We start from the raw sequence: 144179 nt of genomic DNA, 5'->3' as shown, positions 1-144179 counted from the left end.
AGAAAACTTCAGTAATATTTTTGACCAAATACAATAGATCCTATAAATACTGATTCACAATTTAATTTATATTCTCATGTGGCTCATTAAAACAATAACTTTTTATGGTTTTTTCCCTCCTATTAATGCAGAAACCCCCCACACCTAGACATCGAATGACTATAGTAACCATTGTTAGGATTAGTGTGGAGTTTGTTTTAATTGTTATGTGTGGAGTTGAAGCAGGAGTTGTTTATGTATATTGTGCATTTGTATTTTATTTTTCGTAAAATCTAATAATTCAACTTCTTTCTTTCCAAGGGTAATTCTATCAGATTCTTACATCTGAATGCCTCTTGGTCTTCCACATGACTTGTCATAGGATAAAAAGTACATAATCTATTTTAGTAGTAAATCTGATCAGGGATGTTGTGCCACTTCATTTTCAACTCAATTTTCATTTGACAGATGTGTATTTAGATAGCTGATACCATCTGAGTGATGCACAAAACTTATTCCTTCAAAGAAACCATGTGTCTTCTGCACTTTTTCCATCTCATTTATGCATATGTACAGATAGGACTGGCTATTCAATAGATAGTAATATGAAAACGATGACAATATATTTTATAGTCAGAACAGGGCATGACTGGAGCAAATCAAGTATGCTCCAAAGACTGTGTGCCAGACCTCCTTGTCAAGAGCAGGTGGCTGAAGAGTCAACAATATGACATAAGTGCTTTGAGTGTGATCCGAATGAGCATAACTGATTCACTACCACATGGTATCCATACACTTTGTGGGGGCCTTTATCCCACATTGAGGCATTGAGACATAAATCAGCACACGGGGATGTTTCTACTATGCTGATCAATGAGATACATCATTTATATGAGATGCATGGTTCTATGCCTACTCAAGACCTCTTACAGACGCTGCCTCCATAATAGTGAATATTTGAAGAATATGTTTTGCTGACAAGGAATTCAAAAGTGCTTTTGATTTTTGCATAAAATTCATTTGCATGCTATGCCATGGCAATATTTGAATGTTGGTTCATACTGAATGAGAAAATCACTAAAACCCCTCTGAAAAAAATCCAAATGTTCTGAACATTCCTAAGAAAGTACAACACAGCATGGACAGGGGGAAAATCTAATAACTTGTCAAATTATGACAAAGTAAACTAGCTTCCTGCTCTGATGAGGTCCACAGGTCCACAGGAAAGACTAAGACTCCAGCTCCTATGTTACTTAAATTTTGGATCTCTTTTAAATGATTCTCTCACTGGAAAGCTAAGGAAATTAAGTCTTGTGAGTAAATGCAAAGTTGGATTAAAAGAGAAACTAGATAATAGTGACCTGATTATATTGTTTAATTGAAATATACTGAAGAGGTTCTACAGGGGATTGTTCTCAATTAAATATTGTTAAATATTCTCATGAATTATCTGAATAAAGGAATAATATTCTATGCAGTAAATTTGCATATGACAGGAGATGGGGGTGGTTCTGAACATGTGGAAAGCAGAATTAGAATCCCAAATGATTTTGACAAATTGGAGACATCATCTGAAAAAAATAGGATTAAGTTCAATAGGAACAAAAGCAAAGTGTTAGGCAGAAATAATCTGCACAGATATAGGATGGGGTAATACAATAGACAGCAGTTCTCTGGAAAAGATCTGGGAATGTGAATCAAATTAAACATGAGCTGATGAATTATTAAAAAGCTAAGTGACCAGCTAGTATATATATGAAAACCAGAATGCAGCCTGCAGAAGTAATCTTCTAGGAATTTGTACTGGTAAGGAGTCTGGAGCACTGTAGCCAAGGAGAACTTGAAAAACTGTAGTTGTTAAGCATTCAAAAAAGAAGATGGAAGGGTCAGGGCAATAATTAAGACGCAAAAGAACCATACTGTTGTAAAGAGGAAAGGAGTAATATGTTCTTTTTGTTTTCACGGCAAATATAATAAGAAAGAACAAGCTAAATTACATCAGGGGAGAGTCAGAATAGTTGTTAGGAAAACCTTTGTAAATATAAACATAGCCAAGCCTGGAGAGGTGATGAAATCACAATCATTGAGAGCATACATTTGTAAAAAGTGACACAAAAATTTATTCTGCCTTAAGGGCAAACAAAATGACCTTTTAAAGTACTTTGTAGCTCAATTATAATTTTGTATCAAGACAGGAATAAGTTTTGCACCTTTTGCTTATCTCAAATTCTCTTCTCCATTAAGAGATTTAGTGAATTGCAGAAAAAATTCCTAGTCAATGACAGCAGTACTTACTTGGGTACAAGAACTCAATTTTGTGAAGTTATTGCTGAGCTTTCATGCTGTGTGAATTTTGTTAAACTTATATTGACTTATACCAGGAAGTATTTTAAGATCCCTATTTCAAGTTAATATGAGTACAATAATATAAATTGTAGCTTCTGAAGTGATTTGATCTAGTCAGATAATAAGGGTGAGTATTAGCAAAGCTAGTTCTTACTCAATTGCCCATGGAAAGTTTTTGGAAAAGAGAGATGACTGAATCATGCCACCTTTATAGATACTCCTGCTGTTTGGACTGCAGTTGTCCAGCTCGTGGCTGGAAGAGACCCACAGGGAGCACTGTGTTCTGGGCACTGCTGTGCACTGTGTCCATGACCTGAATTTCAGCACTGCTCCCTCCAGAATGGGAGACAGGAGCTGTATAAAGCCAGCACACTGACTTCTCCTCAGCTGGGCTTTCTCTTTGCTTATTCCTTCTGTGCAATGCCAATGGGGTGATCAAGGAGCAAATTCAATTTAATTCCTGTGTCTATCCAGAGCTCTCTCTCTTGACAGGGGCTTGAAGTTCTGAAGTGTTACTTGAACACTGCTCTCAGTCTGTTTATTTAGGCTGGTGATTAAATGCTTAAAGGGTGTAGTGGTGGAGAAATATTTGCACCATCCAAAAAAAATATTGGTTTCTGAATATTTAGGGAAACTTGTGAAATTCTTCATACCTTTCTGCTCCTTGAAGTCTGTGGTAACTCTTTTGTATGCTACTTCCTTCCAGCTTTATGTACCACATAGTACCAAATATCTGTAGCAGAGATTGGGAAATCTCTGTTTAGCAGGTCTGGTTTATGGTTATGCTATAAATAGAGGTGAAACATGTAACTCATTTCAAGAACATTTTCTTCACTGAGATCACAGGATCATTTAAAGCTGTCCAAACACTTATGGTGAGTGTCCAGGTAGTCTGGATTTTTTTTTTTTCAGGAAATTTGGAAGTGGGACAGCTTACTCACTGTAGATGATTCATATCTTTATATCCTAGTTTGAAGTGGTTCACCACACCGTGGCCACAACTTCAAAAGTGTCAGATGATCATCAGACAACACTCCTGCCTGTAAGACTGATTGATTTTCCCAGCTTTCTAGAGTTTTCATAACTTACTAACCTCTGCCCCTAAAACCAAACAATTTAGGTTCAAGAACAAGCATTAGGAAACTGTTTATGAAATAGTGAATATACTAAATTCCCCAACAGAGAAAGCTCTTAAAACCAGAGCTCTGGGGACTCAAGTGCATAGATACTGCCCTTCTCATGGATTCATAAAGCACTTTTCCATGTTCCTTTACAAAGGTTTTATCTTTTCCAGTTTTAAATCTTTTTGTCTAGACAGCAGTAAGTAACTCGCATACCTTTCTGACAAGAATGGTATGGTTAAGTCTTTCAGATAAATATAGCTGGATATTTTAATACAAAAATAAATGTCTAAAGCTCTACTTATTAGTAGCATCTGTCTCGCACTTGATGTGTACTTCTCAGAAATATTCTAATACCTACAGAGGCTATATTTAAGCAACCTTGCTTCTGCTTTGGTGATCACATGTCATGCGCTGCCTATATTGTTGATTTTGTTGCTAAGACCCGCTGTGAGTTCTAGTTTCCAGTGTTTCAGGTTACATGTTTAAACCTGGCCTTCCAACTGTTTCACACTATCCTGTGTGTCCCCATCTACTAAAGCTGATACTCTGGAGGCCCTCTCTTTCCACACTGGTCCACACTGGCATGAAAAATTGAGTGGAAAGAGAAGTTAGGATTACAAATTTTTTTGTTTATGGTAGTTGTTAATTTTCCATTTTGGAAACGTCACTAAGAGGAAGACTTAGGAAGCATATATTGGGGGTATGTGGTCAGCAGATCGGCCTCTGTCATCTTCTCCCCTCCAGGAGCATTGCAGCCATTAGGGAAAAACCCAGAAACTCTGGCAGACATCAAAGCCGAGAAACCAAAGAGGACTACAGAGAAAATTTTTACTTTAAATCTCTTTTCCATAAGCCTTTGATTCAGCATCTTTGATTAGGATGGATAAGGAAAAATTTGGTCTTTAAGGACACTAATTTGGAGGATTATATTTAGGCTGCCTTGTGCTACTGGAAGTGAGCTCCCTGGACACCTGTGAGGTTTTAAGTCACTTAATCGTAAAGTGTCAGTGGGACTTGGGCTATCCCAGTTAAGTTCTGTGCACGATGACATATCAGTCAGCATGATAGGGCTTCACTTCTGCAAGTAGAAACCACCACTCTGTTGTGGAAATTATTATTCCATGCCAAAACCCTGTAGGTTACTCTATCAGGCTCAAGTCCATTCCTTTGACTCTGTCCAAATATATTTTGTACATGGTAGTTTGTGAATAACTTCAGTGAAATAACTCTAGGGTTTGTATCAACGTTTTAATGCATTGTAAATTTTCTTGGCAATGTGTTAATACTCCCTTGATTAGAAGAGCCGCCACTGTTGTTTGTTTTTATATTTAGAGCAAAGAAATGCAAACATCCTTACCATCAAGACTGGGTGGGGTAGTACTGAAGATAGGTTGTTGTGAACCTCTGTACTGCTTGTATTCTAAACTTGTGTGTGCCTGTTTTGTCCTCTGATCCAGCAGAAGCTGCTGTTTTCTAGGATGCAATAAAAACTTTTCTGAATATTATTTTGAGGGCATAAAGGGGCAGAGGAGAGGAAAAAATCCAAGCTGAACAAATTCATACACTGTGGCTGACTTTACCTTAGAAGAGTTTCTTGTGAACCCCACATGGGTTCATTGATCTACATGCCAAAAAGCTGGTTGGTTTTGATTTACAGATTCTACATTGTTTAGGAGATTATAGTCTAATTCTCCTTCTGCTGTGACTAGTCGGGGCATGAACTGCAGTCATAATGATAGGCACTCTGTTTCTGGATTTTAGCATGCCAGGCAAGGAAGTCACTTCAAAGTAAAGCTGAAACACGTGAAGAAATTGTGGGGAGGGAGCACTAGGAGGAGGAAATTAGGTTGACCCCAGCTTATTAAAGAATAGTATACAATGATGAGCTGGTGAATTTAGGCACTGCTGCAAAGAATAATAAAGGATGAAAATGATGCCTGCCTTTATTAAAAGAGTTGGTATGAAATAGCAAATGTAAGAAAAATGCAATTTGGGAAAGGGATTCATTTTAATGGGAAAATGGTTTGTTGTCAATGGTTGTTGGTATTATTTGTGCTGGAATTGTGTTCACGGTCTGCTTTGAGAGGAGAGCACAGGGAGGAGTCACACTTGCACTTTTTGCTCTGTGTGTGTCTAATAAGAGTCCTTGTCTTCAGTGGTTCACAGCTCCCACAGGGGTGGGATAAAGACACTTCCTGCTTACAGAGAGCATTGAGGGCAGGAGCTTTACTTCAGGGCTTTGAAATATCCTTGAAATTACTTGGTAAAATGTAGCTAATGGATGCATAAAGATCTTCTAGGCATTTTGAGACATTATGGTTTCATTTACTTTTTTTTTTTTTTTTAATTTATCCTATTCTAAAATCTGGCCTGTGATCTTAAAAGATGCTACAGTTTAGAGCATTGAATTTTTGCATTTAGCTCATTCTAATCTCTTATCTTAGCATATCTCAATATGCTATTACAGCACAAATGGAGTGCAAGAAACCTTTGACTGGGTATTTCTTTTTAATAGACAACTTATTTGCTATATTTGCCTCTTTGGAGCAAAACACAATTCTCTTTCCTTTGATATTTTAAATTATTTTGTTAATTATTTCTGGAACTAATATTTGTTGCTTGTCTAAGAGTAGTCGTGTGCTGTAATGACAATGAGCAGATTAGGCTTGCTGGTACTTGATTCTGTCTCAAATAGATGAGTGTCATTGTGAGGACTGAGTTTCTGACACAATATTTACAATTATAACCTTAAAAGTTGCTTTCTGTGCATTTGCTTGAATAGTCAATTAGGATTTTTTGTTCTGGTTTCAGTCAGTAAATTTGCTCATTAGAGCATTTTTATGTAACCACTTTTTGATTGAGACATCTGTGGAAAAGTAACAGGGAAAGGTTAACAAGTAAACTGAACATTAAACTTTAAAAAAAATGTCAGATTTTGAGGCCTTAGAACTGTCCTGGGTGTAAAATATTTTAGGTCTTAATTCACCAGTTCATCTTCATTCTGGAAACACTTCAGTTTGGGGACTACAGAAAGATTTTAATTTAGGTGTGTTCCTCTGCCCTGTAGAATCAGCCCAGTGTTATTTTGCTCCCCTGGAAATCTACTTCCTCTAATAGATAGAGGCCAAGTTTGTTTTAAAACTTGAATGTCTGTGTTACCATATTTCTTTGAGGAAGTTCGATTTCATCTGAAAGCCTAAATGCTTCTAATTGGATATGACCACATCCCAGCTGCACACATTCCTGGCAACGAAGAGAATGCAATGAAGCAAAGATTTCTCAGATGCTGGCATTGTAGAGTCCCTTTCTTCTTCCTCTCCTTCTCTCCCCTGCCCTTTCTTTTTGGATTGAGGGGTCAGAGAGGTTCAATTTAGGTATTGAATTACAATGATGGCACTATTTTGGAAAAGAAAATATTGACTGAAAACCTGATTTTTTTTTTCTCCCGTTTGGCACAGTGTGTATCTCCACAAGTAAAAGTCTATGGATGCAACTGCAGAGCCAAATTAGACAGTATCAAAACCATGGTAGCTTTAAAATTGTAGATCTATGTGGCAGACTGTTTAATCTTTCACCTGCTGTATGTGATATAATAACATTGATATACGTTTGAGCAGCCTTTTGGGATTTTATATATCAGAGAGACTGTGTATTTTGAAATTTAATCCTCGTGAAATATTTGACATCCTGAATGGGATAACTGACACAGGGACACTAATTAGGGAGTTGTAATTCAGAAGGTTCTGATCATGTACTTTATACTGACATGTATATTGTCCCCCTGGTAACTGTGTTAATGGTGCTTAGACATGTGCATCAGGAAAAGAGTGCATACTCCTGGGAGCTCTGGAAATCAATCTCCTACGTAATGCCATTTTATAATGCTCTAGAAGGAGCAGATTTACACATTTTTCCATTTATTAAGCTGATCGTATATAAAATATTCTGGCTTTGAAATAGTTTGACTCAGTTGGTGTTTTCATTCTTAGGACTCTGCAGTGAATATCTTCCTCTGAAACTGAGCTTGTTGCCTAAACTGCTTTGCATTTCTTAGTGTTCATTTGAAATATTGGATAAATCTGCTCTATTCAGCTGAACTGAGTCCTGTTTACCTTAGGCAGGAATTATTCCATTAACTCCTGAAATGCAAAACCCGTGGCAAGAGAGAAAAGGCAGTCTTGTGATTGTACCTCTGACCTAAAGGACAGGCTTTCTCCAAGTATGATTTCATTCAGGTAGTGAGAGCAGGAGCTGGATTAAGAAACAAAAATATTGGCCTAAGGCAGACAGGTGAGCTCAGTTTTTTCTGTTTTCCCCCTGGCTTTGTGATCATACTGCGCACATGATCAGACTGTTTGCCTGCCCCAAACAGAGCATTCCATTATGGCATTTCAACAAATCCAAGAGCTCTTGAACTCAGCAGACTTTTCAAACTTTCTGCATGATCACATAGCTTAAGTCAGGACATACTTTTAAAGCACTAATTTACTATATAGTAAGTGAATACAGAGACTTGTTAATATTGCTTATGGTGCAGTATTCTACCACTGTACAAAACAGAAAAACAAAGAACAGGCTAAAATCCAGTTAAAATGTCTGGAGTCTGGTAAAATGTATTCACCAAATCTAAAACCACCAGAGGAATACCGATCTCACTCTTGAAAAATGTGAACAGGCATTTTGAACTTTTTCAAAATTAAGAATTTTTTAGGTCTCCTGGTGTGCAGCTTATATTAGAAGCTGGCTTTTTCTGCAGTACAGTGTGTCCTCTGATGCTCATGTTTGGACATTGCTTCAGCAGTGAGTCAGAGTTCCAGCTATTGTTTCACTAACATGAGTTCCTGCTGTGCTGGGGGTTTCCCCTCTCATCTTTTTCCCAAATTATCAGCCAGACCCAACCCTATTCTGTTCATAAAATCTGGTAGGAGGCCCCAGATTGGGCCAGGGTGGCCACGAGGTACTATTCACGCAATTCTAGCACCACATCTACCCTGCAGAAGACATGCTGGTTATTAATTTCATGGTGACCCGGGAGCCCCAGTGCCTTGAGGCAGCAGTGAGAGAACAGTCATTACGAGACAGCGCGGGCTGCAGCGCTTTGCCAAAGACAGCGCTTGGGTGGGAGGGCCTCCTGTAATCAGCACGGTGCCGCTCCGTGTGGCTTCTCTGCAGAACAGTCATGCTGTCATTTCAGGAGTTCACTTAGGGGAAAAAAAGGTGGCAGATAGGCTTAAAAATGTTAAGAATTACCAATGTACAAAAATCTGTGCAAAGCGTGGGGAGAACCTTTTCTATTTAAAAAAGTACAGATAGAAAGAAAAGATGGGGCATCTTGGGGATAAGAAACCAACCAAGCTGCTGTTCTATTGCAGCTCTAAATTCAGACTGGATGGGACTGGAAGGAGCTGAGAGTTTCAGCCTCTTATGTCCTGTAGCACAAGGATATGGAGAATGGAAAAATGAACACGTGGTGTACAGACTAGGCCAATGTTGTACATGTGCCTGAGTCACCAGAGCCACCTAGGCTGGAACCTGTTGTCATTTGGTCTAATACTAAAGGTTCATAAAACAAGTCTTTCACAAATCTGAACTGTTTATGACAGATGTCATCGATGCAACACAAATGCCACTGATAGGACTTGCTTTTGTGAACTTCTATGATGAAATTAATATCGTCAAGGTTAATGAGAATAGCCATTACATGTGTTCAGATGTGTCCTTGACTTATGGCAATGGTCACGTCTCATATGGTTTCAATCTGCCTTGCATGTGGCTATTTCCAGAAATTGTTTTTTTGTTTTTAAACTTTTCATTTATGTTTCTTGTGGAAATACAAAAAAAAAAAAATAAAGTGTATGGTCTTTTCTCTTAATAATACTTAAATCTTTTTCATATGTCCTTAACCATGCACCTCAGCAGCAGACTAAAGTTCAACTCATTCACTATTTAATGCTCTCCTCAGATATGAGCTAGAATGAGCAGTTGTCCCAGTCAGACTGAAAAGTTGCTTGGTATTTTGCTTCATTTGTGATGCTTCAGCACGAGACAGGCAGATTTCCATTTTAAGTGCCTTTGCAAACATTGTTGGTAAATCCTAACAGTAATAAATATGATCTTTCTTCTTGAGTCTTAAACTTTCCACAGGCTTTTTTGATTTTGTGCTGCTTACAGCCCTAGGGCCCTCAGTATAAGAGAGAACAATGCTTTATTAAAACAAGATGCTATATAAAATGTGTGCTTACTCAGCTGGAAGCTGCTTGGCCATTTCTGCTGCTGCTCTCAAGCTCCAGAGCTGCAGATGGAGTTGGAATAATATAACATAACTTTCCCAAGAGCCTGCAATAGGACTTGATGTGTTTTCTGCTACACATCCTCATCTTCCAAATTAACCTGAAGACAACTGGGATCTATTTATTTGCTACTTCTCTGAGACAATATATTTGGCTGTCATAGTAGTGTCTGCTTTATATTTTGTATAAAACTGGCTCCCTAAGGATCTGGTTAAATAAGACCAGAGAATACCCTATGAGGGGAAAAAAAAAAAAATTGATGGCATACTTCAGCATGCAACTAGACAGGGAAAAAATCAGAAGAAAAAACCTGAAAAATCTTGTGAGAGATGGCTTGTGTGCCTAATCTTTGGTTCAATGTCTCCTCCCTGTTCTCTAGGCATGTGGCATTCAGTTATGAGTAAAAAATCAGAGAAAACCTGAAAAACAATAGCAGCAATGTGAAAATCAGCCCATGTACCCACACTCACTAAGTGGTTCCAGAAGATGTGGCAAATTATATTGATGGAAAAGCTGATTCATACAATTCTCCCTAGCCCAAAAATTTGACAAACAAAACCACTGACTATGCCAGGTGCTAACAGACAATGCCACTGACCATATTTTTATCAGGAAAGCAAAATCAAATATTTGAGAACAGAGCTTCATGAAAAACAACACTGTGGGGCAAAAAATAGATTAGCCCTTTAACAGAGAGGACTGACAACTCCCATCCCTCCTGTTCATGACTCCTTGAAGACAGACAGGAATAGCAGTAGATGTGCAACTTAGTGACCTACTAGATCTGCTCTTTTATTCAGGCAGTGATGCCAACAGTTCCAGCTGTTACTGACCAGGTATCCACCTGGAGACGTGTGTGCACCATGTCTCTTGTGGTCTGTAAAAGAAGGGAGAACACTGTAAAATGAGCTTGGGATGCAGCCCAAGCACCAAAGTCAAAGCTCTTTCATGCTAAAAGTTGAATTCCTACTGCCTTCAATGGATTTTTTGTTTTGTTTTGTTATACAGGTGTTTGTATTTCTGATGACCCAGCTTTTTGGTAAGAGGGAAACTGCTTTCACAGAGGAACATTGTGATTCAGAACTTTTAACAATGAAGTAGCACAGGAAGGTAAGTTTTCTCAATGATTCCAGCTTGTATGAAATAGAATATATTGTTGGCATTACCACTTAGGAAAAGCCAAAGCTCCTGCAGAGACATACAAAACTTACAGATGAAAATATACACCTCCTGTAGACAGATCAGTTTGGTTTTGAGCCATTCAACTTTTCACACTAGTTTTTTTTCATTATAGCTAAAAACATCAGTGAGTCCCCAGTTCCCTGTGGCTGGCTGTGTGTCTCAGTGTCTTATGGCAGCTGCTGCAGGACCAATCAAGCAGCTGCTCCCCAGGGAGACCACAGCCTCCTCCCACCTGCTGTTTACATCCCCACCCATTCAGCTCCAGGGTTAGGCAGGGGAAGGAAATGGTCTCACACTGCATGTGCCTACGTGACCCAGTACGTGTTAGAAATAAATCAGCAGGTTTGCTGAGCACTGAAGTTACCAAGGGCCTCTGATCAATGCCCACCAAAGCCACACTGGGTCTTCAGCTGCAGGTTCTCCATGGCTGAAAGGAGTAGGTGATAGGACCACCTCAATGTAGCAGTCTCAATACAAAATTGGATTAAAGCAAATTTGTTTGAGAGAAACAATTTAAAAATCAGAATTCTAGGGAAACACTGCAGGTGGCCCTGTGTCCAGAAAAATTTAGGGTACAATTGCTCTTTTCTGTGCATGAATATTGATTGACAGGCTGCTTTTTTTAACCAGGAGTGGTCATGGAGATGAGGTGATTGTTATTATATTCTGATTTCATTTCTTTAATAAGTCCTTAGACTATTAGAGGTGATGAAAGGTGTCAGTAACAGCAACATCAAGAGTGAAAGAAACCAGTCCCATTGTATGTTTTCTGGTAATGTGGGGAGCAGATATGACTTTCAACTTTTTAGAAATTGTTTTAGAAGAAGAACAGTTAACTCCAAAACACCCAAACCAGTGAAAACTTCAGTATTCAAGGAGATAAAAATACAGCTCTGGGTGACATGATTTGGTCTGAATTACTGCAGGAAGTTGAAGAAGGCAGCTTTTCTTCCAGCATCTAATAGGCTGTGAAAGAACAAGATGTGAAAGATAAGTGCAAACAACATGTGACAAATTCCTTTAAGATAGTTATTTCTCCTCCTCTTTTCCATTTCATTTGGAATAAAAGAGAGTCAAACAGCCTTTTCTGTTGCCTTCACATTTGCTAACGGTTTACACTTCCCTGTTAATGACCTTCTACAGTTTAATGGGAAGAAAATCTCAAATTCTTTGTTTTAGAAAGCTTGCTCACTATACCAAAGGACTAATCAAGTTCATGATTATTTCTAGCTTTCAATCCAAAGTAGGATCTTTCAGAGATTTAAAGAAAAAAAAGAGCAAACACCAAAATAGACTTTAAAGTGCTTCTCATTCTGATACAACATCAGATAGGAAATGAAAGTTTAACAGTTCAACTAGGGAATATTTCTTCAACTTCTGGGGCAAGACAGAGTTGCTCAGGAAGCTTGGCATTTTGCCTGAGCAGGGAGTCTTCAGGAACTGAAAGGTTCTGATGACCCTTTGCTGCCTGAGACCAGCTGGAGAGAAGGAGGCAGGCACTGTAGTGTGTGCTGCCACGTGGAAAAGAAACACGAGTACATGAAAATTGTCATATCAGCATTTGGTTGTGAATGTGTGTCTTTGCTGGTGGAAATGTAATGTTTCCAGAGTTAATTTCTTTTCCATAATGTTGTTTAATAGTTTGTATCTGCAATGATACATTATTTCTCCTCTAGAATTTGACCTATTTTTGTGCATTTTCCTGTGTCATGTGATCACAGAGTGAGTATTGCATTTGCTGGGAGTTTGTCCTTTAAAATTCCTTAAGAAGTTTAAAGGTGTGCTCTGCAGCATTGGTTTCTCCCTTTCCACTTCAACTAATGAAGAACATTGACTAAGAAATAATTACAAATGAGACTTGTAGCATTTTGGTGGCCCAGACAGGGTAACTTCTCATTTCTAACTGGATCTGCTCTGTAAAGAGATCTGACCCGAGTGATAGGAACCAAGTGTGTAGTGACTCCACTGGCTAATTGCTTTATACCTGCTTTTTGTACAGGCTGAGTTGAAGGCAAGGTGCCAGGGCTGTTCCTAACAGCAGGACACACAGTCCATGGGCTGCATAAAGCCTGTGAAGGAATGTGTTAGCCTGCTGGGCAGACCAGAGTCATCTTGGGACTTTTGTTGTTTTCCTCTAGTTTTGCCTCTGGATTGTTGGGCTAGCAAAAAAACCCCAAAAAAACCCCAAAAACAAAAAACAAAACAAAACAAAACAAACAAACAAAAAACAAAACAAACCCCAAAAAAACAAAAAACACCAAAACCAAAAAAGCCCAAAAAACCCCCCAAACCCAAACAGATGTAGCTAAGAAGAATGGGAAGTTTAAGATGTTCACATGGTGTTCTTGCAGATAGGTTCACAGGGCATGTGAGGATGGGAATATTTCAGTTGGAATAAGAAAAGAAGAGCCAAATGTTCAATGGGGAACACATGCTTGTTTAACTTGCACTGTGCTGACACACAGTGGAGGGCTCCACAGTACCCTTTCTAAAATACAGTCCAGTCCTCAGTAAGAAAAGTATAGATTTTGAGTACAGAGGAGGCACTCAGCAACCCTAGAAGGAGCAGCAGCTGTTGAACCAGCTACAGAGAGGGCTAACCAGAAAACACTGAATGCTGAGATCAAACAAATGAGAATGAATCAAAGAAACAGCAGGAGACAAACAAGGGGATGTAGCCCAATGCCTTGAACTCGGTTCTCTCTTAATCCATAGTGACCTGGGTTTTATCAGGAATGGGAAGTTTTCCCAAAACATTTTTAGCCTTGAATGGGTATTTAATTAAATTTTCTCAATTTTTACTGAGTTAATTTCATTTGTATTACTGAGAGAACTTGTTTTCAGCATAATTTTACCTCTCAGAAGTTATAACTATACATACTGCTACATATTTTTTTTTTTGGCAGAGAAAGGGCAAATCCACTACATGTAATTGTTAAGCACTTCTTATCTGTATTTCCTGGATAAGAATTCCAGAGCACGGCCTCTTTTGAAACTCTTCTCACCTGCTTGGACATGATGCTGCTAGCTTAAATGTATTTCCTTCTGTTTTGAAATAAGCCATGTGAGAGGATACTCCTAATGTTCTTGGCCAAATTGATAGTGCTATGTCCTGCCCTGGGAGTCACGAGCATTCGCTGTGTTCTTCAGAGATATGTATTTGCAATTAGTCATCCATACGAGGGGACTGTTTAAGACAAGCCTTTCCCCCAAAGCAGTTAATTCTTCAAAATGAAAATAATCAGATAATGAGTTCATTTCCGATTTCACATTTAATGCCAAACATTTTTGGGTAAACAAGATATGCTGGCAGAGTTCTGCTCTCATTGTATGTTTTTTATTAACTGGGAAACAGACAGTTTCTTATCCTCTCTATCAGCCCAAATAAATTACACATATTTTAGGAGGAGAGACTTGTGCAAACTGGCTGGCTGGTTTCAATGTGGGAGCCCATCAGCCAGTCTGTGTAAACTGCACCCAGGCCCTGCTAGCAAGAAATGAAAACCTATTAAGATGCAGCTTGGAAGTCTCCCACTCAGTGGAAAGTTTTACCACAGCAACTCATATTCCTGCACCATGAAAATAAGTAGGGCAGCAGGGAGTCTCTGGTGACTTTGCCAACTCAGACAGGCCCAGTGTCAGAGCTGTGCCATTCCTGCTGACAGCCCCTTGGAAGTGCGAGGGAGCTGATGGAAGCACCTGCTGTTCACAGTGCTCAGGACAGCAGACACTTCCAGGTATTCTGGGGCTGTGTTTTAAAGAGGTTGTGTAGAGAGGTGAGAATATAGCAAAGCATGGGGCCAGCAGAAGTGTTAAATGCTGTTCTCTCCTCCTGGGGCTCAGTTTGGTCAGTGGACTTGCTACAGGTTTACAGACCTGCCAAGGAGAACAAAATCTGGCCCAGAGTCTGGGGCCCCTGAATCTTTCAAAGTCAATACTTCTTTCCAGACAGGAGAAGCTGAAAAGAGAAAAATTGAAAAGATCTATTTGGAAGTGGTATTTATGACTTATCCTATGTCAAAAGCATTTAAAGAAGATGGTTCTTAAGGTGTGCTGAATTTTACCAAGAGGTCAAATGATTCACAGTAATTTCTAATTTTGAACATCGCAAATTAAAATTAAGATTGATGTTTAATGCCTATTGTACAAATAATATTCTTCTGTGCACAATGAGCTTCAACATGTCATGAAGAGACCAGCCATTCATAAACAAAGCAAAACTGTCTTCCCTGTTGATCCTTTACATCACCTTGCTTAGGTTGATGGTGCTGGTTCCTGTCCAAAGTGAGAAACAAGGTAAAAGCAGTCTCTGTGCTAAAGAACTCACACTGCAAAAGGAGTCAAGAGATGAACACAGACAAGAGGCAGGAGTACCAGCAGAGCACCATGGATCAGCACAGCCTAAGCCAGCAGTTAAGATTTCAAGCGGGTGTTACAGAAAATGAGTATTTCAAGGAAAGGTTTGAAAGAGAGCAATGAGTTTATTTGTATAGATGTTTTTCTACTTTTTAAACCTAGTGAGAAACAGTGTCAGAGAAAACAGACTGAATCCAGACTGCATTTTTAGGAAGATGTAATTGGCCCCAGAAGCCTCAGATTCAGTTGGACAGAAAAAAAGATCAGTGATTGAGATGATTGTTTTTTCTGATCTACAAAATAACCTCCATGACGACGGAGGGTGTATAAGAGCTATATGGTGCATCTGGAGGAAGACTTTGGCTCTGGTTTGAAAACTCTAGACAAATCCCAGCTTTGACAACTTTGCTGTATAGCTTCTGAGCTTTGACCAGCAGTAACCTGAGATTTTTCTGGGGTATGGAGCAGAGGGAGTCTGGTGTTCACAAAATAAAGCCAATGAACATTGTGATTTCTGGGAAAAACAATATTTGCAACGTGGGCTCCAGGCAGGAGAAGTAACATGTGACTGGAGGCAGTCTCAGCAGCACAGCTCTTGCTATCAAGAGAATAAAGGAGTGTTTTGAGAGAACTTCTCCCTTCTGATCCTCTCTTTAGCAGGGGAAAAGTGCAAATATTTTTCTTTCTGCTGTCATTTTGAGGATGAAACCACCATTTGGACTTTCTTAATGCAATGTTTAGCTTTCAGATGACAGAAATACAACAGTTCATAAGAACTCAGGCCTCACACATGCTAGTTAACACATTCATGGCTGAGTAAAATGCTAGGAGACTCTGAGTCACTTAAAGAAGTATTTGGTAAATTACAACCACTACCATAGCCCACTCCCCCAGAACAGATAAATATATGTAACTCTTCTCTTTTATTTTTTAAGAACCTTCTCAGATTATTTCTTTTTCTCTTTCAGTAATAAGCCTGATTTGGAAAGTTATTGTCTGGAGGCTGCGTTTGCATAAAGCAAGTAGCGTGAACCTGAATTGTCCAGTGTTGAGGAAAAAAAAACCTTCACAGAAAAGGAAGGTAGTTTGCTCTTGTGAGTCATCAGGAGCTGGGTGCTAAAGGAAGGAGACATTCTTGAGGAAAAAGTTTCTGGCATGGGGAGATGCAGTACTTTACCGTGGGTATGGTTCCACTAGGAAATTAGGTATGTGCCCTGTTTTTGTGTTCTCAGGAGGCTCTGCTCCCTGGTAGAATGACAGTGACAGATTGTTGCAATGTTTCAGGTTGCTTTAGCCACTTCAAGCCCTATACCTGGTGTTTGAGTCTAAAGAAGTTTGAATTTGGTTAAACTTTTCCCTACAAACAGTGGTTAGGTTCTGGGCCAGGTACATCCCTAATCCAAAGGTGCCTTCTGTGAACGCCTCTGAAATTTCTGGTTCACAGCTGTTTTCTCAGGAATTGTTTTGTATCCTGCTGGTCTCCAGTTACAGGAACTTTAGTATTATGTGGTTTTTCAAGGAAAAAAACCTATGGTGAAGGAACACTCAGAAGAGCACCCAGCTTCTCTGCAGGCTCCTTTGAGGAGCTCCACTGCAAGAAAACAAAAATGTTACACCTGAATGGAGTGATATTTTTCTAATGGGTCTTAATGCTTTACCATCTGGTTTGCCTGCCTATTTTAGCTGTGAAGGGATGTTTGGCATGAGCACCCCATTTCATCACCTAGGAGGGTCACCACATGGTATAACAATGCATGGTATATATAACCTTTTGTTGACTTCTATGCCCCTGTCACTCTAGAATATATTTTGAGTAGGAATAGCCAATTTAGATTACTCCCTTCCTCTCTCCAAGGTCTGCTGCAAAGCAAATGTCTCCCTGCTCAGACTCAACCCTGAGAGGGCCCCCACCTCCAGCAGAAATGTCCCAGGACCCGTGCCGCGACCTCCAACTAAATGGGTAGCAGTGGTTTGTCCTTCAAGTGTGAAGCCAGTAAGGACTCTCTACCACAGTTTTTGAACACATTTCCAAGTATGGCAGGGTTCAGTGGCAGGCACATAATAGGGCTTTTGGCATGTATTATACTGTGCTCAACAACTCCACTCTCTGATCCAAACATGCCCACCAAAAATAACTTCAGTGAACAGCTTTTATTTTAATTATTCCAGTGTGGAACTCATGAAGTTTTGCCAAAAATCTGGCTTGTAAAGCTTTTTGTACCTAAGCACAGAAACCCCTAGTGTGTAGTTAATCCCCCACTGGGATTTTTCCTGATCCAGTCACAGGTCTATTCTGCAACCTCATCTTTCTTTACCTATCACTTGCTCTCTCTGTTCACCCTACCAGCTCCTTGAATTCTTGCCCTTTCTTGGCTTCTGTGACTGTTCTTTCCCAGCTATCTCCTCTAATTTTCTCTTTTTCAACTCCATATTTAATGGTGGATGGTGTTTTTTGGTGCTTCCACAGTATTCCTGATCTCTGCAAGGATTTCAGTGACATCAGTGTGTGGGCTCCTCTCTCCTCCCTTTATTCTCTCTGTCCAACCTATTACACAGCATAATAACAAAAAAAACTTCACTTTTGCCAGTGACTTGCAAACTTGCCTTTTCCTAGATTATGTGTTTTATTTCATCACTGAGGCTCTTTTCTTCCAGTCTCCTTCCCTTCTCCCCCATGTAACACGTGTATACATTTTTATATGTAAAAGTCATAAAGCAAACATAAGAAGAAGGGAGGTCTCTGGGTTGTGGTGGGACAAGTTACTGGGCTCTGCAGAACACTTCCAGTGCCTGAGAGGGCTGACTATGGTAGTTATTCTCTCATCTCTGTGCTGGATTATTTATTTAACCTTTTCTTCATCAAAGCCTAATTTGCTTTGTGGGGAAACACTTGCAATTTAGGATATTGGTATTTAAAGAAGTACTTGCTGTTATTTTGTAAATTACCTTAGGTAGTTAATTAAGTGTCCCTCTAAGAATATTAAATGTGAAGGAGAAAAACAAAAAAGATTTGATACGATGTTCAGTTTTGTTGGGCTCATTTCTTAAGCATGCCAAAAGAGAAGGAAGAGGAGGAACTCTCTAGAGCAGGACACTATAGCATGATAGTTTTCAGCACAGGTGGGGAAAATACAGGTTCAGATGCCTGAAGGGAAGTGAGCCCGGCTCTCCTGCAGTCTGAGGGAGTGCTCTGGTTGTAACTCAATTGCTGAAAGCAAGTCTGGCAGCAACAGCACCCACTTCTTTAGTGTTTTGGTGGAGGAGGTCTGGCTAGCAATGGAGGAGGATGGTAATCCCTGCCTTGAGATAAGTGACCAGATTCCAGAGAGGCTTAAGCTAATTCTAATACCTTCTGCATTTCCTAATGGCTTGCTTGAGCAGCTCCTGCTCAGTCTTCTGTTTGGGATGTCTATATTCTCTGCTTCCCAAACCTCTGGATCCCAGCATGCAAGCACACTCCTGCAAGTCAGGAGTTGTGGTTTTCAGCCATGTAGGGCCTAAACATTGCTTGTGTCCAGAACAAAATATTTGTCTGTATTTATGTAAATGCCCTAGCTTTACAGGATCTGTGCTTGCTTACCTTGATAAGTGCTGCTAAAAATAACAATATGGACATTGTGACATTTATGTGCAGCATTCATATAACATCTGTTACAACATCTATAACACCATGCTGGAATTTATGGAGCAAAACCATGGGGAATGTTGTTGCACCAGCTAGGAACAGACAAGACATATATTTTTGAAAGAACCCCTTTGCATTCAGGATACTTTCAAACTGCTGCTTACTAGCATTTGACTCGACCTGAAACACAGTATATAATACTAGCATTTTCATTTTGTCTCGCATTTGGACTGTGCTCTGGTTCTGCTACTGTAAGTTTCTGTGCCTATGCAGTGGGGAATATGAAATTGGGGATTTTCAAAGGTCTGAAGGTCCTTCAGTGTCAAATTACTTCTGGAATTCTACTTCAGCACTTCCATAGGGCCCCAAGTATTCTTGGCAGTTTACAATAGTCCTTGTCCCAAAGCATTTAAAATACATTTCAGATGTGCCGAGAATAATAAATCTAGAAGAAGGGAGAAGAAAGGAATGCAATAATCCAGGATATAGTTAGTGTATCAGTGATTATATGAGTACACTTTAATTTATTTTTAAGGCTTGGATAGAAGGACACTTCACTTTTAATTATTTTTAATTGACTTGCATTGTGACAGAGTAAGGAATGTTTCTATAAATCAGATTTGAATTAGAGGGTTTCATATGAACTCTGTTTTTGAAAGAAAGAGTTGCAAACACTAGACTTCATTATCCTGTAGAAAGACTAGAAACAAAATGGTTTATTCATCTTCTTCTCATAGCTACTCTTTTCCAAATATACTGATGTATTTGCCCATCTGTGATTGGAAGTATAGATAACTGATAAACTTTTGCCTTATGGTTAGTGCAAAGAAAACAGAACATAAAGTTCTACTTTATTCTAAGAAGAGGGATGCTGCATCATTTGAACAAGTATCAGCCAGAAGCTGATTTTAAAAAAACCCTATTAACAAAAATTTAAAAAAATCTGAAATCATGGAAAAGCTTCTACTTTAAAAATTTAAAACTTTTAAAAAACAACAACCCTGGATCGTGTAGATTTGGTGCCTACTCACTGGAACGTCACCAAATCTCACTTGTTTTACTTGGGCCTCACTCAAACATAACTGGCCTCAAGCTAGTAAGCAAGCCAGCAAATGTCCTGGCTTGTAAAGAAATCTGATCCAACCCTGTAAACCAAACCCAGCCTAAGAGCAGTGGTGAGGGGAACATATGGAAAATTAATGACAGATAATAGAATGTTGGGACAGCCTTAAAGAAAAGATTGTTGTTGAGTTTATGCAACAATGCCAGCTAATAGTTTTCTGAGTTAAGAAAGTTACAGAGTATCTCAGCAATGTTTTTGACTTTGCCAGCACTTTAAACTCTAGAAAGGGCTGCTGTGTTTCTCCTGTCGCATTGCACATTCTTAATTGATACCTGTAGCTGCTGGTTCAGCTGAAGCAGCACTTTGGGAAGCACAGAGATCCTGGTCCCCACCTGTTTAAATAAATGAGAGCTTCAGGAAGAGGAATGCATTGGAATTTCCTTGGCTCAAACTGGGCATAACAGCAAAGGCCAGGCTGAGAGCTAGAAGCCTGCCCGAGCACTGGGAGGAGGAGATGAGGGTGGTGTATGTGTTTTCTTTTTTCCTCTGCAGACCTCCAGGCATTTTGCAGAGATAAGGTGCTTTGTATATGATGTCACAGATGGGGAAATAGTCCCAGGGAACTCATCATTTCACAACCCCTCTCTGGTGAAGAAACTGGAAATGGAATGAATGGAAAGAATTATTTTGGCGAAAACGTATGTATTTCTGGAATACACAAATCACATATTTGTTTGGGTGATGGCCTAGCATGCTCATTTAGGGTAGACTTTGAAATGTGACACCTTGCAGTAGCTATTTTGTACCAAGAGAAACGTGATCCCTTTCCCCTCATTCCTCCGCTTTTGTTTTATTGAAAACCAGCTAAAATCCTAACATTCTTCCTGCCTGGACCCTAAAATGTCTCTCACTCCTCCCATGGCTGCATCCATCCTGCTGCACAGTCAAATTGAGGTTGAGGTTGGTTTGCCCATTGAGAAACCCTTTAGGCCAAAAGTTGTGCAACTCATCTCTTCATTTGGGTGTTAAAAAACTCTTGTGCCATTAAATATACTTATTTTTTCTTCCTGAACCTGTTGCCTCTGAGTGAACACAGTGGCTCAGGACCCTTCCCAGAAAAGAATTGAGGAGGCTGTGGAGAGGACCATGCTCACCTCAGATTCCTGAAAAGCAGGCACTGAGTGTCTCTGATGTCAGCTCTGATGCTCAGCTGAGAGGACAAATGGATTTTGCCAATAAAAGCTGTTCAGGTGAGTTACTGCATCCTTACTGGAGTTTAAAGGAATATACTGAGATCAGGGTGTCAACAAACTGGTGAATTTAGCAGCTTACATTAAATAGATGATCATATTAGACCATCATAAGGATTCATACTAAGCATAAAAATAGATGTCGATAAAACTAAAAAAAAAAAAAAAAAAAAGGAAAGCTGACTTGTATAGGAAAAAAAATGAATATGTAACACACAAATACATAAATATATCTTATATATAGACAAACACAGTGGTAATTGTAATACCTGTAGTGCAACAGAAAACCTTAATTATGTGTGTGGAGTGATTTAGCAGACAAACTTTTTTTTTTTCCCTGAGAAGTAACTTTTAAGCCACTTCACATGGCTCAAAGACTGGGAATCGGTATCAGTGGGAAAGGGAAGAAATGAGAAATGTTTGGAAATACCAATGTTACCAAACATAAATGTTTCTATTTCTGGTTTGTTAAACCTGTTTTAATCCTTTTGGGTTCCTGGGGAGGAGTAAAACAGCCTAAAGGTAAGACGTGATGTAAAATAGTGTTTGCTATGACCTTGCCAAACCTATGAACTGACCAAGAGAGGTGATGGCTCCAGAGTGCACAGTGCATGTTTTACTTTTCTAATGCCTAGAAGGTTCAATACATCTGAAATATAGCAAGAAAACTTCCTGCAGGGCAGTGGAGATGTCCTACTGACAAGAGGGAGCTGTATTCTTTTCTCATCACCTCATAAACAGTGGGGTTCTGACTGAGGACTGACTTAGGTAATGCTTGCCACAGACAGAACTCAAAGTGGGTATTACTTTCATTGTATAACCCTTTGAGATCTGAGGCAGTATTGTTTAACAAAGCATATTGTTTTGCCCTCCTGCTTTTACTGAGCTTTGATGCTGATTTTAGAACTTGACAGCTGTGTTTAGACTTCTCTTACAGAGATGGGGAAATAGAGATGTTTGGGGCAGCAGGCAGCATGAATTGTGTGGAGGGAACAGAGTCAAGATTTGCCTTGGGAAACTGGAATTGATCCACAATGATGAACTTCTGGCCACCTTCCTTTTGAGAGACTCCTTAGAGATGAAGGAGGTGCTGGTCCCTTGTGCCCCACCCAGAGCTGTGGGTCTCAGGGAGGGACTCATGGCCACTTGTCACGATTATTGAAAGGTGTGAGCTCTAGCTAGGTACCATGCTTCAGAGGGGTCCCTGCCTTTGCTTGGGATTGGCATCCACAAGACTCCCAGGACTGCTTGATTTTCCCTGTAGTGCTCTTAATTTTTGCAGTGTTTAGGTAACAGTATTTTTTATGGCAGAATAATTAGAGTGAAAGAAAAATTATTGGGAATGGTCTCTGAAAAAAGAAAAAGTCAGAATTTGTTACAGCTATTGTAGTAAATGAAGAGAAAACAAACTTCTTGTCATTAGGCTCAAATCACTAACATCAATTCTTGTGGAATTGTGTAAGTTTATCCTCTATGGCATAAAGAAAAATGTATAGTTTGTTTTTAATCAGTAGTTGAGTTTATAATTTGAATAATTATTAATGTCTTGTTCAATATCTGAAAATTGTGATATTCTGCCATCTCTGCAGATACTAGAGGAGAATGTCTTGAATGAGTTAGTGGGACTGCACAGAGGAAACCAGGGACTGGGCTGAAATAAAAAAAAAAAAATAAGACATTCATAACTAATAAAATAGAAGTCAGCACAATCCTATTCAAGTTCTGAATATCTCGTCTCTCCTCTCATCACCTCTCCTCTCTAATGTAGAAGAAGACTGACGAATCTTAATTCTCAACTTCTGTAAGGTACCATGCAAACAAGGGCTCTTCATAATTGCGTGTCACAATATTGTTTGGTTTTCTATTGAGAGAATGATATTTCAGTGGTGTTTACTTAAGTCATAGCACTGGGGAGAATATTCCTGAGTTTCAGAAAGATTGTATAGAAAGGAAGGTGCAAAACCCCAGGTAGCCTCAGATATTTGTTTCTGTAATGTTTAGGTACATTCTTGTTTCCAAGAAAGAGTGAATCTTATGAGCACAGAGCCCTGGGCAGCTTCTACAGTTTCTCTGTAGAGACACCACCTCCCCAGACCATGAGCTTGTCTGTGCTGTAAAAACACTCCTCCCACTCTGATATGGCATGTCCTCAACTTTGTTTTCTCACCTTCTTTCCAGAATTTATTTGCCTTTGGCAGCTGATGGATGTGGAACAACGTGCAATCCTTGACATCCATTGCACACACTTGAACACACTTTGAATTAATTTTTAACTGGGTATCAGAAACAAAGATAATTTAATGGCTACAACTTTTAACCATTTCACAGTACTACATCAGTGTAGCAGGAGTGTAAAATCAGTATACATGTAAGCCAATATAATATCGTTTGTTATGGATCAGTATCATTTGTATCCTGTATAAATGAAAATTAGAAGTTCAGAGGCTTTATTTGGGCACTGAGTCCAACCTGCATTTATTTTCAAAGAACAAAATGTACTACAGGATTTTCACTTCTAACATAAGATGCTAAACTATATCCCTATAACTTAGCCCCTAGGTTTCAGTCATTTTAGAGAAGAAAAATCTAAAAATTCTTAGAGTATTTTTTATCAATTTAGAACCAGATCTGAATTTCATTGCTTGCACAATTCTTCATTTTCAAACTGCTCTGTTTGGTAGAAATGTTTGGAATGTGGAGTATTGTATTTAAAAATAAAGCAAAACAATTCTTAATACCCACTCTAGCATTTAGTTAAACAACATCCCATACCTCCACCATTCTGGAAGCAGGGAGTAGTGAGGATGGGAGAAGTAATGGAAAGAAAAAAACATTAGGAGTAAAACTGTATATATGGTGACCAGAATTAATCACTCTGAGGTTTGGAACAAAGATGAAAATGTAAATTAAACAAAACTGCCTTTATTCCATAAAATACTTAAAATGCTAGTGCAAGAATTCAGGGGGTGCAGTGTTTAGTTCCCAAGAAAACTGTATGAAAGGCCAGGAAGCCACTTCTGCTTGGTTAGCCTTATACTAAGGATCAAAGCAGAAAGGTATCTCATTTCCGTGTATAACTTTGAAGTGTTTTCTAAAGAATTTCAGAAAATGTGCCTTAGAGTAGTTTTTACCAGGCTGCCTTGCATCAGAAGAATAAATAAAAACTGGTCTCTTTTCTGGAAGATGTACCAGTACTGTATTGTTCAAAACTTCTTCATCTGTCTCTAGTAATTCTTGGTTTGTGAAGACTAAGAGTCAGACAGGTTTTTTATTGCCTTGGGATAATTTTTTTCCTCTGTTTTCATAAACTTTCCATATGCTTCTACATCCATGTCTTGTTTTCAATTTTAGTGAAGGTTTTTATTTGGAGTCTCATAAAATTCTAATTTATTGCAGCTTCTTTTTATAAAATGCAGAGGGGAGGAGGGGAGTATTGAGATAGCATGTGCAAGGCAGTCCCAAGGAATGCATTTGGGAATTTATAATGTTGAGCATTTTATCAACCCATGCTTCAGTTATTGGCAACTACTTTTCCTAACTCTCCAGCCCATGAGCCTGTGATCTCATGGTGTGTGTGTAAGACATGTCATATCAGTCTATTTAAGTAAGAAAGTCTTCTTTCTTTCTTATGCAAACTGTCTGCATTTTCAGAGAGTGAAGTGAAATCAGGCAAAAGAGCCTGCCCAGTACATGATGTGCTCCTACAGCTGTCAGTTCTCACTGTCCTGTTGGGGACTCATTTCCATCAGTGTGTATTATTTGCTAAATACTCATAAGAAATAAGATAGGAGTGATATATCCCTCTGGAAGTCCTGGATGACAGCTCACCCTTTCCTAGATTAGGAGAGTGTTTGCCTTTGGGGGAGCAGGGATGCATCCAGGCTTACCTACTTGTGCTCTGTTCAGATTTGACTCAGGACCAAACTGAACAAAAAGGAACAAAGTGTATTTCAGCAGCAGAGCTGTTTTTCTTTGCCCCTCTCTCGTGTTAAGTTGACCAATCTAAATGAAAGCCTCATACTTCAAATAGTGAAGAATTGTGGTGCTAATGTGTTACCATGGTTCAAAGTTACTGTGAAATTTCAAGTAGTCCCTGGCTTCAGTGGAATTAACACAACCTTTTTTGAAAAAGGAACTACATCACTTTCACATAACTAAGTGATGTGCTGAAAGCATCTGTGAAAACAACTTTCCAGAGTTAAGGGTATAGTGCAAGAGCACAACGCACATAGAAGGTATCATCAGGCAAACCACTAGTTTTTTTGTGCACATGACACATATACTTTTGCTTATGTTATATGTTTGCTATTAGTTTGTAAACAAATATATGTACACACATGCAGGTATTTTCTGAACATATTCTTCTTTGTGAATGTGAGCCTCTTCCCACTCTGAACATGTTGTGGTATATAAGTACGTCACTTGTGATGTTTAAATTTCTGGGGAGAAGACCCTCCTGGAAAAAGTTCACAGGGGTGGGTCAACCTAAGTACTGAAAGAGAAATTCAAGTCCTGTAGCACATTTGAAATCTATTCTTGCAGGAGCTGTAAGGAAATATGAGAGCTGCTCTGCTGGAGAGAAACTGCTGGGCACTGGAACCTTTTTTTTTCCTCCTCTAAATAAAACATAGAATAGGCTTTTAACTGCCTTTTCTCCATAATAGCTACTTAACCTGTTCACTAACATTAAGGAAGAGAAAGGAAAATTCCAAGAAAAATTCCTATTCAGAGTAAAAAATATAAATTAAACCGAAGTGCGCAATGCACACCCTTTCTGTCCTTCCTGTTTTGTTTGGTGTTTTCTAACTCGGCTTTTTGGACAGCTGAATGGGGGCTGGGAAAGTGTTTACAATATTTTCACATGATTGAGATGGCAGAGTTCTTGCACTCTGTGAAAGGCCTTCTGTTTTCAGATGGCATTGAAAGTTTACCGTCTTTCCAGACAAAAGGAAGAGAGCCCGTTGCCAGCGGATGAGTAATGGGCATGGCCTCTGCACAATACCTCCTATCCAGTCCTAAATCTACATGGTGTTCTTAGGCTTCCCGGCTTCTCCAAAGCAACCTTTGTCTCTGCTCTGGGAGACCAAAACTGCTCATTGGGCAAGTGGGGATGCAGCCAAGAGGGGAAGGCTCAGTGACAACAGTTGCTCAGTGCTCAGTGCCCAGTATCTGCCTCCTTACCATGCCACTATAATAGTTGGGAACCCGTCAACAATTGAGCATCTTCTATACAAATATGTTGCAGACCATCTGTATAGTTTTCAGTTCCAGAAGATTCCAGCAACTCACTAAGTTTTAATACTATTTTTTTTTTCTTCTTGTTAATCTGATGGGCTGCCCTGGGATAAGTGATAAAAGCAAAAGCCTGACATAATTTCTTCGGAGCTAAAACTGCACAGAAGTTGCCAATTCCTGTATTTATTTTCTTACAAGAAACTTGAAGCAGGCATTTTCCACTGTTAACAATCTTTAGATTCTGTCAAGTCATCTTTTTTTTTTTTTTTGTTAGAAAAACATTTTGGTGAAAATGATTGCTAACATAATCTTAGAAAATATTTGGACAGGCAATTCTGAAGTTTTTCCAGAGACTTGATGTTATAGAGATCCAGTAGGTAATTTTCTTTTTCGTTTCTCTTACAAAGCTTCCTAGAGCTTGTCTGTTTGGAATTTATCTAAATGTGTATATGTGTATATAGGTTACCTATGTGTGGGGCATGTATGTGTGTGTAAGCATGTCTCTCTCTGTGTACCTGTCTAAAAGAACTTGCATTTCACTGTGCTGTAAAGGGCATGAAGAAGAGCTTTCTAAGAATTAACTAAGCATTCATTAACTGCACTTAATTTTGACTGTGTTCCTGGCTAAGAAATGTCAGTATTAAGTTCTTATTCTTTCATGCTAATTTGCTGTTGCATAGCGACTCTTGTATTGTTGTCAGGAAAATAGAAGCAAAGACGTAAGAGATACAGGATTTCTTAAGGGTTGGTATAGCTGGTATCAGCTATTTACTGACTAACCTGTAGTAACCTGTAGTGCTGACAGTCCTGGGTACACAAGCAATGCATTAAGGTTATTAGCAAAACAATTTTCTAAATTACCTGAATGGAGCTTTCAAGGTAACTGATTCTTTTCTTTGGGCTTTTTTTCCTTCTCCCCCTCCCACCCTCCTTTTGTTTTTTTGGTTTTTTGGGGTTTTTTTTAGGAGTTAACAATCTAAAGCAGCATTAAAATAATCTGGCTTAATTTCCCCTGCTGAAAGAGCAAGTCAGCTGAAATTGAGACATTTTGCTGAAAAGAAGGGGAAAAAACAGGTAGTTTTTGTTTTAAAGGGCATGACCATACACATTCTGCTCTGGTGCCTTTAAAGGGAACTTCCCTGTTTAAATGCCCCTGAGCAGAGAAATACCAACACCTCTTAATTGTTTAATATATTACAGCCTAAAATATTTACAGAAGTGCTTTCCAAGTACTTCACTGTTCCAGGTGCTTGGTCCTGCACCTCCTAAAATAATAGGCTATTTCCCCTCAGTTTTCCTGTGCTTGGTGCCACAATGAAACATATGCTCTGTATCAAGGGAAGGGGAAGTGAGGGAAGTAAGTGGGATGCCTGACATTGGTGCTGGTGCTTGCGGCATACACAGACCTCTCTGTCTTGCGTCACAGAGCTGCTAAAGAAGGAGAAAATAACATGGCTTGTACTCGAGCTGTAAGGTCCAAGGAGAAAAATATCATATTGTTAACCATTTGAATGTCACTCTGCACAAAGACCCCTTATCACTGTGTCCTCTGAGAAGCATCACAAAAAGTATAATAATTCTACTAATCAGGAAGGCTGGACATACACCGGTGCACAGCACAGCTGTCTTGCAGCTGCCTTAGGGCCATGCTCCAAAATGTATTTATTCTTTCATGGAGGTGTCATGAAGCCAAAGTCTGATGTCTGTCACATGTAACCATGTTTCAGACTGAAGCAAAAAGATTATTCGGAAAAAAAATTATGCCTTATTTTAATCCAGTAGGGATAAAGTAAGATACAGTTTTCTTGGCCTGTACCTAAGTAATTTATTTTTCAACTTGCTTAGCCAAAATGGACTGAGGCTTTTCCCCACTCGAGAAATAAATCTCCTAATACAGAGCACTTAAGGCTCCCTGAGTTCTGTGAGACTCTGCCATGACATATCAGGATTTGAGCTGCACATCCATGGACTGTGCAGTGCAGCCATGCCCCCAGCACGGATAACCCCATGGGCACTGGGTGAACCTGGGCAGGCAAAGGGACTTAGTCTGGAAATGCATCCTCAGAAAGTTCCTTCTCCTTCTCGAAAATCTTCCCTACTGTGCAAATGCAGGCTAATGAAAATGGTTTAAAGAGCTGGGGTCTCAAACCCTTCCAAAAGTTCTGTGTAAGGGAGCAGCAGCTGGATGGTTTCCAGTAAGGAGCTGGAGGGAGAGAGGCTCTGTCTGGCCCGAGGGAGGAGATAATGTGGAGTTAAACAATTCTGTGAGAGTGGAGGACTGAATCTTTCCGTGGCTGCAGTTTCCATCAAGCACTTCCCAGCACAGTTGCCTGCCATCTCTTTGAACCCACGTCTCCCTTGTGACAGAGCAGTGATCTGGCTGCTGAGCCACTAGACTAATATTGTTCTTTTAATCTCACAAAAATGTGTTATAAAAGAGTTGGATTCACATGAGAAATTAAGTGTAAGATCTGTCCTCATAAAGACATTATACCATGAATGCTCTCTTTCTGCTGGCTGTAAGAATAGGTGGCTCAAGGGTGAAAGGGTAGCATTTACATTTAAATACACCTATTGGAATTGCACAAACAGAAGGCTAAAGCTACTGCTCCCTCTCTGAATGCTTTTAGAGTTTGCTGCCTTTTTTTTTTTTTTTACATACTAGCATCTTTTTTTTTCTTTTTTTTTTTTTTTTACCTAATCAAAAAGGGGAATCGAGATGCTTAAGAACCCATAAAATAAAGTAAAGGAGGTCTTTGTGCCAGCAAGATAAATGGATGAGCCTTTTCAAAGTAATTATTTCAGTTTTTTTATCTGTATGTGCCACTCAGGAGGCGAAATCCAGATTTCAACCAGAGCTTTCTCTGCTGTTACACTAACTGGTAGTGCTGGCTGGGTGGATGCTGTTTACATTTCCCAGAGAAAATGAAATGCACTTTTTTTTTTTTTTTTTTGCTATCTGCCAAACCCAGATTTACCCTGTGATGAAACAGAAAGCTCCTTAACATCTGGAAAAAACAGAACCTGAAACAGAGTGGAAAGTGTATTTAGTGCAAGGGTAGCCTGGCAGCCATAGTGCAAGCTCAATGAAACCCTTGAAATGCACATGCTTGACCCAAGCCAGGGCTTATTCCCTTTCCACTCCAACATCTTTCTCCCCTCTGTACAGTGACAGAGGCTTATGGGCTGGAGGTGCAAAAACTCTGGGCTTACCTTTGCTCTTTAGGATTTCTGATTGAAGAAAAGAAAAAAAAATAAAAGAAAAAAAAGAGAAAAGAAAAAAAGAGAAAAAAACCCAAGTGTATTTTCCTTTATATTTTCTTCAAATTTTGATGGCTCTTTTATCATGATTTTCCACTGTGCACACAAGGTCCAAAACCAAAGTGCATGAATAAATACCTTAAAATCACAATGTAGTTGGGAAACAGAAATCAGGAGCTCCGTGCTGAACAATTTTTGCACATACTCCCTGATATGTATTAAATTACTACACAACATATAGCTAATAATACAAATCATTAAATATGTTCCAGACACCTCTGAACATTTAAGAACTTGAAATCCAGATCTGGATGTGCCAGTTTCTTAATATGTAGTTAATAATTTTTCCATTGAATATGTATGCAAATCTGCTATTTTTATATATAACTTGGACAGTGGGGAATACTGAGTAATACAAACAGAAATAATGCAATGATATGAACTTTGGAATCTCTGCAGAGGGAAATGATCCCATAATCAAAATACATTCAAAGAAAGGAAGAGTGAAGGAATCCATAACACCATGGTCAGTATCCCTTTATGGGTCCTTGTTTTTAGAGCATATCTGACTGTATTTTGTTTGGGTTTTTTACAGTTTTGGCCTATACAGCACTGAGTGTCTGTATAAAACAAAACAGTGTGTCTCTTGGTCTTCCTAGTCTAGCAAGTACTAGTCCTCCTGGTAAGTCTTCCTAACTTTTATGATCTAAATAATTATGATACTGAATAATTTTTTCCTGTATATTTTCTTGATTTTTAATAATTTTATGTCAACTACTCATCAGTCATCTTTCTTCCAAGCCAAGGAATCCTCTCCATGGACAATCCATCCTCTCCTAAACTCTCCATGTAGAGAAGCTTTTCTACATGTCAGATAATCCTTATTGCACACTGCTTTAGCTCTTCTCCTTCTGCTATGCCTTTTTGGAGATGAGGGGTCAGAGGTGTGCTCAGTATTCACTCTGAATATCCTCAGCATTGTTATTCTTCCCCTCAAAAGGACTCTTGAATTGCTGTGCGCTGTCTGACTGCTAGTGAGCATTGGCATGACATTCTTCTAGAGTTTAAAGGTCCATTTTAACCTCATGGCCCAGGGATTCGTAGGACCATATTACCTGAATTCAGAGGATTTTATGTTCTCTGCAGGACAGTTGAGACAACATAAATTTCATACCTGTGTTTTGAACTTACAGTGCAATGAATGTGCCTTGCTGCTCCTGAGGGAGCAATCCCTTCCAGCAGCCAACAGTCAATATTATGTGCCTCAGCCCATTGAAAATTTAACCAAAAATTATCTTCTGAGTAATAAAATAAAAAGTAAAGCCTGTATTCAAAAAGTAGAGGGGATGGTAGATATTCTGAGGTTTTGGTTTTTGGCCTCAGTTTCCTGTTTTCAGTAGTAGTGTAACATAAAATAAAAAGTTTTTTCCAAGAAAAAGAACCAAAATCAATCTTCTACCACTGTTTGAGAGGTAAGTAATTTCTCTTATTTCTGGGGAAACCTTGTCAGGTTTCTTTTACAGGTCAAAGAAGGAAGCTTGTAGTTACTTTTGGGTTTTCATATAATTAGACTGTGGTCAGAAGATGGTGAAAGTTGCTGTTTGAAGTTAGAATCAGACACCTCCATTCAAATTCATGCAATATTATTGGATATGGGCAGAGATGTTGCTGAAAGTGAGAAGTTACTAAAAATTTAGTGTAATGAAATTATATCAAGCATAGCTAAGCTACAATCAAATATTTATTTCCTAGTTTGAGGCTCTCATTTTATGCTTTGTTTGAATAAAATACAGCCTGACCAAACAACAGGTTGTGAGACAAGTGCAAGCTCTCCTTTGAGGTTAACAACCTGATTTCTCTCTCACACCAGTTTTACGGTCATTTAGCTCCATTGACTTTGGTGGAATGAGTCCTGATTTACAGCATTGCTTCAGTGCAGGTTTAAAGCTGTGCTACACAGTGGCAGTGCTGGTGTCAGGTCTTTGTGAGCAAAGTGTCTTTGCATTGTGCTTGCCACAGTAGTATCAGTTCTGAGGCCATAAAGAAGATGTTTTTTAAATCTACATGCATAGAGAACACATTTTGCAAAAATTCTTTTGGTTTCTCATTTGTGGCATTATTTTATCATTTAATATTGATTGTGAGGTTTGTTGGGTTTTTTTTTCCTCCAGTGATTTGTCACTTACCGAGGTAATCCTGGGGTTTCAGATCAAAAATATAGGTCAGAAGTTTCCTAAGTCCATATTTGTGCATAATTTTTGTTGGAATACCTACCATCAAACTGAAATCTAAAAAATGCTGTTAAATTTAAAAACAGAAGACCAGGAACTAAAAATATAGAATTAGTAATTTTAGGCATGACTTGGAAATTAGTTTACCTCCTGTCATCTCTCCTCTGTGTGATCGTAAGTTTGCATACAATGGACTACCATTTCTTCAATTTAATGTGCACCACCATAGGAGGTCTCCTGTGCTGCTTTTCTTACCTCATATTGACTTCCTAGTGTGGAGTAGGCAGGAAAAAACATCTGAGTGAATGCATCTGATCAAGCAATGAGAATCTGTGCTCTTGGCTTGACTCATGTTGAGACAAAATACTGTGGGAAGCTGAGCAAGCTGAACACAATAAACTTTCAGTCTGCTTCTCTGCTAGGTAGATATGGCCTTCCCTGCTGGAGTTCTCCTTTAGGATCTTAAGCTCCTGTAGGCTTATTTTAGGAGGATATGGAAGAGCACATGTGCTTTTGATGTCTCTCTGGTGTACTGCTTAAATTGCCAGAGTTCACTTTTCAGAGTCCTTAGTCTGTCACTGGGAAGCTGTAGAATGATCTTCCTTGTGAGCCAGCCGTTGTCTTCTAATCCAGTGCAATGGCCGTGTTCTCTGGAGAAGAGATCTGCTCTCTTCTCTTTCCCCTTAACACAATCTGAAGTGTGGTAGGAACATCAAGAGGGCAGGGCAGCATTAAAAAGAAGGATTTGTTTCCTGAGAGATGGCATTGTTTCTCAGTTCCCAGCAGTAGAAACTTTAAACTAATGACCTTTCCAGAACATGTAAGCCAGCTGAGCCCGAGACTCATGCTCATTTTGATGATTTGATATTTTGTTATGATCATTTCTAGCAGGGACAATGTTTTGCAATACCATATTAATGATAATAATAAATAAAACCATACTCCCTTTTCTGTCCCAAAAACAACCTCTACAATGACCCAATGGGTCTTGTGGGGCTTCTAAGCTTTTACAGTTGTCAGGGTCAGTGCAAGATAGACTCTGCCGAAAGAACCAGGTACCTGTAGTGCCACTTCTGTGTTTCTCTTCCTCCCCCTCACCCAAATCCTGACTTTAGGGAGGGAGCAGATATTTTTTCTTATGTGCCTGGCTTGCTGGGAGAGCCACATAGCTGTGGTCTGTTTGCTCAACATTAGCTGTTTTGCCCAAGTGTGAAAGCAAGCATGGAGTGTAGATTCTCTCTGACTTCTGTGGGATCTGGAGCAGATCCATGAAGAGTGCTACTGTTTTCAGCACTTCCCTTGCTCTGCCTGAGACCAGGCACACTGAGATATGAATGTTGTTACAGCTGCCACATACTATATATAAGCCTCATGTTGACGATTATTGCTTTAAACTAGGAGGTCTTTGTTGAAAAATGTTTTCTTCCTTCTAGAACCTACTAGGCTGAGTTATACTTAAAGTAATGCTTTCTATTTTTATTGCTGTTAACAGTGTACCTGGAATTTACATAATATCACAGTTTGTATTTATTAAAAATACAGTTTATTTATTTATTCATTTGTTTGTTTGTTTATTTATTGTGCAGACAGCTTTATAGTACTGGAGAACTAGCCCCAAATTATTTGAAACAAATTCACCTATTCATTTTTCAATTGTTCATATCATTTTCTGGTTTGGTTTCTTTAATACTTCTAGTGGATCTGTTTCAATCCACTCCCTCAATTATAGTGCTTTTCTTTAAAATATAATGAACTCTGTTGCATTTCAGAGAGCTGCATGGTCAACTCATGTTACTTCTGTTACCCTGCTGAATGCCACTTCACACTGCCAATGCTTGGAAGCACTGACTGCTGGCTCCTGCAAGACTGGAAGGAAAGGAAGACCTGAACACATTGACTACATCTAAACTATTAAACAAAATTAGTCAGAGAATTTTCCTGGAGGCCAGCTGGCATGAAATAGCGTGAATCCACACAGCTAAACTTCCTTGTCCTCCAAATCATGGTGGCCACATCCAAAATATCTGTTGGAGATGGTGCCTGACCTGCTAAGCTGTGCTTTGGCATTGTCTGGAAGAGCATTAGCAGGCTTGCACCAAAACCATGCCAGTGGTATGGATGGTTTCAGGCCCATGCCTTGCTGGTCTTGTTTAGTTTAATATCAGAGGGAAACCTCAGTAATTCTGCCAGGAGTCAACAGGAAACCCCCTTCTGGCCTCAGCAACCAGAAGCTGCTGAGAAGCATAATCATTATGTTGTTCACCTCCTTCACATTTGGATTATTTTTATCATTTTATTTTTTACCAAATGAGCACTGAAAATATTTGAAATCTCATTGAGTAATAAAATTGGGTTGCTGCCTGCACAAAACTTGTTGGTTTTGAACTACCAAGAGGTTTTTCACACAAGCTGAGCTTCTGGAAAAGGCAGCTTCAGCTCTTCTCCCCGATGAAGGGTCTCCTATGGCTTTGAGCAAGTTGCTAAGAGCTTGTGTGACCAGTGCCCTGTTTGGATATAGGGCTAAAAAGCAATGAGGTGCTGAGATAAAAACATATAATTTGCTTGAGGTCACCTAAGCATGCTGAACTGATGTGAACATAAAACTACCCTTAATTTCTGTGGCAACTTATTTCACGTGTCTGGGAAGGCAATTTATTTTAAACCCTGCAAAAAGGACATTGAGTGCATTGTTATATCAGGATCTTTCCAAAGTCAGAGCTCTGGGGCTGGGTTTGGATAAGCCTGATATGTCCTTCATACAGTGGGAGGTAGTGGAGAGCTCATGCCCTGTGTTTCTAGAGCTAACCCTGCGCAACAGTATCCCGATTATCCCATGGAACAGTTCTGTGTTATACTTCTGCCTCCAGCAATATAAATCAGAATCAGGCAATTCATGCCTGAATCTTTTTCTGTGTTCTGAAGAAAAATGGCAGTGAAGGCCGAGTAGTTTTAAAAAGCTCATCGTACAAAATTATTGTATTAGGCTATGCTGTATTACTGAGATTACAGAAAATTACCTAAGTGTATTGAATTAAACCATGATTTTCCAATGATCTCAGCAGCAGCAGCAGAACTGGGACAATTTAATCATTGCGTTATCAGTTTGGTAAGTAACTACTATCCTGAATTGCTGCTCAGAATGAAAAAAATTGTATTGTTTTATCCAGAAACTAGCCCTTATTTAACTTCCAGCACTAGCCCTTACTTTTCTTAGACCTCAGGCATATATTTGAATTTCTGAAGCTGACAGGTACTGATTTCAACAACATATAGAGCAATGCATGTTTTGCCTCAGGTTTGCTACAGGATGAGTGTGCTCTTAATTAATGTGGTCATTTGATGTACAGCACCTTGCTGAACTATTAGAACTTGATTGTGTGCTTTTACCCAGTGATTCTTTTTGGGTAAAAAGTCTGTTTCATAATTTACCTATTTATGGATCAGTCTCATAAAGGAGGTTATAGAGCTCTACACATGTATATTCATACCTGGCCCAGGGTGTGCAAATCTTATTTAATGAAAATGTTATGAGGCAAAGAATCAAGTTGTTGCCCAGAATGATATACTCAGAAATGGGTATGTTTTTCTCTGAGCTGGATTTTGAAAAGCAGGAAATATGGTAAAGCAGAGGAGGAACATTTAACCTTATCTAATTTTGCTTCCCTTTTCCTTCCCTTTTCTGTCTTGCCCCTCAATCTTCAAGCACTCTCCCATGGATGCTTGCATATGGCAGTGGCTGTACTCAGACCTACTGAGACCAGTGCCTCAGTTAAGGTTTATAAGGCCATAATGTGTTTATTTTTGCAGTCTGATCTTGTGAGAAACTGAGGAGGTCTTGCATCTCCCTCCTACTGATAACACTGGTGTTGAAAGAGCTCAGTGTATTCCAGGGCAAAGCCTTGGAGACTGTGGGTTAGAGAGCTGCTAACTCTCCTTTGGAATTACATGCAGATTCCTTTGGCCTTCACTAGGGGAAAGCCTGACTCCCCACTGAAGAAAAAGAAAAGAAAACAACAAAAACATAAGATACAAATCCCCAACACAATAGTTGTGGTGGTCCAAATAAAACATAAAAACCCCAGTCTCAGCCCAAGCACTCAGTCTAGGGAGGCTTTGGAATTAGGGGCTTGAAGCTCGACCCAGGGATGAGTCCACAGTCTCTTTGTGGAAGAAGGGTACAGGCTCTGGCCATGCTTAAGTGGGCTTTGGTGTGCAAGGACGTAGCCCAGTGGCTGGGGCTGGTAGTCCGTGCCTGCTGGCTCAGTGCTCATTCACCCTGCACAGGCTCTGAGCTGTGCTCTGCAGCCATCACCCCAGGCTTCATCTCAGGCTCTTTCTGACCCTTTTTGGCTGTTTTAAAGCTGAATCCTTTCAGCTTATAGTCTCTCTCAAACAATTCCCTCTCCTCTCCTCCACCCCTTCTCTAATTCCACAACTGAAGTCACTTTTCCAAACTCCCCATTCCACCATCTATCCACTCCATATGTTTATATTTTCCTATTGCTGAGGCATGGCATGCTGACCTGCTTGGACAGAGCTCCTTTATCACAGAGATAAACATGATGTCCCCCTCACATAGAGTTTCTATCATGTGTGACCTTTCATCTTGAACTGCCATGACCTTTTTTTTATTAATGCTGTACTGTGCTGCTTGCAGAAGCCAGGAAAGAAAATCTTTTGTTTCTAGATAGAATACTGCTAAAGGACATGATACGGTCTTGTTTTTAATCCAGCTAATTAAAATCTGCATGTGCAGTGTAACTGAGAATGCAGCCTTCGCCCACCACTTTCCCACAGGCAGGGAATAAAGGCCTTTAGTGCAGCAGCAGCTAGCCACCCTTGGATAACAGAGAACAGAGACCACAATTCATCCCAGCTTTCCTTATCATATTCGCAGAGGGCTTTCCCCTCCCTCCCTCCCTCGTCTTTCCCTCCTCCTCTCTCTCCATGGAATCACTTACTGTAGCTATGTGCCTCTATATATCACTGCAGAATGTAATCAAGTTAAAAATATGTTAGCTTGCATTTATCTATGCTCCAGTGAGATTCAAATATAATTCATTTCTAGTTAAAAAAAAAGAAAGAAAGAAAGAAGGGAGGTGGGGGGAAGGGGGAGAAAGAAAAAGAAAGAGAAAGAAAAAGAAAGAGAAAGAAAAAGTGTCTATTTCTAATCAAGTGTCAACCCTACTTATTTTAAAACAGTTCTGCCAAGAACTAACTGAATATCACAGTTTAGCAGTTCACACTTTTGTATGTTCATTACGTTGACTTTTTTTGATTTAGTGGATGGTTGTGGTTATTACTAAAGCTGCCTTGTGTGTGTGTGTCAGGGAGAAGGTGCCATGGGATTTTTTTCTTATGAAACATTTTCTTGGTTGGTTTTTCCCTTGGTGGTTTTTGCTGGGTAAGTGAAGTGGGGAGGGAGGAGGAAAAGGAGGGCAGCTTGGTGAGAAGGAGCAGTGAGGGCAGAATGGGAATCACTAAAATTGAGCCCCCACCTGTTTTCCCTTTCTTCAAGTCATGTTTTATATGATGATGATGAGATCATCAGGATGCATAAAAATGTGCCAGGAGATTCAAAACTTGGAAGGAGATTGTACAACATGAGTAGAAAATACATTTGAGTGCATGTGCAGAATCCCGTCCCCCAGAGAAGCACACAAACAGGCTTTCTGTGGTCATTCCCTGGTAACCCACACAAAGAGCTGCTCAAACAGCTGTGCCTTTGGCTGAGCACCATCCATGGGGCTGCTGTGGAAAATGCTGATTTTGGGGCATTAACTTCCCCAACACAAATTCAGAGAAATATACTTACAGTTATTAATGAAAAGGATTGTGAATCCTGAATAAATATGTGCCGTGTTGGGAAATTATTCCATTTATTTATTGTAACAAAAGATTAATATGTGTGTTGTACGCAGTGAATGATTAAAGATATATGAAAAAGTGATGTTTTGAATTCCAATACAGCTTATTAGGTGACATCAGTCTAACTAAAGTACCTGGCACCACATTTTAAAAATATGTCAATATTTTGAAAACAGAGAACAGTACGATTAAAATATGTCAGAAGTACCATGCTGCCTATATATTAAAATTATGCCATGTTGGTCAAGCACAAGAGTGCTTTTCATCAAAATTTGGTTATCTTATGCTGAACTTAAGCAGGAATAGAGATCTGTACACTTTTCTGCTTTTACTACCTATAGAGGGACAATATTAAATAAGAAATAGATATTACTATACTTGTATAATTCTGATATATTATGTTTATATAACATGGCATAAGTTTTTATGTATTTTGGAATTAGTGTCAAATCAGTAGAACAGTGGTAGCCAAGAAGACATTTATATGTATTTTACCAAGTTAAGGTTTTCTGTTTCTCATCTTTTGAGGAATATATTCAATAATTGCTTTTTAACAGTGACACCTACTTTGACACACTGAAAAGGTTGTTAATGTCAAGTCACATATTTGATATGAAATTAGTGTTTGCATATTGCATAAGCAATATAAGATTTATGAAGCTTCATGTATTCCATTTAAGTGGGCTAGTCCTAATAAATATGGCATTTGTTACTGTTGCTTAGCAGTCTTCCTCAGACATAAAATCAATTTGTATTTTGGGGAGACAATTACAATTTTTATGGGCAGAGCCAATGTTAACTCATGTCTTGTAATTCCATGTAACTAATAACATAAATTAGGGTGGTGATTATTATTTTCGTCACTAATAGCTGTTGTTGTAGAGAACTTTATAAGGAGAGAGCACATAACAAGAACTGAAAATCAACCCATTGCTATGTTAGTCACACATGGCAAGCAGCATGGCATAAATTCCCTCTGAAAGTTACTGAAGGATGCTGAACATCAGGGCATGCTAAAGGTCAGGCTTAATAATGGGGCATAAATCTCAGATCCCCACACTGAACATCTAATGTAATGAAAATCAGGATGTCTTTACTAAGTCCCTAAACCGCTTTACATGCTCAAAGCTACATTCACAAAGTTTAGCTTGTGATAGGACCCAGAAGTGTTTAGCAGGTTCTTGTCAATACAATTAATGAAAAGAGGATCAAAATAACATTCTCTAATCTCACATGTGGGACCTGAACCTGCACTTCTGATGTTCTGATTCATCTGTGTCATCAGCAACCGTTTACAGGGATTCCTTGTTGGTGATTCCATGGAAAAATAAGACTCTGACAGGAGGCCATTCCTGAAATTTTGTATCAATTTTTTTTATTAACCTTGAACACAACAGATATATACTGATCTTTACTAAAGACATTGTACACTATGTGAAAGTTCAGAATACCGATGAGGCTGACATGCCATCCATGGCAGTTATTTAAAATACTCACCGATGGCTGCAGAAAGGTCCCTTTAAAAATGACCGTTCTTCTTTCCTATACTAACCTGATATCAAAGTAAGTACTTAAATCAGTGCCAAAAGGAGTGAAAGGAATAATTGTGATTAAATTCCTTTTGACACTGCAAATTCCCCTCACAATCCAATTCTCAGATTTCACTGCATCCCTTCTTAAGAATAGCTGGCTAGCCCAATTGTGCAAGAATGTTTTATAAGGCTATGAAACCAAAGGCTGGTTAATCAGGCTCTTTCTGCAAACTATAAAGACCAAGGCAGAAATGCTGCAACCAAACTGATGATTCAGGGGGACAGTAGGAGGCAGCTGCTGAGCTCCAAACAGAATGTGAGTCACCTTCTCCCTCACTCTTGAATGAAAAAAACCCAAACCAAAACAATAATATTATTAGAAATTACTTTCTCTACCCTCAGATTGAAGGAAGACAGTGGCAGCCCATGTGTTCTTGGTTAAATAACTAGATAAGTTTATTACTGGAGGTGCATGGAATGGTGTGGCCACATAGCTCTGGAAATGAAGAGTAATTCTGACCAAATAATCATGCCAAAGTCAGGTTTTACCTACTGAGAATAATTCTGTGTGAATAAAAACCAACTTGGAACCTGAGATTTAGCCTTCTGCAACAGGGCAGTCACAACAATGATTCTAATAAGTAATGGGAACTAACATTGTTAGCTATAAATAATTAATTATCAGCAATAGGAAGCCTCTGGTAGCAGCAGAAGCCCAAGGCTGGTGCCCAGCAGGTACCTGGAAAATGAAATGTGATAGGCACACATTGTGTCTCCTCCCCTCATTAGGCTCGTGTTAGAGGTATCAACTGCTGAAACAGTGCAGGGAACTACTTGCTGAAGGCATTGTAAAGACTTCTTTCTACTCATTTATCCCTTGTTTGTCAGTGAGGTCTAAGGTGTTTTTATGGAACATGATTATGTGCAGAAGGAGCAAGGTGAGCTTCCATTCAGTTCAGCATTAAACTGAAAATAGGTTCTTGCAAGCTCTTATCTGCCTGTGGTAAGAAGCCTTGAACTCCTTTAAGGAAAAAACAACAGAAATCCGTTTTTTCCAAATTCAAGCCTGATGCTGTTTCCATTCGTATTGGTTGGATCAGCTTGCCTACATACTCCAACATAAGGTTTTTATCTTTCCCTGCATAAAATAAAGTCCTGAACTATACCTTCTAACCAAAATCAGGAAGACAGTTTTGGAGAGGTAGAGTATCCAAAGTTCAGTTTTCTGAAATTGTGCCCACAAGCAACTAGCCAGAGTTTGGGTCTCTCAATTTGTTCACTTCCTATGAGAATGGCAGTATTATGACATTTATTATGAATGCAATAATCCAAAGAAAAACAAAATGACATGTTTTGCACGTTTTCTGGTACCAAGGGATTACCAATTACTGCTGCTGTTATTGAGAAATACTGACATACATATATGAAGCCTTTCTGATTTTCTCAAAAGAAATGTGAACAGGATTATATCTGAGAAAAATAGCTAAACATTTAGTATTGTGACTAAAATAATTTGTGGTTCATCTCAGTTTTACCTTTTTGTATACTAAACATTGAGTAATTTCTCTCTGACAGACAAGTACTATGCATATGCACAGCCCAGCACTTCTACCTTGCTCCCTTATCACTGCAGGAGGATTAGGATAATTCTTCTGTTTGCACCCGATCAGGTAGGACAGTGGTAGCAGCAGACCTTTTACTACCACTGCTGCAGTTTTTGGGTTCTGAACAGCTGAAATGTGCCGGGTGCATCCTTGACAGCTTTAACCTGTTGGAAAAAAAAAAAAAGAAGGAACATCTCTAAAAGTTTCATTTCAAAATATAGCCAGCATCTGGCATAATCTGTTTTTCAGAGGCAAAATGTGAGTTCTTAGAAGAAAATACTCTTGAACATTCAGCAGTTGTTGAAGTTTGCCTCTGAAAACATCTTTGGGAAGCACACTGCAACACCCCACAGGAACAAGGGTTGCATAAAGCTGACAAGCTCTTTACCAGGTGGAAAAGTCATTCTGTAACAGCTAAGAGATGAAATGAAAGAAAAGAGACCCAGTTCAACACACACATGAACTTTCTGAACGAAGGTAACTGAAAGGTCAAGAGAATCAAGAGAATAATCTGAGTGATCAGCAAGGTGGTGAGGCACACACCAAAAGTCAACTTCAGGTGTGCTTCCAATCAGCTGCTTGTTTTGAGAGAACATAATTTCAACCTAATTTTTTGCACCTGCAACTTGGTTATCTGGATTAGCCTGATACTTAACATGTGCCCTGAGAATTTGCTCTCATTTTTTGTGAGGCTGTGTTGATACCTATGCTTGGGGTCTTGTAGGCTTTGCTTATACATTACAACATTATAGTCCCTTCTCCTTGGCTTTGCTTCTAGAAATCTATCAGCAAACCTGTAATTTTTTTTGTTTCTTTTTCATTGTCTACTGTTTTTCTTCTGTAAAGTGACACTGCTCATGTCTTGAAGGTCAGTTTATGTAAAGTCCTTTATGTAAACCTGCAAATGCTCATCCAGATATTTTGATCTCTGTTTAATGTCTTTCTCTGACTTGCTTTCTTTTAATTTCTAGCTTTAGTATTTTCCTTATCTTTTGTTTCAAATGCTTTCCTTTAGCTAGCAAGATTTTTGATTTCTGCATTCTCTGTTCTCTCTTATATTTCAAAGTGCTTGGAACATTTGGATGCTTTATAAAAGTTCTTGCATAGATATGCTTTTTCAGAGACTCAGCTGCTCACCTCAACTTTTCTAAGAGTTTGTTTGGTTTTTTTTTTGGTTGTTGCTACTCTGACTGATGGAATTCTTGACTCTTCTATTTGAATCTGGTAAGTAACTAAAAAGAGCTAGGTGGCCTTGGTATCACTTGTGAGGTTGGGATTTAATTTCTTTATTTATAAACAACCAAGAACTTCAGTGGTTTTTATAGTGAAGGTGGAAATATTGCCATTGAAGCTAAACTGAGGTTCAGGAGGGACAATTGTTTTAAAAACAATGAATTTAGGAGCAAATGTAAACTTTCTTAGTGTGATGAAACATAATACATTCCTTTGAAGTATGTTTCAAAAACTGAGAAGTTTTAATCTTGCTTTGAGTTCAGTATATGAGTTGACTTTTCATCTCTTTGACTTGATTAGCTGTCAAAATGCTATTAATTATAACACTATTTTAAGGGTTTTTTTTAGAAATTCTTTGTATGCTGCCTTGAAGAAGATCATAACATAAATTCAGGCAACTGTAATACCCTTCTATTTCTAAGCATTTACTCTTGGAATAAATCCTGCTGAAGACCTTGGGAGTAAGGGACAGTGTGGCCCATGATATGGCAGAGTTGCTAATCTTACTTTTACCATAGCTGTGTCTTGCCTGGTATCCTGCTTTATGTCTGTCAGGCTCACTATGGAAATAAATTATCTTTTGTCAATGTCTTGTTGGTAGATATAAATCTTGATAGATTTAAGTTTTAGAAGATTATTGAGACACAGTTTTCTCTGTAGAAACTCTGCTGATTTGGCGCTGTGGCATCCTGAACATGCAGTCATTTATTATTTTGTTTTTAATGACAATTTCCAAGTAATGCCTTGAACAACCAGTAGACTCTTCTAAATAAAGGTATGATGTCGGGGTCGGCTGTTACTTGTCTCTGCCCCAGCACGGGAAAAGGTGGTTCTGGGCAGGCCGCGCTTTGAAGAAGGAGTCTGGACTCTTGCTTTTCGGTCTTCAGTTGAGTTTATTGTTCTTTATCTACAGAGTTTTTCTGTCTGTCCAGCCGAGATCTGATCAGCAAGACAGCCAAGGGCACTCTCCCCCGCCCACGGGGCGGTTGTCTCTTTTATAGTGAAAACTATGTATAAGATACTTACCTTCAATTTCCAATACTTTTCACCCTTGTTGGCAAGTGCACCTTCACCATGAACCAATCCACACATGCCAACATCATCCTGAACGTGGATGCCAAGGAGAAGAAAGAAGAAGGACAGGGCACGCCCAAATCCCTCCATCTTGGGACTTCTGACGCCCATGTACAGAATTTCAAACCCCCCTGTACAGTGCTTCAAAATTTTTCCCTTCACCCTGTGATTCCTACTACTATGCTACTTAAACTTTTGTGATCTGTAATTCTTCATATAAGGTTGGCAATTTGCTCCATGAATTAAGATCGAATTTCCAGGTGTCTTTGGCTTCCTGCCAGGGTCTCCGAACCCCTGCCAGGGCTTTGAGACATCCAGGGCATCCAGAGAGATGTCCTGGGTTCCAACAGTACGACACTTGTTCCCTCCAGTCTTCTGAAACAGTTGCTGTTTTCATGTAGTCTGAAATTTTAGTTTCCTCACAACTTGCATTGTATTGTGGGTCCAGTAATTTTTTAGAAGTTTCATATGTTGGCAAGTCAAAATTTTGCACAGCTGCTCCTCTTTATTAAAAAACCAAACAAATGCCTCCCCACCCCAAAAAATCCTAAACCTAAAACAAAACAATGAAACCCAAGAAATTTTGAGATTAGTAATTCCCTGATGTAGTGAGAAAGGAAAACTGATGCAGGAAAATAATATAGCTCTCCAACAAAATGCCACAGATTTTTAAATTGGTTTCTTTAGCTCCTTCTATTCCAATGCCATCACTGAGTGTTGTATGAGCTTTTTGCTTCTGATGGGCTTATTTTTTTCCACCACCTCTCAGCTTGTGATAAACCCTCCAATTCATGCCCCAGCTTCCTGTACCTGATATGCAGAACACATGTCAGAACAACTGGCCTAACTGGAAATTAAAAAAAACCCAAAAACCTACTAAAAAAACCCCAAAAAACCAAAACCCAAACACCCCCCCCCCCAAAAAAAAAAAAAAAAAAAAAAACAAACAAAAAAAACCCACCCAACCAAAATATCCCCCCAAAAACTAGACAGAGAGATACTATAAAATAAAAAATAGACAAGTACAAGTGCCAACCCACTATGAGCTTTAGGGTGATAAAATCAAGATTTTGGGGATTCTAGAGATTCAGTTGTAGTGAGATTTTTTTTCTTGCTAATATAAATTTCTTTGGCTTGTAAAAGATTCAACGAGCCCATGGCTGTTTCTCATTAGTGGTGGCTGTCACTAAAATGAATATGTTGCTGAGTGTTCAGTTTCTGGGAAACGTGGTTGAAACACGAGCAGCTCTCTCGATGCAGAGCTCGGAGTCAGATGTTTTCAGAGGGGATGTTCCCCATTAAGTAATGACAGAGAACCATACGGAACACATTACAAATCGAAATACTGATTGATGAAGTGCCTGTGGTCAGCTTTCTACAGAAATGAGAATTTTGAACGTATTATCACGTCAGCGTGGAATTGATCTCATGTACAATCACATTTTGTTTTCATTTCTTTTTTGCTTTACAGTCTCACACGTGCTGTTCCAGATCACGTTTATAGTGAGCAGAACCTCAGACTAAAGGAAATAAAGCATCAAGTTTGAGCTCTGATGTTTCATTGATTTAGCCAAGTTCACAGAAGCCAAATATGTCTGAGTTTGTTCACACAGCTGGTGAGCTATAAAGTCTTTCTCCCAATAGTAAACTTCTCCCTTCTTTCCAAGAGCTGGGAGAAGGCTCTCAGAGTTTGCTGGAGCACGTGGACCTTGGGGAGGGAAAAGTGGGGGTCACCTGGTCAGGCAGAGTGGCTCTTGTGTGAGATTTCATTTATAAGACTAAAAGCTCCCCTTTGTCTTCCCCAAAGTAGATGCTTTCCTTCTTCCACTTAGCTCATTTGCAGGGATTCAGTGAAGAAAATCAACTGGTTCGTGCTGATTTTAGATCAAGATTGCTTGATTTGTTTGCATTCAAGTTACTTATTAGTCTAGCTGTAAGTTCAGATACAGTGACCTCTTCTGTTTTACACAGAAAGCAAACAGAGCTGAGCGTATGAAACCTGTGTACACAAATCGCAATGAATGCGTGTCTGAGTCAGAGCATATTTAAAGAAAAATATATAGTCAAATGTTAAATTTAGAACCTCGGGTCAATGAATGTAGCCCCTTTTTTTTTGCCAAACAATTATTAAATGGTGCTTCAGTAAAAGCCTGACCTGCAATAGACTTAGATATATATTTAGCACAGTGTTATGAACACTTAAGTATTTCTGTTCCTGAGATCCCAACGTGAGATTATTAGAGTGGTAAGGCACATCAGGTGTGAGAGCCAAGTCTTGCTTGTGCCTTTGCTAATGGAAACTCACTCAAGTGAATACAGTTGCTTGGTTTACATTTGCACAGCTGAAGCCACAGCTTGGCCTAGGACCTAAAAGTTTGAACATACGGAAAAAATAACAATCAAATGTCTGCTAATGCCTAGAAATGTGAACAGTGGATTGAATCTAAAATTTAAAATTAGGAGAGACAAATATCAGGCATTCATGTAAAGCACTTGGGCAAAATTTAGGGTTTATTTTTTTCCTAATCACTGATTTCAGACAATTGGACCTGATTATTCAGAATTGTTAAGAATGCAGAATCCTTTGCTGAGTTCTCTGAAAATGAAATCTTTGAGGCATACAGCAAAAACAAAGTCTCCTAGCCCTCTTGAATACATGTGAGTGGTTGGGTTTTTTTTCTAACAATTAGCCATGGTAAACTCGTTCAGGGATCTGATTTCTGCCCTTCAGACTTCTACAGATGTTCTTCAAAATGCAAAACAAATGTACCTTCCTGATAAGCAATTTGTTACTTTTCACTTTGTGTTTGTTCATGTCAGAAATGTGCATTGGTATGTAAGCAAACAATAGTGTTTAAGTGCTTAATTATTTCAAAGGATAAATAAATGTGGAATAAAATGAGGAAATATTTCCAAGCAACTGCTCAGGGATATCAGATTTTGAGTTATCTGTAGCCTCCCTAATTATTTCAATGTTCTTGTATTATTAAAGATATAATGCAGATATCATGGTGATAGTAATGATAAGTAATTAGCTGAGATTCTACTACCTTTCAGATATTTAAGTCAAGAAAATATTGGAAGTCTTTTTGACGGTGATGGTTAATCTTTGGCAACAGATACGGACTTTTGGTGGGGCTGAAGGTCTTCCTGGCCTGAGAAAGGTTGAGAGAGCTGCAGCTGTCCCTCAGATTGCCTTCCCCATGTACAATTTTCTTACCATATGAAAGACTCTGCAGTCTTCATGTTTCTTCAGCCCAGCACTATGAGCTCTGCTCTCAGAAATGTTGCAATTGTACTTTTGGTACTGTCCAGGAATTTCAAGTTTGAGTGTAGATTGGGCACAGATTAGGAAAGACTCACTGAGAGTGCAGTCTTTTATGTGGCATGAGGCTCCAATCTCATGAATCCTGCTAGTCTTGGTGGATCAAATATCCCAAAGTCCTCACTGAGACTGCTTCCCAGACCAAGATGAGCAGTAGTCGTGGTCTTTATCTGAAAAGGAGAGCATCTTGGGTGAGAAGAGGGAAAGGTTGATGGTGTTTGCTCGGACCTTGTGTGTGTCTCAGGAGGACTGTCAGTCCCACAGTATGGTCTGGCCTGGGATAGGTGATTGAGACTTTGGTGCCAGAAAGACGAATTAGTAGTGGACTGAGTGCACACATGCACATTTCTGGCAGTGTAACCAATAGATAGGTTTTGTGACTTCTAGGCTTATTCTGCTCTGACAGGAAGCAAGGGTGTGGTTCCTGGATCCTAAAGCTGCTCCAAGCAAGGGCTGAAGAGGCTTGCCCTGCAACTGCCTGGCTATGTGCCTGAGCAGCTCTCCTGAGCTGGAAGTAGCATTGATGTGAATGGGTGGTAAATAAACTTAACCTGTTTGACTGACCTCACTCTGCAGCTCTTATCTGCAGGCTTGGGCTGCCTTTTTTCTTTCCAGCACTAGGCACCCTAAAACTGATAGACTACTTCAATGAACTTGAGGTTTTCCTGTGGATCAGCTACAATAAGGAAATTCCTCTTTCTCTTTCCACTGAAAGTTTCTAAGCTTGTCCTGGGACCTAAATCAGGGAATTAGGAGTCTAGATATTATTGAATTAATCTGCTCCAGAACTTGTTTTTTTTTTTTTTCTGTATACATGAAGATAACAGCATAGCTTTGTCTCAGATAAAAATATTCAGACAGCATTGTGTGAATTGCTACAGCTGTAGTTACCATTTTCCACAAGTATGTGTTATGGACAGAGAAGACTTGCCAATACAATCATCACTAATACAGATTTCTCTTTCCTTTTGTTATTGATTCTTCTGAATGGCTGTGTTTGATTTTGTTCATTTGAAGAGGATTGCTTTATTTTTTTAACTTGCCAATTCTTATACATTTCAGCAATCCTAAAAAGAATACTTTCAAAATGGTCAAGTAACTAAAGACTTTATCTCTTTCTCAGATGTGATCTGGTGCTTGTATGTGGGTCTGGAAATGATATTACCTGCCAAAACACTAGTGAAACTGGTGTCGTATAGACATCTAAATCTTATGAGACTCTTGGTCTCATATAGAAGGTCTGGCACTAGTACAACCATTTAGGTTACTGGTATGTGTTTTTACTGAAAAACATCCCACTACAACAACGTTTATAGATATAAAGACATCCTATGTTGTTTCTTCCCTGTACTGCTATTTCCTTTCTAGATTGAAATAGGTGATACTGCTAAGAGTACCAGTATAATGACACCAATATTAAATGTTGTATTAACTATATCTGACGTCGTGTTGAAAGTTGTGACAGGCTCCTAAGTACTAGTCTGTTTTGAAACTGAGATTTAAGGTTTAATTCCACAAAGCTTTGCTTTCTTTTTAGATTGGGGCTTTTTGTCTCTTTGGCTCTTGGAAGATTTTTCTGTGGTTATATTTATGCTGCCAGATCAGATTGGGGTTCAGACTTTGGGTAGGACTTTGGGTGTTATTATTTCTGTCTCATAAAAATAAGACAAGGATGAGGAACAGTGTGAATGAAGAGTAAGGTTTGAAGCTTTTGAAGCAGACATGTTGCTCACCAGAAGTAAGTTCATGCTAATGTTGCACTTTGAGACTTATTTTGAGTTTCCCTAGAATTTTTGAGGCAGTCATCTGAGATCTAAACAGCAAGGCTGCCTAAAGAGTAAACAAATCCTTTTAGATGTGGTGAGCAGATCAGATTGGATATGAGTTCCAAGAATGTACAAAATTAAATCTATTTAATTTAGGAACAGAAATGTTACTGCACAGTGATAGCACACGCATGACTCATCTCCAGTGTCGCAATGCCATTAACCAGAGAGATTGGACACAGAGATGACTGTTCTTGGCCTTGCTGGGAATACCAGTGAGAAGCCTAGCATTAAAAGGCCTAACCAGTGCCAGTTATGCTGTTTTTCAGGTCATGTGTTAGTCATGTACAGAAAAATGTATTCCTAACTAAGTTGCATTAAGTAGCACCAAACTAACTATTACAGTTGCTGGATTTTCATGGTCACTCCAGGATTCGTCCGGTTAGAATATCACAGTGGGGTGATCACATCTGGCCATCAGAGAGCAACTTGAGGTCTACTGTTTCAGTAGAAAAACTGCTTTGGACCTGTGCTTCCCAGTCAGGATCGTGTATTGATCTGCAGTTTGTCCTATTAGGTTATTGATTATGTAACACTAATCATTACTGTTTTCCAGAGTGACATGAGGTTTCCACCATGTTTCACTTTTCCTGGAGTGATGTGGGACACAACCCTCACCCCTCAAAAAAAATCCCGAGGCCCTTTTTTTTTCTGACCGTCTTACCTGTATGGTGCAAAACTATCTTTGCTAGAAGACTCTGCAGACACTGCAAAGCCAATTATGCATTGTACAGTTTTGCTTCTTTTTATCCCTCTCATTTTTTTCTGAATTTTCTGATTACTGAAAAGCATCAAATACAAAAGGAGAACATAAAGCAAAGGTAGGACTTTTCATTTGCCTGGGGCCACTCAGTTCCCAAGAGACCTGAAACAAGAGGGCCCTTCTAAATCCCAGAGAAAGAGCATGTTTTTCTGTAAATGCTCTCACATTCTCTCTTGCTCTCACTTGCTTTAAAGCATACATCTGACACAAATTAATCTGCAGGGTTTTTAGTCATTTCCCATCCGCTGCTGGGGCAAATTAGACTTGCTGATGTTGTTTTGGCCTAACCCCGAAGCAGCATGAAAGGAATGGCCCAGAGGGAGAGCGAGAATGTTCTCCTTGGCTCTTCTACCATGTACTCTCCAGTCTGTTCAACAAAAAAAATAGTTCAATTGGCCTGAAAGGCACTGAAAACCTCTCTGTAGTACCTTAAAGAACCAAAATTACTTAATTAATGTGGAGACCATTATGTGAGGTTACCATATGAATGAGTAAGTGGACTGCCTGAGTTACAGAGGAGGAAAGAGGAAAGGATATCTGAGGTCAGACTTGTCAGGGTAAAGGAATCCTAAACAATGAGAGCATTGGTTTAAGATTTGAGGAAGAATTTGAAAAAGAGCCCTGAGAGTGAAATTAAATGAAGCATGGGAGAGTATTAGTGGAGATTAGCAGTGCAGTGAAGGAACCCAGAGCAGACTGCCAATCGCCCCTAAGCACAGGCAGCTTTAACTGGGCTGATGCAGACAGGAATTAGGCAGTACTGGAGTCTGACTGAAAACTATTTTCTTGAGCAATGTTAAAGAGTTTCTCTTCCACACCCCCTTTCTTTCACTGACTTTTGAAAGTGAACATGCCCCTGTCTCAGCTGCATGTGGGTTTTTTGCCAGGCAGACTTATGACAGAAGCAGATAAAGCAGAGTCAAGACTTGAAAAGCACTTGGGCACTCTCAGTGTAAATGTGAGATCCACTTTGGATTCACAGGATCGTCATTGCAAATGTGCTGCTTCAGATGAAGAAAGGACAAAGCCTAGTGAAACTAACAAAATTAATGCCTATGCTTGTAGTTGAAGTCTGGGAGACATATTTACTTATATATAGGTACTGGTTTAGTGAAAACTAGATTATATTTCTGAAATGAGTGTGCTTTCAGTGCTTTTCACGGCTCTTCGAGGCTATTTCAAGATTACTCTCCTTGGAGTTTTTCTTATTAGTTGTAGTTTCCAGAAAGTAGTATCTATGATAGAAAAAGTATCCAATGACCAGATGAAGGTTGCAATATTTCATAAGGTGTTGGCTGTAGTACTTATTTTTTTTCTTTGTTTTAATTTGCTGTCTTTTTGAAATAGTACACACATATTCTGTAATAAAAATCCTGACTGCTGCATATGAGTTCCTAGCACTTTTCCTGTCAGCTACAAGCAGAATTCTTGCTAAAAACAAGGGGAAAGTGAATCATCTCTTAAAAATACTTTTATTCTGTGCTTTTACAGAAGACAATAGACTAGATCTTGAGTAACATTTCTGAAACCATCCAGAGAATCCCAAAGCAATACCTGCCAGAGCCTGTAGGAAGTCAGAGATCATATTTAGTCCAGGTTTTTCAGATATAACTGATGCCCCCAACGGACTGTGTGGTTTGGAAGGACCTATGAACTTTGGAGAACAGTAATTCAGTGCTTTGGTGTTTAATCCTGCTGTAGTGTGATAACCAATAGCTAGCTGAATAGAGTTATTTATTGTGGGGATGGTGAGGCACTGGAACAGGTTGCCCAGAGAAGATGTGGATGCCTCATCCCTGAAAGTGTTCCAGACCAGGCTGGACGAGGTTTTGAGAAACCTGGTCTAGAGAAAGGTGTCCCTGCCCATATCAGGAGGATTTGATCTGAATTGTCTTTAAGGTCCCTTCCAACACATACTGTGATTGTATGGATTGATGCCCATCTTAAAAAAGCTTCACTGTATCTTCAGCAATAAGTACTGTAGGTTTTAGAACCCATCTTAGAACTTAAGTCTTCAGCACTGGGGCTTAGACTTCCAGAGCAGCTCCTGCATTCACGTGGGGCATCAAGGGAACCTGTGTGCCTAAGTGCCTCTGGGTAATGGACTGAAATGCTTATTTGCCTCGTGAAGATTCATTCCTAAAAGTTCACCGGTTTGTGTCCCTAAAACATTTAGGTGCTTCTGGGAAAGGGGGTGAAGGTAGACCCTGACTGTCAGCAATCATAATAGTTTTCAAGTGACACTGAATCTGCTGTCTGGCTGATGTTCTAAAATGGAGTGAATTAGTGGAATCCGCACAAATGTTGCTTCACTGCATAAACTGCATTTCAGAAACAGATTGGATGACATTTTCACGTTCCCCTTTTGTTTCATTTCTCTGCAAAAGAATAATTTAAGTAATTGGAATTTTCCTGCAGGATAGGAAAAAATTACTTGCCTTCCATCTCTTTCTTTGTTTTTTTCCCATCTATTATTTTAATTGAAACCAAAATTGTTTGAAATATTAAATACCATTAGAGGCCTCCCATAACTAGAGCTGTGTGGGAAATACTTTTGTAACCTGCACAACTTTTGTGTTTTCCTGAACACTTCTGCTCTGCTCTGAGACAAAACCAAGCCCATTTAAAGGCAGGAGTACTCATGTTTGTGTTGCTGCATGGGTGTCAGCATTATGAGAGTGGTCTGTAACACCCCAGAAGTTTCAGATTCAAAATAGATAATTTCTTCCCAGCCAAAGAGAAGTTGCTAATAAAAAGTTCCATGATTTCATTCTCTCTCCAGATCTTGAACAGGCATACTAGCAGGGTGCTGCCCTTCAGCTGAGTGCTCTGCAGGTTAATATGAAGGCCATGAGAAGTCTGAAGTTGATAGGAATCCACATAGAGCATGGTCCCACATGTATTTACCCAGCCTGCCTTCAAAACACACCTTGCAGCCTGGCTGAGCATGGATTGAATTCCCCTTGGGAAGGAATGTTGGGCTGGGAGACTTGGGACTTACAGTCACCCTCTCTGTAGCTGTCACGCAGGACTTCACTGGGAGTCCTTCAAGCTGGGCCTGACTGAGATGTCCCACCTGCTCCAGAGGAGGTGTGTGAAGTGCTTAAGCTGTGCTTTGCAGAGGAGGTGAGCTCAGGCAGTCGGCTGCAGGGGCAGCTGTGAGGCAGAACTACCTGTGGGGCCACAGATGAGGCCAGTCCATGATGGCATGTGAATTTGGACACTGCAGAAAGCTGCCAGGAAACCCTCCAGAAAAAAAACCCTGGCCAGATCTGTTGTGTGTCTCTGCTTTTTTTTTTTTTTTTTTGGTGGTTGTTGTTGTTGTTGGAGTTTTTTGGGTTTGGGTTTCTTTCATAAAAAAGAAAATCACAGCATATAAATGAGAAACAAAGATTAAGTTAAAGTGGTTTTGCTTAACCCTAGAGCTAAACAAGCTGACAGAGGAATTGCACACCCTCTAAACAATCTGCTTTGCTTCTGCTAACAATAACATATGTGATGCTCCTGCTAATTCTGACTTGACTATGGTGTTACTCAATAAACATATTGATGGCTCAAAATACGTCCTAAACAGAGTTTACAGCCGAGTGTGACTTTCTGTTAATGTAATGTATAATGGCCAAATTTTGCCAGTTATTAATCTAATCAGGACTGGAGGACATGTTTAGCTAAGAATACTTTTTATATGAAATATGTTACAGGCAATGTGTTCCTGAGCAATAAACTACTGCTGTTTCTCCAGTCCCATCTGAATAACACACAGTAACTTTTTATTGAAAGATTTTTGTGTTACTTCAAACAGACTTTAACCCTGATATTCCTTCTACATGAAATCTAATTAAAGAAATGGGATTTAATTTTAAGAGGTTTTTCTCTGTCCTAGCCAGTTCATAGCAATTAGAAATGCTTTGCTTTAGAGCCCACATAGGAGACTTGTATTACTTAAAATTTCAAGTATTTTTCATGTGTGAACCACAAATATATTAACTTTCATTGATTCACAAATTAAGCTGATGAAAATAAGGCAGGGAGGCTGGTAGCTTCATACTTTCTAAGAGTTTGTGAAGGTTTGGAGAATGGGTTTATTATTTTTAAAAAATGGAAAACGGCCAAAGTCAAGAAAAAATGAGGGACACATGAGATAAAAAAACTATGTCGTTTTCTTTTGAAGGATTCTGAATAACTAATCCATCATTAAGATTCCTTTTAATGGCTGGTGCTTCTTCTAATTGGTTAAACTACTTAAGAAAGTATTTCAGTGCAATCATTAGCATAGAAAGCCTGATTGTTTATGCCTTTTGATCATTCATGGCTATCAGGGAAGAAGCTGGATTTTAATATTCTTGAGAAGGATGTGTAGAGTTCTGCCTGCCATCCTTGCTTCTTGCTTGTAATACTATATGTCTAAGATCCTTAAGTTGCATAGAGATATCATCTTATTTCCTCTCATCAAATGTTTCCATAATAAATGCCCTTTTTGTACTGTTATATGCTATCCAGTGAGCTCCTTGGTAATTAAATAACTTAGAAGGAGGAGGGAGAGAACATGTTCTTTTTGTAGGTTGTGGAGACTATATATGTTGTGCCTTGGAATAAATATGGGCTTTGGGATTTTTAATGATGTATTAGGCTTCCTCTCGTTCAATGTGAATTGCTGTAGGGGCTAAGCCATCTGCCATCTGGATTTTGTCTGTTCATATTTGACCCAGGTCAACAAGATCTACCAGAGTGGTGATAAAGGTATTTACGCAAAGAAATGTATGCACTGGTTTTGGTTTGGCAAGTTCATTGGCATGTTCTTTTGTTCTGAAAATTGAGAAGGAATCCTTTCAGGTGAAGCTTTCCTACAACATTTCTACTGTTTCTAGCCTTGAGACATTGTTGCCTTACTGGGTCTTACCTTCAGCTCTTCCAATTTAGCCCAGAGGCGAGATGCATGCTGCAAGAATGACAAATTATCAGATAGCTGGTCTGATGACACATTTTCAGTACACAAAATAGTCCATGGCATTTGTCATGGCTAAATTTATTCTTAGAGTCAGTGTGTGCTCTGATAGTGCGTGGTCCTTAGTATGACACCTGGTAATAGAACTCAAAAGATGAGGAGCTGGTGACTCCCACAAAAGCAGGGAGGCCCTGCAGAGAGACATCAATGAATTACAGGACTGAGCAGTCAGCAAGCATGTGAAGTTCAACAAGGGAAAATGTCAGATTCTGCACCTGGGATGAGACTGCCCTGGATGTACAGGCTGGGGAATGTGATGTGGGAAAGCAGTGCCATGAAAGGGGACCTGGGGGTCCCTGGTTGATGATGAGGTGGACACAAAGGCCTCACCTTGAATGCTGGGGGCAGTTCTGGGATCCACAATACAAGAAGGATTTTAAACTGCTAGAAAGTGTCCAAAGAAGGACTATGAAGATGATGAAGGACCTTGAGGGGAAGCCATATCAGAAGTGGCTGAAGTCTGTTCAGCCAGGATAGGAGGAGACTGACGAGTTATTGAAGTTACATCCTCCTCCTGAGGGGAAGAGGAGGGGCAGCCATTGATCTCTCCTCTGTGGTGCCCAATGACAGGGCTTGAGGGAATGGCCTGAAGTTGTGTCAGGGGAGGTTTGAGTTGGCTATTAGGAAAATATTGTTTCCTGAGGGGGTGCCTGGGCACTTCCCCAGGGAAGCAGTCACAGCACCCAGCCTGGCAGAGTTTTTGTGTTTGGGCAATGCACATGGTGTGACTCTTGGGCACGGTACAGTACATGTCCAGGAGTCAAACTCAATGATCTTTGAGGGCCCTTTCAACTCAGCTTAAGCTGTGATTCTGTGAAATTCCTTGGAAACCGTAATTTTACTGTCAGGGACCTATAACTGGATCTTCTCTGGGCTGAAACCAGCAAGAATTTCATACTTAAGAGAACCATTATGTGTGCACACATGAAGCTGAAACTTTCATCTAGAGAGGAACTGTACTGGTTGTAGAGTCCTGCTGCTGCCTTGGGCAGTAGCCAGCAGTAAAGCTGATTTTTAAAGTCTGTCAAATCTAGTGTCAAAAAACTCTTTGTTGGATAGGTAGATAGGGGTATTTTATGCTCATCTGCTTCAGAGTAAGCCTAGAAAGCAGTTTTTAAAACCACACTTGTTTCTGAATTCAAAACTGTTTCATAAATCATAGGCTCACACTGTGTGCCTAGGTAGGCTCCATTGTTTTGAGCTGTCTTTCAAAATGTTGATGGGAGCAAACCCACAGAAGTTGAGCTGAGTGAATAATGGCACAGTGAATTATTATGATACATTTTGCTTAGGTTCAGGATCTTTTCAAGAAAATTTATTTGGAACTGGGACTATTTTGCACTGATAGGCAACTTCCAAGCCCTGAAAATATGAGCTGTGCTGTCTAGCTGCTCTCTGTGTGTGCTCACATGCTGCTCTGGCATGCAGGCCAGAGGATGCAAATGAAACCTTTGGTTCTGGAAAGCCACATCTGCCACTCTCCCCCATATCCTGCTAGCATGTTTGCCAGTAAAACTCAACCCTCTGAACATTTGCAGACACCAGTCATAAAAACAGGCCAGGCACAGCAACAGTTAAACAAAAAGGTAGTAAGAGTCACAGAAAATAGGTGGGTTTTTTTTCCCCCCATACCTCCCTCTTAGCTGTCCCCTTAGGAGCATTTTGCTGGGAAGGAAAATAGTTATCATGAGTGCTGTTAAAGATTGCAGATTTGATTCCTGATTTTTGCTTTTGCATGCTCAACAATGTCTTTTGGAAAACCCTTTCCAAAAGGTCTTTGAATCATTGTAACTTAGTTGCATCAAAAAGTTCAGCGGCACTTGCTCATTTCCAGTCACGGCCATTGCAACTTAGACTGCAAAGGAAAAGAAACCTGAGGAGGGTGGTTGTTTCAGAATGAAAGGTGTGATGGCTGCCCACTCAGTTACTTAGTCAGAGGTCTTATTTAACACCATCCTGAGTTACAGGAATTCTGCATTTAGCACTCTGTTATGCTGTGTACCCCCCTTCCCCCAGCATGTATTTGGAAAGCCTCTGTCAGCAGTCCCAGGGAGAAGAGACAGTTTCATGAGGTGAGTGGGAGGTTATCCCTAATTACAGCTGTGTTATACCAGCATTTGATTTCAAACCCTTCTCCTCATGTGCATGATTCACTCAATGTGCTGTGTGATTATCCACCTGACTTGTGAACTTCTGCGGTGAGGAGGAAATGCCTAGCTTGGGGAAGTAGCTATGGTAGCAACTCATATAAAGTTCTGATGTTTATCAGAACAAAAGATAATGCTTACCTTGCTGACTGCTCAGGCCTCCAATTCTGTAATGTGCAGAAAAGTAAATCTGCCCACTTATCAGAGAGGGATTAAAGCTGAGTATCTAAAGCATTTGACAGTTCTCTCTGGACTCGGATGCATCAGTTACCATTAGTACAGGAAGTAAGAGGTTTTTTTCATATAGGTGAGAAAAAGCTACAAATCTCTGCCACACATTGAAAACATATTTGTGGGTACCTGGCCTAAAAGGTTTCTTTCTCACAGTACAAACCCTGCCTCAGAAACATTATGGGTTATCACTTATTTCCAAATTCTCCCTTCAGAGCAGACTGTAGGTCCCTGTGTTTAGCAGTGGAAAGCCACAGTTTTGAGTGGGATCCATAATTAACAGCTCTACAGCTAAGTCTCAAACAGTTTTCTGTGCAAGGGGACTCAAAGTGTCATTAGTTCACTCTTGATCCCTGTGCTTAAATCAAAGGTTGATATTAATTTAGATCCAGACCAAACATGGTTATCTTACCCTCAGCAATAAAGTTCAAACAGTTACAGCTCTCTCTTACTTTACTGGGTAACCTCATACATAAATTTCCTGTTTATCATTCCTGTGAAAACTCTGTGAGGAAGAAGTAAAACAGAGTTGTCCAGAGCAAGCTCTTGTCTTCTACAAAGTCTGAAGCATCACAGCTCCAAATGATCAAAATTGCTTACCTTTTTTGTGGCCTGAGATTAAAGAGCATATACTTGTCCAGTTTACTTCAAAAAATGCAGGCTAGACTGCAAATGACTTATTTGAAAGAAACATTAATGTTCTGAAAACACAGAGAGTATCATTCCTATAAGGGTTTGTCCCAAAGCAGCAGACCTGGCATCTTCAAAGGCAACATGGGAATTTGATAGGTGTATTTGTTTAATTAAAGGAAATTATTTACCTAAATTGCAACTCTGTGGTGGATGGAGCTGCAAGTATCACATAGGATTTTCTACCTAATGGCTGTTTGCAGTAGATGTTGAACTATATTGGGTTCTCACGTCAGTGTAACAGTTTTCTGTGTTTAAAAAACTCTTAGACAGAGGTTATATTCTGTACTGTTATATTTATTTCCATTTTAACACTTTGACTTTATTGAATTTTCATAGTCTCATAGGAATTTTCATGGTGATTTACACTGCTTTATATTCTCTGAACAGTAGCTGGCATTGGTCCCTACCTTCCTTTTTTGCTCTGAGCACCTGATATGTGATGCTTTTTTAGCTGGCTTGGTTTTGTACTGCCTGAGCAAATACTTTCTAAACATTTTCTGTCACTAGATTTAACACCATCAGTGTAGCACCTGGCACTGTCCTGACTAGCAAGGATCACTTTTGAGGCTTAGAACACCTGGCTATTTTTCTCTCACTTTTTACTCGACCATTTTTGTAACATTGGTTGTAGAAACTTTTCTGTAATGATCAGCTCCTTTTAATATGCTTTTGAGTGTTCCCAGTGATGAGCTGGCACAGCCATGCTGTGTGATGGAATATCAGTCCAGAAGGTGCATTTCACAAGCTGGTTTTTAAAAAAAACCTCTCCCTTCCCCCTCTCCAATTGCCTGGTCACATTGTTTGTCTATATCCTTGTAATCTGATGAAACTGATAGAGTAAATGTTTGCAATGAATAATTCAAATCCCTCTGAATTCCCCAGGTCTTTACTTTCCCCATATGTGATTTAAAGAAATGGGTTTACCCCATGGTATTGTTTGTCAATCCAGATACACCAATCCTAAATTGAAAAGGTTATGTTTTAAGAGGAATGTAATTGTTGAAAGTACATAATTAATTTTTTCAGTGAGCATCCTTATTTTCTTTTGGATGAAGACAATAAATTTGGGCTTGTATTTTGAGTTATGTAGGAGGCTTAAAAATTAGCAGGGAAAGTTTTGAGTCAGTCACATCAGGATCTTTTCAAACAAGTCCCAGGTAAAATTTTTATCATGTTCATTGCTCTTCTGCTATAGCTTTTCTATTGAATGTAATAAGAATAGGTTGATAGTGGCATTTCATTTTGTACTGCATTTCCATATCTTGAAATCTGCCATTAGCTGCTTCTCCCGAAAGATATACAGAAGAATTCCCTGCCTCCTTTTCACTCTGTTTCTATACTCCTAGACAGGCTTTATCACCAAAACCTTTCTGTTTATGGATTCAAGGCATACAACACAGTGCACAAATTGCTACCCACAGAGTAAACTCAGGTATGAACATTGTATAATTAACTCCAAGACTTCCAAATTACATATTGTACTAATTACATATAAAGCGGCAAATTACATGGCCAGAGTTGCCTGTTGCTGCTTGTGCAAATTTGCAAACACAGAACCTCCTTTATCTATACCATGATTCTCCAGCTATCAGCCTACTGAGGTTTGGTGATTCAGAAACTTTTCCAAAGGTCAATACAGGTCACTGAAGTATCCTTGGAGATTTAAGTTGCAGCTTTCTTACATCCTGACTCAGCCAGGTTTCTGATTCTTGGTTCAGACTCATGACCTTCCTTTGTTTTCGTGATTAGACCATGGAAGTTGCAAAATACTGTTGGGAAGTATATGTCAGAGGAGCGTGTTTTCCATACAATTTTATTGCAGTCAGTGAGATTCTCAGTGCTAGGACATTTCATTAGAAGTTGGATAGCAACTTTTAAACAATCATTCATGACACTATCACAAAAGTCATATGGTGATATTAGGGAGAAAAACATAGAAGTATTTTCAAGAGGATATCTTGATGAAGCTGAAAAAGTAATTTACCCAACATTTCAGGTAATACTTGTCCCTTTCATTTTCTAACTAGGACTTAGGCAGGTAGCTGTCTGGAATCTGAGAATCACAACACTCGGAATGCTACAATAAACAACTACAGCAATGTCCAGATCAAAGTGTAAAAGCAAAACTACACCTTTTTGTATATCTCCTTGATCTGAGCACCACTGAATCTAAATGTCTTGATATTATCTAAAACCACCATACCGTTCCAAAATTAACCCCAAAGCTGGATATATTGCAGAGATGAATTGTGAATTGTAGAAAGCTCTTGCATTGTACTGTCATTCCAATCCTGTATTTTGCAGACTTTGAGCATCTCAACTGTGTTTTCCCTCATGGGGGATATTGTGCTAGAGAGGGGAGATTTAAAGCAAGGATAATTACAGGGAGTATAACTGTATATTTTCTTTGAAAGCATAGTGCCACTTTTGGAACAAACTAAGCAACATGGAAAGAGGTAATAATTTGGAGAGCCACACGTAAAGGAGGCAGGAGTATTGTATTCAGCTTTGTGTTTGAGTTAACCTCCCTAGGTAATGAAATGCATGTATGCAGCATGATGTGATTCTTGGGGCTGGCCTGTGCAGGGCTGAGAGCTGGACTTTGATCATCCTTTTGGGGCCCTTCCAGCTCAGGATATTCTACGATCATATCAGTGTTTGTGTGAGTATGGACTCAAAATAGAGCACATCAAGCACCCTTAGCTGTCATCCCCATCTTCTGGGGATGGCAACAAGTTGTTGGGAACCCCTTTAGAAATGAAGGATCTGGGCCCTCAACCATATGACCACTCAAGAGAAGACAGGATTACCTAACTAAAGTCTGGGTAAATAGCAAATAAGTGTGCTAGACCTTCATTGATCCCACTCCTTTCTTGTAAGAAAAGCCAGCCTCATTGTGTTAGTGCTATAACATCCTTCTGTGATTGAAAACACTCGTAAGGCGATGCCAGCATGTTTCTGTTTGCATCCAAACAATAATCAAGATCTCACACAGTGATGATTTGTTGTCAGCTGTTTTTCCTGCACTAAACAAGTCTGACACTAGCAGCCCATGAGCTAATTATCTCAAGTATCTGGCATGGGAATCTACATTTTAGCTATCAGCAGAATATCACAGAACTGAAATAACCAGCCAAGTGGACTGATGTTCCAGGAGGTGAAGAGTGTCTCCTTGAGGTAGAAAAAAGAAAGATGAATGCTGATAAACAAGATTTCCACTCTCCCACCCCATAAATTTATCTCTTAGAGTTGTTGTATTTTTTTTATTTTTTTTTTTAACAAGACTTTGAATGAGCTGAATACTTGAGGTTGAATATTGGAAACTTGAACTTTTATTTCCTTGTTAATTTCTATCTCCCTTTTCATCCTTTCTGGTTTACCTTTACCCTCTTCTTAGCACACAAAAATGGGTTCTGGCACCAGTTTGCTTTTAATATCTGCCCAGGTTACTTGATGAGACAAGATTGTGGGATGTCTTGCTCTTCAACACCTTTTATTTCTCCCTTGGGGGACTGTTGGCATCAGACACTCCTAAGGCAATCAGAATAGAGAAACAGCAAAACCTTTAGGAATTCAACACTGTGGGTAAAGCATTCCAGTGTAGGCTGGAAGAGTTGTGCTGTCCAGGATGAAAAGGAAAGAGAAAAAAAATTGAATAAACAGGACATTAGTATTTTGACACCTTGTCAAGTTGCTCATATTTCAGAGGTTTTTTTTCTGTACATCTTTATGTCAGTTTAAAGAACACAAGAACACACTGTTTTGCTATCACTCCCACTGTATTCAAGTAGAGCCATGGATTCTCTGTCCCTTTAAGAGTGGGGCCTGAGTTGTTTTCTAATATTCCTCATGGCTGTAACATTGAAAGTGAGCTTCCTTTTTTTTTTTTTTTTTTTTTTTTTTTTTTTTTTTTTTTTAAGAAAAAGAGACATGATTTTATGCCTCATGAGCAAGGAATAGATATATATAACTAGGTCTATCAGAAAGCCTAGTTTAGTAGCTAAAGGCAGGTCCCAGGAGAGCTATTAGAGACATGGATTTTTTTAATATAAAGTAAATTAGATTCCTTTTGAGCAGCCAGACAAGAGCTGTAGGGTCTATAGCCTTTAAGGAATTTAAGCATTTGACTCACAGTGTCATATTTACATACTAAAATAAAGCACTTGTGAGCACTATTTAGCAGTGAGTCACCTTCCTCAGTAAGAGACTCTTGGGTACCACAGGCCAATAAGAAAATATGGAGAAGAGAGGGCTGTTTCTGAAAACTTCTCTCTTTGATGACTGTCTCTGCAAAGGCAGGGGTTTCTCTCCAGAACTGCAGTGCAGTGCAATTCCCACCTTTCTTTTGTATGGCAGATATTGGCATTGAGTTAGAGTTTTAAAATATATTTCTGACCTCCAAAGACAGGGGTGTTAGAGTGAATCATTCTGTTTAAACTGAATTTGTTGCATAGAAAGGGAATGCAAGATTCATTAACTCCCAAGGTAATATAAGGAGAAGGATAAATGACTCCTCAAAACTGCAGGGAACATGCATACACCTTTGGAGCACTGGAAGTCCAAATTTAAACACAGGCGTATTTAAATCAATAACAAGCATATCCCCAATTATAATTGTCTACATTAAGAAGTCACTGGGACCACTCCTCAGTTTTTAAGGATGGAGTCTACACTGTCATTCAAAAGCCCCATTACACCAAGCACGTCCACTTGCTGTCAGCTGATCTAACTCCAGTAACAATAATGGCACTGCAGCAGCATTGATCTCAAGATCTGAGCAACTGTGCTGAAATCAGTGCTGTGCTGAGCCAAGAGGGAAGGGAGTTGGGCACACTTTTGCCTATTCTTGAACTCTTAAACTTCTCTGAGTTTGTTGGTGTTGGTAGCCCACAGAAATCTGATTCTAAGCCATAGGTTTTGGGTCTGATCCATTATGGTCAGTCCAGTTAACTTTCAGTGTATGCCAAATGTAAATGGCTATATGAAGTTGCACCTTTGGGAAGTAGACATGAAGCTGGCTTTACCACTTACCCTCTCCAGTTTTGAAATTATTTCAGCTTCTTGGCCAATTTCAAACAAAGAAGGGGGAAAAAAAACAAACCCAAAACAAACCATCATGAACTTGAACTCTGTCTTGCTGCTGTTTAATTGGGGGTTGACATGACAAGTTAGTTGTACATCTATGACAGTGTTAAATTACATTTATTGAGAAACAATTCTTGCAGCAATGCATACAGTTTCTCTTGCTCACTTTTGTATTGGCCTATAAGATTTCACTACAGCATTCCTTTCCAGGTTGCTGCTGTGCAATCTGAGCATTAATCATAAAATTAATTTCTGCTTCTGCTGGCCTTCCACAGTACTTTCTTTTCTTTTTGTTTTTATTTCCCACATGTTGCTTTCATCCTGCCATGGGTCACTTACTATTATTGAGTTAATCCATTCTAGCAGAGTAGCAAATGAGACTGGCACTGAAGGTATGACTGCTGCAGGTTCCCAGCAGCTTTTAATGTCATAATTGCAGCAGAGTACATTGTGAAAATGAAGTTAATCCTTGTAACACAGTACATCTGTTAGCTGTATGAAAAGTGATCAGGAGTAAGTCTGTATCAGGTGTAGACCATTAATTTAAACTCACTTCCTTTAACTTAATCCTTCATATGGAATCTACCAGTTGCATGAATCAAACCTAAGTTTATTGTGTTCAATAAAAATCAGGCACAGTGTTATATATACTTTTCTTTAGAGGAAAACTTCTGAAAACAACAACAAAAATAAGTGTTGCAAGCAACAGTGATTTTAGAAGGTTCCATTGTTCCTATTTGCCCTTGCTTGTTCTCTCTCTTGTACATGTTGTAGCTACACATTAAAAAAGTTCCTAGCTAAGTTCTGCAAGTCGCTGCATAGAAGAGACAAATCCCTGTCCAGTGGGTTCAAGTTTCCTAAAACTCAGGGGCACAAACTCATCTGAAAGAGATACCACACATTTTCAGAGTAGGCTAAGTCTACTGAAGCCTCTGAAGAGACGTTGTTAGGAGTTGCACATCCTAATTGCTGTGTGGACATAATGTGAGTCAGTCCTGAGACATCCTGTGTGTGTTGTGAAACTGCACGAGGACTCAGAGCAGCATGCACGACAGGTCGGTGGGTGCAGTCATGCCTTGGTGCACGTCTGTGCTGGGAGACGTGTTGGGAAGCGTCTTCAACAAGAAGACACCACCAATATTTTTGCAGCTTCTCTTACAGGCTGCTGAGTGATTTAATGAAGTTTTATTGATATGACATTCTGCAAACAAAATGCCATGTACTTAATAGTTTAATACTAAGGAAGGCAAGATAAGGAAATGTCAGTAAAGAAGATCTCATTTAGTTGTGATTTGAAGTTGATTCCTGTCACAAAATATATTTTGGTAGTTTGATGAAAGCATAATTTTGTCAGATTCCACTCAGTTTCCTGGAAAAGATACACTGTTAACTTAACCCAGAGAGGGTTAAGAAATAAAACCAGTTAGAGCAGGGATGAACCAGCACAACTCTCCCCTGAACTAAGGTTATCATTGCATTTATTGTGTGTCATTGAACATATATCAATACTGCATTATGGTAATCCCTAGAGTTAAGAGGTCAGGATCTGACAAGAGCTGACATCTTTTATATCTCTACACTTAGTTTTCTGCAAATGTAGGACTCCAGACAGATGATCTGAAGCAATTAATTCTTTCATAAAAAAAAAAAAAACAACAGTGAAAATGCTAATTTAAGAGTTCCTACACTCTGTGCTTACAGCACATGGACAAATGGAAATGCCCTGTCTTGGTAATGTGATTGTGTGTAATGCTTATAAGTGTTTTAATGGCTCCTCAAAAGGAGAACACACAATTCTCCACGTTGTCTGCTCCTTGGGGAAAATGACTGTGCTGAGCAGAAGTAGCATTGGTATGACCCATAGTGTGAGGAGCGTTGCAGCCTCAGCACCAGTTTTGCACACAGGAAAGTCAGTGGGAATGCAAGCTGTTTAAATATGAAAAAATCTAATTGCTGGAAATCAGCATTACAATTACTTACAAAAGCTCTGGAATTAAAAGTTAAAAATATATCATGTTAAGGCACTGATATATAACCTTAAGACAAGGATGTACTTTTGGCAGAAGTATATATAGAAGTAAAAAAGAAGTAAATGGAAAGCCACTGCCTTAATGAGCTACCAGTCTTGGGCTTATGACAAGATGCAGTCAGAGAAGGAAACAAACAAATGGATAGGAGCTGAAACAGAGAAGGATGTGGGAAGCATGGTGCAAGCATGCTTTTTCATGGGCATGCCATGTGCATAATATCTCAGTGAGCAAGAGGGCCCTGGGAGTCTCCTGCTTTGTGTTGTGGCTTATTTAGGCACAACTCTCACAGACTTCTACAAGGGTTTTGTCTTAAGCAGAACCATGGAGGGGAAATTTGGGCTCATCACAAAATGACGCTCAGGTATGTACGAATGAATCCATGTGATTCCCACCATGTTGGCTTAGTGTTGAGAAAAAAAAAAAAAAAAGGCAAGCAAGCTTGGAGGAAACAAAAGCACAGCTTTTTGTAATTATAGATCTTTTTGAGTTAGCCTGAGCCCTCCCCTTTCCTTCCTTTACCTTCCGCCTCTCCTCCCAAAATAATAACACATTTTGCCAATAATTTTGAGGAAGTCTCAGTGGGCCAGATGGAATTCAAAGAGAGGGATCTAATAGAGTTTTGTTTCATTCTTTTTTTCCTCCCGATTTTTTTCCCCTCCATACCCTGATTTCCTGCTTGCAATTTCTTTCTTTAGCTTATTGCATGACACAGAGGTGGTGATGCAAAAATAGAAGTTAATGGTACTACCACTGTTTGTTTCTATTAACATTTACATGTGAAATGAAGGCATTTTGGAAGAGAACCAGACTGGCCAGTAAAACCTTTCACCCTCGTAAACTGTACATTTGGTTTGATTTTTGGCTTAGATCCCAGAACTTGTCACAAGCTTTATTATAAAGCTGTAGTTCAGCTAGAGTTTTGTTAGCTTTATTGCAACAGCTCCCCTCCTCCTCCTCAAAAACCCCCAAAAAACGGTGAGCAGACCAGCAAGAAAAAAAGAAAAGCTTTTGTCCATTCTGAATCCTTTTCAAATTCTGGAGAAAATATACTAGAAAATGCAATTAGCCAGATGACTTCTCAGCATCAGTCATCAGAATATAAATTAAGTTTATCTAAAATTTATAAAAAATGTACATCACCTCCTTAAAATAGTCCAAGAGTGACTAATCAGTAAACAATAAGGCAGTCACCAACACTCAAGCATGTTACAACTTCTGAGAAAGCACAGGCCTAGAAATGCCAAAGAGGAGTCTACAGATTGACTGGAAATGATTTGGACATCTGGAGAGAAGATTGTTTTTTTTTTTTTTTTACGTATGTACTTTCCCAAAGGGGTAATTTAGCTCTGCATGAGTTCACTCAGGGAATATATGAGGGGAAAAAAAAAAAAAGAAGAAAAAAAAAAAAAAACCAAAACAAAAAAAGAGAAAGGAATAAAAAGGAATGTGTTATGATGTGCAGTTATAAAACTACTGGTCTCATCCTGCTTTCATGCATCCTGTGTCTCATGCAATGAAACCCCTTGGTTCAGGACCAAGTACAAGTGAGAGCAGTATGGAATTACTGATAATGGGATTTAATGCAACTGCTTTATAACATAACCATTAGTCATTTTTTTCATCTATTGCGGCTAATTGAATGGTTATAGAGAGGATATGCAGATCTACTCTGAAAGATCAATTCATTTGTAGCCCTTGGTTGGAATTTGAAACATGGTCTTGTAGCTGTGGGTCTAATTTGAGACGCAGAAGATCAAAGTTTGACTGTTGCTCCTGTCAGTCAATACCCATGTGATCCTTGCATAAGTAACTTATACTGCCTATATTTCAATTCCCTGTTGAAGAAATGGTAAACAGAAGATTTTATTTAAGGCTTGTTTAGACTAGTCTAAAAGGCATAGATTGGTTCTTACAGTGTAGAAATGTTTAATCTTTTAAAACCTCTTCAGTCAGGAAATGTTCATTGGCTATGAGGCCTTAATTTTGATAAGAATTTATGGAAACCAGGTAGTGTTTGATTCCCTTAAAATGCAAACAGGCACAACAACTCAATTTATTTAATAATATTTTGGTGCCTAATTTCAACAGGAATAATTATAACCCAGTGCATCACAATGATGATGATTCCTTGTTTTCTCCTTGGAAAATACAAAGTCCCAAAATTCTGAAGTTCCTGGGGAACCTATTGAACTGAGTCCCATGTCTCCTGCAATAGTTGTAGTAGGGCTGTCTGGAAATAAAGTATCCAGGAAGCAGGACTGCTTGAAAATCTCTCTTCTTATGCAAAATGTTTAGTGTTTGGATGTGAGCAGCATATTTTGAGGCTGGAAAGACACATATTTTCTTACTGCCACTCTTGAGAAGCAAGCAGCTTGTCTCAGCATCATTGAAATCTGGTTCCCATGCCCAGGCCGTGGCTGGGGACTGCTGTGGGCTGCCTCGGCAATGTCTGAATCCTCCCTGTGGAGCTGAGCTGGAAGCTTCACCTGGTTGGGACCAAGTATGGGCCTGGTAGATTCATTGTCATTACTGGCGAGTAAAGCACTCCCAGAACTTGTCCTCCACGCCTTCCCAGAGAACAACGTTGTCTTGTGGTGCTTTGCTTGTGGTGCTTTGCTGTGGGTCATGGAAAGTCAGTAGTGCGTCAGGGATGTCCATCAGGAACCTACTGAACTGAGAATTTGTGTGGCAGGTGAAGATTGCACGCACATGACCATGAGCTTTTCACAAGGAGAAGATTCATTTATGGATGAATCACAATGCAGTAGGTTGCTACTGAATTTAAGTTTCCACCAAAGCATGTAACTCTCAAGGAGTCCTTAGCAAACATTGATTTGTAAACTTTAATTTGATCATCACAAACTTTCAAAAAGTTTGCACTTGAAAGTTTGCTTGAATTATAAGTAAAGAACACAAAAGTAAAATTATAAAGGACTTTCATCCCTCCATAAGGGGAAATCAAAGTACATGAGCAAACTGAGAGCAAACTGCTGCATGGCATAGCACATGCTCTGTGCTGTGCTGAGAATGTTTTAACAGTCAGCGGGAGCCAGAGCCTCAATACCTCTCAAAATCTCTCTGTCTGCTTTACATTCTTATTGCTTTCTTTGAGGGGGAGGGAGGAAGGTTTGAAGGTCACAGAATTGGGCCATTTGTGTAACCAGAACCAGATGATTAATTACTTTTTTAAGGATTTTGTTTCTCTGAAAATTTTATCCCAGAAAAGCACGAGGACACACAAAGTCTGTGGTTGAAATTAAATTATATTAAGATTACAGAAATATCACAGTTCTATGGAAGTGGCTTTTCATTGTTTAGCATAAGAAAAAGAAAGACTAACAAGTTAGGCTACACAGCTGGGGTTTGTGCTGTGTAACTCGTTTTGTAACACATCTTTAAATATTGTATACAAGCTGAAAGAACATATATTAGAAAGACTCAGACTGAAAAGAAATCAGTTAGCACAATTAACATTTAAACTAGATTAACTGTCATATTAGTTTAAAAAGCCGTCATGCTTCATTCTTTCATGCTACCCCCTACAAAAAATTTGGAACTCATCACTGGAAATATCACCTCAGAAATATTTTTCTGCTTTCTGTTATTATAACCAGAGATGTATGTACTCATTGGAGGAAAATAAAAATAAATTTAGTTTTTTTTTTTAAATCAGAAACAGATCCAGATCAGGATTTCAAAATTATGAGAACACTTCTTTTATTTAGATTTCTGGTATGTTTCTAGGAGAAATGCTGATTATTATCAAATGTGGAAGACTAGGTTGCAAAGCCCATTAAAACCTCTGGGAAAACTGAACACAATTTTGATGTGACTTGAATTAGACTTTTTCTTGAACAGTCTCTGGACATAGTATATGGAATGGACTGAAAAGTATCTTGTTATTCTGCTCCAAAGATTCTGTTTCCCATGGCAAACTGGTCATTTTGAGCACTGTCAAACAATCTGTCTCCTTCTTTGCACTTTTTTGGCCCAGTTTTTGCTTGTGTTATCTAGCTCCTCTCAGTGACCAAACATTTTTGGGTGACTGTTGTGGAACTAAAGCTCTTCCCAGGAGGTAGCACTGATGCTGGCAACTGGATTTAAGTACCAAGAGGAGGGCTGGTTATGTGAGTCCAGACCATTCTAATGCTATTCATCCTCAGAGCTGGAGAATGGTTCTGGACACATTAACAGACCAAAGGTTTAGCAGAAGGGAGGACACTGTCGACTCTTACCCAAAAATCACTTTTTTTTCAATTAAGTCTCTGTTTTCAGTTGGGTTTACTCTGGAGCTCTATTGTAGTTTCTCATTTCCCCTTTCAATTTCCCCTACCCTTGTAGGGGAAATTCAGCATGTGAGTTGATCCCAGCAGCAAATGGCAATGGGCAGAGATAAACAATACTGCAATGGATGGAATTATACAGAGTTCATGTTCTCTTCTGCAGGTCCTCTGCTCTGTGTCTAAAATCCCACACCAGGCTATGTTTCCAGGAGCTGGCCACACTAATCCAGGATGAGGAAACAAAGAGGCTGGTGCGATACTGGTATTTGCTTTTCCAGGTCTTGGTAGGACACTGCTGGGCAGTGTGGCATCATGGCTGGGACAGGAGGTGAGCAGCAGTGCCACGTCCTCCAGGCTGAGCTGCTCCACAGCTCCCTTAGAAGAAAGCAATTCCTCAGCTACTTTTCTTCTGGACTGCTTTCTGGTGGTTTTGTCTTACCCCCACTCAGCACCAGGAGCAGAGTGAGTCCAGTACTTTTAAAAGCCCCACTCTTTATGGATGCCACTGAGCGGGCTTTTTAAAAGTTAAAGTTTGACCCAAGACTTCTGATATTCAGAAAGGAATCCCTTTTGCAATGAGCAGCATTGCATGAAAAGGACAACTTTGTTCTCTTACTGGAGTGAGAGCAGAATTGGTGTTTTTGCAATTCTTCTGTCTGCTGTAGCTTTGCTATAACACAATCCCCCTGATGCTTCTGGTGATGATAAATAAATGTATTTATATGTTGTGCTCTTACATTCTCGGCACTGAGGAAACAGAACAATAACATACTCTTGTCGATACAAGCACTGCCCTGGGAATTGACTAATTAACATAAAGCTCAGCCCTGCAGGGACATTTCCAGGTTCATTTCTTGCTGCCTCAGCAAACTACAGGGTTTGGGCTGTTAACTACTTTCAGATGCTCTTTGTCTTTCAAGAAAGAAATAAAGAACATCCACATTGCTTTAGGCAAGTTAATGATTCTAAAGAACACTTACCTTTTTACCATATGCTTCATGGCAGATTAAAATCCTGAAGGAGCTAAGGATTATACACCCTGTACAGTCCTTTGGCACAAAAACATGCATTCTGAACTACAAGTGAGTGGCTGAATGTGACATTAACATTCATTGTTTTTCCAGACCTGCATACTGAGAATGTTTGATTTTACTCAAAATAATACCAAAGCAGTGGTTTTGTAGATGCTTTTATTTCCCAGAACCTTTTAAGGTTATGACAAACAGTTTACAGTGGCTATTGAGAAAATTGGAGAAACTTGTGTAACCAAATAAACTTCTGTAAAATTCAAAGGAAATCTGGCCTAATTTGCAAAGAGGAGATGTGCCCAAAATTTTGAGAAACTCATACTTCTTGTCTCTTGTGTGTGATCATATTTGTTTATGTGAAGCATGTACTTTTCATTCACATTCTTTTCTTTGGACCACAAAGCAAAGGTTTCCTCCATACAGGAAAAATACATGAGAAAAGGAAAAAATTCAAATTAAATGAAATCTGAATTTTACTGTTAAAGAAAACCTCATTGTTTTTATTAATTTTCCCTAGATTGCTAGATTTGCTCTGATCCGTGTACTGTTTTTTATTATTATTATTAATCTATTATTAATGGATGTCTGCCTATTGCTGCTATTTATGAATGAACAAAATCCCATTCTGCAGCTCATAGAAATCAACTGTAGAAAGTAAGAATAGAAAAATTTTCTGACAGGGTTGAAAGCTATTTGATGGGTCCTCAAGGGCTATGGCTAAAAGGACTCAGAAGTTACATGTGAGTGAGCACAGATACTTTCCAAGTGTTTTGTAAAAGCAGAAAAATAAGTGTTTGTGCAAAGGGCACATTGGAGAAAGGCAGCACCTGAGAGCATGCAGATACATGCAACACCCAGAGTTCTGTTTTGTACACACGTTTGCTTGTTAGTGCATGAACAGGCTGATTTGTGCAGGTACTTCAGGCATGACTATCAGAAGACTGGGTGTGTATATCACTGTGTGTACCTATCAGAACAAGTCATTAAGGTTACCCAAGCACATCAGATTCTGCTGGATAGGTTTCACAAACTTTATCCATTTGGTATGTTTGCCAGCCCTTTCATTTTTGCCACAATTTCAAACAAAATAGTGCAGTGTTTGCTGAAGATAGACAAAACCCTGAGAAAACATGCACTGTTTCACTCTTAATCAGTTATTCTGAAAAGGTTTAATTTGGGTCACTGCGGCTCTTAAGTTTCCAAATAGCAAAGTGGATTGAAGGGAACTTTAAATCAAACTAGCAGAATGTACAGAAACCAGGAAGGTAGGGGAAAGTGAAATCTGATATGGAGCCAGAGGATAGCTGGGCAATGTGGGCAGGCTGACACTTTAGAAAAGAAGAGAGACTCACTGTGAGAGATGAGTGACCACAGAGTTAGGAGTTAGAGGCAAAGGAAAGATTGCTGCAGCAGTATTTTGAAGAGGATGAGGTACAAAGTCTGAGATGGGGTCATCACAAAAATGCCAGCCTTGTGTCCCTCTAGCACTTGGAACTTCACTAGTTGTCTGTGAAAGTCACTGAGGATCTTTATTTCCTCTTATGCTCATCCACATGAGCACTGGCAATTCACTACAGCCACCACCTACTATTACAACTGCTGTGCTCCTTGTAGATATTTGTGCCATGGATTTCAGTATTTCCAGCACTGCTGATTCTGGGTCCCAGCAAATGCAAAGATGCCAAAAACATGCTAATGAAATCTTAGTATTCTTTAGTTACATGTAATTAGATACCACTCTCTTTATCAGCATAATAAGTTTTGATTAGTTTAGTCTGGCTTTAGTACACTGAAAATCTTAAGGCAAGCTAGGCAGAGCCAACTAGGTTTTATTTAACTTTTCCCTGGAGATTCTTCCCTACAAACAGTGAGCATGGCTGTCTGTCATACAACAGCAGCACGCTAAAACAGAGGGAAAAGTGCATTTTGCTTTTATTGTCAGGAAGTGTCAGAAGTATTAATAGCCTAAATTTTGCTAGCTAGCTAAAATTCTCACACTGCAATCTTGTGCATCAGCATTTTTTTTTACCACAGATGGTCATTTATGTAACATGGTTGGAAATTGTGGCTGTGTTCCACAGCAACAGGAAAATGGGATACATCTGCACCGTGTGGAGAAAAATACAAATGAAATAGAAGTATGCAAGCATTTAAATTACAGGGAAACAGCACTGCGATAAGCCCTGGACTACATGAGCAGGAAGAGGGTGTCAGCCTCACCCATGCCCTGAAAAAATGCTCACATTTGTGGGCTACTCTATTGTACTGAGTGGAAGTTTGTTTATGTGGGACCTTCCTTCCCTCAGGACTTCCTCTGAGAGGAAATGTCGTCACTGTTCAGTAGGGGTCAATTGTTATGCATTCAAAACTCAGACATAAAATAGTGTCGCTGAATTCAACAAAGTGGAAAGGAATATCTAAGATTTGTCCATTTACGTATTTAGAAACGTGCCACAGCTATTCTTGCTCAGTAATCCTATTCAGAGAGCTGAGAAAAATCCTACAAGTCGAGTAGCTGGGATAATATTGTTTCAATGCATCCCAAACACACTACTCAGTATTTGTTGAATCTCACTTTTTTCAGCCCTGCTATCTGTCTGTGGCTGATGTGGGAACACAAATTGAAGAAGGCTAAAAAGACTCTAAAACCAAAGTTGTGTTCTCATGGGAATACTCAACCAAGTTCATTCTATGTTTTGGACAAAACTGCTCTGAATCTTAGTTGCTCTGGATGAGCACTTTTCTGAGGACATATTTGCAGCTGAGGTGTCCCTACAGTTTTACCTTTTGTATTGTGATAAAGCAGGAATATTGTTTGAGATAAAAAAGAACTAATATTGGTGTTGTTTTGCCTTTGTCATTGTGTCATCAGTGAAACAAAAGATCTCTTTAAGGAATTTATGGATGGGGAATAGGCTGAGCCCTTGGAATGACAGAATAGCAGAGGTTGGAAGAGCTCCCTGCAAATCACCTCATCCAACCTGTTTTAGGCAGGGTCAACTAAAGCAACTTGCCCAAGACATTGTCCACTTAGGTTTTGACTCCGAGTAGGGGAGATTCTCCAGCCTCTCTGACCAACATGCTCCAGTCACCTTGGTCACCTTCATGGTAAAAAAAAAAGAAAAAGGTTTGCTCTTTAGTTTAAATAAAATTTTCTGCATTTCGGTTTGTGCTTTTTGATTGTGCAGGTGCTTTTGTCAAGCTCATAGTAACTGTGCTGTTTTGACACCAGCCACAGCAGAAAGCAGACAAAGGCACACTCACAAGTGTGGCTGGTAAGCCCTGGTCTGTTCCCCATTCCCAAGACGTTGTTGGCACTCTTTGCCTCCTAGGTGAGTAGACTTTTTCTCCAGATGTAAGTGGGGTCACATTCTTGTATCCATTTTGCATTAGGGATACCTGTGGGGTACCTGACAACAAAGGAATGTTGGGAACAGATGAGGATCCAGAGCAGTTTAAGTGCAGGGCACTTATCTAATTGTCTAGAGAGGCACCACCACCACCATGGCCAGTGCTGAAGTCTCTTGACAGCCTGTCTCCTGAGCTGTCAGTGTCCATGAAGTCCTCTTCCCTACAGTCTAGACTAAAAGTAAATTGCTAATCCTCTCTCACAGATTTTCCTGATGGTGCAGTAAAACAATCCGGGGAACAAGAAAATGTCATTTAATCTTTCCAGTGGGAAACCTAAGAATTCCCCTCTAAAGGAAATCTGTAAAATAGAGCATATCACAACAGTACTAACTGGCATCAACCTCTCTTTTAGACAAAGCACCATAATCTAGGATCCTTAAACCAACTCCTCCCTCCTTCCCAGCCTTCTCTGCCTCTTGCTCTCCCTACCAAGCCTCATGATGGCAACAGCCAGGTTTTCGTGGCAGGAACCAGGGCAGGGGCTCTCCTTTCACCCACGCCCGCTGGCCTTTCGGCCCGGCCGTGCCGCTTGCCCCGGGCCGTGCCGGGCCACCAGGCCCTGCCGCCCGTCTGAAAGAATGTCGCCTGTGAGGCAGAAATTCCCACCATGGGAATCGCGCCTCTGTGTCGCACAACAAAGGCCAGCGCATTGTGTCCCTGTTAAGCGGGTGTTAAAATGCGCATATGTTGCCAGGGCTATTGCAGGCGAGGGCCCATTTAGGAAGCGGGTTTTTTTCCCGGCCGCTGGCTGCTCTGAATCCCCCATATTAGCACATTAGCGCACATGCGGCCGCCTTATCAGATTAGCTACACTTGTCACAGATTAGTTCACCCTGTGAAGGAGCCGCAAAGGTACCTTTGACCATTCATTCAAAAGAGACAGAAAAGTTGGTTTGTGTTTTTTTCTTCTTTTTTTTTTTTTTTTTCTTTCTTTTTTTTTCCTTGTCTTCAACCATCACCGTGCAAAGCGAATTAAAAGGAAAGTCTCTCTCTTTCTCTCTCTCCCCACCTCATTTTAGTAACAGGATAACTAAAGGATAGCTGCTACGGTGGACTACACACAGAGAGATATTAATGGACACCTAATATTCATCTAGAAAATATTTATTTAACCCCTTAAAAACGTTGATGTGTTTGCTTTCCTCACCAATGTCAATAGTCCTTTGAGAAATGACCTTTCTGGAGCTCAGAGTGGATTTTTTAATGTTTTGCTTCTCCGTCTCCCCCTTCCCCTCCTTTTTCATTACAGTTAATTTGCAGCGTGGTTCAGTGGTCTCTATTCTGCAGATTAGGGGTAGGGGACAGGAAAAGACTTGCTAATGGCTCGTTACATTATTTTTTTAACCCATCTTGCTCCTTAAAATGTTTTGATAGCTGGTGAAACAAACAGCGACTCAAAATACCTTTGGTATGACTTGCAGTCTACACAGGCATTAAGACTGAGCCTAGAGCAGACAATAACGCCTTGGAAATGCAGTGACAGCAGTGACACTCATCTCTGAATGAACTTGTGGTGAAGGAGGCCTAGAGAGCTACAAAAACATACAGCTGAAATTGGCTAGCATTCACACCTTTGGCAAAAAAAAAAAAAAAAAAAAAAAAAAAGTGGAAGGAAATTGTGGTGAGGAAGGAATGCAGCAATTCCTCACACCTCTGTGCTTTCTAGGGGAGGTGTTTCACATCCTTGTGCCAGGTGTAGCGTTCCTGAGCTCAGCTGGAGCTTGTCCAGCGCTGCAGATTAGCTGTGCTGCCTGCATGTGGCAGAGGGGACAAACCCAAGAAACGGACTGACCTTCCCTTTGTCGTACGTGTAGGCTGTGAGAGTAGACCTTCAATCACCACTCAAAGGTCTAGGAAATGAAGAAGAAATCACAGACTGACCTGTGACTGGTTTTTTGTTTGGTTGGTTGTTTTTTTTGTTTGTTTGTTTGTTTTTTTGTTTTGGGTTTTTTTTGTTTGGTTGTTTTTTTTGTTTGGTTGGTTGTTTTTTTTTTTTCTTTTTTTTTTTTTTAACTTTGATTGCAGGTAACCAAACAGCATTATCATTAGTAGAACTTTAACTGCTAATTCTTTTTTCAACTTCTTCCACAAATACTGGAGCACAATCAACGATATTGTTTACTAGTTCTGTTTCTGCACACAGGCTGAAACCTGGCGGGTTGCATGTGCTGTTAGTAAACAGCAGAACGTACAATAGATCTTCTGTAAGGGCACTAGCATGTTGCCAGAGGCTGGAGTTTCAGGGCTGCTGAGCAAACAGCCCAAGAGTGTGCCCTGAAGTGCATGCAACCATTCTGTCCTAAGACCGCAACTTTACGGTCAGAGCTCTTCTTTTTCATTCTGGGATCATTTTTTGACAGCTAAATCCTAGTGGTGACTCAATTTGTAGATTCTGTTGAAATGTAACAATATTTCTCCTATGATAATTTTTTATTTTATTGTTTTCAAGTCATAGTGCCATACCAATAAGGGAGGGCTGTGAAGCATATGGGAAAACCATCCCTTGGAACCCTATGTCAAGAAAACTTACAGCACTGATGAGCTCTAAGCTATGAACAACTCCAATTTATGATCTAGAGAGTGAGGCAACAGCAGTAAGAGTAAAACAGGGTGAAATCAAACAGCTGGACCCTGCTTTTGCTTCTTCTTAGTTGTTGAAAATTATCTCCATGTTAGAATGTTACCAGAAGAGTTCATTGGGACATCTGATCCTTCTATTGTCAGGAAGGATGATAAAACCTCACATTATTAATTTCCTGTATTGTTCTCTGATACAAAGCATCATTATTGCTATTTTTATATTTCCACATGCACCTAATTCAGTATATTCAAAGTTCTATTGTGTTATATATAAACATATATATGGTGTTAACTTATTGCTTCCACTTTGTAATTTTTGTTTTGGAATGGTGTGATATGAAGAGGAGCATTGAAAGTAGAATTCTAGTTAAAAATCTATTATTTCCCTGTTATTCTAGGAATTATTTCTATGTTTCTGTGAAAAGCAGTTTTTCAGTCTTCCACTGACGCCTTTCAAATGCACCTATTGTGACTCTATCTAGTTTATGGACTGCCTTGAGTCATTAATCTGAATTTAGCAAAGCCATTTTGTGGATGACCTTTCTGGTTTTATCCAAGAGCTAGGAAAACTGCAGAGCTAAAGGCCTAAATTCATCTCTTCCTCAAATAACCATTTAGGAGCTTGGGCCAGAGTATGAATCTTCTGTTTCCATTAGCTGTTGTTATTGTGCCTTCCCAAGTACCACCTGTTTTCCCAGTGTGAGTAAAGGGTCCCAGTTTGAGAGATCCTGTTGAATGTGAAAGTGCTGACTTTCACACACCCCTTAATTGAGTGTTGTCTGTAACAATGTGTTTTGGTGCTGGTTATATATGAGTATTTTTGAGAACCTTGATTCAAATCCAAGCAGTAATCTTCCATACCCCCAAACCAAAATTTAACCTCAGTCTATTAAATGTCCGATTTTGAATCTAAATGATAAAACAATCTGTGTTGCTTGCCTTGGGCAACAGAGTCTAGGATCAAGACCTGTGGAATTTTATGTTTTGAATCATGTAGCTGGGTCCATGGCACTTAATTTTCTCATAGCTTTGTGTTTCTCCTCTCTCACAACGTCAGGCAGAGTGGCAGCCTGGTCTGTGAGTTACCAGTGCAGTCATGACATACAGCTTGGGGTCAGAAATCAGTAGGGAGGCAGTGCTGTTTGGGATGGAGATGCAGACCTACTGCTGGCTGTCACACATATGTGGTGGGAAAAGAGGAAAGCTTGGACAGCATGTTTCCTGGCAGGAGCTGAGCATCACTGCTCCCCTCCCCAACCCTGAGCCCTACCCACTCGCTTTTGTCACCTCAAGTGGTCTGGCTCATGTGCAGAGAAAAAACTTAACATGTCACACAGCTTTGAGCCTTCAATTCCTTGGCACAGCTCTTAAAAGAAACTTCTTAGCTTTGGTCATTTTATGACATAGTCAAAAGGAACACACAATTTTATTTGAACTATCCGTGAACTTTTAAAAACTAACGTCTATCAAAATAGCAACAACACATTATTGAATTTTATGAGTAGCCCTTACTTGTTTCAACAAGCATCTCCTTATTTTAGTGCACTGGATTAAACTCAGGCTTCATCAGACATGAATAAATAGTAAATCAATTATTTTAAAGACAGGAAAGCTGCTTCGCTTACAAGTCTTTCCCATGCTGATGAACTCCTTCCAGCTCCATGGCTGCTGACCTGGTCTGGGAGCCTTGTTCTATTTGATAATGTTGCTCATTGTGAGAGCACACTACGCAAATCCCGATGCTTGGTGGGCAGATTTGCATTCCAATACTCTCTGCGCTCTGTAAGGGTGTGCAGGGCTGGTGTGCTGGCTCTCCAAGCACAATGGGAATTATGGATATGTGTCTCTGGGCCAACAATTATTTCCATGTGCTTGCTAAATGAGTACCGGGAGAGAAGACTTTCCTCTTGTTTAGTCTCTATCACTGTCTTTGGTGCTGTATTGCATTTTAATATAAACCTCCCCCCACAATTGCCTCACGCCAGCCCTGTTCGATACTTGGCCTGGCTTTCATTAAAACACTAGTGCATGAATAGCTGTAAGTTCAGGGCTGGAGGGCATCTTTGCTAAAGCTTGAATCTTTGGTAAATAACTTTTTGCACTTTTGGAAGTGTTAAAAGTAACTAAGCATCGAATGAAAGAGTAGCTGAATAAAGGAGTTAGTCAAACTACTCCCACTAGCCTATTTTGCTAGTAGGGGTAAATAAATAGTAAATGTTTTTTCAGCCATTATATATTTTTGGCAGCTCAGACTTCCTGTCGTGTGTGTAGGTTCACAGGGCTAAAGAATGCCATGTTAGTATATATTACCTTGTCTAGCTATCAAAAGCAGCAGGTTTGGTAGGACGAATTAGGCTTTGTTTTCAGTCTGAACAGGTTGGGCTACAAAAATGACAGTATCAGAGCAACAGCTGGCTGAGTCACACAGTGCACTGCTATATAGTCAGCATTTCTTGTTTTCATTTCACTTTCCTTTGTTTTAGAGACAAAAAAGGAAGCCCTTGGGGGAAAAAACTTCCAAGTTTAGTGCTTGACCAAATCTGCCTGACTCTGGCCTCAGCAGCCTTTATTGACTGAACTTATACATTTCTTTCTCTCTTTGTAACATTGGCACTGGCACCTCTGTCCAGCCACAGAACTAGTACCAAACAGACCCTAGCGCAGGGCAACAAGCTTTCTCACACTGCCTTTCCAGCTGTTAAAGAGTCATCTGCCATGGACTATCTCTAGAGTTTTGAGATAAATCTCTCTGTACAGTGATAAACATAAGGAGTCTGCCTTTTGACTGCCCAATTATGTGTTACTCTTTGCTGTGTGGCTTCTATTTTAGGAAATGGTTTGAGGTCACCAAACTGTTCTTCACATGGAAGCAAAAGCAGCTCTAGTGTAATTTAAAATCTGTGGCCTGTACCAGGGACTGATGGAGCTGGGCTGTGGATGGCAGTGGGGATGGGTTGGATTCAGGCAATGGCAGCTCCTCTGTCAGGTGCCAAGTCTTTCTGCTTGCCCCAGTCCTGCTCCACTGGGCTGGGCTGGCTCAGGGCAGCCCAGCTCCTGAGCCAACTGTGCCACACATCTCATTTCAGTGCTCTGTTCTTATGGAGAAGAAACAGTGATATCCTCATCAGGCATAATAATATGTGGAGCAAGAAGAAGCTGTAGTGAATAAAATACTCCCTGCATTTACAGAGCATCTTCAAATTATTGCTGCAAGGGAAGCTTTTCAGTTTAATATTACTGGCCCCAAATCAGACTGTATTGCTCTTGCTAAAAGGGCCATTTCTCTTTGCTTCAGTAATTTGATGGAGGATCACATAAAAAGATCAGAAAAAAGAAGAAAGAAATGAAGACTACACTAGATATTTTATGCAAGGTGCCTTGGTACTGCATTTTGGTGATGTATGACTGAATGTTTTTAAGACTTCATAGCATTGTGCAATTCTGCAGTCCTGCAGAGTATCATGCACTGCCTTCTTTCTTTGGCTCTTTATGCTGAGCTATAAGGACAGCTGTAAGGGTTCCTGAAGCAGCAAGTCAAATATTTTTCCTATAAGGTCACTTTTGTTATCACATATGGTGTCACAAGGAAACTTCCAACTTAGTTTCAAAATAGCTTTGGCAGAACACACAATTCAAGCCAAGAAAGTCTCCTCCTGCTTTTCCCAGCTTCTGTCAACACCAAGTCAAGGGTCAGCAACCTAAATCCAGCTCATATGTAGTTGGCTAACTCGTTTTTCTGTTTCTTCAGGGGCAAAAACACACTTCACCACTAAGATGAAGGCCCTCCCTTCCTGCAGTGATTGAGGTCTAAAAACCCTCTTCTCAGGTGCATTGCATAACCTGGACTTTTGCTTTCTGTGCTTGGGTCAGACGTGCACCATATATTTCAGTTAAAAAAACAATACTCCCAACATGTCTGGCTTGTTCTTTTGACACAGCTTCTTAGCAGGATTTCACTTGTCAGCTAGAAAGGTCAGAGAAAAGATAAATCTTTATTGGGATAAACTGCACTGTGTTAAATACTTACAGTGTAGCTCACCTTTTTGTAATAACCAGTCTATGTTTTTCTCAGGCTATATCTAATGTTTTTTTCCATAAATATGTCCTTATAGGCTTTTTGTGTGTCTATGCCAAAAATAGAAACAGGGATACAAATTGTATTCTCTGTCTCATTTCCTGCCTTTGAAGAATCTCTGTGGACTGAAGGATCACTAATATTCATGAACAGTTATATTTAGGACAGGTACCCATCATCGTCACTATGGATCTGACTAACTACAAGTAAGTCTTCATGCAAGATGAGGCTCTTTTGCCCCCACTCATCAGGCAGCTGAACTTGGGTATGAGTACTGGATCCGTGAGCTTTGAAGTTTCCATGTGTCTGGTCAGGTTCAAACAGCTTCCTCTGGACTTTCAAAGACTGCTTGAAGATGTACCTTTTTTTTCCTCCCTAGACTTCAGTCATGCTACTGTTTCAGAGTTCTTACTTGGAGGGACAAGCTGTTCATTGATGTGTAGGTTTTCTCTTTTCTTGTACCAACCAGCTGATTTATTTCACCCTGACACCTTCAATAGTGCAGCAGTTTTGTCAGATATGTAAGACTGAAACCATTCATACAGTGTCTACTTTTCATTCACAACTGCTCAGCTAGAGGGTCATAGAGACAAAGCCTAGTTCTCAGAGAAAGTGAGAATCAAAGTGATCAAGAGGTACTCTGATTTTTTTAATTTGACAAATTATTGATAATGCAGGACAAAGAACACCACCATGTTCTGTAAAAAATCAACTCCATAAAGACTGAAGTGCAGCAGCCAGACACTGAAAAAACAGCTGAAACTGGGTGCAAAAGGAAGGAGGTTTAAGAAGAGAAAAGATAGAAGGTGTTGGGGAAGATAATAGGTAGTGGCAGAGTTAATTTGTAAAACGCCATCTTTTAAAAAGGAAAAAAAGCAAGATCAGGGGAGAAAAAGAGGGAGAAAAAAAGGAAGGGGGTTGCTATAGTGAGAGTAATCTTACAACCTAATGTGTGAGTGTTCTCAAAAGACTGGATGTTCCAGTTCAGTGAAGCAAGATGGCCCCCTGCAGTATTGTTAGCCCCCTCACAAAAAAATTCCTCTTCATCTAGGAGGATCACTGTACAAAACACTAACAGAACTGCTCTGGTTTACCATTAGTTTCACTCTAAACATGAGGTAAACATTCTTTGCATTAAAACATCAGTAAAAAATAGAAGTCCTCAGTTACCAGCTTTGCTCCCACTGCTTCTGAGTGCCTGCAGTGCAGATCTGATGTCAGATTGAAAAAAAAAAAAAAATTGGTTTAGAGTATTATCTCGGAACCCCCAGGAAACAAAACTCCTTTCTCAAACTCATGTGGTAAAGATTGTGATAGGGTAATGGTAAAGACTGAAAAGAAAGTCTTGCTGGAGCTGTGAAGCCAGGCGAGAAGTAAAACATCATGAATGAGAGGGTAAACTTCAGAAAAAATAGCATTGTCCTCTACATGCATTTGGAGTAGATGTGTATTGGAATTGTGTATTGATGTGCATTTTGTGCATGAGAAGCTTTTTATTTCTCCCATCCTATTGCATTTCTCTGACAGTGATAATGAGACAGCATGCTTTTTTGAAAATAAATTTCTATAATATGATGGTGTATTGGCAACTTTTGGGCTCTCAGGTTGTCATATTCTTTTCACTGACACAACAAAACACCATAAATTCTGTGCTTTGTGACAGCACAACAATTTCATGCTTTAGCACTTGTACATATTGTGGGCTTGTACTAAATATTAATTGTGGCTGATAAAATGCAGCAAAATGCAGAACTTAGTTTATTTAGTGGTTATACAGGAATATGCTGTTAGCTTCCCTCTGAAGCACATGAGACTTCTTGGGCTGCCATCTGCAACTTAAAGCATCATCCAGGTCACACATTGCAAAAACTAGGAAAAGGAGAGGAGAACCAGACAAAAAGAGAATCAAATATTTTCTTAGCAGTTAAATACAGCAGTTCATAAGGTTCATGAAGTCAAACAAATTCCTTTCCTAGTCCTGTTTTCACTCCTCCTCCCCTGCTTTGTATACCTCCATGATTTCTATCACTATTATTTGCAAGACAGTAACACTCTGCCCAGTGCTTGACAGAGAATGGGCCAGAAGTAAGATTGTTAGAAGAGAAGGCTGTCTTATAATTATTCTAATTCACACCTTAGCTGGTTACAACCTAACTCAGAAAATCAAAAATGGGCTTGGGAAGTCTAAACAACGGTAAAATTTAGTAAAAATTAATTCCTTTGCCTTTCAATGCTGAACTTAACACATCACTCACAAAAACCCACCCAAGCTCTAAGGAATCAGTGTTGTGAGGTCTGTGTGGCCTTCTACAGACTGCTTTGGTGTGAGAGCTTGGATTGTTTTTGACCCTGTGACACTGAATGGCCAAGAGCTTCCATGCAAGGACAATGGTGCTGTTAGTGCCCATTACTAAAAGCCTTCTTGTTTCTTTCAACTGCTCACAGGCCTCCTAAACAATGAAAGAAATCCATACATCATTAATAAGGAGATTTAATTTAAATTCTGCTCTAAGAGAATTCTCAGATATTCTCCTCAATTTTTTTTTAAATGAAAATTGCTGGAGTCTGATGTAAGGCAGAACCTTAAAGTAGAGAAGTGCTGGGCCTCATTTAGAATTGCCTGGAAACTAATGGGAATTAGAGCAAACTGGAAAGCAGTACTGGCACACCAGTGAGCAGTTCCCATGGAATGAAATCTTGCTGAGCATGGGGATATGTCAGCTGGTAAAAAAAAAGTCTTCACATTAAGTAATCTCTTGTGAGACAAGACGTTTTATTACTTTTACATTTCTAATGATTGTAACTTTATTTTTATTGTGACTGCATGTAATCAGTATTTCTAACAGCAATTTGTCACTCAAAATGGCCTAATTTTCATTAGAAAAGGGAATTGCTAAATTCTTACAGAAGCTGATGTGAAACAAAATGGGGCAGGATAGCCCATATTCACTTTTGTGGTGAAGGGTGGTTAATATACACATCAATAATTTTTCTTTTAATCATGAACACTCAACACAATTAAAATCAGTCAGTACAAAACAATCAGGGCTGTTTGTCACATGAAAATAATGTAAGTTGACTTTGCCTCAGCTCTATCTCTACTGTCAGTGGAACCTATCACATGAGGAATGAATCCTGATTAGACATTTCAGAAGGTTTTATTCTGCTGTCACTTTGGATTTGAAACCATTCTTCGTTTTGGTATTTTTAGGAATGTAAATAACAACACAGGATTTCACAGAAACTTCTAAGTTGGACTGTATTGCTTGAGAGATTGGTTTGTATTGCTAAATCAATCCATCTGCCAGAGCAAGGCCATAAATTACTAATGATGCCTTAATTATATATATATATATAATGTCTTTAAATGTTTAAAACAGATTTTAGTGCATGTGTAATCCAGAATGAGCTAGCATACTAATGATTAGGTGGAGAAAACCACTAGTATGGTCATTCTTCACAGGTTTCAGCGGTCATGGTCAGTTTCTCATTGGGTGTGTTTTGCTTACCTATCAGATTGTTTCCCTCTCTGTCTGTCCACATATGTATCTATCTATGCATACACACACAAATATATAAAAATATATTTAGAGAGAGAGAACTTGGAAGATAAATTCTACTGCTTATGCTATTAAAATTAATTGAAAGTTTTGGAATTAGCTATTCTGTAGTTAAGCTATGGTAACTCAGAGCTGAATTTGTATTTTGGCAGATGGAAATTTTGTTAAGTAAACTGGATTCTCCGTGTACGTGCAGTCCTTGTACATCTCATGCAATACTCTTTTTAAGTCAGACGAATCAAACTAACTCATAAAAAGCGGATATAAATATAGATGCAATTATAAATAAATAAATTGATGAGGAAAATAATTTAAAAAAATATATATTACAAATAGCTCCTCAGGTCTGCTCTCTGTGTATTATGGCTTCTAAAGAAGGTAGCTGCAAAAAAAATTCAGACACTTCTTTAAGGTGTATTCTTTTATCCCAGGCCCCCTGATCTCTGCAAAACTGAGCAGGGTCTTATCAAAGATGTTATATTCACTTTAAAGATTCTTACATTCTTTTGCAGGTGCTCCTAACATGACACAACCTCAGGCATTGGTGGAAACTTCTGTTTTGTGGGGATTCTGGCAGTCATCTCTATGTCAAGTTTTCAAACTGTACCTAGTAAGTACATGATTGCTTTAGAGAGCAGTGAAGTGTGATTTCTTTCCCATAAATATTTAGGCAGCAATACTGAACATCAGTGTGAAACAGGAAATTAAAGATTGTTTTTTGGGGGTTTAATTTGTTTTGAAAATTTAGGATAGGAAAAAATATATATGCTTCTGAGGATGGAATAATTCCTTGGAGTTTGGGTACGTTAATATTAGCATTTCTGTGTGGGTCAGTACTGTGCTTTTAAGGGCAACCTTGCTTGTTGCCAGCTACCATGTGCTGGTTCACATCAGTGGCACCACAAACTGGATTCTTTTAGGATGTCATTAAGCCAGGAGATGCAAATATAATACACTCCAAACCACCAACTGGCAAATCAATTCACACTCGAATATTCCTTTGAATGCATAAATAAGTTCATGTTGAGCATGTACAAGTCCTTTCTATGTTTGTTTTTACAAATATTTGAACAACTGTGCCTCATTAGCTAGAACAGTACCAGAGCCTCCATCACAAACTCACTTGAATGAATATGCATGAAATCACCATTAGTTTTGCATTTAGAGTAATTATTCTGCACACATATTTAACCAGAAAATGGACAGCAAAGAAACCACTTATCTCATTTCCTTGAGCTCAAGTGAGAAAGGTATTTCAGACCTGATTTTCTGCTGCTTTGCATCTTCTATGTTTCTGCAAAATGAGTGTGAAACTTTATCCATTCTGTTTTGAAAACATTTCACAACAATGAACAATGCTGTTTCAGTAACTAGTTATGGTATTCATCTGTCTGTATCTAATTCTTGCTTATGCTTAGAATGTAAACTTTTGAGAACAGGGACATACCATACTGGTACCATGCCGTGCAAAGTGGGATCTTGTTCAGTGTCTGGAACTCCTGGTGCACTCTTGCAATATTACAGTGTAGTTTTGCAATGCTCAGGATGTGAAAGATTCAGTTATTTCACATTTAGAATGTTGTACATTATAGAGGATATATGTAATCAAACTGTATGTTGATGTAAGGGTCAAGAGAATTCTGTCAGTTGAGCAAAGGTCAATCAGAGGTCTTAATTCCATGAGCAGAAAGAAAGGCAAAATATACTGAGTAAGACAGGAGTTGGGAATTATTACCTATGCTCTTGTAAATACATATAAGGTGACATTATAATCATGTCATACCATGACCAAAAATGGAGATTTTAGTATGGGAAACATTATTTTCTGCTCGTCCCTTCCTCCTCTCCTTCTCCAGCCCCTTGGCTTTGTTCTTTGCCATTCAGTGTTTTGGTTCAAGTTAATTAAAGATTCCTGTTGCAGCCTCCTGGAGTGAAATTCTGGCAGTATGCCCAGAGCTGCCATAGTCATATGTAAGCAGCCCCTCCAGTGAGCTCCATAATGTCTCTAAGAAACTATACAAAGAGGAAGAAAGAAACTGAATCCAGATGGAATGGGAAATCAGATATTTCTTCCATTTGTGTTGAAATCTGTGAAGACTGCCCCATAGGTTGAAAGAGAAGACAATTCACATACTCTGCAGTCTCGGGGAAAAGCATGTTTTCTCCCCACCCCTCCACCCTCCACTGAAGAGGAATCTGTGAGAAAGCTTACAGTGAGACTGCAAACTCAGTAATGCAAAACATGTTTTCCCAACTCTGCTTTGCCCTGCTAGCTATAGAAAGGTGTAGGATAGACCTGTCAGGGGAACACAAAAAACAAAACAAAGGAATCAAAAGAGTGACTCAGGCAGACAAAGACTCTTCCTAATGACAGAGTTATGAGAGAATTTGATATCCAAACCAACATTTTGACACACAATTCATAGTGAAAAGAGGACTTAAGGCATTTTAAATGCCCAACAGGAGAATAAACATGTCTAACACACTGAGCAATAACCACATCCTGAACTGCTTGTTGTTAAAAGGCACATTAAAAAGATTACAAAAATGTATAGTACATAGTAATTTCTTGGATCTCATGTGCATAACAAAAATCAGAAATACCCCAGGAGGAGCACAGTCACGGTGTATTTTGTGTTTGTGAGTCTTTGTCAACTTGCTTGCTTCTTAAAACCTAGCACTGCACTTACTTGGTTGGTAGTTACTGAGTTACTGGATTAACAACAGTATCATTAGAAATCAAAAGTGTGGATATTTGCAAATATGCTTTATGCATAAATTACAGTTCCCTTCATGGCAGATTCACGTTCATCAGGGATATTCTGGAATTTGGTGGGGGAAAGGAATAAAACTTGGATCTATCTGCCATATTGCTTGGTTTCTCTATGCATTTTATTTTACTATCAACAATGTTAATTGTTACTCTCTGATGGCCTGTTTAATTTTTCAGGGCTTTTGTTCCTCACGGGTGGGAGGTACATGAAGATAAACTTTGCCCAGGGCCATTAAGGGAAATAAGTGTTAACAGTTGATTTCGATGTCAAAGGACTAATTTTTTATTTTAAAATACCTGGGCAGAGTGATTGCTTGGCAGAGAGAACAACCTGTTGCCACTCAAGAGATACCCATTTGAGGTGCAGACTTTGGGCAGAGGTTATGATTCAAGGTTTTAGCTGACAATTTAGTGCAATACTTCAGGTGAAATGAACCTGATAATTGCAGTGCATATTTCCCCAAATAGCAGGTTGACTAAAATAGCTCTGGAACCCTGTGACTAATGGGATGTTTTTGTTTTGTTGCCATATTTTTTTTGTTCCTTAAGAAACAAAAATGGTCCAAAACTCTGTCCAGGTGAAAGGGGTAATAAATGTATGCTTGATATGTGTGTTTCTTGCCCTTTCAAACCTTTGAAGCCAGGCTGAGGTCAAATTACTCAAGCAGAACAGCTCTGTTGACAAACATGTGGTCTTCAAACAACAATCCCAGTATGAGAGGTGCTGCTAATTTAAAATAACAGAGGGGAAGGGGTAACAAAAAAAAGTAAAAAGAAAAAAAAATAGAGGGAAAACCAGCACCCGTCTACACGAAATCCAACCCAACTGCCACCTTCCCTGCTAGCCTCCCTTTGTGAGCCTGCCTTCCCCACCGCGTGAATCAGCTATGGTTGGGGTTAAATGGGTAGCTTTTGTCTCCTCACAATGGCTGAGAGTGACAGGTTGAGCTAAATGATTTACTGGTGGAGATGATTTGAAGGACAGAGCCAGGCAGCCTTGGGAACACACGCACAAGAAAAGGACAGTAGCGAATCAGCCTCTCCTCCCCCTCCCGCTTTCATGGTTTTGACTGAAAGATCACAGAGTGAGACTCTGACAGACACAAGGACCATTGAGAAGCTATTTTTATTACTTATCTATGGCAGCCTTGCTTTGCTGAGAACAGACCTAAGGTTAATTAACCTTACTTTTTTTCTTTTTTTTCCTCACTTTTTTTTTTCCCAAGGAGTTGTTTTTTGCTTTGGGGATGTGAGCCCGTAAGTTGGCAGGGTCACATGCCATGGGCAAAGGGAAAGTCTCTGTGTGAGACTTGAGCACAAGAAAGCTCAACAAACTCGTCCCTAGCCAAAACAAAGCTTTCCACAGAGCAAGGCAGTGCAGCGGGGCTGCGGCGGAGGCAGCTGCTTGGAGTGGAGCTGTACCAGCTGTTGTCAATTGGAATGTGCTAGAAGCAGAGCTCCCCCCGCCCCGCTACGCTGCTCTGGCGGCGGCAGTACCCAGTGCTAATATGGATCCCAGATTGTTTCCTGAACACCGTTTGATCTGACTGTGTGGGCAGGAATGAACTTGTTTGTCGGGACGCAGGACAAACTGGAGCGCCGGCGCGCTGCGTTTGCCCCTCTTCCCTGAGCGCAGGCCTGGCACGCAGGGACGCCATGGCGAGCTGGCCCTGGGCCCTCAGCTCTGCCTCAGGCAAGGGGCAAGGCAGCGCCAGCACTCTTCTCTGCCTGGGGAGTTCAAGAAACACAGCTGGGGCAGGGAAGGGGCGCTGCACAGAGCAGCTGGGAAGCCCTGTTGGCCACCATGCTCCCCACCACCCATCTCTAGGGCACTGGTGGGTCCTGGCTGGCCCAGCAGCCCCAAGCACCATCAGCAGGGAGATCACCCTGCTCCGTGCACCAGGACTCTGCTGGCTCAGCAGAACCCCAAGGCAACAGGCAGAACAGCCTGGCCTGTAAAGGAAAGCAGAGGTGGCCACACTCCAGCCTCCCAGTTAGGGTATGTGATGCTTCCTGCAGCAGTTTCGCTCTGAGAATTTGGAAGGAAAAGTGTAAACTTGTCTTAGTAAGAAAAGGAACTTTTCAGACAGTTGCTGTGAATTAGTCTGAAAAGACCCAGAAGGCAGTCCATAGAAGACCTGAAGGTTGGGTTTATGGATAAATCAGAACTCATAAGAGATGTGTTACTCAAAAGAGGCAGCATTCTCTTTCTGTTCCATATTTCATTTGGTGTATAATTTGTGAGCTATTCCTCAAGTGCAGTGGAATAATACATCCTGTCTCAAGTTATAACCTGAAATTTTCATGTCAGTATTCAGTTCTGAGAGGTAGCTTGAAACAGCAAAAATTCTGGAAGCACTACCAAAAAAAAAAAAAAAAAGTTTTACTATCTAATGGCATCCCAGACCCTGTGAATCACGTCTTGTGAATTAGCATTAGAGCTTTATTATAATATATTCAGCTATATCTCAGACATCTTAACTACTTAAGGAAGAGGTTTGAACAGTAAGACCCACTGTGTGCAATAAGACATAGCATTTTGTTGGCTAGCTTCATATTGTATTCTCATTTTCATAATAATTTTGATGAAAACTTGTAGTTATTCAAAAGAAAAAAATATGAATATGGGAACATCATGGCAAAGGAGCATTTCATATCAGAAAACTTGTAAGATATGACTTAGTGGAGAAATGGAAGGATCTATAAAATGGGGAATTTGGAGAACAGAAGTGTTTGGTGTTAGTCTCTTGTACTGTAGAGTTGCAATACTGTGCAGGTGCAGTGTGCTGTCACATGGTGTATTTCTAATGGTCTCTTGAATACTTAGTTACAAATAAACACCTCTGTTTTAAAATACAAATAGCAAAACAAACTAAATCTAAAAATATAAGAAGGAACTATGGTATTTTTTTTTGTATTCTGTGAAAGACAGCAGTGTTTGCTAAAGATAAAACAATTCTAAAAAAGCTTATCCAACAGGCTTCCAAATATGGATTTGCCACTGTAGAGATTATGGAAGGTGCAAATTGAAGAAGGAAACGTTCTCTTCCATTTACTTCCAGCCATAATCACTGTCACTGTCCCAGTGTGCATGAGGAGTGTTGAGATTGCTTCCTTCCTGAAATCCCAGAAGAGAAAGTGTACTTTAGTACATTCTGAGTACTACAAGGAATAGGTTTAATAAGTGTTATTCTTGACTGGCTCTGTACTAACAGATCATTCCATTATAATTTGCATCTGTTTCTGTCATGGATGATTTTCTGATTCTTTTCCAAGCCCTTCTCTCTTTCAGTTTCTGCCTCCACACCTAAAGCCCCAGTTATGCTGCTATAAACATCACCTTCACCAGAGCTGTGTACACAGTACTCTTGTAGGATATACATAGGACATACCTTCCTTTGTATGTTGAGCCCTGCTTTAAAAAGTGCCTCCCATAAGTGGTGAAATTTATAGCTTTAAAAAATAAAGGAAAAAATATCTTATATATTGCTTATATATTACTCCTTATATAGGATGAGGGAGTTGAAGCTCAAGAGTGACTCTTCTCAAACAAGGGCTGCACAGTGACAATGATGTTTGCTTGAAGTTAGAAGTGTCATTTACATTTGGTTCTCATGTTACCCTTCATACCCTTCACAGTAATACATGAAATTAGCATAAAATTCCTCCTTTTTAGGCCTTTACTAGTGTTGATATGTCCTGTCCCTGCTTGTTCTGTGATTTTTCTCCTTACCCTCACTTTTGTTTCCTGCTATTCTGTCTTTCACTTGCCTTTTCTCTGACTCCTTTACATTTCCTTGTCTCATAATCCTCGTGAGTCACTCCAGCTGTAATAAGGTTTAGAATTTACAGTGTTTAAGATACTTGTCTTTGAAGGTAAAGAGGGGAAAACTATATAAGCATGGGAAAGGATGCAAGGGCTCCATTTGATTCCTTATTATCATGGTCTGCTGGTAGCATCACAGTTTTGCTGCCTCTCTCCTGTTTTTCTGTGTCAGAGCATTCATGCTTTGGCTAGTTCAGCCTGAGTGACTAGATATCATCTACTGGCTGGGAAAAGTATGGAATAGGACAGTGTTGAGTCACCCAAAGGGGGAGCAAAATGGAGTACCCACGTTCAGGGGGCAGAGGAGAGCGTGGGCTGCATGGTCTCTGTACTGCAGCTACCACCAAACAGCTGGGCAACAGAGTCCCCTCCAGCCACTTGGCACTCTCCAGTGGCATTGGGTGGCCTCTGATGCTGACATGGGGTATGTGGGCTGGTCTGTTCATTCCAGCAGGGCACAACCCTGGAGCACAGCTTGGAGCCAGCACTTAGTTCTTGGGGAACACCAGCCACTTAGTTTCTTCCCATGCTCAACAATTAATTCCTTCTAGCAGACCTTTCAAAAGCCTTTCTTTACATTACAATTCTTCCATTGCTTTGTAAGAGCTTACGTCACATCACAAGACCAAAAAGCACAGTGCAGCTTAGTGTAACTTGACCCTGATCTGGCATTTCTTTGTGATGTGTCATGTCAGAAATGTAAAGAAAACAACATTGTCCCTTTCCTATTAGTTTGGCCAGCAGTGGCCACTACAGGTTGCCTTATGTTCTGTCTGGAAGATGTATGTAGTTTATAAAAGTAACAAGGATTCTGTGCTGGAAGTAGGAGAAATCATGTTTATGAAGCATTACATACATTTTGGAGAGCTTAACAGAAAATGCACTCTGAGTTAGTGCTGCTGGGGTGGTTGCAGAGAAGCAAGCAAATTGCAGAGAAGCTGGCACTTGTAATTCTTATGACTTGAGAGCAAAAAGTGATGAAGGATACTATGATAAAGTACTGCTTTGTAATGTCTGTAGGTTTTATTTTTTGGCCTATTTAATTTCAAGTCCTTTCAAATAAGCGTTTTCCAAAACGGATTTGAGACAGCTAGAAGAAGCTGAAATTACCCTTAAAAATGGTATGACTAAGAAAGAAATTCTTGAGCATCCTAGGCCTTGTAATAAATTTCCTTCCTGTACTGAGCCTTGTACTAAACAAGAGTGGCAAACAGGACTTGTTACAGCCTGGACCCAGGCCTGGTAACATTAAAAGGAATAATATCTGCATTAGTTTTTTCGTGTCTATGCAGGAAATTATAATCCTTTGCAGAGTGTGCTGACCTGTTGTGAGTAGTCTGTCTTTTACATCCTCAGAGCTACAGCCTGTTTGCATTGAAATATCACACTCTCAAGAGCCTTGCTGCTCCCCCTGAAAGGATGAAAAGTGCTTCTTGTTTTTAAACGAAGACTTATAACTTTATCACCTTGGGGATGGTGAGCATGCAGCCCTGATTTAAAAGGCTTAGTGATAGTAGGAATTGAGGATAGTTTGCAGACAGAGGATTCTGGGGGTCCTCAAGTGCTCAACTTCCAGTCCTGCTACAAACCTTTTGAGAGACCTTGAGCAACTCCCCACTGCTGCTGCTCCATTTTCCTTCTGATTTTTAAATTTGTTTAAGTCTTTCTGTAGCACCTTGTGGTATAAGTCCTGCTCTCATCTTGGTTGTTAGATACTGGTACCATTTGAAAGGAGTACAAAAGTGAAGATTCTGAGTTTCCATACTTCTGCAGGGCTGAAATATTCTCATACTGTATAGGGTTAGCAGTTCTCCAGACAAAATTTTTGCAGAAGAGATTATGCTCTCTTTCACAGTCTTGTCTTCTCATCCATACTTTCTCAGTGATTTCAGATGAATCAAAGTACCTAAATCAGATCCCAGCTTACAATAGAATTACGAATTGAAATGTCTTCCTCCCACTGACTTTTTTTCCTCTATGATGAAAAAGGTGAGACCTTTGTGAGTGTGATATATTGCAAAAGGCATTTGAATAAATGGACTGTAGTAATTTTGAATCTAATGTCTAATGAAAACTAAGTACTTTATTTTGTGGATCTTTTTTCTATGAAAGAGGATAAAAACTCCAAAAACATGACAGAGCTCCCTGCCCCCCTTCCCTAATCCTTTATAAATATATATACAACTGATAGAAAATAAAAAAATTATGAAGGCATCTGCAAGATTTCTTGTGAGTACAGTATATATAAAAAGAGTTACTTTTAATTTAATTTACAGGATTTCAATTTTACTTTATTAATTTAAGAATGTTTTCCCCAAAATTTTGCTTAAATTAATTGTGTCATTAAATGTAAGAGCCATCTCAAATATTTGAAATGTTTTCCTCTGTAGGCAAGGTTATATAGGTCTGGCTTTTGACCTTGGAGAAAGCAGGCACCTTGTGGTTAAACTTATTTAATAGGATGTTCAGTGAACATAAGAGATCTACTTTAACAAGAGGTGAGTGGTACCCCAGAAGTGCTATTTCTGTAAATTCATTATAAAGGCAGAATATGTGGTTAATCCAGATTTGGACAGCACCATTGCAGATGGCTGTGTTTGATCACCTGTAATGATCAAAATACTTGTACAGGAGCTTCAGAAAATAAATGCAAGAGATGTGTACAAAGTTAAATGGAGGTTTGGTTCAAAGGCCCATTAGTGTCTAGTCACCTGTAATATTTTTGAAAATGTCTATCCTCCTTAAGTCAGTCAAAGTAGAAATGTAAATTTGTTAATGTTATTTTCTACCTGATTTCTTCTTGTGGGCCTTTGTCTCCCTTATGCACAGAGCCTTGATCCTGGTAACTCCCTTGTGAGTGTTTGTGCATGGGCACATGCACATGTACATGTGTATAGGGGCAGTGCTGCCTCAAAACCTCCTCAGGATTGGGCACAGAATTCACTTCTTATGCTCCATGGATAGGGAAGCAAGAAGGGTTAGAGATCAGGCCAGAACACGAGGGATCTGGTGACCAGTAGGAAGGGAAAGGGATTCCCTTTCTCTTCTCAAGTGAAGGTGCAGCCTCATGGCCTCCTCTGTGCCAGCAGCAGCCCTTCAACCTCTCTTTCTGGGTCTGCAGGCAGCCTGCTGGATGTGCATGTCCATGGGCTCTCTGAGTGTGGCCATACAGGTACTTATGGCCTCTCTGTTACCCTTGGGATTAGGAAGGATATTATACTTTTTTTCTCTTTTTACATTGAATGATTTTGACGTTGAGGTTTTTTCTGTATCAGAAGGTATGATATTAAAAATTAGGCTGTCCACTGAGATGCCTGTGATGATGACCATAAACACACATGTCTAAATTCTGACATGGCTAATGGGGCTGTGCAATTCTGCACTGGCTGTGTATTACTCAGGGTTATCTGGTCATGAAAGACTCCTAAGTTGCCCTTTTTGACTGCAGTATTCATTCCCAAGATCTCCCAGACTGCCTGCAGTGGAATCTACTGAAAAGTAGCAACCATTTACATTATTCTGGCTTTCAGATTTCAAGCTGTACTGAAATATTTTTCTGAGTGACTGTGCTATAAAGCCCTATGGTCTATTTTAGCTGTATTACCAGAGGGAATTTTTTAAAAACTGCACTGCCAACCATGAAAGTCCCTCTTGACTCTTGATACATCAAGAGTATCATCAGCATATGAATGTGCATCTTTCAGTTAACATTACTAGAACTAATATGTAAACAAACAGTAGGTCGCATTATTCTTAATGGGCTTAGAATATCTTTCAGTTAGGGCAGAGGACTACTTACAATTATTCAACAGTACCTTTTTAGGAAACCTGCCCCCCAGTTAGAATTAAAATGCTTTTTCTGTATTTTTAAAATGTTAAATAATGAGGGTGACGAGAGTAGGCTGAAGAACTCCAGGCTGTGCCCTTCCCTGCACAGCTTGAACTCTCCTTGTATTTATCTGAAGCAGATGTTCCAGGCAGGATGCATGCTACAGCCAGAGGTGAGGAGAGAGGTGTACAGGACTTGAATACTTTTCACTACAGCTCCCACATCCTGTTTACACATAGCTGCTGGCCTGAGAACAACATAGGGAATAAAAAAAGGAAGGTGGAGGGGGGTGTGATAGGAAGGAATGGCTGATGGGAGTCGTGATACCAACACCACTGCTGGGTGTGCATGTTGAGAGTGCCGGAGATTTGTGGTTCTCTTTGCATCGGCCTTTGCCAGCAACATTTTCTCCATGACTTTGGCAGGCATTGATAGACATGCTGTCTTCAGTCATAGGGGAGAAAAAAGGAAGAGGGGAGCAATTAGTTGGAAAAAAAAAAAAAGTGCAGCTCGCCTGCAGAGAAACTATACTTACTCTCATATTCAGCAATGCTGCTCAGACTCTAGAAAAAAACACAGCTGGAATTCACTGAACCAACTTTTCTGTCTCATTAAAATCTTGGACTGATTTGTAATAGTAGAAAGGCACTTACTGAATCACTGGTGGGCAATGAGAAATATTAAAAAAGCTAAGGCCCATTTAAGCAGTCAGCCTGCTGAAGGCTGGATTTTTTCAGGCTGGATACTTCCTGGGAATTTGATTTCTACACACATAGAGCAGAGAAGGGCCCACTTTTCTGTGCACTGGAAATGCACTTTCATTTCATGTTTCCCTTTTGACTCATTGCACCTGTTCCAAATCATCCACACAAATTCCTATCTAATGCTAAGGAGAGAAGGAAGATGTGTACATATATACTCTTGGGGTTTTTAATTTTTTTTATTTATTTTTTGGTTTGTTGGGGTGCTTTTTGTTTGGTTGGTTTTTTCAAATTTTTTTTAAAGTATTACTTAAACTAGATCACTAAGGTACCAGCTTTTCATAGCCAAAGATTCATAAAACTGCTAATGACAAAATTCACAGGATGCAAAATGGAAGAAGCATCTTTCAAGGTTGTTTTCCAGGAGGTTCATAATATGGTCTGGGAATGCTGTGTATCTGTTAGGTGTCCCTGTAATATCATATTCTGCAGAGACTGACTTTATAGCTACATGGTCATGCACACATACAGATGGGGTATTTTGAAGAACATGCACTTTGCTATGCTTGAATGGTATAAATTTAAACATTAAACATCACAGATCAACTGATGTCCCATCAGTCAATACCAACCAACATACAGTGCAAGGCAACATAAAAGAAGCTCAACATTTACAAAAATATGAAAATCTTTATTTTATTATAATCTGTTTTATCTTCTACCCATTAGAGTGTGTAATACTAACATCACAGTATAAAAACTTCTGTTCTCTTAGTCCAGAACATATTAACTTTACTACTACTTTTTTTTTTTTTTTTTTTTTTTTTTAAGAAAGGAACCATCTTAGTACTCAGGACTCCTCATTTTTATACATCATGTTCCAGCAGGAGACAGAACTTTCTAAAGCATGTGCTAAGATATGCTACACTTCCCCAGATGCCTTGCGTTTCTTTACCCTATTATAATAGGATTATTTTTTATCCAAGAAACCACCATGGTGTTAGGTTTTGATTTTCTTATTTCAAATAATCTAAAAGACTAGAAATTTGGGAACAAATTGAAAGGTAGAAAGAAAATTCAAATTCTGATTATTCTCAAGCACTTTCTCTAAGCTTCAATCTATTTAACACTTGAAACTCAATCTTCAGATAAGGAACACCAGTCGATCTCTTTGTTGCTTCCCATTTGTTTTTGTATAACATTGCCTATCGAGTTCCTTTTTCCATGAAATAGCTGTAACAAAAAAAGATGAATTAAGATCTTACTGTACTATTACTTGTAATCCCAGCTCACATTTACACAGCTTTGTAATTGCTATGTTTTTTAAAAGCTTTTCAAGCTGTATATGAAAAAGGTATTACTTCAGTCCTAAAAAAGCATCCATCTTAGGGTCAGGCAGAGGCTGTATGAAAAGTGTTTAATTTTGTGTTTCAAAAAGGGTTAGAATAGGGTGACACACTGTAATTGGAAATACAGACAGACGCTGTTTGAGGAAGAAGTCTATTTTATCTATCTCAATATTTTCCATTTCCCTATATTTTTTAGCATTTCATTAGGGAATTTGGTCTTTTGCACCAGTTTTGTGGAGATATCTTCTACCTTCCAACATGAAATTTATTAAAGTAAATGAAAATTAAAAAGCCATCAAGGGAAAAGTGCTACGGTAGTTACTGGTAGACAAACAAAAAGATGCCATTTGCTGGCTTAAGTCTTTGGCCTCCAGTCTGAGCATGTGTTTGCAGCCTTGGGAGTTCCTATTGCCACTTGGAAATATTCTTGTGACCTTGTGAACCACAGGATCATATCAAAGATGTGTAGCAAATGGAGAATGAACATTGTATTAATGGTATAATGCTAAGAGACCACGTAATAGCACAGGTCTGAGTTTTAAACAAGACTCCACTTCTAGTCATATTTTAGTGGCATTTCCAAACAGGGTAGAGGTCATTTAAGACAACAGAGCCAAAGACATGACAGACAGCACTCTACTAGTAAGAAAAGAAACTCAGCCACTCAGTAGGAGTATCGGATATAGACATTTTCTAATGTGTTGTGTCCAGCAACTGAATATCCAAAGCAGTAGTCCTTATTTGGAATAAAATAATGAATCAAAGCAAGATCAGAATATAGCATGTGTGGTCTGCATGCAAAAAATTATTTTTGTATAATTTGGCTATGATAAATAGAGAAGATAATGATGGCAAGATACCAATATTTCTTGTTTTTTCCCACTTCTGCATTGCATGCCCAGAGGTCCTAGTTTACAAAGTAGAAGTGGAAAGAATTTCAGTATTGGCTTCTAACAATTGCTGTTACCATTTTTATCCTTGTCTATTTATACTTTAATCATGCACAGTGGTCAGGAGTGGTACCTGACTGTGCTGACAGTTTTATGATATATGAGATGACACACTTTGTGTTCCAAGAACTCTGTTGTCCCATGGCTAGAATAGGCACTGAAAAGTTTCAATAATCACTCTATCTTTTTAATTTTGTGAAAGATTTTTGATCCTCAGTAAACTCTGTTGTGTTTTGAATGATAGTAAAGAACCCTCATATATGTATGTATATATATATATATATTTTTTTTTTTTTAATTTGCATGTTAATTATCTTGCTTCACCTGTTGAAACAATTTCTTGACCTGCTGTTGGATTGAGTCCAGAAGAGGGGCAAGAAGATGTTCAGAGGGCTGGAGCACCTATCCTATGAAGACAGGCTGAGAGAGCTGGTGTTGTTCAGCCTGGAGGAGTGAAGGCTTTGGGGAGCCCTTGGAGCACCTTCCAGTACTCAAAGGGGTCCAGCTCAGTAGAGGAAGAAGGGCTTTTCACAAGGGCATCAAGTGACAGGACAAGAGGTAATGGCTTCAAGCTGAAAGAGAGTAGATTGATACTAGGCTGTGAGGGTGGTGAGGCCCTGGCACAGGTTGCCCAGAGAAGCTGTGGATGCCCCATCCCTGGAAATGTCTGAAACCAGGCTGGATGAGGCCTTGTGCACCCTGCTCTTGTGGAATGTGTCCCTGCCCGTGGAAGGGGGGGTTTGAATGAGGCGATCTGCAAGGTCCCTTCCAACCCAAACCATTCTGTGTTTCTGACTCCTTGCCATTGGCACCTATTTCATGGGTAGGCTGAGGAATTATTTTGTTCTTTCTTCAGTCACTGAGATGATGAGGCTGAACAGAGAAAGTCATCACTTGGTGGAGGTTTAGTTACCAATTATGCAGGAAACTTTAAAAGCATTTGGCATTCATACCAGTCTGCTGTAATACTGAATAATGATACTATTCATTCTCATGAAGAGAATAAATGCTTCAATAATGCTTAATGTTCAGTTTACAGTCATTATTCTGGAATGGGAATAACTCAGAAATGCAATTATGAATCTACTGTGTCTTATGACAGTTTTAATTCCATTAATAGTGAATTTGGCTGCAGTGAGAATTTCTTATTCTTACTTCTTTTTCTGCAGTCATATCTATAGACAGTGCACTTGACTCAATTTAAGTTATGAGCAATGCATTTTTCATGTTGCTAACACTGCTTTGGAACTTCACTTGCAGACTTAATTTCATGGTTAGTGATTTTCTTGTGAGAACAGTAAGGACAAATGGAAAAAAGAACACTTTCAGTTTGTTTGGATTTGAAGAGCATAGTAAAATATAAAGCAGTGAAACTTAGCAAACCCAGAGCTGCAAGTAAAGATTACAAGCTCTTTCATTGCCTGCCTGTTTGATCACCTTATGATTTTAGTGCAGAAAAGACAGTTTATACTACCAAACTAAAGAGATGACACTAAATTATTATTAATTTTAATGAGTGCTCACTATTTGTGCTTCATAAAACCCATAAACTTAATAGAATAGAGGGTATGATCTCAAAAGATCATATATACCCCATCTTCTGTCATTCAATCCCAAACCTCAGTCCCAAGTGCAAAATAACTAAAATTAACAGACCACTAACTTTTGTTATATGACACTTTTGATCTAACTGCCAGGAGCTATCTTCTCTTCTTGCCTGATAAGATAAGCACAGCCTTTGAAATATTTGAGGGTAAAACTTTTAGTAGTGAAAAATGTACTCACTGTACCAAGCCTTGCACACAACCCCACTACTAGTCAACCAAAACCCACTACAGGTACAAATAAGTAAATGCATACATTTTAAATGCACAGTTAAATGTAAAGCTGAGGATATAGACCAATTAGATACAGTTATAGCAGGATAATGACATTTTATAAATCTGTTTTAATAGATTATTTTTAGAAAGCTGCAATAATTACAATGCATCAATACATTTTTAACAATGCTGGTCTTAGTAATAGTTTAAAACATGGAAAAATTTTCATTAATAATGACACTGGATTGTGTAACTAATTAAGAAAGAAAAAGCTGTCAACGGTCTTTGTATGAGCAAACAGAGGAAATAATGAAAAAGCATCTGCAGTAGAAAACTGATATATCATGAAGAGGTCTGGTTTACATTTATGATTTAAAAGAAATTTCCCTGTGTCACATCAAACTATCTGATGGGAATTTATTTTAGGGGGTGTAGAGATTAGGATTATTCAAAAACCATCTGCTAATTGGGGAATTGTATAGGATGGTATCAGTCTTCTCTTGCATGATTTGCATTGTGGTTTCCCAGTTACTTTCCCCAGCACATTTCAGAATATCTACACATTCAGAGGGTTCTCAGCTGCATTAGCCTTTGACACGTCTTCAGAATGTGTTAATTCACCATTCTAAGGTCAAACATCCATATCTACCTATTTGCATGTGTATCTGTATCTAATCTATTTTTATTAGCTTTCCTAATCTACCATACTCAGTTTTACAGATAAGATGGTACAATAGGGTGATATCAGGGTGATGTGTACAAGGAAGACCTTAGGAGTGACGTAAAAGGGAAAAGAAGGCCCATTTCCAGGCTGTGTATACGAATACCCACCACCACAGAAAAAGGCAGGAGAAACTAGAGCTCTGCTCATGGTCACCCAACTGCATCACCCCTGGGATTAGTTACTGTAGTGGGACAGCTCACATGGCTGAGAGGTTGTTGTGGAGGGATACACAACATTCAGAACAAAGAGAATTGTGTTACAGACTGTCTCCTTAGGATGAAGGAGTAGATGAAACCTTGTTTAAACAACTCAGGAAGTCTCTGTACCCAGACCCTAGTTATTTTGGAGAACTTTATTTTCTCTGTTATCTGCTGGAAAGGCAACATACATGGTCAGGTATAGGTGCTATGCCAAAGAAGAACGGCAAATAGATGAATCTGCTATTTACTTAACAAGACAGGACTAGTTGGTTTGTAATGGTTGGTTGGTTGGTTGGTAACTAGTTGGTTTTGTTGCCTTGGTTATAGGCACCATGAAATAGGAGTTCAAGATCCTGAGGAAGGAGAGCAGATTAAAGGTTGTTCTGGAAAATGGTAGATGGTACACCATGAGGGGAGCCTCAAAGAGGAAAGGAGCTCAGAATAAGTTTGCAGATCCTTAATGACAGTATCCTCCAAGTACAAGAATGGTCCCTCCGCATACACAGAAAAACAAGGACATGTAGCAGGACATCAGCTTGTCCAAGCAGAAAACTCATGAAGGAGCTACAGTTCAAAAAGAGACAAAACTCAAACAGAAACAAGAGTAGTCCTTTTCATTACATGCATAATAGAAGCCTGAACAAGGAAAATGCTCATAAGATGGATAAAAAAGGGTTAATTAATCAGGTTGTGAAGGAAATGGACCCAGCTGCCTGTAAGCTGATGATGAGTACAAGGGTCTGCCCTGACCTGACCAGTTTAGCATCTTTACCAAGGCCTTGCCAGGAGGGGATGGTCACTGAGTCTGCATATGACACCAGACTGAGTGGACCCAGGGCAGAGCTGCTATCCAGAAAGACCAAGACAAATGGAGGAATGAGCCAACAGGAACCTTCTAAAACTCCGAAGGGAAAAATGCCAGGTCCTGCATCTGTGAACAAATGAACTCCTGCAGCAGTAAGGCTGGCCTGCTGAGGACCATCTCTTCAGGGCTTGAGGGGCTGGCTGGACATGAGCTGGTAGTGTGCTCTGGCAGCAAAGGAGACAAATAATGTTCTGAGCTGCATCACCAGGACCACAGACAATAGATCAAGGAAAGGGAAAGAAGTCCTTTACTTGGCATTGTGAGCCTTCATCTAAATACTGAGAGCAATACGGGAAAGATGACATCTCTGTCCTTGGAGGTTTTGAATTCCTGTCTGAGTAAAGCACCAAATAACATGAACTAATCTTAAAGCTGAGCCTCTGAGTAGAAGCTTGGACTAGAGACCTCCTGAGGTCCCTTGCGCTTAATTATCCTCTACTTTATAATTAACAGGGAGAGAAAAACAAGAATTGGAAAAATAAAGGAGTGGGTTCAGATCAGGAGAAATATTGCCCTCATTTCATGATTCTGTCTCTTAACCTCTGCATCCTAAAAGAAAAAGTGTAGGAGGTTTTACCTAGCTAGGTGAACACACAAGACAATCTCCTTGCAAAATAGCTACCAACATGAAACACCTCAGTAATGGCGAGGACTCAGCAGCACAGGGAATTTCTGCCACAATCCCTACACTACCAGAAGGGAAAGGGGTAGAAGATTTCCACCCAAGGAAAGTGTGAACAGTCATTTGGAAAATATTTTTTCTCAGAAATGTATATATCAACACCTTGATGACACTAAATCTGTCTTTCCTATAAAGAAAATTTGAAAGATTCCAAAATGCAATTTATATTTAACATACTGTTTTATTCTGATCTTAAGGCTATCCCTGAGATTTTACTGTCTAACAGTTTTCTCTTAGTTTGTCTCTTTCAATTTTGCTGAATAACTAACATGAACCCAGAGGCATCTGGCATAATTCTACCAAATATAGCCTACTGATGGGGTGGGAGAAAGAGATGCAGCCTGTTATTATATCTCAGACATTCGGGAGACAAATTTTCATGTTTATTTAGCCCTTGAAAGCAAACAGTGAGAGGAATGAATAAGGGACATCTCACTTCCTTACAGAGGTAAATTTCATCTAAGATTAGCAACTCTGCTGTTACCTCAGCCATATATCAGAGAATGAACTACTCCCTGTTTAAAAATGTATTTTCTAGAGCCCAAGTTCAAGGATATAAAATGAAATTGAAAAAGAATATCAGACGGTAATGCTTGGCCAGCCATTCGATGTTATGAGCAATACAGCTGCTTGTAAGTCAGCTGGGTATTTATGGCAATTTCCCCAGTGAGAAGGGCTATTGATAAATGCTACTATTAAAACCTTACAATAACTGTAATAATATCTTTCATTTTTAATAGTGTCTTTGATCCTAAAGGGGCAGCTCGTTTACTGACTGTTTTCCAATTAAGAAGGGCATTCATGTTTTATGGCCTTCATCCTATTCATCCTGGTTACTGGAGAAGGAATTAACCTGTAGCTCTGGAAAACCTAAAACTGTTTTCCGTTTCTATATTCCCTCTTCACTGCAGGGTCTTTGCAGGCTCGCCACATAAGGTGCTGTAGGCTGACTCTGTTTATCTCCTGTCATTGATATGATATGACATGGTATTATGTCTCCTAATGCTTGCATTATATTAGATCCTTTTATATTAAGATCTCCAGACAAGTAATCATATTCCATTGTACTCTGTGCTGTGCAGAGATTTATCAGAAAAGGCAGTCCACAGCCCAGAGAGTCTGCAGTCTAAACCAGACGGGGCAAAATGAAACAGACATTTGATCCAGTGAGGGCCTCAGATATGGGAGTAGACTGTAAATAATTCACCAAATTTATTTGGGAAGACTGTGGAAGAACAGGGAACAAACAATTTCTGGGCTTAATTCTGCTTTCACACACAATTAATTTGGAAAACTTCAGTTCTGTACTTGGGTCATAAACAAGAGAAACTAAAGCATTGGGCTAGACTCTTCAAATGTCAGGATCATCTGAAGTTTATAAATGTTTAGTTTTAGGGAAGATTATTCTAGATTATAGCAATCAATTTTTAATAACAATTCTGAGCTGAATGTTCTCTCTAGATAGTATTTTATTTCCAGGCTGAAGTCTATCTATATTTTTGGGAATGGCTCTTCAAATTAAGTAAAAGGTATTTTTTTACCTTTTTTAGGTTGTTCAGTAAGATTTTTGAAAAATATGAACAAGGACTTGCCCAGCCATCTGCAGACCTGTAGGAATATAAAAAGGTAAAGGACTTCAGAAAGTGCAAAAAGGCCTCAGAAAGTAAACACAAAGCTAAGAAAAGTTGGGAAATTTCTAAACCTTCTTATGGGAAACTAAGAAGTTAAAAACCAAGTGAATACATTTATATTTATCATAAGGAACAAGAAAGAACAAGAACTTATTGATAGTTCAAGATGTGAGAAGTTCTAGATATATGCTTTGCAAAGATAGAAAAAGTTTCAATCTTAAATAATGAATTATTGTGTATTGTTTGAAGTTTACAGAAATCCTTTTGTTAATGTTAAACCCATGTGGGTCTTTTTCTTATGGGTTAGAGTATAATGACTTTACACCTTTTCTTTTATGCTATTAGTTCCAAGAATATGTAGAAAAAAGCTTTGCATAAGGTGCCATCTTGTCTTTGATCTGGATTTGCATGGATGGTGTTATTTTCCTCTGTTTTTTGCTTTTTGCTTGTATGATACAGACAGATAATAAACCCTAAGTCTGCAAGCAGTCAGGGTCCCATCCCATTTGTGAGACACAGACCAATCTGGCACACAGACCATGTCAAGCTTTATTGCATCCCTTCCACGGAGGAGAAACTTCTTGTGGAAACATCTCAGCTTCCCCTGTTGCAGCACCAGGGAGATGTGATAGGTTACAGAGGGATGGAAACAGAGACAACCCTTTAGACTTTATCCCAAGAAAAGCCCCTGAGTTTTTTTCTTCAAATCAGCCTTATGACCCTCAAAGCCTGAAAAAGGGCAACAAATTTCTACCATAGGCTAGGATCCCTATATAGAATAAATGTCCAGCAGCTTGACTGCTCACCCAGATAGAGCCCACAGTACATTGGCTTCTCCTTAGAAATGGTTTAGACAGACTTGGACTTTTCTGCAGCATTCTGGTGTTGGACTGGAAGAGGAATATGAATAGGCATAAGCTGAAACAAACAGTTTTAAAATAAATTTCAAATTTTAATGAGTTTCTGATACTGAATTTCAGCATAGCTATCACTATTAATTCAAAACTCTTCCCAGTGTTGCATGTCAAAGTGAGACACCTCTCAGCTGTGTTCAGAAAAAAAAGTTTATGTTGACCAGGTTTTTCTTTTAATTGTCTTTCAGCTACCAAGTTACACCCTCTCAAATACTCATGAGAAATATGTGCTTCTATATGTATATATTGACACTGTAGTGGACTTTCTTTTAATACTTGCCCCATCCAAATGAAAACAACCTTAAGCCTTAAGAATTCTTTAATTCTTTGAAAGTGAAGGGATTTATAAAGCCACAGTTGGAACAAGAATTGCAAACCTTAAAAGACAGATTATGTTTCCAAAATATGAGGTACAAGTATGACCTTCATGTGTTTTAGCCTATGGGTAAAAGTGTTACATGAGGGGATTATTTATGTTTAGGTGTGTAAATAAATACAATAAAGCCTTTGGACGCCCTACTTATATTTCCAGCAGCAACTGCCAGTAGTCTTTTATTTCCATTATGGTTTCAGGATGTTAAGACCACAGAAACAGAGCTAAATTAGATGCTGAAAATGCAACAGTGTCTGCAGCACCTCTCACCTTCACATCTAAGAGGTCTGATTTGAAAATGTGCTTGACTTAAATATAATGATAGTTCAATGACACTCTGGTTTATTCCTCCAGACCAAACCACTGCTCTATGCGAATGTAGCAGAACTGGGTCCTTGGTATTTTGTCTATCTGATCATGAGATGACTTTAATTCTGTACTGATCACGACAAAAGATTGAAAATAATTCTAGGGAAATTGGCTGCATTTTTACAAATACTTTTGTTTTATTTGGCTGCAGAAGGAGTTGAACTGTATTGGTTGTACAATGATACACTTGGTAGATTTTGTAGAGGTGAAATATTTCTGAAATAATTGAAGGTGAGATGTAAGGAAAATAAATAATCAAAAAAAACATGTTCTTTAAACATTTCATTTGTTCAAAGCACTTCACTTTCTGAAGTATTGTTCCATTACTTCAAAAATGGAATAACAACAAAAATCTCAGGTTATTAAGTCCTCTGAAATAACCATAACCAATCATAGGCAATCATTACTTTAGTATCTCTGTGATTGATATTCTTTTATATGTGGAATAAATAAATCTAGTCTGATATATACATATATATATATATATATATATATAATCTTTGTGCTTTGCCTGGAAGCTGCCTGCATGGTTGAAAGAGCTGTTCTTTTGGCAGGAGCTTCAATCCTGTACTATATCCTGCACAGTATTCTCTCATAGTTCAAGTTTAGGCAGAGTGCCATAAAAATTCCACCTTTATCTTCTATGCAGTTATGTATGATAACAAACAAGTGCTCAGATGCTTCGGTTTCCATCCTTTTGCATGATACTCTGCTAATTCATCCAGCAATTAGGAGTTTTGTCCTTTCTTCAAACAAGGAATTCTTGAACCCGTATCTGTCACATTAGTGAAGTGCTCTGGCCATGAGGTATTCTGGTTAACTTGTTCTCCACCCGTTCTCTTGAAGTTCATCCAAAAACTCTACCTTCATGGGCCAGAAGGAGTATGGCCAAGAAGAAACCTGACTCTAGCTTCAGGTTCAGACATTTGGTTAGAAAAGGAAGAAAACTAGGGACTCCAGACACTCCTCCCTAATATGTATGCATATTATATAACTGTTAAAAGAGCCTTGGGAGCAAACTAAAGAAACATAATGTCTATTATTATTAAACAACCTCCTGAGAAGATGGCTAAATATGCATTGTCTTTGTCTGCTTGTAGTAGCCCTGAGAAATATAGATTCAAATGAATCTCCATCTGTGTTTTCTCAAGTCTATGGGTAAAATCATTGCAGTGTTCATTGCTCTCCTCTTTCTTTTTAAATTAGCACTTGATTCCTGTTTAAGGGTTTTTGAGCATGCTCCCATGCACTTCATTGCAAGGCAGATCATCACCTTGCAGCTATTTCACATTTCTGTGGCAGTTCTCTTGGGCTTTTTATTAAGGAAATGCAAGAACACTTATGTTTTATTCTGCAAACACCAAATATGATGGAATGCCAGAGGTTAAAATGAGAGGTAGGAGAAACAATTGTGCAAGAATTTTGTAGTTATCAGAGAGCTCTCAGCTATTCACTGGGATAGAAGTGCTTCATACTGTTCAAACAAGAAATGAAATATAATCTTTACACTGAAACAAAGACATCCTTAATAAACAAGAAAGATTAAAAATTAATTATGAAATCAAGGTACCTTGATGAGGATGACCTGCCTCAGATAAAAACCGCCCAAAACAACAGATTTAGAGTCATCAAGACATTCCCATACTTCTGGCACTGAGCTCAGTGCTCAGCATGACATGCATATCATATTTCTGCACCTGGATATATCTTCTGTATGAGATCCTAAAATTCCTGAAAGCTCTGCTTAGACAAAATCTATCCTTTCCTGCAGTTAGGCAGCTATTGTTGTGCCTTGAGAACAGTGTTTCATAGCCCTCAGTGCTTCATATCCCATTGATGTGCCTTTTCTAACAAGAAACACAAGCACTATTTAACCTAAAAAAGTTTGAGAGTTTAAACATAAAAATTACTGAAAATTCCTATCCATGGGAGAATTTTGAATGGCTGGTGGTAAACAAAATAACTGATGGTTTCAATTTCTGACATCCTTAGATCTTTAGAATGGACTTTCATAAGGGTTATATGCATATATTTAGAATATATACTATTTATATATATGTATACATATATAGATGTGTGTATATATTATATGGATATGTATTTACACATCAACACATTCTCTTCTTCATAACTGAACAATATTCCCACTGAATAGCTTAGAATTTGGGTCTGAGAATAACATTCTGTATGGAAGATGTTAAGTACAGAATATCTTGGACCTCCTTCAGCTTTACTGTATAAGCAATTAATAATTCGAGATTCAGAAAATAGAAACAAAGAAGAGGAAGCTCACCAAACATGGCTTTTCTTGAGAAACACAGAGGAAAAATCTCCCTAATGTATTCCTAACATGGAAAGATGATGGAAATTATTGACCTTTTCAGCGGTCAGGATTGTGGTTAGACTATATTGTATATGATACGATCTCTTAGTGGGACATCTTTTTGAAGGTCAGCTGCTCAAAGGAAAGGTTAATGTTTGCTGTCATGTACAAAAGAGCTCTGCAAAACTTCAACCAACTGGAAACCCTTGTCAGTTGGAAGTTTAATTAGATTAATTGGGCTTAATTATGTATAGTCCTTAATAACAGTTAAGCAGAGGCTAACTAACATACTTTAAATCTGTATTCTCAAAATTATTCTCAGCCTAAATTATTCTATGCTATATGTATATTTGAGTAGTCTCAGTTTCCATATAATATATTAATATTGCTACAGTTTATGTATAATATATTAATATTACTACATTATGCCAAAACTGTCTCCTCTAGCATGTGAAATATGATGTGTCAGCAGTTTATTTCAGCTTTTGAACCAAAATGAATAGTTGCTATAGCAGTTGTTACATCATAGCTCATTTGACATACTCAGAACAGTTGTGGATGAGGTTTTAAACAATTTTGTCACCTGTGTAGTAAGAGCAGGGGAGGACATATTTCTGAAAACTTGAAAACTAGAGCCTTCCTGCTGACACATGGTTTGGAACTGAATTCTCTAATGGCAAGATTTTCTGTGCTGATCTCAAACAGCACTGAGAAAAAAAATCAGACATAAAGAAAGATTCAAAGGCATTTAAGGCATATAATTAACTTTTCTAAGCTGTTCATTACAGCTATGTGAAAATACAGTTCTTCTCAATTTCACAGTACATGTATGAGGTCTTCGTAGGAGATTGCTACATATAGATGCATGACTTTGAAACAACTGAGTGCAAACAAATGTACTGCAACCATTTGATATGCTCTTTATTTTGCTCTGCACTGGTGTCAGTTTTCTCTCTAGATGATGCTTAGGTAGAACTTACTGGAAAAACCTTCTGCATTTTGCCAAAATATAGTTTAGGACCAGAATCTTTACTAACATATGAATAAACTAACTAGCTGCTTTATCAAACTAGCCAGGGGATCTGGACCATAACATAAAATACAGTGCTGTACTCCTGTCAGAAGCTTTTGCACTTTTGGTCTTCACTTTTTCCATGGTTCTTGAATCAAAGTTTTATTGGTAGAAACCTGGCATTAACAACATTAAATTTACACAGGCAAAGAAGCTCTGCTACATGTGTGGAGACAGGTAACACTTGACAGAACTTTCTGTCAAGCATTTCCAAGGATTTTGGCACAAGTGGAGGCCAGTGAGGGAGATGAGGCTCTAAACTGAACTTCTGAGATGTACTTAAGACCATCAAGGAGTTGAGGCAACACTGTAGGACAAAACAAAACTTCGCAGCTTTCACACAGCTGAGGGGTATTCGTTCAATCCAAGCACTGTCAAAACCCTCACATTTCAACTATTTTTATTTCTATAATATACTCAATTGACTAAATTAAAGTGAGAAGGCCTTTTCAACTTTCTTTTATTTCCTTTAAAATTAAATTAAAATTTACTTGTTCTCTGGAAAAATGCATGATATAAATAAAAAGCAGCAGAATAGAGTGCAAGAAGTGAAAGTATCAATCTCTCATGAGTAGATGAAATCCTTGTTTTCTAACCAATTCAGGTTCTTATTTGGTTGATTCATTCCTGTTCTTTGAAAAAAATTCTTACAACATGGCTATGAAACAGATCAATGTATTCAGGTCACAGGGAGTAACAGAAAAAGATTGAACGTGATTTCCTGACTGAAAGAGCTATTTCTCTACCACCCCTCCCTAGATATCTTGCCTTCAGCTCATCCTAATTCAATTAGACATAGTACTAGAAATGTCTCAAATTACAACAATTGCTGTAGCAAAAGGGGAGGAAGATGATAAGAAAGTACATACCTCTGACCTGCGTGGGACTGCTCCAAAATAACTCAATTACATGTTATAAAAATAACTGTTACCTATACTACTCTGTAGTGGTGATAGCTACATGGGAATAGATGCCATCATTTATAAAGTGCCTTTGACCTATTCACCTGGACCCAGATCAGTAATCCATCTGGCCTGGGACAATTTCTAACACTCCCAATCTGTCAACAGTTCCAAACAGCTGCCATTCCCAAAATAAAGCCAGCCTTTCAGACAAATGTCATCTCCTTTCCCTCAAGAAGTGGCATTATTCTTCTCTTTGCTCTTCCTCTCATAAATTTCACTGATGTGATAGGGGATCAGTCCTTGAAAAGGTGACTGAAGAAGTGGCAGATCCAGTAGCTGATAAACCATCTTAACCTGAAATGATAAAAGATTATTCACACTCATGCGCTGGGACTTGTGATTCTAAAGAAATATGGGCTTCATTTCTGCCTGAAAAAAATGGAGTGAAACATTATACTGAAAATCTACTTAGAATCTTTTTATTGGATATTTTTGTTTTTATGTTTATGAAAATTCTGAGGGATGACATTCTACCTTTATTATAACACTGCAGGCAGTGGAAATTAAATTAAATTTGTATTGTGAGGAGAAGCGATGACAGGGGACTGTTTGAATGAGGAAGGGACAAGACACTCCGTTGGACCCATTTGCTCTAAATTCCCACCCACAAAATTTCCATAATTTTTAACACAGCCAGCAGTTTTTGGGAATTACCTGTTTGTAAATCAAGATCATCCATAGGTGTGGTGTAAAAAGAGACTGTGTGAAAGTGGGCTTCCTTCACAGAACAGATTTATATGTATGAAAAACTGCTTCCATCTTGTTGAGTTCCTCCAGTACATTTGCCTTGAAGTGGGAGCAAGCTCTTGCAGATTTTAAAATGTTATAATTAGCTTTAGTACAGCTCTGTGCTGTCACTGCCAAACTGTTTTTCCACGTGGATCTAGCGAGTTCAAATCCTTCTGTTTCACGGTCCTCTGTGCATCTCACATGTGCATCAGAATATCCACAACAATGATGGATACCTTATGTTTTTGTATCTGCCTATAGCATGCAGTTACAGAGGATAAATATATGTACATTCAGTAGAGGAGCTTAAACTCCTATAAAGACTCAATAGCAAAAAAAAAAAAATTAGATTTTTTTTCACTAAGCAGATTGTCTGGCATTTTCAACTTGAAGTAAACTTGTTAACCAGTTACAGAGGGACAAAGTAGCACTGCTAAGAATAGTGTTTAAGTTATGATAAAAAGTATTAAAATTATTTTCTCTGCATTCCTAAGAAACATTGTGCTGGCAACCAGGTGATGGTTGGAAGTGTGGTTTGACTTGTATTTATTTTTCTGTTACTTGAATCATAATGAGTTCCCAATGAGTGCCAGTGATATTTTTACACGACACAAGAAACACAGCTAATTATAAAGGCAAATGCAGCAACAGCATATTAACAGCCATTAACTACCATGAACTTAATCAGGGCCTGTTTAATAACAGCATAAGCCTACAGCCTTTGGAAGTGAAAGCAATGTCTTTAAAAGGGGAATTATATAGAACTGGCCATTTATGATGCAGATCAATAACACTGATGACAAAGACCCTGTAGCACTCAATGGAAAATACAGAAGTTTTGAACAGTCAGAATTTAAAAGATAAGGCTGTGCTTACTGGATGGCATGCAGGAACCTTTGAAAAGAAACTATGAAAACATATTTTATGTCAAGTCCCAAATATTTTTTACTACTTTGATGGGGACTGTATTAGGTTTTATTATAAGTAGGACAGTTTAATTAATTGTATCAGGCGTTTTAATGCCCAGGAGATACTATCTAGTGTCTTTTTTTTTAATAAACTTTCCACTGAAGCAAATAACAAAAACTTCAAGACTTCCTGGGAAACAATCTTTTCTCTTAAAGAGAAACTGGTGATATCATTTATTCCCCACCAAGTCCTTTTATAACTTGTGAAGTTTTTTAATAGAGCTGTTTAGAAAACCCACTCCGTACAATGCAGTTATTTTATATCATTGTATTCATCTAACTAGCTGTGGATAAGAAAATATGGGGGTGTTTCATCATTTCTCTGAGCACTAGTGAATGGAGTTTTTCCATTAAAAATCCTATTTTACTGTATTAAAAAGAAGAATTCATTATCAATCAAGTACTTTCGTCCTGAGATGTCCCAGTTTCAGAAAGGTTTCATTTTTTCTTAAAGCTTTGGCAACTGGATAATCCGTCACTGAGTGGGAAATACATCAACTTATATTGAAGAGTGAAACCAGAAATAGTGAAAATTTGTTACTTATTCTTAATACAACTTCTATGACAAAATAAAACCTTTTGATAGAATGCTTTGATGTTCAATTTGATACTGTGTCAGCCTTAGGAGAAATAGGCAAATTCCTCCTCACTAAAGTATTCCAGGGCTTCGAAAATATGGAAGCTAATGTTGTTGTGTATATGATGTGTTAAAGTAGGTAGGCGTTGTTTTTTTTCAAGCAACTGCACTGAATTTTCATGACCAGTGATGGTTGTTTAAAATTTGAAAAGAGACTTGTGTCCAAGAGTTCAATGGCACATACCAATGTGTGACTGAATTTTGAGAATTTGATGGCACCCAAGGATACCCCTGATACTTCATTCTACTTTTAATTACAGAGCTGACACTATGGGGGTTCCTAAGGAACTGGCCACTGGAATTTCTAATGAGTAATAATCCTACATTCCCCCCACTCCCCAAAAAGGAAGGGTGTAAAATGAGTAAACAGTAAGGTATGGCAGCAGTAGCCCAAATGGTCTGCAAGAAGGATTAGGATCAAAATGGAAATTACTCTACCTTGGAAGCTTTGTAGGTGACAAGAATAAAGAGCTGAAAAAACCCAGTAATCTGACACAATTTTTACACCTCTCTAAAAATATAAGCACAGTCACTGTGGATTCATGGTGAAAACTTCATAATACCACAAAACCAAGACCGCCTACCTGGCCACCCATTTTAACCTCTGGATAGAACTGATAGACACTAACTATGGAAATATTTCACAGGGGGCAGAGAAGTAAGGTTTTCCATGGGGCTTATTGTTTTCACAAAGTATATTGGCTCTGTAAATAGTTCTGGTTAAAGTAAAAGCAGAGGATGCTCTGCAGCTACTTATCCCTGTGCTGCAACCTGGGAGCCGCTGGCTAGGCTCACAGTGCTCCCATGTGTGCCACACAAAAAACATCTCAAGGCACACAGTACCTCAGGTACACAGTCCTCACGTAAGAAAAGGCTTCCAAGGGGCAAGGCAGCTCATTGAGCTCCCCACTCACACTTCAGCCTCTGGAGTTGAGGTTGTAGCTTGGAACACAGTTTGGACAAAGGCAGTTTGGGTTTGGTGATGTTGTCCATAGGCAGGTTAAGGGGATGCCAGCACCTTGGAAGTGAGCAAACCCAAATCTGCAGTCAGCCAGAGCCATTATCTGGAAAATTTTGACACAGGGCCCCTTTTACTTGAAGCATGCTCATAATCATGCTTCATGATTATGAAGAGGACATGTTAATCTTTGCTAACAACAAGAGAACTGCCCTGTTTGACACCACACAAAGTGATGATACTGTAAAAATTCTTTGGGGTCTTTATGGAAAATAGGTCCTTGTTTAAATTCTGTCCTATGATTAGTTACCGCTTAATATTTTTTTAAACATCCTCAGGGGACACCCACTCACAATTCTGTGCAGTTTATAAACCAGAGTTTATTTTCTGCTAGCACAGCAGTACCTCAATGCTGTGTGAGAACTCAAGGATTTATGCATTAGTGGGGCAAACAGAAAGCCTATTTAGAATTTACTATGGCTCACATTGTCTAATCTTTTTTTTCCTTAGTGTTAGATCTACTGAAACATCTGTAAGTCTGTCCTGCTAAATAAAAGCGCCTGACTTTTAGAATAAAAGCAGCTCTTGTAGATTCTGTGTTCACAACATGTCATATGGTACAGCTTGGTCAGGATATTTTTGAAGTTAAATAGTGTTTAGAGAAGTTCCAAAACAAAAATCAATCCAAGAAAAAAAAATACAAACAGAAGATTTCTGGTTTGCAAAATGTTGAAATGTTGTCTGCCCTGCTTCTTTTTGAGTAAGGCTGATCTATAAAAACTGGCTTTGTCTGTACAGCTCTAACAAAGGCAATTGATTTAATTTTCTTTTTCAGATAAAATAATTACTTTTGTATGGACATGGAGGTATGGTGTTGCCTTATTTAAAGAACAACCAGTCCAATTTGGGAAGGATCAATGTTTGTGTGGTAACCTGTAGATGCACAAGGGATCTCACCCCAATCGCCTTGTCCATGGAGGAAAATTCCCTGAGCCCTGGATTACACACTGAAATACTTCTAGTTCCAGGCAGCCTATTTGAACATGTAACTACAACCTTGTTCCAGGTGTGCCACATGTCAGCACAGGCTTCAGAAAGCCAAAAATCTTCAGAGATAGTACTTTGATCTTTCTACTCCTCAAGTACATCACCAAGCTAAACTAAAAGCAAACAGCCCAGCATGTTTCATCTGCTCGGGAATGTGGTATTCCCTGGGAGAATGTACAATTTTCATCTTCTGTCCTTCTCTCATAATTTTAATTTTTTTTTTTTTTCAAACTGAAGGTTGTATGATTTAGTTTTTTAAGCTATGGGCTCCCAAACAGGCTTCTGATTAACCTCTTGTATAAGTATAGGACAAACTATTTGTGTCCAAATTCCCCAGTCAGACCACAACTCACAGAGACTTCTTGTCTCTCCTCTAGTGGGGATCTTGGGAGTTTCCATTTGTCTGGGGAAGGGTTGTTTATCAAACATGTGACTCTGGTTCTGCTTCACCTGAGTCTCATGACTGTTTTTAGACTGTAACAATCAAGATTTAATTTTTCCTTAAAATGGAAAAGCAAATTTCTATATTCTGTGATTGCAGAAAAAATTCGAAAGTGTGGAATGTTCCTCTAAAATGCAGAATCTAGAAGTCAAATAAAATATTTTCCTCCTCTCTTTCATGTTCTTACATTTTTTTAGTCAGTTTCTTCCTTTGGTGTTGGTTTTGTTTTTTGTTTTTTTTTTTTTTTTTTTTTTTTTTTTGCAGAGAAGGTGGAGGCACAAGAATTAACTCACTTACAGTAATTTTTTTTATTTTTTGAGGCTGATATTGAGCTTTTGCTCATTTTCTGACTATAAGGATTAAGCTGATCTCATTAAAACTGAATTGGCAACTAGTCTCCAAACAGCACCAGCTACCAACTCCTTCACTAAAGCAATTTAAGATCTGTGTGCCATGATCTATCTGAATCAAAGACAGATTCATGGGAACTCCTTTCTCGTAGTGCTTATGGTGGTCCATAAAAAATGTTTGGATAAGACCCTAAGAGGAGACACAGCCTGACTGACAGTCTGGGTAACATTCAGATCAGAGGAATTTGCAGTGCATGTGTCAAACCAAATATTTGCCTTTCAGTATTCTGAAAGGGGTGCAGAAGGCTTCCTTTTCCCCCTTATATGTGTCCTGCAGCCTGAGGGTAAGGGTTCAATGCTGGACAACCAAGGCTTTTCTCGTTTAAGTGTTAGTTCCTTGCTGGTATAATTTTAGATGTGAGTAATTGTTTTTCCCCCCTCTTTTATTTTTTTCTTTCTTTCTTGCATCAGTGGAAACAAAATATCAGAAGTATGGGAATATTGGAGCAAGTGGAAAGAGTGAAAACAACTGTTTTCCTGGAATATAATATTATGCCATGGGGGTCAGAAACAGATGAAGCTAAACAATGACAGAAGAGAGTGCCTTTAAACGTTTTTTTCTTGTTCCATTTTGAGCCATAAAATATTCAAAGCTACTAATCTTGCCATAAAAATAATTATTTTTCTTCTGGACAACTAGATTAGGATTTAAGCTACTAGTGAATGACCGGTTTCCTTTTATTCTTTCTATTCCTTTTTTTAATTTTTGTGCTGTCAGTATATTTAGTGCCAATTTTAGTATGGCTCATGTTGCTCAAGAGTGGTTGCAACAGACTTTGTGTTTTGTACACCCAAGAAACGACTGCTTGTAGCTATGAGGAACAATGTGAAGGACTGAGAAGGGAACTTGCTGGTCTGTATTTAACCATACTATTTTGAAAAACACATTTCAAGAAATAGTAATTTAAACAGTTTACAAAGAACAAGAAATTCTACAATTAAAAAGACTTCAAATAAAAGAAAAATCACTAAATTTATTGAAAATGCCAGATTCTTGAATTTCAAGTTCAAGATATTTCTTTAGCAAAAGGCTTTTGATTTTTTTAAACAAGGTTCCATTTTTTAAGTCACAGATTTGTTTGCTGAAGAGAAGAATTGCTTATGGGTATCACAAAGAAGTTATATTTTTTGAATTGGGGAAAAAGGCATTAATAGGTCTGAAATGCAGATCCATTAGTTTAGTTTTGCATGACGTGTTAGCTTTAAGAATTAATTCTGATTAATGACAAGGACTAATAAAATAAGTAGGGCTTCTCACACATTTCAAGTTAAATATATGATCAAGTGTTCTGCTGGATTTGACAGGCTGTGCTCTTCAGTAGATACAGAAAAGCATTTTTATCTTTTTTCCTTTTTTTTTTTTGTAAAACATAGTGAACTGAAGCATTTCACAATTTGGTGGTTTTTTTGGTTGGATTTTTTAGGTTTGTTTCTCTCTCTTTTTTTTTTTTTTTTTTTTGAGTGAGGACGATGGAGGAAACAGCTTTTCATTTAGAAATTTTCATTTGTAATTCTCACATACAAAAATGCAGTACTTGAAGATTTAGCACTTTAGCTGACAGGAACTTTTTGTCTAACTTTGTCAGACAAGAAATTATATTTTCCAGGCTATTTGATTCCTACAATCAAAATGGCTTTCATGCTTCAATTTTACAGAGCAGTCAGCAAATTTGTTGTTTTCCTTTGTCCAACATTACTCTGTATCTGGAAAGTCTGCTTTTGAATATTATGAACTTGATGCTATTCAATGGTGTTAATAATTTCTTCATCAATAATAATGGCGTTAATAACATTCTTTGATCTTTTTCAGGTAGTTAAAACCTTGAGAACACAGAATTTTTCACTCTTACAAATAAAGTTCAGTTGACTCACCTTCTCCAACTTCAGTATGGCATTGAAATAAATGTCACACAAAAGCATTATATTTTATGTGTGCTACCCCTCTACCAGTACAGTGAAGGAGTCAATTGGTGCTGCTCTGAACTGCTGAGTAGTAACCAGATTTAACATTAACAACTTTTTCCCTCAGAACAGGAGCCCATGAGCAACAATACTGAATTCACATTATGCCATTTACAGACAATGTTTTTTCCTTACAGGCTGTTTGCAGCTGGCAAGTTACCCCGGTCGCCAGCTCATGAGAGTCACAGTCAAGCTATGACAGAGCAGGTGTTTTATTTTGGCTGAGAAGAGCAAATTTCCAGCTGGAAAACAGCCTGTAGCCCTTTACATATGCTCAAAGATGCCACATAACAATGTAAAAAACAAAAAAAAGTTACCAAAACTTTGTCTTGGTACCCACAAGTTACAGCAGCTTCTTTTGTTGTCTGTAGTACTCTATGGACTGAGACAAGAACAGGTGAGGTAACTCCCCTCATATTTTTGAGATCTAAATCAGAAATTACCTAGGGTGAAAATGGTTCTTGCAAAAATACTGTCACACGTGCTGTCACACAGCAGCATTTTTGCTGATCATCCTGTGTGTAACAATACAGGCACCACCAGACCACCTAAACTGAAATCCAGTGATCTTGATTACACAAATCAGCCAATCTAGAAATTCCTTTCCTTTCTATTTCAGCATTACATTTGAATCTATTATTTTATTTAGGGCTTGGTACAACATGCTGAACCCTACAAAACTGCTTTATCTCTACTCAGTCTCGTGTGGTTTGTGAGATCTCTTAAGCCCTTTCCATCTTTTCCACACACTTTGTGCCATTTACTTTGTGTAACCTACTAATCTTGTATTTTTTACATTTATAAAGCTGCCAATTCTCAGTCTCATTCCTCTTTCCATAAACCTGTATCTGCTGATCCTTACTGGTCTTAGGAGAGCATCCTGCTCCCAGAAATTCTTCTTTTTCCCTAAAAAAAGGACCTAAAACCAGAAGAGATTCTTTGAGAACTTCCCTTTCCTCTCTACCCAGTGGTGAGGCTGGGACATACTTCCCCTCTGCACTAAGGGGAACTGACTGTGTACTTCTCCTTCCAGCCTTGCCCTCTTGCTGGTGCATTGGATGCCTGCTCTAATGCCAGAAGATAAGTGGTAGCAAGGTTAAACAGCAGTTAGCAATGTGATGCAATTACTGGGATGTTATAGGCCATATGGAGATTATAGCTAAGGTACATTTGTCTTCACTATGCTTCTTCGGTGCCCTATTAAAAAAAAAAAAAAAAGAAAAAAAAAGAAAAAAAGCCCTGTCTCCTACTGCCACAGAGATGCCATTATTTTCATCCATTATCGTTGTGCTGAGAATTCTTCTGTGGCCTCTTCCTCAAAATACACTTTTTTATTTTTTTTGTTTGTGACATTCCAATCAAACCACAAGAGAACCACTGAAAAGGGCCAGAAAGAAGGAAACTTCCCCAGCCCCACCATGAGGGACTGACAAAAGCCAGAAACTGGAGAGAGAAATCAGAGGAATGAAGGTGCTGATTGCCAGCTCCAAACCCTCAGTTCACCTGCTTGCCACTTGGTGCTTGTATAAGTGGTTTTTCCATCTGTAGCCTATATGCAGTCTAACTCAATAGCAGGTTCTTTGGTGCAGGAACCTCATTTACAGCTGGATTTGAAAACCAATAGTTCTGTAAAACCACTGTCTTGCTGAGGGGGACCTGAAACAAAGCCTGTGATTTTTGTAGAAGCCTGAATATGTATCTTCTGGAAACCATAAGAATGCACATTTTTTAGTCTCCCTGTCACTCAGGCAAGCTTCTGGACAGGTTGTGGACTGTCTTTCAGGAGAAATTTTTAAAACACAATTGAGGCAAAGACTTGCTAGTAGTGTTCTGGATATAAACCATTCCACTGGTAGTTTTCACAACAAGACTTCGGTCTTTTTCTGTAAGAGTATTTCGAACTCCCTCCTTTCCTCAGTTTCTTTACTATTTTTCACATTTTACAGAATGTTTCCAAATCATAAAAAATTTCATAAATAACAATTATAAAACCAGACAATATTATTACAGGAGGCTAAAAGGAATTCTGGAAATTATCACCCACAAATCTGATGGTAATTGTGCAGTAACAAATGAAGATCTGAGATGAAAACAAAGTGATGGATAAGAGTCTAACAACAGATACAAACAGAAATGGTTTTTTAAGAGTAACAACAAACCAAAAAAAACCCCAACCCCTCCTGTTCCCCCTCAAAAAAGAGGAAGCAGAGCTAAAACAATCTCTATTCAAAATTCTGTTCCACAACAAGTCTCAGTGGAGCCTTTGGGACTGTGGTCTCCATATTTCAGTCAGCTATGTGCTTAATGAAAAATTTAGAACTGAAGATTCAGGGAGTTCTTGAGTGTTTTTAGCACACTGGCTTTTGTTCTTGTGTTTGTGCTTTTGCCCAGCACCTCAGCTGTTGGATCATCCCTTTGGGACTTGAAAAACCTGGGTTTTTTCCTCCCTTTGTCCAACAGAATTCTGGCTTAAAAATTTCTCTCCAAAAGATTCTGGAGGGTGCCTTGGGGAAATCTGGGATCAGAGGAGCCTCTGAATATTTCTGTGGAAACTGTTCTATTTTGAATGAAATAATTAAATACTTGCTAAGCTGTTGGCCTTAAGGTTAGAGAACTTGCCTGGAAGGGGAGAAAAGAATATTTTGGACTGCTCTGATTCATAGTTCAGTATTTTATGTTAAACCAAACAGGGAAAAGACCTCTAGCATTTTCCTTCCAAGTAAGTCTTATTTTAAAGTCCTATTCACACATTTCTTTGCTGGTTTTTATGTGTCACCCAAACTTAGGTGAGAGGTATGAATGCAGTATAACTAGGGAAACCTGGAATTTTGTGCTCAGCATTCCCCGTTGCCTCACTTTGGTGCCTCTCTAAGCACTGTGTCAGACTTTGCAAAGCTTATTCTTATGTGCCTTGGCACCTAATTAGGGTCTGGTAAGTTGGGATATTTGGAAGTTCCTTCTGTGCATTTAATTTCTAATAATTTTCTTATTCTTTATCAAATTCCTATTCAATGAAAAATAAATCCTTCTGCTAATTGTAGCAAGACCTGGAAAGCATTTGGCTGTAACTCTGTATATCTTTGGATTGGAATTGATGTGACACCTTCTTCAGGACTCTTAGCTGCATTTAATTATTTCCCCTGTCAATAGTTGTCAGTCACACTGTTTGAGGCGATTCAAATTCAGGATGTAGAAAATAATTTGCATTTTTTTCCCTGGCATTTCCTGATTATTGAAATAACCTCCATACTATCATCTTCAAGAGTTTTTCCAGAGGCAAAGAATTTGGGTCGACTTCTTCTAGTAAAACTACAATAGAGTTTTTCTTCTTTTTCTCCCCCAAAGGCAGGGAAATATTTACACTCTGAATGGGTTCATGGTAAAAAGCCACTGAAGATTGTTTTCATTTTGTTTTATCCCCAGAGGTCTACAAGATGATGGGTTAATCTTTGATATTGAAAAAAGAAATAGATTCTATTGCAGTGGATGGCACTGCTAATATTAACACTGTATTTTTAGATGCAGGTGTCATAACATGCAAAATCATTCAGCACTAGATATCCTCAGTGTCCAAAAGATATGCTGGCTTCAAGCCTCTACAAGTCTCTTCCTTTAGAAATTATTATTGTGGGCAGGTAAAAGGACCATAGATGTTAAAAAAAATGTTAAATTTGTACCCATCTGACTCTGCAATGCTTCTGTAGAGTTATTTTAAACTTACTGCAGAAACCAAGAGGATATGAGTATGAATTAACATGTTACTTCATTTAGCACCTCATGGGAATCTGACACTGAAGAATGTTAGTTATCTAGGCTGAAAATAATAATTTAATATTTTTCATCCAGTATTACCTAGTTTATAGAGCTGCTTCCAGGCTGAGATGTTGCATTTAATTACAACGCAATAAGAAATTACCTGTCATACAATAATTTTTTACAGTTAATCGTCTTTCTCAGAAGCTGGTCTTCCTTGCAGCTGCATAGAGCCAAACAGTTTGGGCAATTTGGATATCTGGAAAGTTTCTGCTTACCAAAAGTTTTGGTTCCCCCTCAAAGAAGGGTAATAAATTTCTTGGGTGAAAACAGCAATTATTATATCATCGGTGGGGTACTTCTAGAATGCCACAAAGCTGAAAAATAAAGAACTTTGAGTGAGAATGAAAGTGATGACTCACAACATATTCTGTCCTGTTGCCTGTGTTACCCTGCTTACAAAACATTTTTCAAAATTTCCAAAAGTAAACTAAATGTTTAAGTGGTCTTCATGCTGTGAAAACCAGAGCCCAATTACTTCCCATCTTGAGAGGTAGGGAAAAAAGAAAAATCCAGAGGAGCAGGTCTAAGGACTCTAATATTCAAACCCTCTTTTTACTTTCCTGTTTCTCCAGTGACTCTTCAAGTCACCACCAACTTGTGTTTTGCAGAGCTGTGGTCTTAGAACTGTGTATTCCTAGTAGCACTTGAAGGCTGATTTCCAGGCAAAGGGCTGGTCTGCATTTCACCTGGGAAAGAATAGAATAACAGTGAGGATTTTGAAAACTATTCTAGCTCAGTAAACTTTGTGACTCTGCTATGAGCTGCTAATTACATGGGTAATTACAACAAAGAAGAAAGGGGTGGTAGATGAGGAGGATGGGTGCAAGACCCAGAAGAGGTTTATTCTGTAAGTAGTTTCTAACAAGCTAAAGCCAGCTGTATCTTCACCAGTGTTCACTGGCATTGTAAAATCATCCTTTCTGAATGGGAAATGTTCACTATGGACAAAATCCAAGAAAAACAGTCTCTTATTAGCTTAAGGTATCTTTAAATTTCTAGCTGCTGCAGATGAAATAGCATGGCAGGTTTGGAAGTGCAAGTTCAATGCACTGAACAAAGAACAAAGCACTGTCCAAAAACAGAAAAAAAAAGCCAAAGCATGTGACAAGAATATTTGAAGTGAACCACATCACTTTTTTTCACATCATGTGTAAGTGAACACTGAATCTTGGCACAAACACAGCCAGCTGAGGGGGAAAGGCTTTCACAGCTCTGTTCTAACCACCAATCTCTTTCTTTTTTTCTTTTTTTTTTTCTTTTCTTTTTTTTGTAAGTTTGGGACATTTCTGTCTGCAAGCTGACCCATTCCTTAAGCATATATACATGTCACTTGAGGATTTAAGAGTCAGAGACTTTAAGAGACTGTCCAGATCCCTCTTTTACAGTCCAAGAGACAGCTCCAAGAGGCTGAAATACTACAGGGACTTGAAACTGTGTGCAAAAAGTTTCTATTTCTTCAGCTAGTTAAAGTGCTTTGTTTCTATAATTTCATATGCATTAAAAATAAATGTGTAGCAAGTAGTATTTTAAACTAACTTTCTGTTATACTCTTGGCATCATCTCCAAAACAGTCGTATGTCTTAATGACATTCCATTTATTTAACTGCTTTTCTCATTAAAAACACTGCCCTGGTGGTACTGATTGCTCCAAGTTTGACTCTAGACTATACAGATCTGCATGAAGAGATGAAAACCTGGGGCAGAGCTGCAACCCTAGAGAAGGGAACTGCCCTATTATGAGTTTAATGGGTTTGAGGAAAAACATACATTGCCTGATACTCTTATTATCCAGGAAGTTACCCATCACTGTTAGTGATTCTGACTGAAAACACCAAAATAATTCAAGAAACTGTGTCTTTCAACAAACAGTGGTTTTAAAACTAACAGTGCTATTAAAATGGTCATGCATGATTCTGCAAATTGAAGGATTTTTAAAATTAAATGTAATTAAAGACAAAAACGGATGAAGTATTTTTAATTTGATTTTGTTTGATTTATCGGGAAAGTAGATTTTATCAGTACCCTGAATGGGTTTGTTACAACACAGTACAGATCTATACACCATGAGATGCTAAGTCCTTGGTTTTATTCTCTTCAGAAAACTGGCTTGACCAAGGCTTTGTACTCTGAGCCCTTGAGCTAAGAAAGGGTGGAAAAAAAGGTGTTATAGGCTTTTCTTATGCTCCCAGTATGAGAAAGTCATTCTCATTCAAAGCTCTCCCCTGGCTAAAACTTGGGTTTTGCCCTTGCAATGAAGATCTTGGGAACCAACAAAAGTCAGTACCCTGGACTCTAAAAAGCCTTTCAAGGGACTGTTCCCTGCTTGTGCCAAAGGGCAGTGAGAATGTGAAGGCCCTGTGGCACTCAGGAGCTCTCTGAAAGCCTGCAGCTCATGGATGAAGAGCTCCAAGCTGCACAGCTCTCAGAAGGAGGGCCCCTAGGAGTGATTTTGGAGCAGAATACAAACCCAGCTGTAACAGTCCAAGGATGGCTGCCAGCTGGAAGGGCCCCTCCAGGATGTGCATGCAAGGTTTATATCTGTGAAAAGTCCCACAGCTCCAACCAGCACACACTGGCACTGAGGCTCAGTGGAAGAAGAGGTGCAGTCAGGCCCCTAGAGCACTCTGAGAAAGCCAAAGTGGCACCTCCATTCTGTGACTCTCTGCTGCATTTTGCAGGATGCACATCCCAAGGATGGTATGGTACTCTCAGCAGAGTGTTTCTATCACCCACAACTGTGTGTCCTGTTTCTTGGAGCCTCAGGAGACTCTGCTGTGTTGCATAAGATGAGCTGTTAGGTGACACAAAGGCATGACTTCATGTATGCACTGTGAAATAAATTGATGCTAATAAAAGGAAATGCAAGGAGTTCAAGAAATGGAAATTACAGGTTATTACCTCATTTTCTGACTATTCTGTTGATAGACCACTCTGTGCAAAGAGTTAAAATATGGTTCAGCAGGTTGTTATTTGGTCTCAGTGACCTGCAGACCAGGAAGACATGAGCAACACACTGAGATTGGAGCTGTTTAATAATACAAACACTCCAGTGATGTACCAGGTGCTGCCTGAAGGCTTCAGCCTTCAGATGAGACTTTCAGCTCTTTATCTGAGCTCTTGCATTTTGGAGATAAATGATCACACTGCACTTTTGGGAAGAGCACAGGCACAACCCCAGGTTTCTAACTCACATTCACTTTCTTAACACATCATATAACATGCAGGGCGGTTACTGACTGAAGCTTGGCTGTTAATGTTTGCCTACACAGTCACTGTACTCACCAGCACATAATTCATCTGAACATAGTCTTTAGGATTTTGAAAGAGATATTAAATAAAACTAAATTACATTTTTTCCATTTTGTCTCACATATAAATCTCTATAAACATAAACCAATCCTGTGCGTACAGTTTGAGCACAAGCTTTGATTCTCATTTGCTTTAAATGAGAGTTTTTCACATCCTTAGAAGCAGTATCATTTCTGCTTTGAATGTTAATAATAACATATTCAAGGGGACTGAAAGTTTTGCAAAAAATCAGCAGCTCAAGTCACAGGTGCACTTCTCTTGCAGCACTTTCCTGAAGCAGTGTGTCTGTGTCTGTGTGTAGAGCAAGGGCCATGTAAGCAGCAGAGCTTCCCATGCCAGCATTTTCACTTCTATTTGTTATCACCAGATGCAAAAGTTATTTGTGCAAGCAGCAATTAACTGGCAGTGGTTTAATTTTTCTGAGGCCTGTAGGCCGTTCTCTGCAGAATTCAATCTCATATTAGAACTTAATTATTTAAAGAGTTTGGAGAAATAAAAGACCTTGACAGCAAGTTAAGTATGAGCTCAGGGAACCAGGGGTCCCTGTCCAAGTCACTTTTCTCTGCTGCTTGATTATGGATTTGACAAAAATCAGATTTAGTTTTTATTTATTATGTGCATTATCCTTGCAATTGCTGACAGAATCGTTGAATGCAAAGGCAAGTGAAGAAGTTCCCGTACTAAGTTCATAATTTGCTTGAAAAATTACTATACATTATTAAGGCCACCAAATGTCTGTGCAAAACTTCCTTATTCCTTGCTGATGCAAGTACAAAAAGGAATAAGAGATTTGAGAATTTGAGAAAAGATTTGTTTTCCATTTACCTAACCACTTATCACAGGGAGGAATTAATTTTGTTATGCTGTTCCCATACCCAGCCTTTCATTCTCCTGAAGAAAAGTGTAAGTAATGTAAATCACATGTATAATGTACAGAATAGACAGAATAGACATTAACTACAAATCTAACTCATACAAAATTTTGTGTAAAGATGGAATTTAACATTTTTAATGTTGCATACATTTTTTTTGTAAGAGAAATAACACTCTCCCAAAGCCCAATGAAGTTAGGTACACTCAGTATTCAGACAGAACATCAGACTAGCTCAGTTTTCAGGGGGAAAATATATTGGTGTGAGACTGTCACTACTCACTCATCACTTGCTTAAAAAATTTGCAGGTGGCAGAGTTGGTCAGAAAATAATGACAACTCTCCCTGTAGTCTGTCTCAGGTTATTTTTGGGAGTCATATGAAATTTTGGAATATAAATAAGAACAAAATCTTGTAGCAAATTTATTGACATTCCTGGAAAACAGGATATATGTGTGTGCTATAAAATAAAAAAGAAATCAATATGTTATTGGATAGAATGTTGTAATTCTGTGTAAAAATAGGTAGAAAACCTGAGAAGTTACTTAGAAATGTTGCAAACTTTTCAGCTTAAAGACTTATTTTGTGAGAAACGTTCAAAGTAACAAAATTCTTTAAGAGATCAGAAAAGAACAAAGAGATTCTGTAGAAACAATGGACCAAATATATCTCAAGGATAACCCCACTGAGATCAGTGGAATTGCACTAGGGATATACTTGGCCCAGTGACTCCAGAAATGATGTTAATGAGAAACCTTAACACTACTGCTAGAGAAATCTCTATTTAAACCATGCTGTGGCAGTTCATGTGAAAAAGTAAATGGGACCTTCACACGAACTGCACAGCATGTGAGTGTGAATCAACAGGCTATAATAAATTGGTTTGGTTTTCTTCTCCCAGACTTAAGCAAATATATTATATTGTAGAATTTGAGAAATTATAGGGAAGGTTATATATTATTTCATTACATTCCAAAGAGCCTGATTGGATTCAAAAAGGGCCTCATATTGAAAAATATATCATAATTACTACTAAAACCAGAAACTGTATCTCAGATTTAATGAGTGCTAAATCCCTATTAAAAATTCCCTTTTTGTCTAAAACTTGATCTGGTAGATATCAATAAGCTCTGGATAAAGAAATGTCTTCTAAGATAAAAGCCTCACATTTTTCAAAGGAAAGTAAACCTGAATGGGTTTCTAACAAATTTTTACTTTCTCATAGAAAGAAGCAATGATTTAAAAAGTGCAGCGGAATGAGCATCTGACATCCTATGACATGATAAATCCTGAAAATACTTGAACCCACAGAACTTGACCTAGCAGAGAAAGGAGTGACCCTTTCAACTTAAACTGCTGATCATAAAAAAAGTAAGACAAGATCAAGATTTTTTTTTTAATTTAGGGTAAAGTACTCACAAATAACAGAAGCTGAAAATGCCTGGGTTGCTCTGGCCTGCCTCAGACTGAATGCAGCTCTTACATAAAGCAGATTTGTAGGCATTCCACATATGCTGTTCCTAGGGATAAGTGGGGAAACTGAAATACAGAAAGGTAAGGTGGGCAGCATCCCTGAGATGAGGAGTAATAATGGAGTCAGGATCTCACCACACCCACTGATGTGAGGCAGAACCCAGCAATAATATCCCCACACCAGATCACGTATATAAAATATGAGTTATCCCTCGAGCTCTTTTCTGTCCGAGGATGCTGGCTTCAGTCTCCACCAAAGAACAATAACTTGTTTCCTAATCTAGTGGCTGCTTGCAGTGAAGTGTTCAAACTTTTCAAAAATAAAACAAAACAAAGCAACCCAAAAGACCCTCAGCAGTCTCTGGGTATGTGAGAGAGATTATAAATGTGATGCCTGTGTGCTGGGCTGAACTCTCTGCACTGGGTTTGGTGACCCTGGATGTCACTTCCAGTCCTCTAGCCCTACAAACTGTGATTTCGTTCCAGAGGTCACTGGAAAAGAAATGCAGCATTTCACAGATTTTATCTAGCACATGCAAAATGATCATGTCCTGACATTTCAGCTGTTGAAAAGAGCCAGTATTTACTACCTCACATGAAAAAGAGCAGAAGGCTAAAATACGTAACAGAGTAAAGCCATGATATGAGACAGATGAACTCATTTAGATAAAATAAGACAAGACTCAACCTTCATCTGAACTTCAAATTGAAGTAGTTAAAGCTGCCATGGAAGAAAGATTAAAAGTTACTCAATTTATTTGTCTTCCAGTTCTCCTTTTTACTTGAGACTGCTATTGAAGAACTGGCTAAGATTTAGGAGAGAGCAGTTCCTGTGCTGCTTCAGCTTTCTAAGCCATACCGAGCCAGGTAGTCAGCCTCTCATGCCTCCCTTTCCAGCCACATCCTGGTGTTCCTGCTCCCTCTTCTTGCTATCTGATGATACTTTAAATAAAAACTTTAGAACAAAAACTACTTTTTATTATATGATTACAAAGGGCCCAAGGTCCCTCTTCCAGCTGTTGTGTCCAGTGTGTTTGCAGTAAAAATTATAATGTTGATGAAAATATTATCTCTGTGCCCCCCAATGTCACCTAGAAGAATAAATATTTTTGACAGAGATATATTCTTCATATTCTATCTCTCAGGTTTAGTATCCTAACTGTAACTCATGTGAATTAAAAAAATAGTAGGAAAAGAGGCAGAAATATTGGACACAGTTTTGCTTGCCCTATATAAGCCCTGTGGTATTATGTGCCTTCATTCAAAAGTTAGATGCAAGCAAAGGCATTAACTACATTTTAATCCATACTTTATGGTATGCAATTATCATTCTGCTGTGTGCCATTTTGCTCTATACTGTTGTAATAATGGTTGGGATTTTTTTTTTTTTTTGGTGTGAATCCTTTGGGTTAGAAATGTCCCACAAAATATAATGGTAAATATTTTTGTAGAAGAAAATGGTATACAACTCAGCATGGTGCCACTCATAATTTGTTGTAAGATTATTCATAAATGTTAATTTCTCTATCTGGACTTCATAAATAGCTCAAACACCCCCAGCTGAGCATAAAAATAACTAATGTTTGATGGAAACTGTCTTTTGGGTCCTTTAACTGCTGTTTTTAAAAAGGCCATTTTCATCCTGTTTTGGGTTGCCAAACATGGCACAGGAAGGAGTCAGAAAACAACTCAGTGACTCCTATAAGTCTTTGTTTGTGAAACAGTCTTTAACCAAAACCAATAACCCTTGCTATAGCTCAGGAAAGTTGGAAAATGAGGTTTAGAACACTCATCAGTGGATTCTTTCATAGGCAGAAAATACTGGTTCAAGCTTCTTGGTCTTTCTGTTGGGGCCTAAGGGATGTTTTAGTCTTTCCACTGCCTCTGCCCCATTTTGTCTTTCTTCCACCTTCAAGGCACTTAAAGAAATCCTCACTTTTATTCATTCTCATCATATTCAATAGGTAATAATCTGGACAACAGGCAAAACAATGTTGTGAGAGATTCCAGTCAGCACACAGCCATGGAATCGTTATGATTGGAAGAAGTCTCTAATATTGAGTCCAACCATGAACCATATATAATTTGGTCCATCTGAAAATCTGCCTGGATACCACAATAGAAGTTCAGTGCTTGGGGCGTTGTTGAATCTGGGAAGATAAGGCACAGAAGAGTCATTCTACTTAGAATTTTGGATGAGCAAAAAGATGATCTAGTAACATTTATTACATGCTCACATGATATAAATATACCAGACAGTTGCATTTTTCAGTGTACTACAGGAGAAAAAAAACCAACAAAACCACCAAGAAATATCTGTGCAGGTCAACTGCAACAAATAGTTAAAAAATAATGTTAAAGAGGAGGAAAAAAAAAGAAATTGCGAAAAAAAATTTATATCTGATTCTAAGATCTTCCATAACTAAAGTGTGCAACATGACACAGCATTGTCTCTACTTGCCTGTGAAGTATTTATAGATTTTGATAGGGTTTTTTTGCAGCTGTGTTGAACAATTTTTGAATGCTGCCACAATCCAAACACAAGTAACTATTGCAGTAACAAAACAATGTGAATCACTCTCTAATTTTCTTCCAGCCGGTGTAATAGCAACTGTGTTAATCATTTAAGTGGTTTGCTGTATTTCCATCCTTTATACAGCAGTATTTAGAAGTGTTCCCATCACTCTGGCAAGGCACACTGCTGAGTTTATGTCATGCCAGTCTTAAATGGCCAAATACTAATTTGAAAACCTAGCAAAAATGAATATTAAGCGATATATAGGTCAGTCACAATCATTCATGGAAAGGCAGGAAATACGTTACAGCAACAGAGTGTAGTTTTCCCTAACATTTAGAAAGAGAAGCAAATAAATCACTTTCATGGCATCTAAGACATTGCAAAACTGTCTTAGCTGTAACAGCAGCCTGCAGGGCAATATTTACTGATAATTCTAATTATTGTTTTTATGGGTATTCAACTTTGGTATTTCAATTTCCTTAAAAATACTCCCCTAAAAGATTTAAATTACAAATTTCTGATCTTATACAATAATTTCACTATTATTAGGATGTCAGATCTCATTCTTGGTCAGTTCTTCAGTTTATAGGTAGTTATGGGCAAATTAGTCCTTACTTATTACAAGTGTTTTCCCTATTCAGTTGAAAAATACATTGAAATAAATTCAGTTTATGTAGTGATATCAGGGAGAATATTTTCATTTCAGTTTGTGCTACAATCCATGCCTATTTTTTATTTGTTTTGAATTTGTCAGTAGGGCACTCAGTAATGTTCTGAAATTTCATGCACAAAAGAATAGAGGTTTCAACCTCAGCAGACCTGGCAGAAGATTACAATGACCTCTAAAATTAGACAGCAACATCCTCAAAAATTAAAAAAATAAAGTTGATAAAGAAGAAAAAAAAGCAGAAATCCCAACCTAAAACAGAAGGCAACTTAATCTATTCTATCAATTCCACAAAGAAATTGAATAAAGAAGAAATTAAAAAAATATTTCCTCACTTATTGAAAAGTGGATGAGTTTGGACACCACCTCTGGAGATTATCTAGTCCAAACTCCTGCTAAAAGAAGAGTCAATGGAACAGTTTCTTAGGACCATGCCCAGTTGAATTTTGAACATCTCCGGGAATATCTCCAGAATCTCACCAGGCAACTTTGTCCAGTGTTGGATCACACCTGCAGTAAAACTGTCTTTTACTTAAATGTTCTTAATGGAATTTCCTGTGTTTCAGTTGGTGCTTTTAATCTCTTTTCCTTTCAATGTATAGAGTTTGTCTCTACACCCTCCTTTTGCACACATTGATGAGATTCCCACCATGAGCCTCCTCTTGTCCAGGCTCAGCAGTCCCACCTCTCTCAGCCTCCCCTTGCATGTCAGCTGCATCTGTTCCTTAATCATCTTCCTTTCCCCTTACTGGACTATCTATGGGGATTTTTTACTCAAATACACATTTTTGTGCATATTTATAAATATGCATTGTTTATGTATATTTATTATATTGAACATTTTAAAAAAGTATCACACAGCTGCTTCAGGGGGAATTCTGAAGGGAATCCTGAAGTTAGATAGGTCTACACAACATTAATTCAGTTCATGTGGTGTGCCTGATACTATTTTTAACCTGTTTTGGGAGGGAGTGGCATGATCTATTATCCATTCAGTCTACATATTTGTTTCCTCCTTACTCTTCAGTGTGTAGCTTGAGGCCCCTTTTAATATTTATAATCAAACCCTGATCTGAAGAAATGTTTTTTTTTAATCAGACTTTTCAGCGTAACTTCTCACTGGTATAAGTAGTTGTGCCATAAATGTTCACAGCCCCTCTGTGAGACAAGGTAGCATCTCTACTCCTCTTTCACAGACAGCCTCCGGCCTGGATTTTTAAAGAACTCTGCATTATTTGCACTTTAAATATCCCCACTGACTTTGGTTGCAGCTGCCAGTGCTCAGCACATTTGAAAATCCAGTCTTCTAGGGCTACAGACTGGCTTGTCCAACACAATCAGCTTAATCATAAAGCACAATGTTTTTATCTGGTGAGATAACAGTTTGGAACAAGGGAAAATCCTATTCAATGGAATCTTTATAGTTACAGCTCCCCTGAATAACTGTCCTTTCCACACTCCTTCATTTCTTAACCACTGTATGAGACATACAGCATGTGGTAATGAAATATGAAATGCATGCATTTTACTGAGCAAATCTCTCACTTGAAATGTGAGGTCTTTGGTTTGAAAATAAACATGATTCAAGGCTCAGCTGGGAAGTGTGTGCTGCTCCGACAGCCAGGTCCCACTCTCCTTACTCAGCCAGCCTTTTGCATAGCATTAGCCTGATCTTACACTTTCCCTGTGACAGGCTTCCAGAAGTAAGTGTGAAAAGGAAGATCACTTTCCACTACCCACAGGAAATGAAATGACCCTTCTGTTGTCAGCTGGATGATACGTGAGCTGTATCCCCTGCAGAAGCCGAGGCTAGTGCAGACTTGTTCTCGTTAAACTAAGCTAAAAATTGGAAGGACATTTCAACTGCAATGTAGGAGCTCCATAGACTCCATCTGAACTTCTAGAGTTACATCTGTTAGGTTTAAGGTGCTCAGCCTTAAGACAGAGTTGCTGGATGGTGCCTCTGCAGGTTTTACCTCTGGCTGATAAAAATGGGAGGATTGTGTGTACATGTGTGTGTGTGTGAGGCTGTCATGAACTACACTGCTTCCTAATTTTGGGGCTTCTCAGGGTTTCAGTGGCCCAGTATCACAGCTCTGGAGAGGAGTTTGCATTTTGGCAGCCTTAACCCAGCCGCTTGCTACTCAGAGTCTCCAGCCAACATACTCCTTCCACTATGTCAGCAAACTGCAGAGCTCTGGCCACACTGAGTTGTAGCCTGTTTGTCCAGCCCCATCTCCCAGTACATTTAGGGGCAGAAATCCACCCCCATGAAGCTCAGGAAATGTTGTTTGAGGCTGCCTTTGTTCTCTCAGTCACAGCTGAAATCCATACCAAAGTAGTGCTTCCAACAAACTGTCCTGGAGATGGGGCAAGAGGAAATTCATATTGCTCCATGGATAATCTGCCTCAGACAGCATTTCTGTTGCTTCCCAGGCACATGGCAAAAGCCATCTCTGTCCTCATTGATTCACTCCCTGTGCTGCTGTGCTCAAGTTATGCCTAGGATGGCATATTATAGGTTGTACTTCTGTGTATGTTTAATTTCTGAGGCTGATGACCAGAACATGATATGAGCACTGACAGCCACTGTAATTGTATAACTTGGGGAGAGGGGGAAATTAAATAATCATAACAAAACCAGTTGTCAAGAATAATAAGATTTTCCTTTTAGTGCAATAATAGTGTCACTAATAATTAAAAGAGAAAAAATTACAAGGAATCATCAAGGCAAAAAGTAAATGAGCCTGGAAACTGCAACTCCTTCTTATATAGGAGTGCCCTCTGCAGTCTAGTTCCTGGGGAGAGATGCTGTGCCCACTCACATGGGCTGTAGAGGAAATCAGAAATAAGTTGGTCAAATCCAGCACAGAAAGTTGGGATGTGATAAATGAACCCCTGAAGCATGGGGTCCACAGTATCAAAAGACCATTCCCTAGACAAAGTGCTAGGACACATGTCTGATGGACAAGCTGAAAGACCTGTGTACACTTTAGGGGTGGGTTTTCAGATGTGGACTTTGCAGCTAAGAAGGCACAACTTTAATCATTGCTGCTTAGACATAAAGGAGTTTGCTTTCTGTTTTAAAGCTGCAGAAACTGTAAAGTGATCTTCAGGAATGTTCTTCAAAGGGGACATTGTCTCAGTCCTTTCAGGATTTTAAGCTCTAAAGCTGGTCCCATGCTGCCATAATATTTTAATGTCATTCCTAGCTGGCAGGTAGCAACTTGCTTTTCATCAGTGCCTTATGGAAGTAACCCAAGCGTTAAGATGTGACCTCATTCCTAAAAACACATTTCTCTGTCAACAGCAAACTTTACAGGAGCATCATTTCTTTCTTGATGTTTCACCAAAAAAAAAAAAAAAGTGTGGAAAAGAATATTTAATTTAAGAGGGAAAAAGTCCTAAGCCTCTAAAAGTTTATACTGCCTCCAATTACTTTTCATGCGTGACTGTGTGGCAGGGAATACTTCATTATACCAGGTCACCAACTTTGACATCTCTAACCTCACAATAATGGTCCTTTTTGTAATGTACCAAAATTGAAAATCAGTTTAGTTTATGTTCTCACTAGGTTCATGGCTCTGGTGCCAAATATATTGCTGACTTGTAGGTCAGCATTATTCCCTAGTGAGGAATATTAAATAGCCACAGCTTATATTAGAAGGGGTGAAAAGGTCCAGCTCCAGTCTGCTGTAAAGTTCAGATTCGTTAGCGCTTTAAAAACTCGTAAGTTGCATAATGTTTCCACTTATCCATGAAATTGAGGCATGATTCATATCACAGGCATCTTTAAATGATTTGTAGTCCACTATTTAAGTATGTATTCCACATAAATAAATACTTCCTGAGTTTGTATACATGATTTATGCTAGTCAGTATCATAAAAGAGGCACAATAGTGCCTGACCTTTATTCTGTGGCAAGAAGTTCCTACATCTAATGGAAAACCCCCAAAGAGCCAACAGGAATGGTGTAATACAAAGCACCTCTGTTTGGAAAAGGCATTTTTGGAGCTTATCAAAGTGTGAATGTTACTTCCTTCCATCAAAAACTTCTGTTCCTTCCACTCCCAGTACTCTTTGTGCCTTCTAAAAATTTCATTTTAGGGCTGTGTTGTTAAAATTAACATTAGCATGTGGGATACAGTGTTTGACTGCTGATAGCTGGGGTGCTCCTTGAACCTGCTCGTTCCTGAGCTCTATTTATGAGACAAACTGGACTGGAGCTGCGGGCCTTGCTCTACCACTGAGCACACCTGCCTTCAGTAACAAAACTGCTTTTGGGACTTTCATTTAGCAGAGTAACACTGGAAAAGAGAAGCTGTCTGGAAGATGAAGGATGACAGTTCAGAAAAACCCCACATTCTTTTTCTCACCATGATGCATCTCCAGTGTCTGGTAAATTATTTGCAAGAAACCAAAGATGCTAAGTTTGCAAGCTACATACTCCACACTGCAGAGTTCTCTGTGCAACAGCCTGTGAGGATCCCCTGAGGGCTGTCTATAGGCAGACTGAGGGCTGCAGATGGGGGTGAAGCAAAGAACCACACATTCACCTCCAAGACCCTCCCTTCAACACAAAAACCTCCACAGAAAGGTGGATTCCTTACTCAGAAAGTGTGACATCATGCTTTTGGTATCATTACACTTTAAGATTAATGTGATATTTTAATCTCTAATGTGGGTGCGATTAGTTGTTTTAAACTTATTGGAACTCAGCATAAGTGAAAACACTATCAGATCACAACCTTTTAATTGCATGTTGTTATAAGCTTGGTAAAGGCATTGCTGAGTGAAATGACACAAGCTCATTTATTTGAGTCAGATGAGACAGTGATCACAACAGACTGTTGGCCAATGCACATGAATCTGTAGGAGTCCCAGCTAAAGAACAGAATAAGATATTTTTTAGTTTTAATCTCTCTGATGTATTTCGAAAAGAAAAATAGCTGCACTTAAAGAAAAGGTACTTTCTACACGAAAAAACCCCAAACCAACAACTAGACAAACTCTTTGCATACTGTGTGCTTTTCTCTTTGAACTATAGAATTTCTTCATTGTCCATTAACTGTTTTTCTCTTGTTCTGACAAGGTAAAAACAGAAGCAAAAGACTACTCATGTAGGTAACTATTTTGTTTTGTCATAATGATGGTGGACATTTTCAGCTTCTCTCAAAACATTGGAGTATTTGTTGGAGCTTATTATTTAAAAAACAAAGTGTTGTTTCACTGAAACAGACAGCTGAATTTGTCATATGGTTATTTATATTGATATGAACTACATTATGTTCTTGAATTTTGATTCAATACTGTTTTGCTTTACTGTCAATTCCTCTTTCTCCCCTTTTCTTTTTCTGCTTTAAATTTGTTCTCCCTTCCCTCTGTTGCCATGCAAAATTGCCTAAAGGACATCCTAGCCATTAATGTGCACGTGGGTCTCAACTGAGCAAAACAAGCTGCCTGGTGTGCAGACAGGCTTTTCAGCTCAGACATCTCAACTAAATCTCCTCTGTGACATTGTGTAGACCAGTCCCGAAGTCTTGGAGCACGTTCCCCATGCACTGTCCTGCACAATGACCTTATTTACCACAGCTGGGCCCAACTGCATTTCCCACACAGTCCAATTGCCTCACAGCTTCTGGGTTGATGACATGCAGCTCTGGACTCACCTTCTTTATGGGAAAGTATTTCAACTTTTCACATGGAAAAAATTGCCACTTGGCCCAAGTATCCTGACTTCCCAACACATCTGTCAGAATAATTTCCTTAAAAACTTGTTTTCTTGGTCAACAAGGTGAAAACACTGTCCCTTTTCTCTCTTTTCTTTCCAAAAACTTATATCCAATACATGTCAATAGTCAGAAACAAGACAGAACAATGGGCACAGCAGTTGCCTATAAATGACACTTATGCTGGTCAGAACAGATGATATGACAGGCAGAAATGTTCAGATACAACTATAAACAAACAATCAAAATCATTACTGCAATTTGAGAACCAGCTAGAGACTACTTGGACATAAATCACTTTGAACAGAAACACAAAGAAAATATTTCTGAAATGTTGGCTGGCAGCCATCTTAAAAAAGGTCTTTTTTTTAAAGTGGACCATATGGAAAGGCATGACACTTCTGGCTAACATATTTTTTTTTTCCCTGAAGATCACAATACTTTCATTCAACACTGTGGTTTTTTTCTGCACATTAGAATGTGTATTTATGAGCAAAATAGCAGCTAAAATCCTCATTACTCTTCATGATTTCACAATTATAGCTGCTGTACATGACCTTGCCAGCCACAATGCTGCACTAATCTGCCAGTGCAGGGCCTGCTGAGTGTTCCTGTGAGTGTGTTTTGGGGAGGACATGGGCCTGGACAAGGGGCAGAACCAACTCCCAGAGGCTTTGGGAACTGTGAGAAGGAATGTTAAATAAAAGGCTACCTATTGAATTGGGGACCAAATTCCCTATCTGGCTTCAGTTTTGAGACCCACCTGTTGTGCACTGTGTGCATTAGGCCACTCACATGGCTGGGCTCAGATCTGATCTGCTCCAAGGACTGCAGAATGCTGTCATCCAACAAAATGCTTTATGAAGCTCACAGTGGTGTTTTCTTCTGTCAGCCTCAGGCACAACATAGGTTTTTGTAAAGAAGAAGCCTGGATCTTCTGCCAAGGTGGTCACTGAGGGTTACCCCAGGAATATCCAGGGAAAGAGAAAAGCAAGCAGGGACTGGTGAGGAGCAGAAGAGGGCAGTGTCTGGGTCACTCATGGCACGAGGGCATCAGACCTAAACTGTTTACCTCGTAGAGTAATTAGAAAGGCTATTCAGTAGCTGCAAGGAGACTTGTCTGTGGTTGTCATGCTTTTCACTGCTCCCTGGTACTTCAGAAGGAGAGAGGGCAAAGCTGCCTCCTCTCATCCATCCACCCTTCTCCTGGTATTAGTGTGGAGGCACTGGGGACACCCAGATGGGGCTATACCCACTGCAGGGGAAGATGGGACCCAGCACCCTTTTGCCATGCAGGATAGCAAAGTTTCTCCTGATTTTCATCTGTGCCTAATATGGACAGCCCTGCTCTGTCAGCAGCTTGCAGAAGGTGGGACTTTTGCCTCCACGTGTTCCTGTAATACACCCTGCAGTACCCTGCAGCACAGTGACGCAAAGCCCAAGAAAGGGCAGCCTTCATGCATTTGGTGAAATTAATGCTACACTACAAAAAAAGTCCCCATTCTAAGGTTGTGGGTATTCTTGACATTTCTTTAAAGCAAACTGCAATGCACGCTGAACAATGTTCAGGGTCCTGCTGAGGCTTCAGTAACTTAATTATGCTTTATTCTTTCTAACCCACCCACATACATGCTTTACCAATTTAAACTTTTTATAGATCCTCCTAAAGTATTTTCTGCTGTGCTTTGCTCTTAACATCACACTTGCTTTTCTCACTCCAGTCCTTTCTCAAGTACAGGGTGCCTTCTTATGTCTGTGTAATGTTGTGCAAGATGGATTCCACAACTTAGTGTAGAGCAGAGCTAAAAGGAAGAAGGAAGAAGAAATAGAAGAACTTTACCTCGTCCTACACCTCTGTCTGTTTTTTCTATATAAAATACACAACACCGATTTAGGAGCTTTGCTTCTTGCATGCCAATAAATTACTGGAAGTAGACATAAAAAATGCAAATGGGAATCATACTTTAATAAAAACTGAAGTGCTTATAACTTAAGGAAATTGTTACAAATCAAAACCAATGCTAATTGTACAATCAGGTCCAGGCATACATTGCTGCATGTGTAAAGACGGGGTCTTGCTTATAGATCAAGTTCATATTCTCTGTGTTGGACACAGTGACTAAATACATATATTAATATAATTAAGCAATATGCAAACATATTTCAAATGAAGCATCAAAAAAGCCATACCAGCTTAGCTTTCAAATCAGGAATAATTGGAACCATTTCGTTCCCTATTATTTTCAGTTAGACAATAGCTGATTCCAATGGGATCTGTATCACTGAAAGCCTCTGCAGTGTTTTCAATACAAAGTTCAGATCCATGTTAAGGTAATACATCCATTCATCTTCGAGAGCTTCTTCCCCACCTAAAATTCTCTTTCGTATTTAAGTAGTATCACAAATCCCTCATCAACTCAAAAACATTCCCTAGAATAGCACTGAATTGCAGGGCTAACAGCAAAACTTGGAGACTTGAAAATAAAATTATTGACTTGCATAGTTGATAATTGTCACCATCTTCCATAAGATTCTTGTGTTGAATTGAAATGGCTATAAAACAAAAGGAATGAGTTTCCTAGAAAAATGGAAAAGCTGTCCTAAAGAAAGATGCTTTTCACATTGAAAATACAAGAGTTGAATTTTATTTTCAAATCGAAATTATAAACTAATCAGATTTACATAACAAAGAGCAACATGCACAATACTTGCCATTTTTCCATTAAGGAAAATTTTTTCTGGCAGTTTCACCACTTGAGATAAGGGGTGATGGAGACATGAGCAAATGTCTTGGCATCACTTGGTGTGAGCTTGGAGTTCTGCCGAGCCACACTTCTAAAAGAATCAGAGCTCAACTGGCACACTGTTTAATCTTTAGCTAATGCATACACTGGAGCTCAGGCGTCCCCTTTGTATCATTATGTTTCCAACGCTAATGATTGTTCCACTTCAGTGTAGCATAGAAAGTGGGGAATATTTGGGAAGTTATATCCACAGGCAGAGTAATGCATATCTTCACTGGAAGTCATAGCAAGATGCTCATTCAGGCCGGTCATAATCATGCAGTAGGAAATCAGAGTTTGTGATCAGCTTGGCCACAATAAATAAAGCAAAATCCACATTTTTTCCACCTCCAGCCTTAAACCCATTTTCAGCATTGTACAAACCCATTTTCATTAGAGTTTACTGTATGCTCAGCTGAAGAACATGACAGTAGATTCTGCTGGAGGTAGGCACTGAATGGAAGATGTGAATGTCCATTTCTGGTTATGTGCAGGTTTATGCAATTCTGAAGTTCACCTGGGACCACAGTGGGATGTGAGGAAACCAAGCCTCAGAATTAGCTGTATCATACTGGATGGAATAATTTTTTCATACGGAGGGAAGGAAGACTTTTTTAGAAATGAAATTAGTTTATTCTCTACAAAAGAGGAAAGACTTGCTTCAGGCAACTGAATGAAGCAGCAATTGTCATTTTTATTTTTTCTTTTCCCTGAAGGGATATAAGGCAATGAGTCAACTTTGATTCTCCTCTCAGTCCCACTGTCAGAGAGGCTGCCAAGTATATATTGGGTTCCCAAGGGCAAAAGGCCTTCAAGCAGATATTTGTGATACTTATCCTTGTGGCTAGTGCTGAAAATTAAAGACACATGATGTTCAAACCCAAAACAACAAGCATAGCTTTCCAAAGACAACCAGCTGCTTCACTGGGAACTGCCAGAGCAAACAATTAGGAATACAGCAAGGATATTCACACGATCTGCTTTCTCCAGTACAGTTTGGAATTCTCTGCCATGAGGAGAGACAAGTTTGATATTTCAGAAAAGTGATTAGAATAATTATTCATCACTGGCTTTGTCCAGCTGGGGAAGTAAGGCTAAATATCTTTTTGGAAGAAAAAATAGCTGAAGCTTCCTCAGTCAGCAGGGCAGTTCATGAAATATACATTGCCTGAGTACTGAACATGAATTAGATTCTAAATGGGAAATTATCATTAAAGGCAAGCTGTTCAGGAGTTTAACCATCACTATCAAAACTGAGGGGACCTGACATGATATGTTTTTATCAAATGGTTTTACAAATGAAAGCGAGAGGGATGGACACAAGTTGCCAAATTCAGCCTCTTTCTGCTAAGCTTCATGTGGGTGCAGTGACTACTTTGCTGGTGTTGTGTAGCCTGCATAACACCCCCATCACAGTCCTCAAACTAAGAGAGGCAGGCTGGAGCCAGCTGTGCTCAGGGGAATCACTCCTGAGGTAAGATTGAGCATTGAACCTGTTACATAAAGCAAACCACCTCCTATACTTGCTTGTGACAGAACTCTGAAAGTGACATCACTAGAATTCCCAAGAGTATAGTATTTCTGTATGTAATCTTTTCATCTTCCAATCCATTTGACTATACTGTTCTTCTTCCAGGGAATATCACTTTATCTCAGTATTTGATGGTTATTGACTACATCCTACAAAACTGAAATAATGACAGAGTTAAAAAAAAATGCACAGTTCTTCACATATGTCAATGCCTTGGCAGAAATTGCAGAAAATGTTTCAGAAACAAGAACAAATCTACTTGTTGGTCACAGCTCCAAAATCCCATAAAAAGTGCTGCCAGAGAAACACTATTCAGGCTGAAAATTACGAGATTTCTAAAATGCAGTACTTAAAGAGGCTAACAACAAATTAATTTGGTACCAGCTGTATAATCAGATGCTCAAATTCATATGAAGTTTTTCACTATGGATGGCAAAGCATCAGGACATGAACCTTGTCTAAACCTCATCTAACTCTTGACCTAGACAGTGACCAAATCTGGTGAGAGCATGACTTTCTACACAATTTCTAAACTCCCTGGTTCTATCTGGGTTGAACACTTTCATGGAAATAATCCTTTCTGCAAAGCTGCTAAATGCTGCTTGCTATTTCACTGAGTGCTGCATTATCACCCAAGTTGTACTGAGTGTTCCGATGCCAGTTTCAGAAACCTGTGTAGTCCTTGGCAATGAAAATTCTATCTCAGATTGTACCAGAATATTATCAGAGACACCTAAATGCAAATGAGAAGAGTGTGCATCACCAGAGATTCAGCAAAACCAGGTTTTTAATTTATAGACATTCAAATGGTGTTGGTTTGAAAAATTATCCAAGTGAGTGCAACAGTATTTACATTCCTTCAACAAAGCTAAAATACTAATCAAGTAAGCTATGAGAGAGAAAGAGAGCAAAAAATATAAAGGACGGGAAAAAAAGAAGAAATTATTGTATCTGTATTTATCTATTACTCATTACTAATTTTATAGATACAGCTAGATGAATAAAGAGGAAAAGAAGGCGAGGAGAAACATACATTATTGCACAAGATAAAACAGAGATCACTGAGGATCTGATCTTCAGACCTTTTCCCAGATCATTTTAAATGATCTTACATGAACTGCCCACCAAGTGAAACTGCCAACTTCACCTCCATTCAGTGCATATTGGAGCCAGGCTTTTACTGAAGGGGTTCTGATTTCTCATCAGAATATTTTTTTGCTTTGCCCTTCTGCTAATAACATTTGGCACACTGCTGAGCTGCTCTATGAAAAATACAGATATTAAATTACTAACGGGAGGGAATGAACAGTTCAACTGAACAACACAGATGTCTGAAACCCAAAAATTCTTCACAGGAGATAGTGAGAAGGTGATATTTTCTAAGTTAGCATTTTCAAGATAGCATTGCTTAAGGTGAACTTTCTTAAATAGATTTTTTGGCAATTAAAAAAACTCAGCGTAATACCAAACCAGTTATATATTCTATTCTACAGTAGCATCTTATTAGAAAGGGTGGAAAAACATGTTTTGTAAGTGATGTTTCCTGAGTTGTGCAGGCAGAGCTATAGATAACTGCTGTATTTGAGAGCAGCAGAGAATGATGGTTTCCAGTAAAGATTTCACAAGCATTGAATCAACTTTAAGAAAACTTCTGAAACTTGGACTTTTCCTGTGAATATATGGTACATGTCTCAAAAACATAAACCCACATAACTCAATCAAAAGCACAAAATCAACAATAAAAAGCCATTTAACTGGAGGAACGCTGTTACCACGATCTGTTTCTAGAAAATGAAAACCAGCTTTGCACTCTTTGTCTTCATGCTGAAGCATGCACTTTGGGTGCCTCTGTCTGAATACACTGCATTCTGGCAACATGGCAAGAAGCCAATAAGATAAAACATCCCATGAGATCATATTTTGTAAATCAGAACTTTCCCAAAGAGTACTGGTAATACAACAGATCTAGAAATTAGTAAAAAATATCAGCAGTTTCCATCTTTAAAAGTTCAGCTTATCTTTAAATCTATTTACCGTCATCTAATGTTATATGAAATTCATAAAAGTTATAAATGCAACAGTTAAAACAGTTCTGAAGAACTGGATAATTAACCTGTTTAGGGACCTGGATGACTAATGCATTAGATCTGAATGCAATTATAAAGGGATAGAATTCTGCTGGTGTTATACAACCATAAATCTGGAACAACCCTTCTGAGGCCCCTGGAAATTCTGAAATGTTATAGGAATATAGCAGAGCTTAAAATCCATCCAAAATCACTGTAATGCCATAATTCCTTCCTAAACTATATAAGAATATATGTATTTACAGGCACAGGAATGGCAAGATTACAGAGAGAAATTAATTTAAAAAATTATTTCAAAGGAAAAAAAACCCCAGATATTCCAGCTTGAACAACTTGGAGTTTTAAATAATAACAGCTAACCAATTTTTCATTTTCTTTCAAGTTGACAAGCAGGTTGTGCTCCTAAATTATCTCTGGATGCTATACTCAAAGGCTGTAAACAATGAAACCTAATTAAATTGGTTTGAAAAATGTCCGGTGAAATACTTATGATTAAATTATTTCATCTGTAGATTAGGGCAGCAAATTTCCCAGGGTTGTAAAAGTACCTGCATTATAACGTGGATCAAAGTATTTGCCATGTAAAATGAGAAACAGGCCAGCACAAAACTGACAGAATTAATTCATGGTATACACTTTTCCATCATAATAAATGCTACTTCTGTGCATTGAGCCATCAGTAATCTCAATTCTTTTTCCTGTAAGTACTACATTTCTGGTTGGATCACTTTGTCCTTTCAGGGTTATTGTACTTTAATTTGCCTTGTGCTTTACACTTTCTCTGCAAGCTGCAGTTTAACAGATTTTTATGAAGATGCAACTACATTAAAAGAAAAGTATTGTCACATCTTCATAGTAAAAACTCTTGAGCCAAAGATCTTTAATCTTCTCTTGGCTACATACATTAAAATTCACAGGTTCTGTACCGTTTCAGAACATTGCTCATTGCTATGATATTTCTGTGTCACCATAAATAAATGTTCCTTTGCGGAAAATATTTAGTCAAGCTAATGATTTCTTATTTTTTATTTAATCATCACTGTCACTACAGAGCCTGAAATACATGATAAGGAAGTAGTAAAAATAATGATTGCAAAAATAACGATGTCTATCCATAGTGCACTGAAAACAGCCCTTCGGTCCTGCGTAAACAGCTCGTGGAGTGAAGCAAAAAAAACGTTTTGTGACCCATCCCTCAGAGGGGCTTTAAGAAACCTGGTCTAGTGGAAGGTGTCCCTGCACATGGCAGGGGCATTGGAACAAGATGATATTTAAGGCCCCTTCCAGCAGAAATCATTCTGTGATTCTGTGATTTATTGAGATGTAACTTTAACTTGACTTACACTACCTGCACAAGCCTGCACACAGGCTCACAAATCTCACTTTAAAGATAACAACAGGCTGTGAGATGCCACACCTGAATTACCTGTTGCTTTCATAGCTTGGCAAACATTTGTTATGACCAATTATACAAGCTCCTGCTGATTCTTAGATTTGCCAAGAAGATCCCCTCATCTGGATGACAGAGACTGTCCAGTTTAACACACCTTTAAAGGGCTGTGATTGGGACCAGTTTTTGCCACTGTACAAACATTAAATATAATTCCATTACATTAATTCCATATGGGCTTGCACCCAGCCCAGGGACCCAGAGATAATAGGGTAACATAACATTAATTCACCTGCATGGTTCCTACCTTGGCATATGAAAAGAACTGTCTGTAAAACAGGGACTACAACCTAGATTTCACCATAACTTTCACTATTAGTCAGACACCTCTTTCTCTCCCTATTTGTATGAACTGCACACAGAAAACTTCTTTTCTTCAAAGAAAAGTCAAGGACCTCACTTCCCTGTTCATGCAGCAAATTACTAAGCTAGTCTTGAATCTCCTCCACATTTTTGTTACTGGCTTTGTAGTTTGATTCTTATTGGCATCCAAATGTTCACTAAAGATGAACTTGAAATTTTGTCTTGAAACTGGCAGAGCTGTTCCAATTTCTCCACTAGTTATGCAGAAAAAAATACTCTGAGTGTTGAACAGAAGCTCAGTTGCTCTTTTAGATGAACTCCCTCTCTTTTATTGGTCATTTTTTTTAACTATATGGAGCAGTACTCAATGAGTGAATGAAAAAAAAAAAAGAGATACAGGAAAACAGTTTGAAATTAATTAATGCCTAAAGCCTAAAATCACATTAGAGATGATTTTCTGCATAGGGATTCTGCTCTGTCCCTCTCCAGACAGGATCCATTCTCCCCACAGCAGTCCAGCAGCCATTGACAGGGACTACCTGCTCCAGTGATACTCCCGAAGCTAACTCCCCCAGGCCAGCTGCAGAGAGGAGTTAAAAATCTGTGAGAATCTGAACATTTTTGCAATGGTCCAAGGATCCTCACAGGTGAAGCCAGAGTCTCCTTTCCAGCAATGGCAATGGATTCTGAAGTTGCTCAGAGAAGGAAAGGATCAAAATATTAATCTAGGCTACCCCAGGAAGAAAAAGACTAGATTGAGAAGATGCCAGTCCCTCTCAAACTTTTAGATCAGATTAAATGTCAGCATATTCATAGAACATGGGACACTTTTACAGATGATGTATATTAAAACTGCTCTCCCTTGCTGAAGCTTGAAAAACGTGAGGGTAGGTACTTATGAACACAACATGCAAATGTAAAAGAAAGTAGTAGATCAAACCTAAAATAAGAAAGAACAAGCAGTGTGAGTTTCTTTGAACCTGGTCTAAGCTGTAGGCTGCTTTACTGTTATCTGAATGGGATCAGATATTGTTGGTATAGCAATATGCAAACATCAGGTGCACACAGTCTCTTTTACCAGTTAGTGCTTTGCAATATTACAAATCACCATTTCCCCTCTATGAACTTTCTTAAACAGTCAGCAATCTAAGAGAGGAATTCCTGGCACAAGGAATTTTATACTTGATGAAAGAATAAAGAGGATTCATGCAAATGTTCATTCCCATGTTAAATAGAAGGGCATAACAGAAATGATACAGTTGAAACTCTCCTTTGGTACTGTGACCTTTCTTGGGGAATTCGATTATTTATTTTACAAAAACAAGTCCAACTGTAAGTGTCCTGACATATCCAGAAGTGAAGCAAACTACACCTTCTGACTCGAAAAGGTTAGAAATGAAAATCTGTCAATACGTGCCATTATCTAACAACATTAGAGCTGCTTTCATTTTTTTTGCCTCTAATAAACTACTGGAGGACTAGGTAAAAGTGCTCTGAAGAAGGCACTTGGAAAAGTCACTTATAACCAACAGTGAAACCCAAAGTTAGGTGCAATCCTGTGGACAAGGGCTCCCTCTGTGCAAGGACATACCCTGTCACAGGACAGCAACAGTGCAAAGTGCCAGCAGTGGGAGGAAACACATAAAACAAATTAGCCCTCTCCCCTTTCCACCAGTAAATCCATCTGGTAACAGCTGTTACCTATCCAGTTTATTCTCTTCTCCAAAATCTTTGATGTCCAGAAGACTGGAAAATCTAATCGTATCTTGGAAAAGAGGATAACAAAAATATTGAGAAAGTAATAAAAAACAAACAATTCTCTTACTG

The 144179-nt window shown here is 38.9% G+C and overlaps 3 long non-coding RNA genes across 6 annotated transcripts; 2 read left to right on the top strand and 1 right to left on the bottom strand.

The window, feature by feature from the left end:
* The first annotated feature begins 41462 nt into the window (after positions 1 to 41462).
* LOC135298195 (uncharacterized) lies at positions 41463 to 46988 on the top strand. 2 transcript variants are annotated; one of them, XR_010360196.1, is made up of 3 exons: positions 41463 to 41814; positions 44745 to 44869; positions 46311 to 46988. It is a non-coding gene; the product is annotated as an uncharacterized LOC135298195 (long non-coding RNA). The 2 variants fall into 2 exon arrangements; XR_010360197.1 differs by lacking the exon at positions 46311 to 46988 and adding an exon at positions 42054 to 42170 and having other exon boundaries at positions 44725 to 46130.
* Positions 46989 to 72553: 25565 nt separating this feature from the next.
* On the bottom strand, positions 72554 to 73610 carry LOC135297151 (uncharacterized). The gene is made up of 3 exons (XR_010359208.1): positions 73510 to 73610; positions 72934 to 73079; positions 72554 to 72770 (listed from the first exon to the last, which is right to left on the bottom strand). It is a non-coding gene; the product is annotated as an uncharacterized LOC135297151 (long non-coding RNA).
* Positions 73611 to 73625: 15 nt separating this feature from the next.
* LOC135297150 (uncharacterized) lies at positions 73626 to 128364 on the top strand. Of its 3 annotated transcripts, none has more exons than XR_010359205.1 (8): positions 73626 to 73720; positions 83808 to 83905; positions 92285 to 92392; positions 97090 to 97281; positions 102565 to 102640; positions 125036 to 125181; positions 126053 to 126150; positions 127248 to 128364. It is a non-coding gene; the product is annotated as an uncharacterized LOC135297150 (long non-coding RNA). The 3 variants fall into 3 exon arrangements; XR_010359207.1 differs by lacking the exon at positions 73626 to 73720 and adding an exon at positions 73740 to 73932; XR_010359206.1 differs by lacking the exon at positions 126053 to 126150.
* Positions 128365 to 144179: the final 15815 nt, after the last annotated feature.

This window comes from Passer domesticus, chromosome 3, assembly GCF_036417665.1.
Source record: "Passer domesticus isolate bPasDom1 chromosome 3, bPasDom1.hap1, whole genome shotgun sequence".
Taxonomy (NCBI): Eukaryota; Metazoa; Chordata; class Aves; order Passeriformes; family Passeridae; genus Passer; species Passer domesticus.
The sequence above is the reverse complement of the archived record's forward strand: the minus strand, read 5'-3'. Positions and strand labels throughout refer to the sequence as shown.